The following is a 140244-nucleotide window of genomic DNA, read 5'->3' on the forward strand; positions in this document are numbered from 1 at the left end:
GACCGATTTAGGGAGATGGTGCATGGCGAAATCTCAGCAGGTCAGGTAGGAGGCAATTAGTGTGGACACACAGTCTAAATCCATACTTGGCCCTTGGGTCTTTCAACACCAGGTCATAGGTCACACTGCTGCCTCTGTTTTGCAGGTGAGGCTTAAATAAATAGCGACTAGACATGTGCCTCTGTATTTTAATTACCAGCCTTAGATAATGACCTGTCAGAAGCCATGAAGGGCCTTCAAGTAATCTTTGGCAGATGCCATAGTACTGGAGACAAGTAAGTCAGTTTGTGTCCAGCATCCAAGAAGCAATCCCATCTCAGTCTGATGAAAACTGAGCATGCCCAGGGCACCTGAATTCAGCTCCACCCTAGAATCTGGGTTTCCATCACCACTAGAAAGTTTTCAGTTCTGATTAACAGCAGTACTAACTCCTCCACCCTTCCTGATTTGCTGGTGACTGGCACGTACACACCCCTGACACTGACCCAGCCACAAACCTGTTTCTAATCTATGTCGGCTGGGACCCTGTTATGCTGAGAAAAAGAAAAACTGGAAAATTGAACTTGAATTGTCTTAAACGGTAATGGACTTTATGGGAACTTGTAACTGGAAAATCTAGCAATATGTAAGCTTCAGGTTAGATTGGAGCCAGGGGTTTGTCACAACAGTCTCTACAATTCCCTCTTATAGATTCCTCCTCCACCCGCCTGACCTTATGTACCAACAAGGCTACCAGCAGCTCTGGGGGTGGGGGGGGCGCTGAATGTTACCCATGGAAGAAGAAAGGAAGGTGGAGTAGAATTGAAACAGAGTACAGAGAAAGAGGTCCCCAAAACCTTCCAATCTTGGTTGGAGGATAGGAGGAGCAGGTGATAGGGTAGTTAAGATAGTTTGCATTTCATTGTAAGCTGATGGTTAGCTAATATCTGTGCTATAACCGCGGGGGTGACTTCCACAATGTATGATGACTTGTAACATAGCCAGGGGTTTGTATAGCACCTGCACAAAAGGTAGGGAGGAGGTCCCCCCTGCCCCCACGTCACTTATTCACTCTTGCCCTGACTAAAGGTGGCAGCCAAGAGAATGTAAATGATATAGGAAACTGGCAAATGTAGCTTATTGTAGGAGGAGCCACATAGGTCACATAGTAAGTTTCAGGTCAGGATTTAAACTACAGGCAGTCTGAAAGATGGGAGGATTCAACAATGCTGCTGGTAGTGAGATAGGAGCCATGTGGGCAGAGTGAGTGTAGAGAAGAAGGAGACATGATATAGCAGCTAGGCAGTTTATAGTCAGGATTCAGCCATGTAGCCTGGTATAGTAAGGGAGAGAATGGTATGCTGCTGCTCTGATTGTGCCCACTCCAGCTGACTCAGAAGCCATCAGGAATCTGCCTTGCAAGATGCTGACTTCTGGGACTCAGAACATACGGAAAGGCCACTCTCTTGGGATTTGTGCCTTTCCTGGGCTTCACCATGATCCAATGCAACACAGCACATGCTTTCCTGGACTATTACAGGGAGGCTGAGGAAGACGTATCCCAGATCCTGAAGGAGAGAGCTGCTGCGAGAGGATGGCTACTTTGAGACCCACGAGTGTACTTTTCAGAGGGACTAGAGAACTGTTTGCATAGCCAGCTTAAGATAAGGATATGGGGAACTATTTGGTTTGGCTTTAGCTTTTAACCTTTTGGAGAGCAAGGGAAGTGCTAGGTGTCGGGGAAGAACAGGGATCTGATCATAAGTGCTCTCAGTACCACCCTCAAGGTTGGAATCTTGAAAATAAAAACCTGCTTCTCTTAACACTGATTGTTAGGTCATGCACCAAGGCACCATGTGAATGGTCCCCTGTTTTCTCAGTTACAGGCTGAAGAATGGAAGATACCTTTTCTTCTAATTATAGAACATATGTCCTTCACTGGCCTCTGAATGAGCCACTTTCAGTCACCCACCCGCCTCTGAACCAACTGAGATGATGTGAGCTAATCAGAACCCATTCCATGAGCTAGGGTGATGTCAGTCCCTCACAAATTCCTCAGCTCTAGGACCATCATGTCTACTGCCCCACTGCTCTGCTCTTGCCATGCCCAGCATGGTGGCAAGCAGGTGATGTCTGCACTGGATGGGCAAAGACAGGGAGAAAGGGTCCCTCCCAGGGAGGTTTAGACTGTAATTCTTTCTGGACCCACTTAAGGCATATAACTTTCCAAAGATGCCCACAACAATACATCCCCTCACACATGCTCTTCTTATGATGTGACAGTGACTCTGCCCCACTGAGAGGTGGGGTCTGTTTTGTTTTCCATCCTTTGAATTTAGTTATATCTGTGGTTATGGCAGAAGTGACTCTATGTGATTTTCAGGGCCCTGTCATAAAAGGTGATGCAGCTTCTACCTGTTGCTCCAGGGGATATGCATCTTAAAACTCAGCCACCATGCCATGAGACAGCCCAAGAGACTATGTGGAGGTGTTCCAGCCAACAGTCCCAGTTGAGGCCCAGCCAACCGCCAAAATCAACTCCAGACTTGGCATAAACAGGCCTTAGGATTTTCCAAGTCCTGGCCTTTGGATATTCCCAGCTGTCATCCCAAACCTCATGAAGACAGGTCTTGCCCATACAAGTCCACTATCTACAGAGTATGTGATCATAACAGAATGGTTGTTGGCTTATAACACTAAGCTTTGCAGTGCCTGCCCCCTCCTACAAAGTGCCAATATTCTCCAGGATGAGGCCCAGTCAGGGTGAGTGTGTAGGATCCATAGGCCTTAAAGATCTGTAGTCTTGCCACTTGCTGAGAACTTCAGTTGTAGAGAGCCTTGTGGTTTAGATAGAACTGCATTTCCCCAGAGAGGGCCAAAGACTGCTGAAATCTCATCACTGTTATAGAGGAGGCCTGCAGCTGGAACAAGTTCAAGAATAGGGTAGTGGGGAGGGGCCAATGGCATACACCTAAGGGGGAACTCCCAGAGCCCTGAGGAAAAAGTTGGGAGATAACCAGTTCTCAGGCAAGGCCGTGCTCCTTTCTTAGATCACAGTACCACCAAGCAGACAACTACTCTGGAGAAATGCTTCAACTGTATTCTGCACAGAGAAATATAAAGACAAAAAAAGTCTTCTTGCCTCACCACTCAGATAACCACCTTGGACTTTAAAAAATAAAGTACTAACAGAACATAAAGTTATCAGAAGCTAATCAGATAATCCTCTCCTTGGGCCAGCAGTTTTTGTTTCTTCCATGCATTGTTTAGGTACATAAAATCTCTTACCACACACACATACACACACACACACACAGACACACACACACACACTCAAGACTCCTTCTGAAACCACCTAGTTCCCTGGTATACAAGGCTTTGTGATTTTTTTTTTTTTTTGTTCACAGTCTCTCTGGATGGTATATCAATGCCACTTACTCTTCTGCTTCTTCCAGAGGCTCAGGCCACCGACAGGGACCCCCATTGCCAAACTGACATCTGCAGGTTGTCCAGACTTCATGAGTCCCTCTTCCCCAATCCCAGTCTGGCCAGTGACAGCATAGCAGGCACAGAAAGCCACAGGTGTATGACACTGGGCCCAATGGGGAACAGGTGGAGCTCAATGAAGAGGACCCAGAAGCCAGAGCCACACTGCTGGGATCTGAGCTCCAATTCAGCAGAATGTCCCACAACTTCTCACCCTCTCTGTCCCTCAGTTTCCTGTGTATAAAATGATGGTGTGGGGATTCAATTAAGAAATTTTCAGAAAGTGCTGAGAAAGTGCCTGGCATTTTCATTATTATCATTTCTATCATTAAAACTAATGGAATAGTGCTTGTTGACAAAGTCCTGGGCACCCTGGGACATGGCTATGGCTGAGACAAGTGGTATGAGAAAGAAAGCTCAGTACCTGGAGGTACAGGGTGTCTCAGATGTCCTGTTTGCTTCTTGGCCATGTGGCTGGGTAGATGGGACAGTACAGTGTGAGAACTGCACAGTTCTGATCAACTGAGCCCCACATAGTGCAAATGAGAGCTCGGACAGTGAAGGTACTTGGCCACAGAACAGGCAGGCTAAAAGGGTTCACAGGGTTTTGGGATTGCCCCACCAAGCCCTGTAGAGTCCCACACTGGAGTTAAGTCTATATTCCTGGGAATCTAGCCTTCACCCCAGGGGTTCAGTGGCTTGGAGGAGGTGGGCTGCACCCTCCCCCACCTCATCATCTACACGCAAGCCCTTGCACACTTCTTCACAGCCAGCTCCTCCTCTGAGATGCTAGGCAAGCCAGGTGTGGCAGGGTATCCTGTGGCCACTTCCCAGACTCCCAGGCCCTACAGTGATGGTCACAGGTTGACAGAGGGAAGTGGGACCAAGAACTGAAGATAGTTCTTTCTTGCTTAGGTCACAGAACCCACTAAAACTGGTCTGATCCCATGCTCAGTCCTGCCTTCATGGAAACAACACACAGGAGGACATCAAATGTCAGATCTTGAAAGTATCTTCAAAGGGCCTGCTAAGTCCTTCCCTCTGGACAAGGCTGTAGCCTCCAGCTGTGTCCCCTAGGACACCAGGGCTCCAAAATCTTCCAGAGCTAAGCATAGAGTCCCTGATTGCTGAGCAGGTGGATTTACAGTTTCCTCTGCTGGAAACAGTGCAGCAAATGATCCAGACCTTGGCTGAGACTCAGAGGTGCAGAGCCTGGCCCTCAAGTACACGAGTTGTATGGCTTTACACAAGTGACTTCACCTCCATGAGCCTCAGTTTTCTCATCTGTAAAGTGGGGACACTCACACCCATCTTAAAGAGTTATGAGGGCAATCTATTGAGTCAATTTGCTAATGTGCACACAGGAGTCAATAAATGACAGCTGTTCTGATTATTTCCATCCACCCAACCACACCAAGCCCAGGCCACTCTCAGACATTTCCTGCTTCCTTCTGGCAACCCTGCCCACCCACAGCCAAGGAACTGCTGACCTCCCATGGTGGGGATATTCAGCCACCCAGCTGCCAGCCTGGCAACTGCAGGCAACCACACCTTTGGCATTTGTTTGGGGTAGGGGTAGGGGGGTGAAGATATGGTTTTTCAGTCTTGTAAATGCCTAACTGACATCGGCTTCTTTCATCCTAGCAGGGAATGTGCCAAAGGCAAGTTTCCTTGCCCTCTGTCTTCAGGTGAGATGGCAGATCTGGAGCTACATCACAATAGGCTGGTGTTAGACCCTCACAAGCCACAGGGCCCTTTGTGTAGATGTGAATCCTGATACTCAGACAGCCTCAAGTCACTAAAGCCAGTGAGCTGGAGCTCAAGGCCACCATGCTGGGCAGCAGGGGCCTGACCTGCCACCCAAGGCCTACCACTGCCAATGAATGGAGTCAACTGCTTGGAGACCAAACTATCAGGAGCCTTCTAATGAAATGCCTCTTTGTTGAAATCAAAATCCCAGGGCAAGTTGCAGCAAGTCGCTCCCCAAGCTCTCTGCACTCCATGGCCCTGCCATTCCCTCACCAGAACCCTCAAATCCAAGCCCCATAAGGTGGTCAGAGACACTCTGGGCAGAGATGGCTCCATTTTGCCATTGTTAATTAATCTGGCCATCTGCACACTATACCTGCTTTCTAAAGGCTTTGAAAAGTCCCACATATCTTGTGCATATTTGTGCAAGGAAACTTGTTGGTGTATACCTGATACCTAACAGTTTGGTAAACAGTACTCCAGCTATGAGGATGGAGACAAAACAACTTACTGTCATTGGGCACTATGGGCTATCTCCCAGCTCATAATGCTCTTCTGCACATCATCTCTCCTGAACCCCGTAAGAAGTCTAAGACATGAACACCTCTTTCTTCCTTCTTTCCTTCCTTCCTTCCTTTTTTCTTTCTTTTTCTTTTTCTTTCCTCTTTCTCTCTCTCTCTCTCCCTCCCTTCCTTACTTCCTCCCTCCCTCCCTCCCTCCCTCCCTCCCTCCCTCCCTCCCTCCCTCCCTCCCTCCCTTCCTCCCTCCCTCCCTCCCTTCCTTTCTTCCTTCCCTTCCTTACTTCTCTGCTTTCTTCCCCCCTTCCCTCCTTTGTAACAGACAAGGAACAGCTAGTACCTGGAAACTCCATCCTTATGGCTTCTCAGGGACATGACATTGTGCAAGTCAAGGTGGGATGCAGTTTCCATGGCACAGATCTGGACTCTGGCTCTCCTTCCTGGAGCTTTGTAGAAGTGGGAAGGGCATTTTCTGCAGCTGGCTTGTGGAGCAGGGACCAATAACCAGAGAAAGAGTCCCACCATCTCTACAGCCCTCAGAGGATGGGGAGGGAATATCATCATCATTATAATCATTGTATCACTATAAACTCACTAGGTACAAATATTTGGTGTGTTTCAACCTCCTGTTATTATTCTTATTGATGCTAAGTTGTTCTCTTGAGCCAATGGAAGCCTCTTAGGTTACTTCCATATTCTTTCACCCTCTAGGTCCATCCACACTGTCGCAAATGCTAAGATTTCATTCCTTTTTATTGCTGAGTAGTATTCCATTGTGTAAATCATGGGTCCCCAAGCCCTGTTAGGAACCGGGCCACACCATAAGAAGTGGGTGAGCAGCGGGTGAGCCAGCAAAGCCTGACCTCTGCTCCTGTCTCCTAACCCCTCCACCTACCACCCCCACCTCCTCCCTGCCCCACCAGCCATGGAAAAATTATCTTCCACGAAATCGGTCTCTGATGCCAAAAATGTTGAAGACCTCTGGTGTAAGTGTACCATGGTATTTTTTATCCACTCATCTACTGATGGGCACTCGGTTGCTTCCATAGCTTGGCTATTGTGAATAACACTGCAATGGCACTGTTTTCATTATTTATTTCAAGGGTTGTTTTTTTTTTTTTTTTTTTTTTGGTTGGTCAGTTTAAGATTAGTCATTTTCTGTTGCTATTTCCTTGTATAATGTAAGTTTTTAACTATAATTTTGAGATGATTGAGATGTACTTGATGCACATTTTTTTTTAATTAGTGTTTCTTCAGCTTTATACCCAAAAGTAAAAGCTCTGGGTCATAATATTACCAAGCAGTACCTGGGATTCTGCTGCCCACCACCACCCTCTAGGCAAAAATTCCAGAGGCAAAAGTTTGGTGATAAAGAGTCTGTATTCAAAAGCAGTTACTTAAGCCTATCAAGTCATAGCTTTAATCACTTAAGTCTCTCAATTAAGGCTAAATTCTAACACCGGAGTTCTCCTATCTATTTCCCTGTCAGTTTTTAGTTATCTTGTTTCTATAGTGTTAGTTTACATTACAAACTAAAAACAACATAATATACAAAAACTACAGAATTTTGGAAGAATGGCAGGCTTCTACTGCAAAGCCTGTTCCCTCTAGAACACTCAAAGAATAAACCTGACACCCTCTGCCAGGATAGCCTGATCCTAGGCTGTGCCTGGAGTTCCTTCTCATATACAATATCATCCATTGGGAAATGCAGGCAGCTGCAGCACAATTATCCAGGCATCCCTGAGGAAGAAGAGTCTGAGAGCGGCCAGCAGCCAGTGCCAGTGCCAGTGCCAGCTCAGGAGCCAAAGAGCTCTCTCAGCCTGAGAGCTCTCCCTTTTTATTTCCATTTGCTTTGGAAACATTCAGCTTCTCAGCCAACTCCATTCTAAACTGCCCACAATTGCCTCAACAAACTCCTCCTCTGGTTCCTCCCTACTTCTCTCCAGTGATCTGACTTGTCTTAATCAGATATCTCTGTATCTATAAGGCAATTCCACTTTTTAATTTTTGAGGGCTGTCCATAATGTTTTACACAGTGACTGCACCAATCTGCAATCCCACCAACAGCGCATGGGGGTTCCCTTTTCTCCACATCCTAACCAACACTTGTTATTTGTTGAGTCCCGTGTTCTTTTGATATGACTTCAGAAGTCTTCAATGGCTTCCCTGCTCTCTGGAAAGGCCAGATAGATGTTCCTGGCTCACCTTGTACATTTCCTGCCCTGGCCTGGAACTGCCATTTCTCCAAATAGCCTGACTCCTTCTAGTGAGAAGTTGCATTTAAATGTGCTCATTACCACCTCATTGGTTATTTTTTGTAGGCATCTTCAGTGAAGAGTTAATGAGTATTTGTTCTGAACTTAGTAATTGAGGCAGCCATATTAAAGGTGGCCCCCATAATCCCTGCCCGCTTGTATGCAGGCCTGTGGCACTGTCCCCTTGAATGAGGGCAGGACCTATGACTTGCTTCTAAACAATAGTTTAGCCAAGGTGCCAGGTGGTCAACTCCATGATAACTTTCATAAGATTGTAACCTATTTTTCCAGTACAGTCTCTCTACCTTGCTGGCTTTAACGAAACACATGGCCACACTGGGAAAGCTCACACGGCTAGGAACAGACAGCTGCCAACAAGCACTTGAACTTGAAAGGAGATCATCCCTGGTTCAGCCCTCATATGGGAGTGCAGCTCTGGTGACACCTGGATTTCAGTGTGGTGAAGTCTGAAGCAGAGAACTCAGCTCAACTGTGCCCAGATACTGACCCACAGTTACTGTGAGTTAATAGACTTGTGCTGTTTTAAGCTGCTAAATTTGTGGTCATTTTTTATGCAGCAATACATAACCAACCCCACAGCTGGATACAGTTCATTGGATTTTCCTTTCAAATTGTAAAAGAGATCAACAATAGAGGCAGTAAGTCAAGTATCCTGAAAACAGGGCCTGCCAAGTTCATATGGCAATGCTGTTTGTGCCTAGATGTGCCCTGTGTAGTAAAGCTTAATGTGTTTGAATCAGCTGTGTGGGCTACAGCTATGTATCATGAGCTGCAACAAAATGGGATGGCATGTAGGAGAAGCATCAGAGGAAAGTCCAGGAGACCCAGTACCCAGGATCCCTGACACCTAAACCGCACCTGCCTCCATTTCACCCCAAAAGCAGGCAAGGAAGAACTCCCAGGAGACCCAGTCTGGGGAAGAGGGGACCAAGGTCTATAATTTTGTTAACTGCTCACATTAGGCAGACAATACTTCCTGTTCACAGAGCCAGGGATAAGAGGTGTCCCAGCTGCGTGAGCTGCACCTTAGAAGTCCTGGCTCTTCAGGTTCTGGCAAAACCAGACTCTCTGTTTTCACAGCCAGCAGAGGGATGGGTCTGGACATGTGACCAGTTCCACTGGGGAGGAGGAGCATGCACATACCTTGATTTCACCTAACCAGACTTCCCTGATCCACCCTGTGTTCCTCCCACATCCATTCACAGCCCTGGGGACAGGGAACCTCATGGAGGAGCCCTACTTTATGACCAGTTAGTGGGCAAAGCTGTGTTCTTCACATGGTGAGATGATAACTGGCCAAGGCAAGCAGTGGACACAGCATGAAGGACAGAAGTACATTATGCACATCCTTAAGAACAGAGGATAGGAGGAGCAATAAAATGTGTTCAATCAGTGCTTCCCAAAACTTAGAGGCCAAAAATTCTCCTGGAGAATTTATGAAAACAGATCCTCAGGCCCCAGTCACCGAGAGTCTGATTCATAAGGGTTGGTGTGGCCTGAGAATCTGCATTTCCACCAAGTTCCCAGGGAAGACAAAATGTTAATTTCCTCCAGAAATATGCTCATAGGCACACTCAGAAATCACATTTAACAAAATGTCTGAATACCCCATGATGCAGTCGAGTTCACACATAAAATTAATCATTCCAACACACATATACAAATACACACATATATGCACATAAGCACATACACACTCATCTTTTTTACACACTCAGAAAACCACACTTACATGCATTCACATCCAAACCATATACAGACTGAAAAACAGACTCCTGGATACACAAGCATATACAAACAGACACATACACACACATCTACATATATGACACCATCCATGCACATGCACACACAGACACTTTTCCTGGAGAACCCTGTAACAGTAATGATGCAACATCAGCTCCTTCCTGCCAAGGCACTTTGTGACTTACTGGGGGCCTCCCTGGACCTTTGCCCCAAAAGCATGAGAGTGGTGGGGCTGGGGATGTGGATGACTATCATCCACATTCACAGATGAAAGAGGCAAAGATTGAAGAAGATACAGTGACTGGATAAAGCCCCAAAACAGTGCTGAACCTTGCCCAATGCTTCTGAAAGTAAAAAGAACCCACAGCACTAAAGACCAGCTGCCACCTGAGTTGGGCAGACACTAGTGTTGTTGCACCTGCCTCTCTTTCCGCCCAGACCCCTACTGGGGATGAATTCCAGACATGGCACATGTAATCAGGGCCCAGAGCCTGGCAAGGAGATATCACTTTAAGAGTCCTCATGCCACAGCCTCTGACAGTCAGAGGGTAGGCGGCCAGGACTGGCAGAGCAGGCTCAGCAGAATGTGCGGGCTGTAACTGCAGCCATGGTTTACAAAGTGTCACCATCTACCACACATTGTGCTAAACATGTTTTGCTAATAACAGTCGTCATGGCAGCCAGGAACCTGGAGCAGTGGGTGGGGGTGGAAGGTTGCTCCAAGAGGTTATATGGCTTGTCCAAGTCACACAAACCCAGATCCCTTGCCTGGAATCCAGTAGAACCTACTAGACCCATCTAGGGAAGATCATCCCTTGGATGGTGTTAACACACAGGTCCTGATTCAGAGTATGCCATCCAACCACCACAGGGGGTGCAGTGCATGCACTGCAACAGTGAGACTCAGGCATTTCCTGTGTTGCCCATGAACCACCCATACAGCTTGCCCTGAGCATTTACATTGAGAAAGTCCCCAAATTCTCACCAAAATCCTATCAGGAGGAAATTGAAGCATAGAGGCTGTCCCACATCTAAGATCACCCAGGTAATAGTTAGAGCTGGATTTAAACAAATGTAAACCATTTAGCTCCAGAGCCCCACTTTTAACAACTGAGCTGGTACAAAAACAGTAACTCTGCTGGAGGCTAGAACCTCTGGGCCACACATGTTCTTTCTTCTCCTTCACCAGCTCTGAGCTGAAGATGGGCCTTGATCCACACTGCTTATCTACTGATTCCAGGTGCAGAAATCACCAGAGGCAGCATGTGCACTGACCATATTCACCCACTGAAACTGCAATCTGCACTCTGTTTCCTGCTCACTTCTAGGTGGGGGTGATATCCACTCACACCAGCAGGCAGAGAGTCTCCTACTGTGGGCCACTCAAAACCTCAGAAAACTGAAGTCTTGGACCTGAGAAGTATGATTTCGAGAAGGAAATACAAGTGATTCTGCTTCTGAAAGTCCTTGCTAATTTTTTTTTTTTAATGCAATGTCTCTTCCATGTGTCTTGAGGGTAGGAGATCATATCGGTTTTGTTCATGTTTCATTTATTCCTTTCCTCCTCCCCTTGCAAAGAATTGCACTTTGGAAACTTGAATAAAGGAAGTGGTTGACTTTGTAGACTATAGATGTGACATTGAAGAGCTTCTGGTCAAAATGATTTAGCAAGAAACCACCACCCCCACCCAGTAACAAGGCAGGCAGCTCCCACCCAAACCAGGGCAGTTTGCAGAGTTCCTCCCCGAACCACCAACAAGCTCCCCAGCACCGCCCCGGCGGCCCAAAGCCAGCACTGCCTTCCACGCAGCCATGTGGCTGGCTTGGGTGTTGCTTGCCTTCTACAGCCTCGTCTTAAGCACCACGGTGGACTTGTCCCCAGGTAAGCGGGCTCTGTTCTGCGCAATCCCAAGATGGCTGGAGGGAGCAGACTTGCCGTGAGCTCTTTTCATTCCGGGAGTGTACAAAACACAATCCTAGCTGGGCAGCCCCAGCAGACCATGCCGTGGCAGGGAACCAAGGCGCCCAGTGCTGGCGGCAGCTGCCTTTCAGGGCTTCAGGAAAAGGAGTCTGAGTGCCACTTGGAGTTGAGGGAAGGGATTTCTGTTCCCCGCTGCTGCTCTGGAATCACCATGGTGGCCGGAGAACCTTCCTCCTAAAGGAGGGATGGAGCACAGGACTGGGTGTGGTTAAGTGGTTTCTATTTTAGGGGTGGTCATTCCTGCCTGCTGGCTGCTATACTGTGACTTGGCATTAGGGACCGTGATGATCAGAGTCTTCCTTCCTGCCAGGCCAGCGCTGGAGGGAAGGGGAGGGAGGGAGACGTAGCCTTTGTGTCTGAAAACTGAGGCACAGCTAGAGTAGTTGACTTCCTCAAGTCACACAGCCAGTGAGCATCTGCCCCCAGACTCCCCCCAGCACCACCCTCCTCCCAACGCACACACTTGTGGTGCTGGAAATGTCTTCCCAGCACCAGAATCATAGGCCATGGATGCTGGTGAAGAACTAGAGAACTCCTTTCCAACCTCCTTTAACCAATGAGGATTGATATGACCTGCTGAAGTCACACAGCCACTGCCCAGGGAGCGGGAGCAGTGCCTAGGTGGTGGCTAGTTTCTGCCCTCCTCCCTCTTTGGAAGGGGACTGGAGCCTGGCCACAAGGGGCCAGGTGCTGGGTGTTCAGGCAGGACCAATGGCAAGGGGACAGCCCCAGAGCCTCTCAGACTGGAGGGGTCACACCATTATGGTGACATTATCTCAAGCCCCTGGATCATCTCAGGTGAGTGCTGCACTCAGGGACTATGAGGTTCCCAGAGCTTTGTTCTTAGCTCTCACAGTGTAGCCCCGACCATACACACCACCCTTCCCAGCATGTCCTGTCCTGATTGGATGCCAGGGTCTTCCTTTGTCCCACTAGTGCCCCTAGGAGGGAACGAGCCAAAGAAAGAAAAGGGGATGCTGAAACCAGAGAAGCACACTCCTCAAACCTTAGTGAAGAGACTTCTGGGGGATATGACACTTGCTTTCTCCACTGTACTGAAATTTAATTATTTATATTACAGGCAATTATCTGCTGTGTTCTTTCTGCTTGCCTCAGCTTCCTACCCTAACAAAGCAGGGACAGTACCAGGTTGCATGGGGAATCCTTACTCAACAATTAGTGCCCTTTCACCAGCAGTATTGCCAACCCTCTCCTGGTATTTCATACTGAAGAAGGCCCTCTCCAGAACACTCCCCCATCCACAGCTGCACCTGCCCTTCCCTGCCAAAGCCCTTCTCAACCAGCCTGGGTCCTCCCTTGTTAGACCTTCTCTCTGCCACCAAGTCCCAAATGAAGGGTCCAGAGCCCACACTCACATACAGAGGGCCCTGGAACATGCAGACTCCCTGAGCCTAGTAGCTGTGGAGCCTGGAGCCTCCCTAACCATCAGTCTCATGGCCCATGAAATGGATAAATAAACCCATCCCTCTTAGGCTCTGGAGAGGCTTGACTGTGGTGGACATGGATGGCACTCCCACTGAGTCAGGGGAGCTTGTAGTCGCCCACTCTAGCCCTGCTCCTGAGTCTGCTTGACCCTGGCAGCCACCATACCATACAATCCCACCCCATCCTACCCTAGCTTCAACCCTTTCAGGTGATTCCTTCATTTGGCAGATGAGGGCTTCCAAATGAGGAGCTTTGAAGGCCCCCCTCTGTCTGGTGGTGGTACAGAAATGGGAACTCAGCCTCAGACTTGGTTTTCTCCTCTACCCATCCTCTCCCTGGCCCTGTGGCTCCCACAGGCTCCCCTTCACCTTCAGAGAACAGATTCCAGACCCTTTCTGTGGTGGGAGGAAGAGGTTGACAGAGACCCCTGAAGGGTCCACTATCCAGGCATCTGGCTTCTCCCTATGCCTAAGCACTAAACTGTACTAACCTAAATGCAGAGCTCCCAGTGGCTCTCCCCAACCCCAGCCCTGCAGAACTTAGGAAAAGTGAAAAGCCCTTCTTTCTCAGCCTGTTAGCACTCCTGGGAAATTCCACTTGGCCACCATTTCACACTCTGCTTCCCCCACCTCTACCCCAACCCCCAGCCAAGATGGCAATGGTCCATCTTCTCATTTCAGGGCCACCTGGGCAGGGGTCCAGCAGCCATCACTCCTTCCACCTGCAAGATGACATCAGTCCTCAGTTACTAGTAGCAAGGGTTGGGAGCACCTGTTACACTCAGAAACCACCTTCATGAAAGAAGAGACCACACTGCCCCTGCATCCGGGGGAAGGGCCCTGGGAAGTGCCGCAGGCTGTTTGGACCCACTCTCTGTATTTTGAGATTTTTTTCCAATGGAGGGCACCAATTTGCTCTCAGAGACCCCCACTATAGCCATATTGCATATTTGATAGAATACTTGATTATATTTACATTACTGCATACCATTCATTGGTAACATCTTTATCTGTAACATCTTGTATATTCTCACTACTACCCTGTGAGGTCAGTGCCATCATCATCTCCACTTTACAGATGAGGACATAAGAGGTTCAGAGAGGTTAAGCAGCTTGCCTAAGGTTGCACAGCCAGCAAGAGGCAGAGCTGGGAATCAAACCCTGGGCATGTCCCAGTGAGTTAAGGCCAGGACTAACTAGAATCCTATTTATGTTAGAAGAACTCATGTACCCTCAAAAGAATAAGTCTATTCATTACTTAAAGCCATCAGAACACAGCTGGGCAGGGGCAGGTCCATGGAATTAATGGCAACGATACAGACTCACTGAATTTTGGTGTCATATGAGAGAAGCAGAGGGATGCAAGGCTCAGGATGTTATTTCCAGGTAGGCAGAGAGTGGACACCAGCACCACTAGGCCTGACGGTCATGATCCATCAACCTAATCCTTAGGTCCAGTCTTCCAGACTGTGAGCCCCAGGAGCAGGTGTCCAATGGGGGCCACTTCCCCAAAGGACCCAGCACCCCGCCCGCAAGGGTTTCATGATGCTGGTAGGGGAAGCCCAAGCAGCCACTGGGAGGAAACCACCCCTGAGTCACACAGGGAGGATACCAGCATGGACTCCCAGTATTTGACTCTTGAGTACCCTGAGGTTCTCTTCTCAGGCATGGTTTTACATGCTGAGATGCCCTCTATCTCCCAGGCACACTCCTGAAAGTGGTGGGGAACCCCAGGTTCCTGAGCACCCCCTTTCCCTCCACATGCAGGACAGAGTACAGGGTGAACAGGCCCAAGGGGACAGGAGCTCTCTCCAAAGGATCTGACCTTCCATATGGCTTCAGGATGTGGACACATGACCAGTGTCCCAGGTTCTGGTACCCTGTACTGGACATACATCCAACTTGTCTTAGTTTTTCAGAAAAGTAAATTAAAGGCTGTCTACCAAAACATTCACTACTGGATTATTTTACCAACTGGTCTTTGTCAGGAAGTCTTTGTCCCACACCTATTATGGGCCATTTGCGTTCATGGTAATTCAAAGGCAGGTTATACTATGTTTAATCTGCCTAGAAACAGTTAACTGTTGCTACAACTAACACTCTGGTTATTGACAGTGTCCCAAGTTGTTGTGTCACCTGTTCGCCTGTGGATTTGAATGAAACTCTTAGTTATTCAACATACACCAGCAGACCTGTAAATGAAGTGCTTGGCTCACCAAGGATGGGGCAGTGCTCATGGGGATGGCCTGCAGAGTTTGGCATACTAAAAGTAAACTCAGGGTTAGTGTCACAGTACTTTAGCATTCTGCATCTGCACAGTTCTGAAGGGGATGTGGGGATGCAACAGGAACAGGATGCTGGAATAGGAATCACTTGTGATTTGTATAGAAAAATCATATTTTTTAAGTGAGAAACATCAGAATTTGTTTCCTTGAATTCAGCTTTGCTTCCCATTTTGATCATCAGGGAGAGGAGACCTCTGGGTATCTTTGATACACAGAAGGTTGGAGAGGACTAGTGTGACTGTATGGAGAGGATGGCCCAGGAATCCACTGGTGCAGGCCCGGCACAGTGTGGAGGAACCTGAGGGTTACTCCTAGTTGTACCAGTTCCTGCAGCAAGGCTGGGTTGTTCACAGACAGGTAGGGAAGGTCTGCGTCTCTGCACTGTGTGGCCGGTTCCTACCTACATGTTGGGTCTCAGTGCCAACTCTCCAGGGCCTGTTCTTATAACACTATCTGCACTGCCCAAGGCAGAAGTCCACACTCAGGGGCAGAAAGCTGGCTGCATCTTTTTTTCTTTTTTAAATCCTCATCCGAGGATATGTTTATTGATTTTGAGAGAAGGAGGGAGGGGGAGAGAGAGAGAGAAAAACATTGATCAGTTGGTTGCCTCTGGTTCAAACCTACAACTTGGGTATGTGACCTGATCAGGAATCAAACTTGTAATCTTCTGGTGCACTGGATGACCCTCAACCAACTGACTGAGCAACACAGCCAGAGAAGCTGGCTGCATCCTGATATTCTAAGGGCTAGAACTCAGCTGTCCTCTTCCAAGTACTTTAGCAATTTTGTATCTGCACAATAAGCTTGTCCCTCCTATTATACTGTGTGCCCTGGGGGTAGCACCTGGGTCACAAGCACAGCACACACTGCTCTGTGGCCAGGCCAGTCCCTTGGTTATCCCGATGTCCTCTCCATGTCCCCCAGCCCCTCAGGAGGGAGACTCTGCTGGGGTGGGGATGCCCCTGCTCTCAGTGGCACCTCTCTACCCCTTGATCTCCTGCCACTGAGTCAGTATTTTCAAGACCAGCCAAAGAGCAATTTTTTTTCTATGAGGAGTAGGGAGTTCTTTCTGGAGAGTCCTGCTCCTGGATTGGTCTGGCAGAGCCATAGTGGGGAGCAAATTCTTTCATCTTCTCTCCTTTCTGGGTGCATTCGACCTCACTTCCCACCTGACTGTAGATGAGGCTTTGTGTGGCTCAGGCCCCAGGGCCTGGCCCAGCACTGCATGTCCAAACCCTGAGCCTAGATGTATTCTCTGTGCTGCCCTGGGAAGTGGGGAGGAAGTTGGGGAGTCACCTCTCACTTGGAAAAACTTCACTTCATTCCAACTGGGTTTGTCCCCAGCCCAGCATTGGTCCTTTGTGGAAGAGTATTTTGTTTCTTTGCACCAATCTGCTCCTCCCCCAACTGTCCTTTTAGTGCATGTTGCCCAGGCCACCACAGTGCCACTCCAACACTAATGCCAGTCCTGCCTCCACGCTCAGCTCTCTTCTCCTCACCCAGGTCATTTCCTGCTACGACTTCCTCACTAGTCTTCTCACCCCTAGTTCCCCTCCCTCAGCACTCTTTATTGGCTGGTTACAGTCCCCCTCCTGGAACTTGCTCAGCCCAGGTCTGCATGCTGCTTCCCTTCTTATACTGTAGACTCCCTAGTATCAAAGTCATCTTGGCATCATCCATAGCAGCTGCCAAAAAACACTTCTTGAATGACAGAAAAAGTATTGTCTTAAGAATTAGTCAAACCTGGATTTAAACCTGCCTTGCACTCTTCTGAGGCCTATTTCCTCACTTGTATGATGGGGATGTAAGCATCACCCCTGCAGAAGTGTGAGAAGAAGGGACTGCAGAGCAGGCTTCTGCTCCTCCAGACTTCAGCTCCCCTGCACAAACTACAAATCCCAGTCCAGAGGACAGTGGACAGGGAGGGGCTAACTCCTGGACTGGGGCACAGGGACCTCACCATGTTGTCAGCACCTGTTTGTTTTCTTCCCTGAAAGGGAGTCAGCTCTTTGTGATATTTTTCTTCATGATTGGCCCTTCCCTGTTAAAGTCTCTTCAATCACCCTAAAAATAGGTTTGACTCTTCAGCTTTTTAAAAAATTAAAAATGGAGCTTTTACTGTTGGACCTCTGTGCTGACTTGAAACCAACACTTTTGGAAACATGTTGTTAAATAAAAATAAGGCAACTTCAATATATTTCATAACTTTTTTGTAACTCGACAAAGTTACTTAGGAAGTAATATCATATTCATCTGAGATTCAGCTTCACTGATAACTGTTCTGTTTTTCAAATTTCCTACCCAAAATAAGCTTATAATCAGAAAAATCAATAAATTTAATTTTCCAAACAATAAATATATTAATCCACAGTGGGGGATGGGACCATGTATTAATGGGAAATTTGAAAAGGGCTTCTTTCTTGCTCTGCTGTGTTGACTTCAGTGATGAGTAGAAACCAAGCCATTTTCCAAAACAGTTTTTGGTTAAAACTGAAATCCACACCTATCTTTCTATGGTCAGTAAACACAGGTAGCCCAGGGGTAGTCTTCCCAGTCACATTAGCATCAGCATGGAAGGGCATCAGAAGACCTTCCATCACCACCTGAGTCAAAGCCACATGGGGAGCCAGGGAAATGAAGGTTTCAGGACCTGACGCAGCCTGATCAATCCAGCTCCTGGAGCTCAATGGATGGAAGCAGTTTTCATTGCCTCAGTCTTCAGACACCTCAAGTGAAGGTTTCAGCCCAGTTTCTGTGAGGATGTCAGTTAAGGGCTGGATTATTGCAAAGGAGAATCTAGAGGACATTTGTAGAGGGCAAAGCTCTGAACAAACCTTGGACCAACACATGGCCATAATCCTCTGTTGAAAAGGGCCACATCCTTTGGGCTGCTAAATCACAGGGAGCTCTGCAGAGGAATCATGAATTTAGTCTTGACATTTGTCTTTGGCCCCAGGGAACCAGTGATGGAAGATCCACGGGCCAAGCAGAATCCATTTAGTCAGGCAGTGTGGGTCTTCCAGCGACAGTGGGACACACCCCAGGGTAATGAAACTTACACAAACCCACACCTTCTCTCCCCACTCTCAGCCTCCTTCCACTGCATCACCCACAGTGGAGAGGAGACCCTGCAGGCAGGTTGCATGGGACCAGCCAGACAGATGCCCAGCCACCCTAGTTCTCAGTCAGTGGGGGTCTCACATGCACGCCATCAAATCAGGAATTCAGGTTCCACAGCCTAGAACCTAAATTGGCAGTGGAAATAGCATCCTGTGGGACCCCTCATTTTAAGTTTATGAGATCTCTAACACCCTGGGCAAGCCCTCCCTCCTGAGCTGAGCTTCCGCCCCCCTCTTCTCACCCTCTGCTGTGACCAGTGTAACCCATGCTGGTCCTATGGGAATGTTCCAACATGCTTAACCAACTCTAGCCCAGGGCCATATGGACAGTCTGTTCAAAGACCCTGTGCTGAGCTATAATGCTCCCTTCCCCCCACAAGGGCTCTTGTTCCCTGGGCTCTCAGGCACAGCCTTACAGGCAGGCCATAGCTAGCGTACAGCTGCACAGGGTACCATCCTGCCAGGCACAAATCGTCAAGTGGTTCATGTTCACAGTTCCCTGAGCCTTGCCAGCCCACTGGACCGATCTAATCCCATCCCCAGTATGAGGTAAGAGGTACTTCTCTAAGCTCCTGTCAGTCAGTCCATGTGAATGGGGTACTCCTTATCCCTAGGGGGATGTACCAGTTCAGCCCCTGGAATAATGCTTCTCTATTAAAGCTCCCAAACTCTGAATACATGCTGCTGTTTTCCTCCCTAAGTTCTTATTTTTTCACAACCCAGGGAATCACATGGTACTGTAACTCCTCCAAAAGCCCACATCCCTAGTCACCATTACCTTCTCAGACAGAACATGTCTACAACCCAAATACACTTGGTTGTCTCCAACCTCAGCAAGATATGTCTGTGTGGAGAGATTGGGGGAGCACAGGGCAGCAGGAATCTCTAAGCTGGAACCTTGTCTGGTTAGCACTGCTGCTCCTCTCACACTCCATCTCTACTTTCTGTTGCTTAGGCACCTCTGCTGCATGCTAAAAACACTACCTCTGCAAGGAAAGTTTCTGTCTGCACCAGCCCAATGGCAGTCACTGTCACAAGTGGCTATACAGAGCACCTGACACCAGCTGTGCCACCAAAAAGCTGAACTTTAATTTAGTTAATGAAATAAAATCATTGACTGGGTCAGTGTCAGCCCTGTAGGACAGTTCAGCTCTGGATCATGTCTGGCATGCTAACATCTCAGGAAAATCTGGTGGAAAGTCTTCATAAAAAGAAGCAGTTCACAGACCTAAAAACCATCCTCCCACTCTCCCTACCCCCCAATTTATTTATATTTTTTTCCTAAATTTTTAAGTTTTTGTTATTTCAATAAACAAGCAGTTTATGACCACTGTAATAAAATTGACAAATTCACCCATGAGCCACCAAACAGAAAAGGCCATGTTTACTTATTGCAATTCATGTAGCTTGTGGGTTTTTTACATTCTTCTTTTCTTTATAATAAAATCCAATGTTCATAACCTAAGTTAGCACACCCACATCAAGCCAGCCTTGCCTCTCAGCACTTCTCCCTGTGCCCTCCTCACTTCAGCCAGTTGGTCCTCTGAACCCTGAGACACCTCTGCCCATGGCCCACAACTGGCTCTCAGGCCCTCCGTTTGGCTGTGTAGATGGTGCAGCTAGACCCTGCATCCCTGTAGACAAACCCCTGCACAACTCCTGTTTATGTGTGGAACATGAGCTCCAGCAGACAAGCTTTTGCATCCCCTGCACCTGCAGAATGAGGAGGACTCAGCAGTGGAGAACTGAACAAAAGAATGAAGCCAGGTTTTCCTTTAGGGAGGGGCCTTGGGTCCACCTGGGCTCTGTTGTTGTGGGAACTGGGAGAGGGTGATGTGGAGAGTAGAGAAGGGGTACTGGGTCCCTGGTTCTGCCTAGTTGTCAGAGACAGGGGGTGTATGATGGTAGGGGAAGCCCCTCATGTTGCTTCCCCCATCTTTTATCCAAATATGGGCCTCCTCAGGACAGGAGAGCATGGAAGAGTGGAAGAAATTCAGGCCTCCCTCCCGCTACCATATGCCAATTCCACAGAGGAGCTGTGTGGGATATTCACCCAGGCCTGGCCCTGTCCTCAGACTTGTACTCAAAACAGTGCAGAAGGAAGCAGCATGAAAACAGAATGATGTGAAGAGAACCAGGTGCTATGGTGCTGCCTGGGGAATGGGGACCCCTGGGAGCATGGCCTGGAAGCTGGGCAGGTTCTAACAAGTGTCCCTGAGGCAGAGGACGGCAGCCAGCCTCCTTATAAGTGAGAAGGCAGGACTGGCCTTTGAACACTTCCTCATGGGCAACTTGTTGGGGACCAGCTGAGGGATCAGGGCCAGATGTTGTCCTTGAAGGCCAACTGGAGCAACTTGTTCTAACACCCTGAGGCTGCATCCTGTCCAGAGGCTCTGCCACCTTTAGACATGTTCAGGTTTTCTTTAACACACATTGGAAATAACCCTGGGTTCTGAAGGGGAGTGTGGGAAGGAAGGGGGACAGGAACTGTATCTTATCCACCATTGTACCACCCACCTCTCCTGGTACTCAGCATCTGGTACAGGCAACCATGGGGATGCACAAGAATTGCACTGGAGTGAAGCCTCGATGGACTAGAGAGGGTGAACAGGAGAGTGGAGGGTGGATGGATGAGGGGAGGATGGACTTGTGAGAGGAGGGCAGATGAACAAGGAGCTCTGCAGGCTAATGTCCTAAGCAGAGAAGGGAGCAGAGAAGAGAACTAAGCACCAAGATGTGAGGCGTGACACTGGCACCTAGGGCTCCACTAACAGCAATGTTTTTGTCTCGTTCTATTTCTCTCTCCCAGATTTTTGTTCCCAGACCTTTAACTCAGATGTGAAGCCAGGATTTCCCAAAACAATCAAGACCAACAACCCAGGAGTCCTCAAAGCAGCCAGATACAGCGTTGAAAGGTTCAACAACTGCACAAATGACATCTTCTTGTTCAAAGAGTCCCATGTCAGCAGAGCTCTGGTCCAGGTAAGGTCTGGGTTCTGGTGCCCAGCATCTCAGGGCTAGGAGGCCAGGCTGCAAAGTTTCCTATCCTATCAGGGACCTACCCGTCTAATGCCCTGGACATCAGGGACACAGACTAAGACAGGAGACTGACAGTCGCAGCCACAGTTAGCCCATAAGCAGGCCAAACCAGTGTTACCAGAACAGAGCAAAAAATCTTGGAGCTATCTCTTGCTGAAACCAACTTCTCCTGGGGGGAGCCACCAGGAGTAGTAAAGAGGGCAGATGTGGAACTAGGACCAGAGGTGGGTGTGCTGAAGGCTGTGGGTGGGGAGAAATCAGAAGCCAGGCAACAGGAACCAAACTGGTGAAGATGCTGACCCCTTGGAGGGGCCTACTGCATCACCTGCCAGAGCTGCCCCAGCCTAGGTCCCCACCCCTGCCTCACCCCCTTACCAGAACCACAGTCCCAAAGGACCTTTTGACGTTCTCCTTCTGGGGGTTGTTCTTTTGCATCAGAGCTTTGCCCAAGATGCACTCTCTTCCCACACACTACATGCAAACTCCTCCTCCTCCAGTCTTGCTTCAATGTCATACCCTGTGAAGTTGTTACACTGAGGGCTCAATATTTACCCTCTAAGAAGCAACCCTAAAGGGCACAGCCAGGTCTTGCTTATCTGCGTCCCAAGAACACAGGGTCAGGCTGGGATAAGGGATGCAGAATGACATGGCACAATTAGGAGGTGGGTGACCAGTAGCCTCTGCCTCTGCTAAAATGAGGGACCTGTACAGCCATTCAAAAGGAAGTTCCCAGATGTGGGAAGCTGGCTTTGGACAAAATCTGCACTTCCATGGATGTGTAATGTTGAGGAAAGGAGGAAAGATGCTGACAGATTTTACGCACTATGAACGATTGGTTGGTTACATTTGGGTCACAGAATCATGGGTGATTTTTATCATGTTCTTTACTCTTTTTGGCTCTTGCAAACCTTTTGAGAGCTGTGTATTTTTATGATTAGAAACATGTCATGTAGAGAGCAGTCTGGTATGGGGAAGGCTTTTATAAGGTTCTCCACGGGAGTAGCCCAAGTGTCATCATTCCAAGGAACCAGCCCCAGGGACTGGGTGAGGCTCTGGCCTCCCGCAGAAACACTGCAAGTACAAGATGCTCTGTGCTGTGCCTTTGGAAGGAGGGGTGCATTATTCTTGACATTGGGGACTTCATTTCACTTGGTACTTGGAGGGAGGGGCTGAGACTGGAAGTTGCGACCTTTTCTTCAACTCCTCTGAGATCACAAATGAGGGAAATGAACCAAGCTGTCGCCACATCCAAATGAAGATGGGTTTTTTTGAAACCAAAAAATAAAATGCTCACACTGTTGCCAGGAATGGTGAGGGGAGCCAGCAGAAACCCTGCTTGCACCCATCCCATGTAAAGGTCACAAAAGACAGGCAACAGTGAGTGGTTAGGGCTTTGGGAGTTGGGGGTGAGGACTTCATCTTTGCCCTGGAGCCAGGGGAGCCATAGGGCAACCATAGTCTGCCGCCCTCCTAATGCCTGATGGAAAGTCCTGGGCAGAAAAGAGATGTCCTAAGACAGGACACAGGGTATGTGTTTTGCCCCCAAAACCAGGAGCTAAGTCCCTGGGCAGGAATGATAAGATGAGTGAATAGAGAGAACAGGGAAGAGATCTGGGATCCAGTCACAGGTTTTCTTCCTGCAGCGGTTCATGTAAGTTCCACATTCCTTTTCTACCATTTGCCCCCTTTCCAGAGGACATGGAGAAGTCCCATTAGGGCATCTTCACCACCTGTCTTCAAGCCACTTCTTGCTGACCCTGCCCTCTGCTCTCTTTAGATAGTGAAAGGCCTGAAATACATGCTGGATGTGGAAATTGGCAGAACTACTTGCAAGAAAACCAAGCACCACAGTCTGGACAACTGTGACTTTCAGACCAACCACACCTTAAAACAGGTAAAACAAAGGGGTCTCACCTCCTCAAACCCCTTCCTGCTTCTCTAGCCCCATCCACACTCCAAGGCTTTGGGAAAAACTCTTTCATCCCTTCTCTGGCCCCACGGTTCCAAGTCTCATTCCTTATGTTAGGCGTTCCAGCATCTTACAGTACCCAACAGACATGGGGGGGGGGGGGGGGGCTCCTCTCTCCCTCAAGTGTAGAGGCACATCTACACTTGGGGATAGGTTAGAACAATAAAATATCTTTCAAATAATTTCAAAATGTATATACACATGTGGGGAGAAAGCAAATGTGGCAACATTTTTATAAATATAGGCAAAAAGTATAAATTCTTGAATTATTCTTTCCCTTTTCCTGTAGGTTTGAAATTTTTAAAAAAAAATAAAATCTCAGGGCAAGGAGAGAACTCTTCAGTAAGGGAAATGCACACATGCATGTGCACACACCTGCACAATACACACGCACAGCCCACAAGGCAGCAGCACTGGAAACTCTGTGGAGTGAGTGGGCAGCCTCAGTAGGGAGGGTGGTCTTTGTGACAGGTAGCATAATTCTTAGGGTGTCCTTCTTTGTTTCAGACTCTCACTTGCTACTCTGAAGTCTGGGTCATCCCCTGGCTCCAGAAGGTCAAGGTGCCTGTTCTCCATTGTCTCTGATTTCCACCTCTCAGCAATACTACTGCTGCCGTCACTCTAGAAATAGTAAGCAGAATGGAAGTGCCTTATGGGTTCATTATAGAGTAGCTGGGATGGGGGAGTAACTGTCCTACAGTTAAATAATACCTGATATTGTCTTCTAAACTTAATTTTACTGATGCTGCAGAGTCCAAACATATGGGACTGAGTCTTCCAATGGGAATGTTTTGGGTTCTCAATCCCTGGGGGAGACCCCCTCACCCACTACCCAGTGGTCCTGACTACTCCATGGTTCCAGGCCCCTGATGAAAGCCCAGAGATCTATTCTTTTGTCTGAACACTTACAGCACTGACCAAAGGGACTATATCTGCTATTTGAGCATCTTGACCTTTCAAAGATGAGTTATGAATAAATACAAATAAAGAACTGACCATCTCAAAGCAATGGCTGTTGTTTCACCTGTTAAAGGGAGACTCAGGAAGATGAGGTGAGCGTTGAGGAGACCCCTAACTCAGTGGTGCACCCTAGCTATTAGCTAATGGCTACAATGTACTGGAGACCAAAAAAGCTAGATAGAGGCCAGCCTGTGTACGTATCATGAACTGGCAGGGTAGGTGGCAACCCGCACAGTGCATTCATCCTCCAGCTATGCTTTCTTCTGACTAGGGGCATCCACTCAATTCTCTCTGCTGCCTTTGAGGCTCAGCATATACACAGCTGTGCTTGGACAAGTGGGGTAAGGTAAGAGTGCTGAGACAACATCCCACAGAGACCCACCAAGGAGTGGGAGCACCAAACCCCACATACAGCCCCAACCAGGAGGAGCATCCACCATAGAGACCTACCCAGGAGAGGGAAGACAAGGTCAAGGGTAGACATACTGCAATGGGGGCACAGAGGAAGGAGACCACCCAGGGTCCTTGTAAAAGAAAGGCTTTGTGCTTGCACTGGAAACAGTGTTAAGACTAGACCACAGAACAGAAGCCTAGGAGTTGAGCCAGTAAGCCTGGTGCAAATACAGGGACCCCTCACTTTAGAATTCTGCTTCTCTAGGCCCTCTTCCAACCATGGATTAGTATAAAATATATTGCTGCCTTTAAAAAACATGGGTCTTATAATTCATAGGAAAGAAAAAAGCTTCATTAAATATGTATGGCAATTTAGTAGTGTCATAAACTTGATCAATGTGAACCATCAAAATGAATGACCCTCAGCTTCCTTCAGTGATCACAATAAAACTGTAACTCCAAATCCCCACATTTTTTTTGTTGTCTTGACTTACCTCCTTCTCATCATTTAATTCAGTGACAGTGGTAGCAACTATGCCACAAAACATTTAATTTATCCTATGATTCTGAAGGCCCCTAAAGGCAATCCTTTCATAAATATAAATGAATTCACTCAGAGGTGTAGACACCATACATTAACACAGCAGGAACACCAACACCAGGAGTATAAGCAAAACGGGCTTCAGGACACAGGCTCAAGGGGTCTCTTATGATTTATGCATGATGCAGCAAAAGAAGGGAAGATCCCAGATTCTGAGCTCCCAATCAGCCTTCATTTACATTTAAATACAGGCCAAAGTTCATCAAGGCCAGGTCTATCCTAAAAACCACTTAAGACTTCCAGACAGCCCTCACCTCCACAGGCTTTACATGCAGTGTCAGAAATGAGAATGCTCCTAGCTAAGGGGGACAGCAGCCTCACACGACATCTGTTTGGAGCAGCATGAGAGCCCCCTCCCCACCAGGCCCCATCTCCTCTGCCCAGCCAGGAGACTGTGTCTAACTTTCCCTCAGAGAAGGGAGGAAGAAACTTCAAATCCCAATCTCAAAACTCTCAGGTTTGACCTCTAACCTATATCTATACCCACAATTTTCAAAACATCACGTGGAGCCAGGTATTTATTGCCTCCTATACAGTTAACAAAGAGAAGTCTGAGAACTATGGCAAACCAGCCACTACAGAAGCCAGATGACTGTTTGCCCTCAACCTCAGGCTTCTGCAAACCTTTGTTCCATGAGGGCCTCAGGGCTTGAATTCCAGGTAGAAAAAGATTCTATTTTATAATGCATCCATAGTTCTATCATCCCCAATCCCAATCTGTTTTATGTAGCTTACTTCACAGAAGTAAATGCTTCAAATAACTCTTAATCCTGCCATGGTTAACACCAGAAGGAAAGGGGCTGCATGGTGACCCAGTGTGAAGCGACCTTGAAATTCAGAAGCCAGTAACTGGCATACATTTGACCCCTGCAGAGAGCTGTATACCAACCAAACTATTGTAGACATTTTGCTCCAACTTCCTGGAGAGCAGACCCTGTAGGCAGTATGTGCAGTGACTGTGTCAGCTCCATTCACTTTTTTTATTATCACAACTCTGCTGTAAGAAACTGCTCTCTAGAGTCAGCACACCAAAGCCCCATCTGAGAAGGAACTGCCAGAGAGCCCTGCAGTGAGTTCAGACAGATGAAACCAAACAGCCACGTGGAGACAGGATACCTTACTGCTGGTGCTGGATGTTATGAGTGATGACCTCAAGTTCTCTTCTCAAGTTCACTGCCAACCAAATTCTGTTTTTATTTCTTTTTTTAAAGAATAAAAAAAAAGTTTTAAAAGATTTTATTTTTAGAGAGGGGAAGGAGGAAGAGGGAGAGAAACATCAATGTGTGGTTGCCTCCTGCAAGCCCCCAAGGGGGGTCGGGGAGGGGGCCTGGCTCACAACCTAGGCATGTGCTCTGACTGGGAATCAAAACGGTGGCCTCAAAGGCTGGCACTCAATCCCATGAGCCACACAAGCCAGGACTCTAATTGTTTTGTTTTTTTAAAAACTCATCAGCTTTACTCTGACACAGAGGGAAAGTTGTGCCATCATCTAATGTTACTGTCATGGAGAAAATGTAAAGTACCCATAATCAAAAAGGAGACCCAGAACTACCATCAAAAAGAAGAATGCTTTCTCAAACTTGAACAAACCACCAAAACTATCAAAATCCTAACAAACCGTCCTGTTCTAAGTGTTCTAAGCTTTAAGTCTCCACACCTCCTTACCAGTTGCATACAGACTCTCTGCTCTAGACATTCACACAGCCTAGGCCCTCCTGAGGTTGGAGACGGGCCCACACTACGATGAGTGTCTCACCACTACCCACAGAAATCACCTGTGAAACTTTAAACTACAATGATGCCCAGGCCACACCACAGAATTGGGCATCCTACAACACCACCCTACCTTGTCTCTATCTCCTTATATCATTAAAATGTCAGATAGTCAAAGTACGTGAAAACACTTTAAAAACCACAGACCATTCTACAAATGTATATTGATGATAAAAATATCAAAGTAGGACCTCTATCCTATGAAAAGCAATAACTGAATCTTGATGGAGTTTTTATAATAGATAATAAAGCAGAATGAATGAACAACTTGATTTAATTTTAAAACCATTTTAGTAAGTCACATTAGAGCAAATCTATTTTATGTTTACAATAAAAGCTTATCACATATTTAAACCTGATAAGGCTCTATTTTACAACTGACCATGGCAAACTAACAAATAAAATGCAGGAAATGACATTTTGGGACAAAAAATTAACACCTGAGTCAAATCAAGACTCCTCTGCTGAAAACTGTGAAAAGCAATTTATCAGCTTCTTTGTAATGGTAAAAATTAAGCACTAAAAGCAAAGCCCTCTATTCTCGGTCAAGAAGTTGACTTACTTAGGCCCAGCACATTTAAATTGATTTTTGTGGCAGAATGATGGGGTTTTCCCTAATATTCTTGTATGCACAATATATGGGGTACATTATCTATTAAAATATATAAAAATCACTACTCAGTTTTCTTTCCTATAAAGTTATATAAATAATATTAAGTCATTCATCTAAGAAAGTATGGGTTGCATCAACTAGACTGTTCCACTATTGTGCACATAAAGTCAGCCTGAGGAGGTCGACACAAGATGAACCCACCACTAGATTCCAGACTGTCTTCTCCCAAAATGAGGCCAACCAGCACACAGTATTGGGGAGAGGTGCTGCAGCTGACAAGGGAGCAGTGGTTGAAGGCCGGCCAGTGAGACAAGACACAAAGGTTCAAATTTACCACAGCTCTCATTCCTCTCTGAATTTTAAAATCATTACCTATTTAAAATATTGTCTTTGTCAAGTTCTTTAAAAATTATCCCAAAGAGCCCTGACTATGTGGCTCATTATGCAAAGCAAAAGGCCACTGGTTCGATTCCCAGTCAAGGGCACATGCCTAGGTTGCAGGTTTGGCCCTCCTGTTGGGGCACATACGAGATGTAACTGAACAAGATTTTTCTCTCATATCCATGTTTCTTTCCCTCTCTTTCTCCCTTCCTTCCCCACTCTCTAAAATAAATAAATAAAATCTTTAAAAATGAATCTTAAAAAAACCAAAAAGCTATCGTAGAGGCACAATCTGTTCTTCAGGACAGAAAAGGAACAGATATTAGACCCACTTTGTAGGTTGGAAAGACAGCAGTATAGTATCAACTTGCTCAAGAATGAATCTGTGCAGACTGGCTGCAAACTCATGGAGAGGTCCTGAGCAAATCAGATGAACTGTTTGGCACTAACAAAAGATTCTAGCCAAACAATCCTCGTATCAACACTGGATGGAATCAAATTTCTGTCACTGTTAAAATAATTATATTTAAAGTAGAGAAGAAACTCCTCGGCAACACCATCAAAAAAAAAGGCTAATCAGCATAAAAGTTTAATTATCATCATTACATGGGTCCCCCTAACAAAATTATGACCAGGGTGTAAAGCAACTTTCCAGGCTTGTGACACTCAAGTAAATATGACATTAACATGTGTACTATTCACATCTGTGGGTGTAGAGGTGAGGAACAAAGGTGTGTAAATAGGACTGCCCTAAATTCACCCAGCTGCTGGGTCATTCAATTTGGGTAGTAGGTTAGTTGTTGAGAGAAAAACCCAGCTAGTCCTCTTGGAGCTGTTAAAAATCAACAAGCTTTTCCTATGCACTTACTGAGGTCCTGACCTTTATGTGATTGATGGGATTCAGGAGTTTTAATAAAAACCCTGTTACAAGCCAGAGTAGGCTAGGGGGTAGGAACAATGGAAGGGAAACCCCCCAGGAATCAAGGGCCTGTGTCCCACACAACTCTGGAGAATGGAGCCTAAAAGTCAGTGCTTGCACAGCTCCACCTGCTGGCCTCCGTGCACTTTTGCACTGAGTAATCCTTGCCCTTCCTGTGCTCCTCCCCCTAAGACAGGCATTACCTCATTTTATAATAAAGACACTGAGGCTGGCAGGACAAAGCCAGTGACTGAAACAAGATCCATAGACAACTCATCTACTGCTATATCCACCAAATCCTGAGGCCTGCTGAAAGTGCATGATGTCCCCTAAGCCTCAGAAAATTACTGTATTTAGGACTTTTTAAGAGAAAATAGCTTTACGTGTATTTATCTTCCAATGGCAAATGTTATGCTTCTCTCTAAATGAGAAGTCAAACCCAGGTGAGGGCTGTACTACAGGGGCCGAAACATCTGCAGGATCACACCACACTTCCAAGGACCAGAACTACAGGTGAAAAAGGCTGTGTCCAAGGTGTCCTGAACCAGGTGTGGTGCCCAGAGTAGTGACTCCTGGTGCAGTCATGATTAGGGCTGCAATCAGGACAGCTAGATAGACTGAAGGCTGAGTCTGCCAAGGAAGGAGGCCTGGAAGGAGCCCAGGTATAGGTGCCCGTCATGTTCATGCACTTCGCTGATGCAGGAGACCACATGCCCATCAGGATCGTGTAGGCTTCTCCGGACGGCCCCACTGTCGCTGAGTTCTAGGATGAGGCCATACCGTGACACAAACTTCATCACCATCTCTTGACTAAACAGCTGGAAGGGAAGCACAGTGTGAGGAGAGTTTATTTTCTGACTAAGAGACAGTGAGCAGATACAACCTTTTAAAAACAAGACAACAGGCCCACAATGGAATCGCTCATAGTAAGACCTATACCACTAAATCAAGACTTAACTTATAGTTCAGGCTCTGCCACAGATGAAATCTTAAGCCAGTTAATCAGAATCCCTTGATCAGCACTAGTTAAGTAATCTGTCTGGTAGACCCTTGCCATCCTCTAAAGGAAAATGACCTTGCAATAACCAACCTGATTTTTGCTTAGTTTGACATACTTGCTCCTGGTCCCTTCTGCCTGTAAAAGTCCCTCACTTTACAACAGCTCCTTGGAGCTCCTTTCTGTCTGTTAAGACTGGATGCTGCCTGGTTCATGAATCACTTAATAAAGCCAGTAAGCTCTTTAAAATTTACTCAGCTGAATTTAGTTTTTAAAAGACCCCATAGCCCCTCACCATCTGGAAAGGGCCCAGCTCCTCCAGTGAAAGGGAAGTCATATAGGGCAGAGCTAGGTTAAACCAGCTCCCTACTCCCAGCACAGGGCCTGTCCCACAGCAGGTCTTTCCAAGCTCTGCTCCCTGTGCAGATCAGGCAAAGGTGCCTCCTGTCACTTGCATATAAGAGGCAAGGCTAACCCAGCACAAACAAGGACAGTGGCTGTCCAACAGCTCTTATGTGTTACCCACCAATCCTGCCATGTAGGTACCTCTCTGGATGACCTGGCTACACACAGAGAAGCACAAATCACATCCGACGAAAACACAACGTGAAGCCAAGGTCTAAAGTGGCATCGACCCCAGAATGCCAGGTTAAAAACAGCACAGCCCAACCAGAATAAATGCTAAGCCCCCTGACTGGATTTAAGATATTTCAAATGTCCAAGGTGCAAATGATGGTTCATGTTAAAGAAAAGAACCTCAGCAGGTCAAATGAACATGTCCCTGCTCTATGAAACATGACAATTGCTTTAGGGTCCTCTTGCAACCAGTGTAGAGATCAAACATTCCTATGCTGAGCAGGCACCTTCTAGAAGCCTAGCCCCTGGCTCAGCTGGGCCAAGAGGCCCACAGGGCTATTAAAGGGTTTGAAGCAAAGAAAAACAGATGGTGATACGCAATTTCTGGCAGAACAGAAGGATACCAGGTAGGAAATAATGACAAAGCACACCACTGGATAAGACCAACAAATGAAAACAGGCAGATTTCTACCTTCTAATATAAGGAGAAATAGCTACACAATCACAAATGTCCAATGAATAATGTCTCCTAGTCACTGGAAATGCTCATACAAGTAGACTGTGTTCTAGAAGGTTCTCTAGCAATCAACCAAAGTTGCATTACAGCTCAAAATATTCCATAAGACTTTCCAGGACCCATGAAATTCCACCTCCCTTCAGCCATTGGTCCTCCCCTCTCCACTCTCTCCATTTTATCTGTAAGAGATCTCATACCTTCTCATTAGTTTAGTCACTTTTCTACAAAGTTCTCAAATTTCTACCTCTGTTTTCTGATGTCCAGTGCTAAATTCCTCACTGCCCAGGACCAAAATCCACCTGTACTTTCTAACAGCTCTTCAAATTCAACAGACTCCTCAGCTCAGGAGGCAGGGTTCCTGATACCAGAAACTCAGCCCTCACACTTAATCTCTACCTCTCCAACCCCACAAGCCCAGCACCAAGGTGTCTTGTCATCTGCTGTACTTGTATCACCCCTTCCCTAAGCCCTGCCCACTACCTCTCCTGGCCACTTCAACCACCTCCATTCAGGCTCCCAAACCCAGTGGAGCCCTGCTACATGCTGTTCTCCACACAGCACCTACAGTTATTTTTTTTTAAACAGTTGTAGTACATTACCCACCTCTCAAACAATTCAGTCAAGCAGCAGCTTGTGGGGATGATTAGGGAAGGTGTGTGCAGAGGGTGAGAGAATCCCAGTGGCTCAGGTCAGGGAGTCAGTTTGAACAGGGTGAAGGAGAGTCCACACCAAAGGAAGGGAGATGGCAGTGACACAGAGTACAGTGTCAGAGCTCAAGCAGGCTGAGATGGTATCCCCACCGTGGGGTGGCTTGGCACAGGCTGTCAGAGCCCAGGCAGGATGAGGAGGATATTTATCTGGGGGACAGTTATGCAAGTATCAGAGCCCTTCAAGAGAAAGGCTGGCTCCCTCACATAGTTGAGAGGAGGAAGACAGTGGGTCCTAGTGCTCTAGCAGGGGCCATGTGATGGGACAACAGCTACAAACTGGTGACATTTGGGGAATTGATCAAGCAGGTATGAAGGATAATGGGATCCAGGTTTCCTGGTATTAGAGAAAGGAAGTACAAATACAGAAAGGGAGAAAACTAGAATAAATCCTGTGGTATTGGATTAGAAGTAGAGATACCAGCATTACTTACGGTTTTCAATTTAAACAAAGAGATGATAAATAAATGTTGGTGTAAATTTATACACATTGTGTGTGTGTGTGTATGTATGGCTACACATGCATACATTCTCTGCTTTGTCCAGTGAGGGGCCCCAGGAGCAGTGATACCTCAAAAGCAATGTGTAAACTTAGCCCAGATCTCTTCTAGAAGGAACTAGGACTCCTTGGGCAAATGGTTGATTCCAGAGCTGGGGCAAGGAAAGTACAACATGAGGCAGAACAATGCGATGCCAGGACACAACAAACCTCTCCAAGAATGACAGGTGCATGTCCAAGGTCAAAGAGCCACACTGAAGGGTCTCCCACTGGCCAAAGCTGGACAATTTGATCATCAAAATAAATAATGATAATAACAGATTTTATAACCCATTGAGTACAACAGGCAAGCATGAGATCATACTGATATTTACTCAGTTATAAAGTATCTTCCCACAAAATACTCATTAATTACAAATGGAAAGAGTGATTTCACATGGGAAAGCCTGGCATTCACCACTGAATCAGGTGATGAACGTTACCACTACCAGCATGGGACAAGGTGACATCACTCCCCTCCTGACAAGACATACTGAAAACCCAGCTTCACTTCTGTGTTCTCCCTGCCAGAGATGCACAACCTGAATTTAAGCATGAGAAACACCTGACAACTCAAATGGAGAGGCACCCTGAAATATAACTGGCCTGTAATCTTCCAAAAGGTTAAAACTGGGGAATTATTCCAGACTGAAGGGGAATAAAGAGATGTGTTGACTAGAGGCCATGCCTGATCCTGGGCTGAATAACTAAAGGACATCACTTGGGTAACTGGAATAACCTGAATGGGATATGTGGGCTGAACAGTCACAGGTATCCATATAAATTTCCTGTTTCAACAAGTGGTCATAAGGGAGAATGTCCTTGTTGTAGGAAATAAACTAAAGCATCTGAGGATAATGGGACATCAGGTCAACAACTTACTTGCAAATGGTGAAAAAAATTCTTTGTAGCCTTCTCACTACTTTTCTAGTCAGATATTGTCTCAAAACTTAAAAAAAAAGAAAAAAAAAAAAAACCACCCTTAATGACTTTGATTGCATTTTGAATAAAATATAACCTCCTACAAGGTCTGTGGCCCTAGAAGTATCTGAAGATGATGGGGCATCAGATCAACAACTTACCTATAAATGGTTGGTGAAAAAAGTTCTTTGTACCCTTCTTATTAATTTTCTAAATGTGATATTGTCTCAAAACTTAAAAAAAAAAATTCCTCGATGACTTTGAGCACATTTTACCAGCAACACATCCTGCCGTTCCAGTTCTGTCTCAGTCTCAGCTCTCTAATCACTCATTTATTCAACAATAACTTCTGAGTGCCAGACACTGTTCTCAGTAATGAGAATAAAGGAGTGAGTTAAGTAGAAAAAATACCCGCTCTGGCACCTCCAGTCAAGATGGCAGCATAGGTAAACATGGCCCGCCTCCTCATACAACCACATCAAAATTAAAACCAAATTATAGAACAATCATCACTCAGAACCATCAGAAACTGAGTTGAACAGAAGTCTGACAACTATGGAATTAAAGAAACCACATCCATTCAGACTGGTAAGAGGGGCAACAGATGCAGAACAGACTAGTCCCAGATCCACGCGTGGTGGATAAAAATTTCGGAGGGATATCTCAGGAGCAGGATGTCCCAGCCCTAAACCAAAACCCCTGCTCCAGGGTTCCAGTGCCTGGAAGATAAGTCCCCATAACTTCAGGCTGCAAAAACCAATGGGGACCGAGTCATTGGGAGAAAGTTGTGGAGTCCCAAGCAGTTCCTCTTAAAGAACCTACACATGCACTTACTCAGACTCACTCCCTCTGAGCTCCAGAACCAGGGTAATAGCTTGATAGGGAACAGTGGCATAATGGGGGCATCAAAGCAAGAGCTTGGGGATAGCTTTCTCCCAGACAGGAAGGCAGGCAGAGGCCACTGTCCCTTTTCTAAACCCTCGCCTCACAGAGCCACAAAGCCAGCAGGTGGGTGCTATATCTGAGACTCCATTAAGCTGGCTGTAACTGTCCTGCCCTGGAGATCCACGCTGTTAACAGAGACTTTTCCATATAAATGGCTAGTCTTGGCTCATGTTTCACAACTTCCTAAATCCTCTCAAACAAGCAACAGCTAGCCTTGGTAAGCCCCCAGCCCCTGTACGTCTTGCTAATTGGTCCCAGGCCTGGTATGAGCAGCAACCAACCTAGATTTACAGCTTGGCTTCGCCTGGAATCTCCAAGCCCAGCACAAGTATCAGCCATCTCAGATTGCTTTATAGCCCAGGCAGAGTAACCCCAGGCAAAACAGTTGGGAGCCATCTTGGCCTCCAACACTTGGGAAACCCCAGAGCCTGCACATCCAGTGGACAGCTACAGACCACAATGGAGCACCCTGAACGGGCAAAGCTAATCCTGCACAGACGCTGGAGGCTGGTGGTCCAAGGTCATAGCCAATCCTTGAAGCTGACTGGCCTGGGGTAAATCCCTCCCATTGACCTGCCAACAGCAATCAAGGCTCAACTACAAGAGGATGGTGTACTCAGCCCACAAGAAGGGTGCACCTCGAGGTCCCAGCATGGGTGATAGGGGAGTCTCTGCCATTAGATCTTACAGGACATGTACTACATTTAGCCATGCTACCGAGACAGTCATAGCAGCTCTATCTAATACACAGAAACAAACACAGGGAGGCTGCCAAAATGAGGAGACAAAGAAATATGGCCCAAACAGAAAAAAACAGATCAAAACTCCAGAAAAAGAACTAAACAAAAGGGAGATAAGCAATCTATCAGATGTAGAGTTCAAAACACCGGTTATAAGGATGCTCGAGGAACTCAGTAAAGACCTGAATAGCATAAAAAAGATCCAGTCAGAAACAAAGGATTCACTAATTGAAGTAAGGAACAATTTACAGGGAATCAACAGTAGAATCAATGAGACTAAGAATCAAATCAATGATTTGGAACATAAGGAAGAAAAAACACTACCAATCAGAACAAGAAGAACAAAGAATCCAAAAAAATGAGGATAATGTAAGCAGCTGCTGGGACAACTTCAAGCATTCCAACATTTGCATCATGGGTTGCTAGAAGGAGAAGAGAAAAAGCCAGAAACTGGAAATCCATTTGAAAAAATAGTGAAAGAAACTTCCCTAATTTGTTGAAGGAAATAGACCTGCAAGTCCAGGAAGCACAGAGAGTCCCAAACAAGATGGATGCAAAGAGTCCCACTCCGAAACATTGTAATTAAAATACCAAAGGTTAAAGATAAAGAGAGAATCTTAAAAGCAGCAAGAGAAAACCATTTAGTTATCTACAGAGAAGTTCCCATAAGACTGTCAGCTGGTTTGTCAAAAGAAGTTTTGCAGGCTATAAGGGACTACAGGAAATATTCAGTCATAAAAAGTGAGGGCCTACAGCCTCTTAGATTGCTCCACCCAGCAAAGATATCATTTAGAATCCAAAGGCAGATAAAAAGCTTCCAACAAGAAAAAGTTAAAGGTGTTCATCATCACTAAACCTTTATTATATGAAATATTAAAGGGGCTTATATAAGAAAAATAAGATGATCAAAACTATGAACAATAAAATGGCAATAAATATATATTATCAACAACTGAATCTAAAAAACTAAGCAAACAAGGAGAAAAGAGACAGAATCATGGATATGGAGAACGTTTTGAAGGTTGCCTTGATGTCGGGGGCGGGGGGAGTATAGTGGGAACGGGTGAAGAGATGAGGGGATTAAGAAGTACAAATAGAAGTACAAAAAGTTACAGAACACCCTTGGGGATGCAAAGTATAGTACAAAAAGTAACTGCTAAGCCAAATGTTGTCTCCTCATTTTGGCAGTCTCCTGTGTTTGTTTCTGTGTATTAGATAAGGCTGCTATGATTGTCTTGGTAGCGTGGCCGGATGTAGTACGTGCCCTGTAAGGTCTAATGGCACACAGCCTTCCCTATCACCCATATGGACTAGCCAAAGAACTTATACACATGACCCATGGACATGAATCCCCTGTGGGGACTGCCTGCAGGGCTCGGGGGTTTTGGGTAGAGGGGGGAAAAAGGAAAAAAACTGGGACCTCTGTAATATCATAATCAATACCTGCTTGGAAGAAGCACACATTCTATCAAGGGAGAAAAACACCCACCCACCACCAAGAGAAAAAAAAAGTCCTTGCTGTAGAAATACTTTTAACATGTACAGAAACTGAACACTTACTATAAACTCAGCAAAGGGCACATTGTGCTTATTCCCATTACATTTTTCATCACCTAATGAAATGCCAGTATTCTTCCCACTTCACTGATGGAGAAATTGAGGCAGAAAGACCATGACATCTGCCCATGGTCCCATAGTTGATGTAGTCTTCTTCAAAACCCCTCTTCTTGCCCACCCTACCATTCTGCCTCCTACATTCCAAAGGGAACAGATGCTGGCTCTGAAGTCAATGAGACAAAGAGAAGGAATGTTTTGTTTCTGAAAAGATCAGGATTTTTTACAGTGACCCACTAAACTCAAACAACACTGAAAGCCACGGGCAAGCCTGACTGAGCAGGCGCATGCAGCCCCTCTCCAGGGCCTAGACACAAGTCCTGGTGCCACATGTGCTCAGTAATTGCTGCCTGGTACCTTCCAGAACTTTAAGTTACAAACATTTTAGTATCTATTCAAATATTCAATATCAATTTCAAATACTACTGTCTATAAAATGCAACTTTTCAGAATATAAGATTTCTTCCTGGAGAAAGCACCTGTCAGTATCAGCAATTTAGTCAGTCTGATTGTAAAACATGTTGTTACATTTGGGGCATTTCATGGACATCAGTGGAAAAAAGGGTAGGATGACGAATATTTAAAGACTGTGCTGAAGGGCTCCTAGTGAGGGTGGATGATTTTTTTTTTTTTAAATGGAAAAGAATCTGGTGTGTTAAGATGTCAAAGGGCAAAATCCTTTGGAGAGGGGTGACTGACAGGAGGTTCCCAGAAGGTAGGAGGTAGCAGGGCAGAATAAGGGTCAAAAATAAGTGGGTTTACATGATAACCCTTTGAGGAAAGCAGTGACATTTGCTAGCAGGAAAGAGAAGGCCAGGTTGCAGTTTGGAGGACAGGGAAGGTCTAAAAAAAGTCATCTCAGAGCAAGAAGAGTGAAGCTGACAGGAGGGTAGAGGCCCCAAGAAGTAATGATGATGACAGTGATGATAAAAACACCCAGACCAGAAAACCAGAAGAAAAAAAATCAAAGAGTCCAGATGTTTAAGTTTACATGTCAAGCTGAAGACTAAAAGGCATGTTAAAGAAGTCACTGAAAGTACTATATATTATAAACAGAACTAGAATTTCTAGAGCTACAAATCAAAAGAGATCATAATTAGATTCACCTTCTAATTATAGTTTTGGTTTCTGGAATTACAGTTTTCAGTTACCTTAAAAATCATTCTTTTAATACTAGGTTTCTCGGATAAGAAATCCAACACTGAAAACCCGGGGTTGGGGCGAATGGTTCCCAGGGAGACCCAGTACCCTCCGAAAGTGCTGGGCCGAATGTTGTCTGGGAATCCAGGCAGGTTCTCCACGAACAGGTCGGCCCCTCCCTTCATCAGGCCAGACACGTAGAATCTGAAAAATTCACCCAAGCAGGTGTGAGCAGCAGCTTCCGCCTCTGCCAACTTAAGAAAACATTTTAGCCAAGCACCAAATTAGTCTCGGTTCCAATAACTTTATGGAAACAACTATAAACATGTATGTCCATTATAAACAAAGGTATATCTACTGAAAGAGGCACACTCATGAGCCCTGGGTCCAGCTAGACACAGTTTCGGGAAAAGGCAGTGGGCCAAGACCCACTGATAGGGAAAGGAACCTTCGATGCTTAAGGGTCTCGCAGACTGCGACACTCAAGGAGTCTGAGAAATGGGAGGAAAAAATGCACCCTTGAGCCTGGCATTTGTCATTATTACGAAGTAGAAGGTGCGCTGCTGATTCTGATTCTGCTCATTGATACCTGCATGCCCACCCCAGGCACAAGGAGGTCTGGTGAGCACTGACAGCTCAGCAGATGCTATACACACCTTCTTATCCTTGCCATGGTCATCTCTGACACCAGGATGAAGTCCTCTGCAGGAGAAAGCTGCACTCCATTAGGGAACCGCAACTGGTCCAGTAAAACCTTTACTTCCTTGGTCTCCGTATCATACTCTAGCAAGCTGTGGATGTCAACAGCAAAGGGTCACACAGGGAGAGTACGTGACCCCCCCTGCTGGATGGCGGCCTTGCTCCCCGTCTGGGCAGGGACCTGCAGAAGAGGACTCAGCCTTACACCAGAGTGACAAGGCCCCTAGTGGTCCCCTGTTCAAATCTGGTTCATGGCTTGTCTTGAGGGGTCCTTCCTCATCCATGGCAGTCCCAAGCATCCTCTTCCAATCATCCCTCAGTCAGTCTCTCACTGACTTGGGAGCTGGCTCAGCACCAGGGAGGCCACCATGGCTCCAGCCTTTAGAAGTCCTCCTTTAGAGGTATGACCTAAAACCCAGACCTGCTTGTAGGTCTCTCCCAAACTGCCTAGACCACACCTGCACATGGACTCGCCTATTTTTATTTCTTCTCATCAAAGGGAAACAAAGACCATCTTGTTCTGTTTTGTTGCATCCATCACCCATTTTCAGAAGCCAGTAAGGTCCTATCTGAAATGCTGAATTACTGTGTCAGAAATACTCCCAAGATTCCCAGAACTAATCAGCTTTGCTAATGTTACCTTGCCCGACTGATGATCTTGCTGAGCAGAAGACATAAAATACAAACTCACCGCCCATCATCCGTTCCTTCCATAAGGAGAAGCAGATAATCTTGTCTTTGCCACTTGCTGCTGGAATCCGTAAAATAAATTTTCTTCCCATCCCGAGTTATTGTAAGATCGTTCACAAAGGACATTTTCCGCCCTTCAATGGGTGTGTCAGAGGACAGCAACAATTTCACTTCACCTGAAGTAGCAAAGAAGAAAAATGAAGAAAGGAAAGAGGGAGAAAGAGACTTGCCTTCATTCTAAGATCTTGTATCTCAATTATTTAGATATCTGTTAGCCTGATTTAAAAAGAAAAACTAAAATGAGCTTCTCCATATCATATCGTTAGAAGATTTATTCCTTCCTACAGTAAAAAACCATGTTTTTCTTTCTTTTGTTAACTGATTAATTTTTTTAGACTACATTAAAGCAAAACCCTTCCTCTAAGTATAAGGAACTTTTTCTTATCGAGACTAATTGACTTAAAAATCTATTAAAAGTCTTAGGTAAAAGGGAATTTTCTATTTGTTTGAGAGAAATATAAAATGTTCTATTCATTTGCTTTTAAATAGAGAATAAGAAAGGTAGTAAGTTTATTAAAGAGTAGAACAAACATTTATTAAGTGCTAAGCTCTTTTCATGTATAGCATTTAAACTCTCACAACAATCCCACAAGGCAAGCAACTACATTATCCCTATTTGTGAATGAGGAGAGTGTGCACAGAGAGGGCAAGTAACTTAAATAGTCACAGAGTCAGCCAATGGTGTGGCAGACCCATTCAGTTGGTCTGCAGTTCCTGAATCCAGGATCCCATAAATCACCCATGATATCAAACCCCTTCAGAGTAGGACCCTCCCCTGCTAAAGCACAAACAGCAAATGTTACACTGCTGGTCAAGGTGACATCCTGACAAGTAGGGGAGAAGAATGGGAGGAGGAGCTAGAGAAAGAAAATGAAAACACAGAGATGAAGTATAAGGATAAGAGAAGACTGAGAGGCAGAAAAACAGAAAGACAAGACATAGAGAAAGACAAAGAAAAATAAAGATGGAAGGAGGAAGTCTAACATCCTCAAAGTAAGTCCTTTTGAGAGCTGTGGCTAAAACACAAACACCAGAGGAAATTAGGATACCAACTAAATGAAAATGAGGAGGAATTTATATGGTATTTATATTAGCTGATATTTGTAAGGTAATGTTTTCAGTACTAATCAATGAGTAAGGAAAGTATTAGTCTCCAGTAGACTGTACTGAACAAATTCTATTAAATCCACTTATGCACATTTTAAAAATCTGAAATAATCACAGAAGGAAACAAAATATTGTCACATACGTTTCCAGGGATTTACTTCAAACAGTCCCTTATATGCATCAGCCACAAAGAGGGTCCCGTTGGGCCCCGCCCGAATGCCCAGGGGTCTCCCACAAGTAGGTTCGTTATCTCTGGTTTCTAGAAAAACAAATGGACAGAAATTGGTGGCTGGTCTTGATTCTGTGTGTGCTCCCATCAATATACAGGCACCTCATCTATCCCCTTCTAACTATGCACAGTGCTGTAGAGAACAAAAAAGATCATGGCATTGCAGACAGACCCACCCCCCAGTATTCTAGTCCCCTAGAATTTAAGACAATTTTCCAGCACGTCCAGAGAGATGACCTGAGAATCCAGATCTGGATATATGCAGAGCAACTGGTACCAAAGAATCATGTTCACATCAGCGCCCTGAGACTTGAACAGTTAACTCAGGGACATCATCAGGAATCAGGCTTCAATTCCAGAATCCCAGCAAAACCTCAGGAGTTGGGAGGTTAATCCCGACAGCCTCTCCATCTAGGAGCATGATGGTTTTCTCTCCATCTGGCATAGAGAGTTACTATTTTATTCCTTAGATTAACTCTCTTGCACTATTACCTACACTCTTTTAAAACCTGTGGCAACACGTATTTACTATAGGGTGCTTACTGCAGAGATCCTTACTCCAGGGCGCCTGCTGTGGGGTGCTAACTGAAGGGTGCCAGCTGTGGAGAGCTTACTGCAGGGTGCTTACTGTGAGTACTTACTGAAGGGTGCCCATTGTAGGATGTTTACTATGGAGTGTGCACTATAAAGTGCTCACTGCAGAGGAGCTTACAGCAGATGCAGGGGTGCCTGCCACAGAGTGCTTACTAGAGGTATTTAGAGCCAAAATATAGAAAAAGACAGGGTAAAGAACTACATATAGAGTATGAATCCATCCTATGATGTTGGGGACCACTTTGTATGGTATTGGGACTGTAGCCCCACGCAAGTCAGGCCCTGAGAAGGGTCCGTAAGCCTGAAGTGGAAAGCCAGGAATGCTGGAGGCAGACAAGACCCAATACTAGCACTGAGGGTTCCTGTGTGAGATTTGGCCTGAAACTTGCTCTGCTTAGTACAGCCCTGATAAGGAAAAGCCACGTGCCTGACTTCAAGGCTAGAAGGAAAATTCCTGAACCATGCCTGACTACCTGGCATCAGTATGTCTAACAGACCCTAACCTAAGGCTAATCTGTATGTTCTTTCTATTGTTATCTATAATCAAAGTCTGTTTTCTATTAACTATAACCCTATGTCACTGATTGATGAGCTATGCATGTATGCTGTATACTCCCGCACATCTTGTTTTCAATAAAAGACACTTCTGAGATGGGTTCAAGGCATTCTCCACTAGACAGGATCACCACCCCCTTCTCTTGACAGGCAAATTGTGTCTGGTACAATTTATTTCTTCATCCACAGTGGCCAGGAGGAGTCTGCGTGACAGGGCCTCCCTTACCACATAACCATGGATGGCTGTAAGTATCCATGAACAGAAAGATATCTGAAAAGTTATTCATTAAAATGTCAACAACAGTTACATCTGAAAAGGCTCTGGGTTGGTTTTTTCTTTCTTCTTTGTACCTTTGTGTTGTTTGCATTTCACAATGAAAATGCATCATTTTTACAAAAAAATTCTAGCTATTAGAAATAACTAATTAGCTATTAGTAATAACTAATATGAAGTCAGGGCTACCAGTGTTTGAACAATAAGATTCTTCCACTCTAGTTTTCTAAAATTGAAGCAACTTCAGTGTATTTTCACTCTGAATGACACTGCTGAATTTCTGAGACGCTAATGAAGGAATCACATTTAAGTATCCAAGTAATGACAAAGCTAACTGCTTTGCTCTACTAGCACTCGGACAACAACTATTAATCTTCAAGTTACCTCAAAAGTGAGCATGGGCCTCTGCAGAATGGCAAATGGTAGGGCTGAGAAGTAACCAGCATATGCCATGGCCATTGTCTTGCTGGGAAACTGAGGTGAAGGGTGACAACCAGGCACCATAAAGTCCAAGGACTACTGACAAATGAAGAGCGTGTCATAACTCCCAAATCAGGCTCTCTGCCAGGAGATCAGGGCTCTCTTTCCCCAAGGATGAACCTGACTTATTCAAAGCCACTTGGTACCTTTCTGAATGACTGGAAGAGACATACAAGGGGAGACTGTCACTGACTTACTGCATGGGCCTGACCCAAACTGGACGATGGTATCTACTTCACCGTTTTCAAATTTTACAACCCGGCCATCTGCTGTACCAGTAAACATCACATCTGTTTAAAAAAATAAAAAAAGAGTAAGAGTGTTACTTGGTTAACCTAAGAACTGTGATCATACTACCTTCTTCTACAACAAAAGTGGCTTATTGGTTTTTTTCATCTCCAGAGAAATGGCAGTTCCAAAGATGAGGGAGAAGTGATGTGTGGGAACAAACAGTCCTTAAAACATGCAGCAGTAAAATTGTGGGGTCCTGGGGCACCTGTGGGCTTGAGCCTGACAGCAGAGCAAAGGTGCAGTGACACCAGTCAGCGATAAAACCATGAAGCTTTTCTACTCTCTTGGCCTTGCCACTCAGGGACACGTGTTCATGTCTGCCTCATATCAGTGTCTGCTGTTGAAGCTAATATTATCCTACTAAAAGGAAAGAAATGCTAGGAAGTCCCTCAGGATAAAATTAAAGCATACTAGGTACCACTTCAGCAGGACATATATACTAAAATTGAAAAAATAGAGAGATTAGCATGGCCCCACACAAGGATGACATGCAAATTCATAAAACATTACATATTATTGATTTTATCCTCACCCGAGGACATTTTCTTTCTTTTCTTAGAGACAGAAGAAGGGAGAGGCAAACATCAACGCACGAGACAAGCATTGGCTGGTTGCCTCCTGTACACATCCAGACAGGATCTTTCGTACCTAGACCAGGAATCAAACCCCCAACTAGGTTACTGGAAAATGCCCAAACTAACTTGAGCCATACTGGCCCAAGGCATATTACATAATTTTAAAATGTATATTACAAATTCTAGGGCAAGCACAAAAAACAAGCTTTATAAAAGTAACTGATATGCTAAGAAAGGACAGAATATGGAATCATAGAAGCTACAAAAGGTAGACAGTAGAAGGCAAAATGAGGAACAAAACACAAGGGCAATTAATAGAAAACGGTAACAAATATGGTAGATACTAACCCAACTGCTTCAATTCTTATTTTAAACATCAATGGTCTCAATATACCAATTAAAAGACAGACTTAAAAACCACAGTAGGTAAGAAGAAAAAAAAGAAACAGCTATAAATTGTCTACAAGAAAGCCATTTTAAATATAAGGAAACATATACATGAAAAATAGAAGACTGGACAAAAATCATGTCAACACTTAAAAGAAAGCTAAAATAATTATATTAATTTCAGACAGACAACTTCAGAGCAAGGAAAATTGTCGGGGGGGTGGGGGGGGAAACATTAAAATACATATATCAATCTATTATTAAAGTTGGAGACTTCAGCAAAATACATAGTTGAACTAAACAGCACCATCAATCAATTGAATATAATTGAAATCTATCAACTAGGTAATCCAACTGGTGAGAATATACATTCCTCTCAGGCTCACATGGAACATTCTATTAGACTGTTAGAAGATGTTCTGGAGTGCTCGCTTCAGCAGCACATATACTAAAACTGGAATGAAAAAGAGAAGATTAGCATGGCCCCTGGGCAAGGATGACACACAAATTTGTGAAGTGTTCCATATTTTTTGGAAAAAAATTTTCCAATCAAATGGGAAAGAAAAGAAAGCAGGGGTAGCAATACTTATATCAGATAAAACACATTTCAAAACAAAGGCCATAAAAACAGACACAGAGGGACACTTTATAATACATAAAGGAAGAATCCATCAAGAAGATACAAACATTGTAAACTGATATGGGCCCAACATAGGAGCACTAAACTATGTAAAGAAAATCGAGGAGGACTTCAAAAAAGATATAGAGAGCAACACACTGACAGTAGGGGATTTTAACACCCCACTGTCAAAAATGGAGAGATCTTCCACACAAAACATCAAAAAGGATATTGTGGAGCTGAATGACGCATTAAATCAAATGGAGTTAACTAACATATACAGAACCTTACATCCCAAAGAAGCAAAATACACATTATTTTCAAATGTGCATGGAACTTTTTCAAAGATAGACCACATGAAGAGACACAAAAGCAAGCCTCAGCAAACTCAAGAAAATTGAAATAATATGAAGCATTTTCTCGGAACACAAGGGCTTGAAACTGGAAATAAAACTCAAAGAGAAACCTCAAAAACTTGCAAACTCATGAAGACTGAACAGTAGACTATTAAACAATGAATGGGTCAGTAATGAGATAAGAGAAGTCAAAAAGTTTCGGGAAACAAATGAAAATGAATATACAACAGTCCAAAACCGATCGGACACAGAAAAGGCAGTCCTGAGAGGGAAGTTAATAGCAACACAGGCTTACCTGAAAAAGAAACATTTCAAATAAAGACCTAACACTACAACTTTAAGAACTGGAGAAACACCACCAAATAAATCCCAGAGCAAGTAGAAGGAAGGAAATAGTCAAGATCAGAGCACAACTGAATGATAGAGACAAAAAGAACAATTCAAAGGATCAACGAAACCAGGAGATGGTTCTTTGAAAAGATAAATAAAATCGACAACCCTTTAAGCACATTCATCAAGACAAAAAGGGAGAGGACCCAAATTAATAATATAAGAAATGAAAGAGGAGAAATAACAACAGATACCACAGAAATACAAAGGATTGTCAGAAACTACTATGAACAATTATATGCCAAGAAATTTAAAAACCTCAATGAAATGGACAAATTTCTAGAAAAGTATAACTTCCAACACTGAAGGAGGAAGAAACAGAAAGCTTGAACAGACATAACAGCTGGGGAAATTGAGGCAGTAAAGAAACTCCCTGCACACAAAAGCCCTGGGCTGGATGGTTGCATAGGAGAATTTTACAAAACATTTAAGAAGAGCTAACCCCTGTCCTTCTCAGGCTACTCCAAAAAATCCAAGAGGAGGGAAGACTCCCAGACTCTTTCTATGAGGCCAGCATCACCCTAATCCCAAAACCAGATAAAGACCCTACAAAGAAAGAAAACTACAGGCCAATTTCACTGATGAACATAAACACTAAAATCCTCATCAATATATTGGCAAATCACATCAAGCAACACATTAAGAAGATTATCCACCATGATCAAGTGGGATTCATCCCAGGGATGCAGGGATGGTTCAAAATATGCAAATCAATAAACGTAATACATCACATAAACAAAAGGAAAGACAAAAACCACATGATCATCTCGACAGACGCAGAAAAAGCATTCGATAAGGTACAGCACCCGTTTACAATAAAAACACTCAGCAAAATGGGAATAAATGGGGCATACCTCACATAATAAAGGCCATACATGAAAAACCTACAGGCAACATCATTCTCAATAGGCAAAAACTAAAACCTTTCCCACTAAGATGGGGAGCAAGACAAGGACGTCTGCTCTCACCACTTCTATTCAACATAGTATTGGGAGTCCCAGCCACATTGGTCAGACAAGAGAAAGAAATAAAGGCATCCAAATTGGAAAGGAGGAAGTAAAACTATCATTATTTGCAAATGACATGACAGTCTACATAGAAAACTCTGTAGACTCCACCAAAAAAACTACTCAACCTAATAAGTGAATTTGGCCAAACAGAAGGCTACAAAGTCAATATTCAGAAATTAAAGGCATTTTTGCACACCAACAATGAAATAGAAGAAGAAATCAGAAAAAAAATACTATTAGATACAGTAACAAAAAATATAAAGTACTTACGAATAAATTTAACCAAGCAGGTAAAAGACCTGTACACAAAAAAGTATATAACATTCAAGAAAGAAATTAAGGAAGACACAAATAAATGGAAGCATATACCATGCTCATGGATTGGAAGAATTAATATCATCAAAATGTCCATGCTACCCAAAGCAATTTAAAGATTCAATGCAATCCCTATTAAAATACCAATGGAGTATTTCACAGAAATAGGACAGACATTTCAAAAATTTATATGGAACCATAAACGACCCCGAATATCCAGAGCAATTCTGAGAAAGAAAAACAAAGTAGGAGGGATCACAATACTGGACATCAAACTATATTACAAAACCTCTATAATCAAAACAATCTGGTACTGGCACAAGAACAGACCCACAGACAAGTAGAACAGAATAGAAAGCCCAGAAATAAGCCCAGGTCTATATGGGCAACTAATATAAGACAAAGGGGGCAGAAGCATAAAGTGGAGTAATAATAGCCTCTTCAACAAATGGTGTTGGGAGAGCTGGATGGCTACATGCAAAAAAATTGAAATTGATCATCAGCTGACACCATGCACAAAAATAAACTCAAGATGGATAAAAGACTTAAATTTTAAGTCACAACACCATAGAAGTCCTAGAGGAGAACATTGGCAGGAAACTCTCAGATATCCCATGCAGCAATTTTTTTACAGATATGTCTCCTACAGGAAGGGACATAAAGGAAAGAACAAACAAGTGGGACCTCATCCAAATAAGAATCTTCTGCATGGCTAAAGAAAACATCAGCAAAATGAAAAGGGAGCCAACCATATGGGAAAAAATATTTGCTAATGATACATCAGATAGAGGTTTGATCTCCAAAATATAAAACAAACTCACACAACTCCACTCCAAGAAGACAAACGATCCAATCAAAATATGGGCAAAGGACCTGGCAGACACTTTTCCAAGGAAGAGATACAGAGGGCCCAGAGACATTTGAAAGGATGCTTGGTATCACTAGCCATCAGAGAAATGCAGATCAAAACCACAATGAGATACCACTTCACACCGGTCAGAATGGCCATCATAAACAGATCAACAAAACAGGTGCTGGCAAGGCTATGGAGAAAAGGGAACACTAGTACACTGCTAGTGGGAATGCAGACTGGGGAAGCCACTGTGGAAAACAGTTTGGAATTATCTCAAAAAGCTGAAAATGGAACTGCCTTTTGATCCAGTGATTTCCCTGCTGGGACTATACCCTAAGAATCCCAAAACACGAATTCAAAAGAACCTATGCACCCCAATGTTCAAAGCAGCACAATTTACAATAGCCAAGTGTTGGAAGCAACCTAAATGCCCATCAGTAGATGAGTGGATCAAAAAATTATGGTACATTTACACAATGGAATACTACGCAGCAGAAAGAAAAAAAAGAAGTACTACACTTTGCTATAGCTAGGACAGAACTAGAGAGCATATGCTAAGCAAAATAAGCCAACGGGCGAAGGACAAATATCATATGATCTCACCAATAAGTGGAACCTAACCAACAAAACAAAGATGCAGGGAAAATAAGACCAGCAACACTAAAAGAAAAAAGAAACCAACAGAGACAAGAGGGAAGGAGGGAGTGGTGGGCGGAGGGAGAAGGAAGGGAAGGGAAAGTCAAGGAACATATAGCAAGGACTCATGGACAAAGCCAACGTCGGGAAGGATTGAGGGAGGGAAAGAGCAGCGGGAGGTAGGGGAAAGTGGTGGGGGGTCAGCAGAGACAAATGTTTTTTTTAAAATAATTTTTTTAAAAAGCAATACATTCTGGAGAATAAAGCACGTCATAACAAATTAAAAAAGCTAGAAATTATATAATGTCTGCTCTCAGACCACAAAGGAATTAAACTAGGAATGGGGAACAGAAAGAAAGCTGGAAGAATCACATTATACTTGTAGATTAAGTAACACACATTTCTATATAATACATAGGTCAAAGAAGAAATCTCAGGAGAAATTTTCAAAAAACTGAATGAAATGAAAATAAGAAAAAATTATCAAAATTTGTGGAATGCAGCACAAGAAGTGCTTTGAGAGAAATTTTCAGCACCAAATGCATATATTAAAAGAGACATCTAAAATCAACCACCTAGTCCTGGCTGGTATGGCTCAATGGACTGAGCACTGGCCTGTACACTGAAAGGTCGCCAGTTAGATTCTGAGTCAGGACACATGCCTAGGTTGTGGGCTAGGATCCCAGTTGGGGGCATGCAAGAAGCAACCAATCAATGTTTCTCCTGCACATCAATGTTTCTCTCCCTCTCTTTCCTCCTCTCTCTAAGAAAATAATTAATATAAAATAAAATAAACCATCTAAGCTTCCATCATAGGAAACAAGAAAATGAAGAGAAAATTATATCCAAGAGAAGGAAAAGAAAGAAATAGTAAAAATTACAGTATCAATGAAACTGAAAATACAAAATCAATATAAAAAAAAATCAACAAAACTAAAAAATAGTTAATTGAAAGGACCAATAATATTGATAATCTTCTATCCAAACTAAGGTAAAAAATAAAAAAAGAGAGAGAAAATGCAAATTACCAATGTCAAAAATAAAAGAGGGAACAACACTAGATTCTACAGACATTAAAAAGATAATAAAGTATTACAAACAACCCTATACCTATAAATTTGATCATCTACATGAAAATTAACCAATTCAAGAAAAATCAAGATGGTGGGGGAGTTAATGGAAATCACACTGACTTGCTGCCAGGACCAATCTAGAATTACAACTAAATTGTGGAGAAATCACCTGGAACAAACAACTGAACAACAGCGAGAGAGGAGCCTTATAACCTTGGACAGGCAGAAGAATCAGATTTAGCACAACCTAACTGGTAAGGAGTGCGGCAGAGACTAAAGAAAGTGGGCGGGGCACCCACAGGCAGCAGCACCAGAAGGATATTGAAACAGCCAGCTGGATCCCCCTCAGAAGAGCTGAGCCTAAACCATAAGCAGGGATCTGTAGCTTACAGTACCAGAGCCCAAAAAGTACGCAGATAACAACCAGCAGCAAAAAGAGGCTGGATTGCTCTCTACCAAAGAAAGCAAGCGAGAGACACAAAGAGCCTTTTAAAGGACCAACACATAAGTTTTTATTTGCAGCCACTTAACCTGGTCTCTGGCAAAGGCGGGGGAAGAGTGGGCTGGAGACACCTGAAGAGACTAGGGAAGGAGGCTTTGGGGAGAGAACTGAGAGAGTAACTGGCGGGATCCCAGTGCTGACTCATCCCCGATATGGCAGCAGCCATCTTTCTCAGACAGACCACTCCCCTGAATGGCAGCAGCGTGAGAGAACCAAATAACCCAGACCCCGAGGAGGGACTCGGACCTGCCCTGTGGTGTCTAAGCCTGACTGCTGAGTGCAGAGTGACTACATTAACAACAGAAGGAGACAGCCACAGGCAGTAGATTCCTGGAACACTCAAACAGACTGCCAAAGGTCAGACAAGGACAACACCCAGCATCATCAGAGGAAGACCCAGAAAGACAAACAGCAGTCTCCTACCACAGAAGTTCATACCACAAAGTCAGGAAATCAAGACAGATCAGTTTAAGAAGCAGAAGCCAAAAAGAAAAGTCTCACAAATAATGAGAAGACAAAGAAATACCCCCCACTCGAAGGGAAAGGAGGAATCCCCAAAAAGAGAAATAAATGAAATAGAGGCAAGTAAACTATCAGATACTGAGATCCAGACAATGGTTCTAAAGAAGCTCAATGAGCTCAGTGAGGTCAGAGCAAATTACCCAAAACTACAGGGAAATTATGAGGAACTTACTGCAAACTATATCACCATTAAAAATGACATAGAAAATATCAATAGGACACAGAGGAAATGAAGAACACAATTTCTGAATTGAAGAAAACAATAGCAGGAATTAAAAGCAGGCTAGATGAAGCAGAGGATCAAATCAGCGAGCTGAAGGATAACTTAACAAACAGTTCCCCGAAAGAGCAAGAATATGAAAAAAGACTAAAAAAGAATGAAGAGGCATTTAGGGAAATGAAGGACAACCTGAAACGTAGTAATAGCTGTATAACAGGGATACTAGAAGGAGAAAAGGAAGAGCAAGGGTTAGAGAACCTGTCTGAAAAAGTAATAATGAAAAACTTCCTTAATTTGAGGAGAGAAAAAGTCACACATGCAGTGTCCCATGCAATAGGAACTCAATGAGGCCCACTCCAAGACACATCATCATTAAAATGGCAAAGATCAAAGACAAAGAGAGAACCCTAAAGGAAGCAAGGGAGAAAGAGGTAGTAACATGAAAGGGAGACCCAGTATGACTAGCAGCTCACTTCTCAACAGAAACACTACAAGCCAGAAGGGAACGGAAAGATATATTCCAAGTAGTGAAAAGCAAAGGCCTGCAACCAAGACTTCTCTGCCCAGCAAGGCTCTCAATTAAAATGGAATGTGAAATAAGGAGTTTCCCAGAAAAAAGAAGGCTAAAAGAATACAACTCCACCAAACCAGCATTGCAAGGTATGCTAAAGGGATTGCCTCAAGAAGGTGAAGAAAAAGTGTCTATGAATACCCAGTCCCTTTCAGTCACCAATACTTGATATTAACAATATTTTTAATACTTATTAATCTGATTGTGACAACGATGTGTCCTTTTAATTGTTCTTTTATTATTTGTTTAAACTAAACCTGTATTTGTGTATTTCTTGCCTATTTCTATTATTTAAAAAAAAAAAAGGTTTAAATGACTTTTTGGTATTCTTTATCCATTTATTGATTAAAAGTTTGCAGAATATTTTTCCCTTAAAAAAAACAAAAACAAAAACAAAAACAAACTATTAACCCTGTTTTAGATGTGTGGCAAATACTTTCCTATTCTATTACTTGTCATTTAACTTTTTTAATATGAATATAACTGTAGAGTCTTAAATGTTTAATATAGTCGTATTGTCCATATTTTACTTTATAGCTTCTGGGTTTGAATATTTTACTTCAGGGTAAGAAAAATATTAGTTTGTGTTTTATCCTAAACCTCCTTAGATTTCACATACTGATTTTTAACTTACCTGAACATTTTTTGTGTAGTGTGTGAAATAGGGCTCTATGTTTGTTTTATTTGAAGTAATAGTGGTCCATGCACCTTATTTGTTGAATAAGCTTTATTTTCCCCACTTATTTGAAATATCAGTTTAATCATATACTACATGGTTGGACAGACATATACATTTTTTTCTAGAATGCTCATTTTATTTCATTGATCTACTTGATTATTTCTGTGCTGGTGTCATGTTATTTTAATTGCTGAGACTTTATAATGGATTTAAATGTTTTAATATTTTACAATGGATCTTGACATTTTAAAAAATAAATAAGACACCATAAAAGTCCTAGAGGAAAACATTGGCAGGAAACTCTCAATATATTCCATGCAGCAACATTTTCACTGATATGTCCCTTAAAACAAGGGACATAAAGGAAAGAATAAACAAGTGTGACCTCATCAAAATAAGAAGTTTCTGCATGGCTAAATAAAACATCAGCAAAATGAAAAGGGAGCCAACCATATGGGAAAATATATTTGCCAATGATACATCACAAAGAGGTTTGATCTCCAAAATATATGAAGAACTCACACAACTCCACTCCAAGAAGACAAACAATCCTATTAAAAAATGGGCGGACACTTCTCCAAGGAAGAGATACAGAGGGCCAAGAGACATATGAAAGGATGCTCAGCATCACTAACCATCAGAGAAATGCAAATTAAAACCACAATGAGATACCACTTCACACCAGTCAGAATGGCCATCATAAACAGATCAACAAACAACAGGTGCTGGTGAGGCTGTGGAGAAAAGGGAACACTAGTACACTGTTGGTGGGAATGCAGACTGGTGCAGCTACCCAAAACAGTTTTGAATTTCCTCAAAAAGCTAAAAATGAACTGCCTTTTGACCCAGTGATTCCACTGCTGGAATCCCAAAACACTAATTCAAAAGAACCTAATGTTCATAGCAACACAATTTACAATAGCTGAGTGCTGGAAGCAACCTAAATGCCCATCAGTAGATGAGTGGATCAAATAACTATAGTACATTTGCACAATGAAATACTACGCAGGAGAAAGGGCTACTACCCTTCGTGACAGCATGGATGGAACTACACAGCATTATGCTAAGTGAAATAAGCCAGGGGGCGAAATACAAATATTATATGATCTCACCTTTAAGTGGAACCTAACCTACAAAACATACAAGCAAGGAAAATGTAACCAGCAACATTGAAAAAGAAAGGAAACCAACAGAGTCAAGAGGTAAGGAGGAAAGGGTGGGCATGGGAAGGGAAAGGAAGGGTCAAGTCAAGGAACATGTATAAAGGACCCATGGACAAAGCCAAAATGGGGAAGGACTGAGGGAGGGAGGTGGAGGAAGGGGGCAGGGGAAAGTGGTGGCAGGAAGGTGGGGAGAAATATTGAACAAGAAATCACAATTTAAAAAAACCAACTATGGTACATTTACACAATGGAATACTACGCAGCAGAAAGAAAGAGCTACTACTCTTTGCGACAGCATGGATGGAACTAGAGAGCAAATGCTAAGTGAAATAAGCCAGGGGGCAAAAGGCAAATACCATATGATCTCACCTATAAGTGGAACCTAACCAACAAAGCAAACAAGCAAGGAAAATATAACCAGCAACACTGAAAGAAAACAGAAACCAACAGAGTCAAGAGAGAAGGTGGGGGGAGGTGGGGGAGGCAAAGGGAAGGGTCAAGGAACATGTATAAAGGACCCATGTACAAAGCCAAAGTGGGGAAGTATTGAGGGAGTGAGGTAGAAGAGGGGGCAGGGGAATGTGGTGGCAGGAAGGTGGAGACAAATGTATTTGAACCAGAAAACTAAAAAAAAAAATTTTGGAACTGAAAAAAAATTCATTCAGATGAAAAAAAAAAAAAAATCAATCAATCAATCAATCAATCTGCATTTAAGAAAAGAAAGAAGGAACTCCTACCTTTTAAAACAGCATGGATAAGACTGGAGAATTTATGCTAAGTGAAAGAAGCCAGTCAGTGAAAGACAAATACCATATGATTGCACCTTTATCAGCGGAATCTATTTAAAAGAAGAAACCACAGGCATGGAAACATGGAGCAGACAGAAAAGGACCAGAGGGGATGGGGAAGGAGGACAATGGTGGAAAGAGGGGAAGGGACTAGACAAAGAACATGTATGAATGACCCATGGACATGGACAACAGAGTGGGAACTGACTGTGGAAGTGGGGAGCCGGGTTGGATGGGTGGAGGAGGGCAAAGCGGGAAAATTTGAGACAACTGTAGTAGAATAAACATGATTTAAAAATGAAAAAATACATTAGATGAAAAGAAAATCCACCAATTCCTTGGAATACACAATCTGCCAAAATTCACTCCAAAAATAAGACAATTTGAATAAGCCTACATCTATTGAAGAAACCTATCAATAATTTATAACCTTCCAAAACGGAAAATGCCAGGCTAAAATGGGTTCACTGGTGAATACTAATGAACATTAAAGGAAGAAATGATATTAATTCTCTATAATCTTTTCTAGAAGACAGAAGCAGACGGAATACTTTCTAATTCATTCTAAGAAGACAGCATTGCCCTAATACCCAAACCAAAGTCATGAGAGATACAGACCAATCTCTTTCATGAAGATACAAAAATCTTCAACAAAATATTAGCAAACCTAACCCAACACATAAAAAGAATTATACACCCAACCAACTGGGATTTACCCAGGGTGTGCAAGGTTAGTCCAGCACTTGAAAACCAATTCAGTAATCCATAGCACCAACAGGCTAAAAAAAAAAAAAAAAAAAAAAAAAATCACATGATCATATTAATAGATGTAGAAAAAGCATTTGATAAAATCTAGTAGCTATTCATGATAAAACTTTCAGCAAATTATAGAGGGAAACTTCCTCAATTTGATAAAAACACAACCTAAAGCTAGTATCAAACTTAATGGTAACAAACTAGAAGCATTCTGAAGATGGAGGCGTAGGTAGAAATGCTCCACTTCCTCGCACAACCAAACGAAAGATAACCAATTTAAAAACAAAAAACAACCAGAACTTCCAGAAAACCAAACTGCAGGAACTCTGACAACCAACAAATTAAAGAAACATTCATCCAGACTGGTAGGAGGGGCAGAGACGGGCAGCTGGGGCAGAGAGGACAGAGGGCAAGGTGGCGGACCACAAGGGGCGAGGCGGGAGCTGGCAGACAGGTTTCACTGCAGGAAAATAAAGACTCAAAACCTTTGGCTGTAAAATTCTGTAGGGGTTGCAGCAGCAGGAGAAACTCCCAGTCTCACAGGAGAGTCTGTTCCAGAGACTCACGGGGTCCTACAGCTGAGAATCGGCACCTCAAAGAGCACAATCTGCTTGTGACAAGCAAGGGAAGTGACGGGAAGTAGGGTGAGAGCTGAGCAAGCAGCACTGTTCCCTCTTTGACCCCTCCCCCACAGACAGCCACAAGGCAGGAAAAAGGGTTACCCCACCCTGGCAAATACCTAAGGCTCCGCCCCTTACAAAAAAAAACAGGTGACCCCAAGACAAAAAAAATTGGCCTAAGTGAAAGAAAAGATCAAAACTCCAGAAAAGGAACAGAGCAACGAGGTGAAAGACAATTATCAGATGCACAGTTGAAAGCACTGGTAATCTGGATGCTCACAGAAATGACTGACTTTGGTTGCAAAATGAAGGAAGAAATGAAGGCTATACAATACAAAGTGAAATAAAGGAAAAGAAACAGGGAACCAACAGTGAAGGGAAGGAAACCAGGACTCAAATCAACAATTTGGAACAAAAGGAAGAAATAAACATCCAACCAGAACAGAATGAAGAAACAAAAATTCAAAAAACTGAGGAGAGGCTTAGGAACTTCTGTGACACCTTTAAATAATCCAACATCCGAATCATAGGGGTGCCAGAAGGAGAAGAGAAAGAGCAAGAAATTGAAAACTTATTTTAACAAATAATGAAGGAAATCTTCCCCAATCTGGCCAAGGAAATTGACTTCCAGGAGATCCAGGAAGCTCAGAAAGTCCCAGAGAAGTTGGTCCAAGGAAGCATACACCAAGGCACATCATAATTAAGTTACCTAAGATCAGAGAAAAGGAGAGAATTTTAAAAGCAGCAAGAGAAAAGGAGATAGTTACCTACAAAGGAGTTTACATAAGACAATACCAGCAGATTTCCCAAAAGAAACCTTGCAGGCAAGAAAGAGCTGGCAAGAAGTTTTCAAAGTCACAAAAGGCAAGGATCTACATCCAAGATTACTTTGTCCAGCAAAGCTATCATTTAGACTGGAAGGGCAGATAAAGTGCTTCCTAGATAAGGTCAAGTTAAAGGAGTTCATCATCGCCACGCTCTTATTATATGAAAGAAAAAGAAGATCAAAAACTATGAACAGTAAAACAGAGGGGAGAGAGAAGGGGGAGAATGGGAGAAAAGGTACAGGGAATAAGCAGCATAAATAGTAGGTACAAAATAGGCAGGGGGAGGTTAAGAATAGTGCAGGAAATGCAGAAGCCAAAAAACTTACATGTACGACTGACCCATGGACATGAACTAAAGGAGGAAATGCTGGCGGAGGGAGGGGTAGGGAGGTGTAGGGTGGAGGAGAATAAAGGGGAGAAAAAAAATGGGTCAGCTGTAATAGTGTAACCAATAAAATATGTATTAGAAAATCACTTTAACTCCTCCAAGTTCCAGTTTTGATTTCCAATATTTGATTTTTTGCAAAACTGCCCCCCAAAATTTGAAAAAAATATATTACTAATAAATGTCAATGTGTTTTATAGGAAATATGAAGTTCTATCATTAAGTACCTACCCCCCTTTAAAACAATTTTGACTTTGCCAGCCAAACCATTGCAGAAATACACCTGTCTTTGGGTCCTGCATCATACAGGAGGTCTGGGAAAGACAAGCAGTAATATCACAGAATGAGTGGCCCTCGTCTGTCTTCAAAACAAAACAAAGGAGCACCCCCAAAATCAACTGTCCAAAACTACTTCCTAGAAAACAGAGTACTTTAGAATGAGAAGCAGAGTGCCCAGTTAAGCTGCTCAGAAATCCTCACATCATTTTAAGTACAGTAACTTCAATTTTATCTTTTGATTCCAAAGTTTAATTTTCATTCTAGTCAAAAGTGCCTTGTTTCAGGTTGCTAGAGACTCTACTATTAGAACCAGACCCAATTCTAGTTCTTAGATTTGGGCAATTCTGCAGGAAAAAAAAAAGTAGAAACATTAAGAATCATTTATATTTTTTTTAAAAAATGAAATCTATACGAACTCAGCTAGAAACAATGTCTTATCAAGAAATATCTACCTAACTTTAATAAGTAACTAAACATCAATGTCTGCATTTTTTAATTTCTTTTTAATGTATACAACAATTTGAGCAGAATAAAGTGCTCCACAGAAAAGAACTCAAAATCACCTGGTACTAAAATGGCCCTTAACTCAAAGAGCCGAGAAGGTCCCACAGGGTGTCTGCTTAACAAGCACATGCACATCACACAACATCTGCAGCTAAAAATGTCGAGGGCTCCCCAAACCAGGAGCAGGGTACCTGTGGCTGTTCCTATAGAATCCCTGCTTTAGACAACAGACAGCCACAGTTATCCCAGACAGACTCTGGAGTTCCAAGGGTTTACTTACCCCCAATATGTGCTATGGACTCTGGCCCAGTAAGTTGATTTTCAAATAGTCTTTCCACCTGTCGTAACTTTGTATTTGGTTGCAGAACACCAAGTAAGAGAGGTGGTTCTTTGAGGCTGTAAAATAATGCAATTATAGGGATTTGTCTATAGAAAATACATGAAGAAAGTGTTTTTACTGAGGACCTACAACATGCATAATTCCATCTGATAAAGACTGTTCACTCTAGTAATATCCTTATTTGCCAGAAATAGGTTAAGAAAAAAACTGTCCTCAGATGGCAGGTGATTCTGCAATCACCTCTCATCTGAGAGTATTCCAGGGCCTCCACCCACCTGAACTTTTTATCACTGATCCAATGTCTCACAGCAGGTTAAATCTCCTCACACCCCTTGATTCACACACCTTGGCACTTATACTCCCAGTGGCGGCCCTCCCATTAAAGTCCAATGGAGATGGAGGGGAACTGAGTATATGTTTCACAGCCGACAGCCTTGCTTCATTAGAAAAGACAGAAGAAATGAAAGGAATTCATTGGGAACTGATGCCTCTGCCCAATGGTCCAGCATAGGTACACCCTCAGGAACCATATGGCTTTTCTCTGAAGACAGCTTCCACTGGGCCCTGCCTCCCTCCCTTCACTCAGAATGGGCACCAGGAATTCTTCCCTCTCCTCAGTTCTTTTCCTCCACATGCAAATATGCTCTTTCTCTCAACCAATCAGCAAATCATGCTGATGCCAACTCCTAAAGACAGACATCACTGAACCCCTTTGCCCCATGTCCTCTGCTACCACCCTGGTCCAGGCGACCATCTTCTCTCCCTTGCTTCCTCTCTGTCCCCTATAGTCTATTCTCAACCCAGTAGCCCATGTAAGCACTACAGTCTGATCACAGCATTTATCTGCTCAAAGCCTTGTGATGGCACCATCTCACCTAAGTCCTTGCTGTGGCTCTTAGCTCTACACCATTGGCCTCTCCCTTCCTTTTCCAGTAGTTCACTCTGCCCCTCCACACCAGCCATTCCCTGCTGGTTCTTGACTGTACCAGGCATCTTCCATCTTAAGTCCTTCGCACTGGCTCTTCCCTGCACCCTCACCTTCTCAGTGAGGCCTGCTCTGACCATGTAATTTAATATTCAACACCTCCCCCAAAAGCAGAGTCCCCTCCCTATTAACCTCTATTTGGTTCACAGCCCTTTTCAGCTTCTCACTTCTGTTATATTTATTGTTTGTCTGTCTATCTCCACTACAGCAGATGAGATCAGGGATTTGTTCTATGCTTTTTGCTGCTGTATTCCAACCACCTGGCATAAAGGAGGCTCCTAATGAACACTATAGAAGGAGTGTGATGGTGGCAAGAGTGAAGAGAAGAATCTCCCAATTCACTCCCCACCCTGCCCTCTAGCAAGGCAGTTTCCTAGCCAGACCACCAGAGTAGGAGAACCAAGGGGAGGGGATGGTTGAGGATGTAGAAAAAAAGCTTTCTGCCTTGCTGGCAAATCATTTTACCCTTGCTACCCGCTATGAATGGGCACCTGTGCAGAACACAGCACAACTTCTTTCAAATTAAATTATGATTTCAACTTGCTGAAAAAAAAAACAAAACGCTTGATTTGACTAGGAATTTTATTTCCAAAGAAAAAGCAGGACTGTAACCTGCATATTTGGTGAAAAACCAGAGTTACAGAGTTGGACAAATCTGCTTTCAAATTCTGACCTCAGAAAGGTTTATGTGAAGATTGAACAACATTAACACATAAAGTCCAGGGACAGTCCTGGCTGGTGTGACTCAGTGGACTGAGTGCCTGTGAACCAAGAGGTCACTGGTTCAATTCCCAGTCAGGGCATATGCCAGGGCTGCAGGCCAGGTCCCCAGCTGGAGGTGTATGAGAGGCAACCAATCTAAGTATCTCTTGCACACAGATGTTCCTCTCTTTCTCCCTTCTCTCTAAAATAAGTAAATGAAATCTAAAAAAAAAAAAAAGCCTAGGGATAGACAAGGGTACACCTGATACCTGCCCCTCTCACCTAGTCCTTGGACCTTACCTAATTCTCTACACACAGAAAGTCCTCATGAAATATTTGCAAAATCAAACTAATCAGTATATGGCACACTGTCCCTGTCCACAAAAAGCCTAAGTATTATCTCAGCAAGAAGACAAGAAGAAAACAGAAAATGCAAAGGACAGACAAGAAAGAAACCTCATTCCTGCACCTAGGCAGCAGGAGTACCAAGGAAAAGTGGCTCCAGAAAGCCCAAATCAATACTCACAGCAAGCCGGGCCACGTGGACTCTGGTTAAGGCCGATGACTTTCTGTTAACTAATTAACTGCTGTTAACTAACATTAATTTCCACTAACTCCATGTGTCAAATGTATGCTGAAAGACACTGGTCAACATCCTCCAGATATCAGGATGTCACATATGTCCTGTATATAACAGTCCTCCAAAATTCCAAAAAGGAAAAGAAAGTGGCTTTGCATGGCAGGTTTTTGGCAAAGCCCTGCAGCCTTCCAGGTGGCTTGACTCCCAAGAAGTGAAACCAACTGCATTAACAACCTACTCTGGAAGGGTTCTACCCCTCCTTGTCCCTGGTCTGTCTGTTCTCTCATTTCTCAGAGATTTCTGAGTGTGGTCTAAGCTCAAGAAGAGATAGACTCCCCAAGGCACTGCCACTGCTGACCTCCCGCCCTGCCAGTTGGTCTGATCCCATTGAACATGGCGCCCCTCTCTTAGCTGGGAGATGACTGAGGTAGAGCATAAGCCAGTAGCTCTGCTTTCCTGTCCTACTCAATACTGCGTCACACACCCCAGACAGTGGGTCTTCTCCTCCCTTGCTCTTTTTGCTCTGCAGATAGTTTTCAAGAAGTTTTTTTCCTTTGTCATTAGCATTTTTCCCAAACATCAATTTATTTCTGTTCTTACACTCTCTGCCACTCTTCTGTTTTTCGTTCTGCACTTTGAGGCCATGCTTCCAATTTTTGAGCAAGTTGTTCCCTAAATCTGAGCTTGTGCAAGAGAACCTGTCCACCTTTCCTTCTTCATCAGGCTCATCTACTGCCCAAGCAGAACTCACATGAACAACTTTAAATCCGTACTGGGCCATGTTTCCTTTCAATTTCTGGTCATGACTACATACCCATCTTTCCTCTGAACTTCTTCACCACTCTTTCCCTACATAAGTTCACCTTTACTGAGATCAAAGGTCTTCAGTTACTTAAGCTTTATCCCTCCCACTTCAACTCTGAAACTGCATCTTTACCTGCTCTACTTTCCTCCTCTTTCCCAAGGCTACTTCCCCAGTCCAAACTTTAATCTATCTACCCAGTCTAGACTTTAATCTAGACTAAAATGAGCTGTGGACACAGTTCATTTTCTTGCCTTGCCAAATGAATAGAAAAGTCCAGGTCAGTTTCTATTTTGGGTGGGCTGAGCCACATCCTTCCACATGTTGAGAGGGGTTAGCAAGAGAAAGGCCCCTCCCCTCAGCATGTTCCAGAATCCTCTCAGAGAGAACGTCTAGGATGTCCCTGCAGGGAAACACTGACAAACCAGAAATTACAGTGCAAACACACACGAGTCTAGAGTGCCCAGGCCTCCAACCATTATCAATCTTATTCAGTCTTATGCAAGATAATTGTGTTTTAACAACACCATGTACCTTAACTAATTCCCAATCCAACAACAAAGAGCTGACTCTTCTCTATGTATGTCAATGTAAGGTCAGAACTATTGATATATCCTGCAGGTAGTTAACAGCTGTATACAAAACACCAACACATTATATATTGTGTATGTTGTATTTACTCCAAAATAAAACATGGTTCTTTCTGAAGTTTTTAAAACCTTATGATTCATTTAAAATAAAGTTCAGACTGCTTACCCCTCCAGGCAGTTCCAATGGAAAACAGGAATTTATTCAACCAGACTGCACGACCCTCTTACACCACCTCAACATCAATGTCATAAATCACACAGGTAAGAGCCTGGCTCAGTATAATTAAAAATGTGAATATATTTCATGGGACTCCATAAGTATACACTATTTTATCAAGTTTTTACAGACAGCATTACTCATAGATCACTAATGACAAAAGGTAACTTAAGAAAAAAAGAACATTAATTACAAGTTTTTTTTTTAAAAAATCAGTTACTTATAAAATTTAAACAAGGTAACTTCCATTTGTTTGTGCTTTTGCCATTTCTTATGTATTCAGGTTAACCGTGGCTAATACTTAAGCTTCTCTTGTTTGAGATTCTTCTGGTTTTCGTTTTTGGTTTGTATAGTTTTGTTGAAACAATAACATGGGCAACATGATGCATGTATTCTGTGGAACATCTAATTCACTATCAAATGCAGGCAAAAAAAATCACAAATCTCTATGTCTCATAATAACTTACCTTTCAGATCAGATTGGTTTAATTAGTCAAGAAATCATCCCAGCCTATTATATTTTGCTGAGCAACCCCTCCCAAGAATTGCTGGGGCAGCTCACCTGAGAGGCTGTGGATCTATGGGAGAATCCAGCAGCATCATGGCTCCAAGAAGGGGAACGGTGAGGGAAACAGCCAGCATCAAAAAGGTCACTCGGAAAACTCTGCCACTAAAGGAGCTGCCGGAAATAAAATATGTACAAAGGTAATCAGCAGAGGCTGGTTTCAAAGCCCTTTCAGCAGGAGATGGCTTCTTACCCAGTGTCTCCACAATGAGGCCATCAACTTCTGTAACTTGTGATTAAACTTTAGGGCTGTCTGCTAACACTGGCAAACATGCTTTTGTTCTTTTTTTCTTTTTTAATCTTCCAGCTATGTGGGGCACTCTTAACAGTTATTTTCCAGATAGTGTGATAGGCTGTACCTTGAATCCTCTAGAAGCATTTTAAAGAGGGAAAACTCAAAGCACTTATGAACACAAAAAGTAATGGGAATAAAGAATTGCAATAAGGGAAGGAAGACACACTCATCTACAGGGAAGACAGGTGTTTCCCAAAAGCCACTATTTCCTACTATATGAATTCAAAGCAGCAACACTCAGTATGATGTGTTCCTAGATTCTGAGGTTCTGTAAATAAAAGAGACAGAGACAAATTCATGAGGCAGAGGATAAACAACTTCCTGAACATCTGATTCCCCAGTCATTTGTAGATCACACCTTTAAGAACTAAAAGGGAATCCCAGCTCTTACACCTGGAATGGTCTGACAGACACTGACAGTTATTTAGAAAGAATCTATAAAATTACAATTGCAAGTCATCACTACTAAAGCCCTGGGAAGATCTAAAAGCTGCCTTGGGAATCTTGTATTAAGTTTTTGGACAAATGACCAAGAGTGGCTAAAATTACCTCAAATGATCCTCATGTATATCATTACTCATCTGGTAAAAAAAGAAAAGTGAACACATTTAGCCTCTTGCTATAAATAAACTTTACAGGGTCATTATTTGCTTATATTAAGTGCATTCAAATTTACTAAACACTTGACATCAAGATTAACTTAAAGCAAATAGAATTCGTGAGCTCCTAAGATAGAGAATCTTTCTCTGTTTCTTTTTTTGTTTATCCTCACCCGAGGACATGCTTATTGATTTTAGAGAGAGGGAGAGGGAGGAAGAGAGAGGGAGAGAAACATTGATGAGAGAGTGAAAAATTGATTGGTTGCCTCTCATACATTCCCCAATCTGACTGAAACCACAACTTAGGTATGTGCCCTGACCAGGGATTGAAGCCACGACCCTACTGTTTCCAGGATGATGCTTCAAACAACTGAGCCACACTGGCCAGGGCCATAACCTTTTCCTATCAAATAAAAAAGTGAGCTAAAGAAAAAAATCCACACTCACACTTAAAAAGACAATTGATTAAGGGCAGTGTTTTGCTTGATTTTGACAGGATACTCTTCTGCATAAACCTGTTTGAAGTAGAAATATGGGAACCTGGATGCCAGTCCTCACTTCCCAAAAACCATCCAAACCACTGTAGATGAGTTTCTTCACCCAAAGCCCACAGGTTCCCCACTGTGAAATGGGGTGTGGAACAGGGAACCCTCAAAGTCCTGCCCAGCTCTGAACATGCATGATTTTATTAAATGAACAAAGCAGAAAAAATAAATAACTCATTCTCTTTCTATAAATAAAAGGCAAAAGGAATAAAAGAAAAAGGAGAAGACAGGGAGAAACTGCCACAGCATGTCACCCTGCAGACATTTGGGACAGCATGACTGAAGAGTGTGTGACTTCTGCCAACAATCTGAGTGGGCAGGAAACAGGTATCCCTCCATACACATGGCCTTTGACACCTTGCTTTCAGTAAGGTGACCTGTCAGGACTTGTGACCTTCAGAACTGTAAGACAGTCAATGTTGTTCAAGTCACTAAGTGTGATCATTTCTCAAAAGGGCCATAGAAAACTGATACATTTTTCTCATTAAACTAATTGTATTACCTGGAAGTGGGATGCTAGGGTAACAAATACCTAAAATGTGAAAGTAGCTTTAGAATCTCACTGTTGGTAGAAAAATTCTGAGCAGGGTAGAAAAAAATCTAGATTCCTTAAACAGACTGTTAATAGGAACATGGATATTAATGACTCTGCTAACAAGGTGAAAGAAGTGAGTAGCATGTGAGAGAAACATATATCATCTTAGAGAATACCTAAATGGTCAGTAACAGACTGTTAGCAGAAATATGGACACTAGAGGTTCTGCTGGTTATGGCTCCAAAGGATGTTAGGGTAAGTTAGTGGAAACTAGAGGGAAGAAGATCCTTATTATATAGTGACAGAAAACTTGGCTGAATTGTTTCCGGCAGTGATGTGAAAAGCAGAACTTGTAAATGATGAACCATGACATTTAGCTGAGAACACTGCCAAGCAGCAAAGCATAAGGGACAGTGCTGACCAGTTCAAAGACATTTCCTCTTTGCTAATAAGAATCCAAATCTGTGTCTATTTTCATTTTAATAAAAGGAAGAACAAATTTTGTTCCTAACTTCCTTCTCTTCACTCATATAGGGTGCAGAACTTACCCCCATCCAGGTAAAATGCCAAGTTTTACTCCTTTTGCTAGCTGGGAAAGGAGGTGGCTCAGTCTCAGATCTGGTAGGGAGGTACTGAAAGAACTGAGGTTCCTGAAAGAGCACAGATGGCCAGGAAAGAAAAAAATCAGGACAACTCCTCCCTCCCAGCCCTGTCACCAAACCCCAGGACCACATAACCTTCTCCTAAGGTGACTGATTGATGCTGACAAGGGTACAAGATTATACAGTGTAAGAAAATGGATACTCGGCACAGATCAGCTATGAACTCGCACAATAGTAGACTAAAGTAACCTGAAAGGTCCTCTGCAGGAAAGGAGTAAGGACCACAACAAAAGAAACAATAAAAACAGTCACAATAAGAACATGCCATGTGCCCTGACCAGGTACTCCACTGGTTAGAGTGTCATCCCAATAAGCCATGGTTGTGGGTTTGATCCCTCGTCAGGGCACATGTAAGAATCAACCAATCAATGTATAAATAAGTGGAACAACAAATAGATGTTTAATTTTTCTTCCTTTCTCTCGCATATAAATAAATTTAAAAAAAAAAGAACATGCCATGCAATGTGCTTTCCATCGTTAACTCAAGTAGAAAGGTGCATCTTTCTATTTTACAAACAAGGGAAATGAACAGAGAAAGTACATGTGGCTTGCCCACAGGCCACTGCCAGAACTGGTAGAACACGACTGAGTGCCAGGTCTTATTTTAAGCCTGCAGTCACCATTAGCAATGCTGCCTGCCAAGGTCAAGACAGGTTAAGAATACCTGGACCTAGAGCCCTCAGAGCAGACTCTGAGGTCTGAAACACTGTCTGAAAAAGTTAATGATGATTTGCCAATTCTGGACATTTCATATTATGGGATCAAATGGTATTATACAATATGTGACCATTGTGACTGGCTTCTTTCACCATGTTTCAAGGTTTACCCAAGTTGCACTATAGGAGGTCTGTCCAGAAGGTATCCAGCCATGTACTATGAAAAACAGAAACATTTACTGAAGATACAACAGTGTACATGGGACAATGACGCCTCAGTCCACTTCACAGTAGGTACCGTGGGACCTCACACAGTTCTCCCAATTGCCATCAGCTGCCCCATCGTATTTTCCTGAATCTTATCAATGGTGTGAAACCTCTTCCCTTTCAAAGGTGATTTTAGTTTTGGGAAAAGCCAGAGGTCGTAGGGCACCAAATCTGGGCTTTAGTGGGACTGAGTCACCCAGGTGATTTGATGTTTCGCCAAAAAAATACCTCTACAAGAGACATGATACATGAGCAGGTACATTGTCGTTATGAAGCCGCCAATGACCAGTTGCCCATAGCTGCAGCCTGCTGAATCAACTGAATAGTTTCTGCAGAGGAATGTTTAAGCCTAATGCAAAATTTGATGCCAGGTTCACTGCTCTACTCACTCAGTCATTTTGAATGTGACGGCCACACAGTACATATGCTCACTCAACAGTGTGTACCACCCCCACTGACTAGTAGAGAGAAGTCATTGTTCACGCATGCACATTCTAGTCCACTCTCCTTGGCTGCCATGTTACATAAATGTCATGCTCCGTTCTCGTTACTAACAATGGCTGGACTTTTTACAGTCAGACCTCGTATATCAGGACTTCAGTCCTTTTTATGGCTCAATGATATTCCATTGTAACTATATACCACAATTTGCTTATCCACTCATCTGCTGATAGACATTCTGGTGGGAGAGGGAAATGCAGAATAATTACTTAATGGGTATAAGGTGTTTTTATGGGGTAATGAAAAAGTTATGTAACTAGAGCACTGGTGATTGCCCAGCACTAAACACCACTGAACTGTACACTCTAAGAAGGGTAATTTTATGTAATGTAAATTTCACCTCATTTTTTAAAAAAAGTCAACAGTGATTAAAATGTTCTAAACTTAAGATTGTGGTGACTGCTGCAGAACTCTGGGAATATAGTAAAAACCCCTTAATTGAATAATTAAAATAAGTGAATTTTATGGTATATAAATATTTCAAATATATATTTAAAAAAAATAAAGTCAATGACTCAACGATGCAAACTGCTACTCCAGAGGCTGGGACGATCTATAACTCAAGATTTTCTTTAAGTGGACTAAAGTCTTTCAACACAATAGAAATAACTATTTATAAGTAAAAATGACAGCAAAGAATTTGTGTGGTTCTTTTAAAAACAGAATCCCAAAGAGAAAGAAATGGTGAAGATACGTGGCTGTCCATGGTGAATGCTGACCACACGGGCATTCTGGTAGGCTGAGGTAATCACCGCTCTCTACCCCAGTAGAGGAGCAGTTCCATATGGGAATCTGCATTGTGCAATCTGTCACTGTAGGACTGTCATTAACAAAATGGTGACACTCTGGACAAAGTGCTACTTTATCTTTTCTTTGCCTGACATGATTCTACATAAAACAAAATCTTCTCATTTGTCTCAAACTCCTATGTCCTATCCTTAACTCTCCTTTATCACTGTGTAACTTCAATCTTTTTAATCTAAATTTAATAATCTGATTTAGAGCTTGTGATACCCTTCTTGAATATTTGGTTGCCCCTTCACACAATAGTAAAACACTCACTTATCTTTAAAAAAAAAAAAAAAGAAGAAAGAAAGAAAGAAAGAAAGAAAAGAAAAAAAAAATAGTCATGCCAGCACTGAAAGCAACAGTGCTTACAGCTAGAAAGGCAGCCAGAGGTCTGATGACCTGTGTCCCACATGGCCCTCCCTTGCCAGAGATCTAGCTAATGTTGTCTTACAATCAGAATATAAGAAGCTAAAAAATGTAGAGGTCACCCAATCCAGTGCTCCCAACACTGGCTGGTCCTTGGACTGCACATACCATATGACTGGGACAGCTTTAAACAAGGTCCATAGATTCTGATTGGGCAGGTCCAGCACAGGCAGGTCCAGGAAAAAAAAAAAGGCTTTTTTATTTTTCATGCTTCCCAGTTGTTCCTGATGTGCAACTGGACACCAATGACCTTATCTAACTCCCTCCCCAGTGAAAGAAATCTATTTGACACTCAAGTGGCTGATCACCAGCTAGCCTCTATTGGAAAGTTCTGTAGTCACGTTTTAGAAACAGCACCTTAAACTCTTTGAGCAGTGCTGTCTGATGGAACTTTCTGAAATACAGAAATACAGCAGTCACTAGCCATGTACGGCTACTGAGCACTTGAAATGAGGCTAACCTATTTTATAAAAGATCCAAAGACTACCCATGTGTATCAGCCCCTAGGTTGTTTATTTCTTCACATTTTGAGCTAATGTGAGAACCATGAGCTCAAAAGGCCCACCAGTGCCAAACTCTGATTTTTACAAATCTGATTATTTTTAAAAATAGCTCAAAAAAGCAAATTTTCATCCATTCAGCATCTGCCTGCTTTCCATATTCTGTGAAACTTCACCTGACAGCTGTTGCCTACTGATAAGAGGGCCTTGCCCTAGCCAGTGCTGCCCCTGAACCTCTCTGACCCAGAGACTCACCTTGACCAGGGAGCCCTCTCAGAGTTCCCCCTCTCCTCTAAAGTTCCCATGCTCTCCTCCCCTCAGGACTGTGGCACCCCTGTTGCTGTCCTTCACATGCAGACCTGTCGAAGCAGCATCCAATAAAGCTTGTATGCTGTTGCTGCCACCTCATAGTCATATCTTTTTCCTTTATCCTTTTCCCTCAAAATCCCCTCAAACTCCCTATAAAGCACAAATGAAGAACTGAATTTTTAATTTTAGTTACTTAACATTTTTGAATTAATTTTAAACTTAAATAGTTGTGTATGGCCAAGTGACCATGACATCAGACAGTAGCCTTAGACTACTTAATATTTCTTCATACACAATTATTTAATAACCACCTACATATGTGCCAGGTACTGTATGAAGCCCTGAGAGTATAGCCATAAATAAAATAAAGTTTCCTGTCCTCTGTTTACTCTAGTATAAATAAGCAAATGCCAGACAGTAATAAGTACAATGAAGAACAATAAAGCAGGGTCGGGGGTAGAGTGATGGGGAAGGCTGGCTACACACAGGGGTCAAAGCAGATAACCTCAGAATAATGAAATTCAATGAAGCTGAGAAAAATCAAATATCTGGGGCAAAGCAATGCAGGCAGGGGAAACTCAACAAGCACTTGGCATTATGACTGAAGCATTCATGCTTTAAGCCTTGATCCTCTGATCATAATGACCAAAACAGGGAGTGTGAGGCAGAATGAATGAGGGGAAGCTGGAGACCAATCAGGCCCATTGCCAGGGGCATATCCCACAGAGCCCTGAAGACCAGGGAAGTCCCTGCCAGTGCACATGATTAACTCCAGAAGGCCCTAACATACACAGAATATTTCCCAGTTCTTTGACTCAAGGACCTTGTCTGCCCAAATGATCTCATGCAACATGTTAGAAAAACACGCTTTCCCCTTGTTTGCACTGACTGGTCGCAGTTCTGCCCTTAGGAGCACCAAATTCTTGCCCTCCCTAGAGGTAACAGCACGCTCATTTCTCTGGTCTCCAGGCAAAGTGTCCCCAGTCCTACTGAAGCTTTTCAAATGGTGGGGTTTACAGAACATTCTCTTTTACAGTTATTTCGGAGTTTGCCAAAGTCTCCCATAAAATGTGGCATCCACAACTCAAGGCAAAGGTCTGGTCTAAACCATAGCTGTCACTCCACAAAATGGCTTTAGTTGCCCAAGCTGAAAAATAAAGGATTCCACAGAAAACTCTGTTTTCCAGCTTCTCTGGAAAAAGCACTTGATCTGACCCTATGAAACCCAAAGTTTCAGGACAGCCACAAGTGTTACCACTCTTCAGACATGCACACACTCTGCTCTCCCCAGCCCCACACTTGCTGCAGACAGCACCACATCAAGCTGGTACAAGAACCAATGTGACTGATACTAAGACCAGGGCCTGGAACACAAAAACCTCTCAGTAAATGGTAGGTTCCAGGACTTGCAGCTCCCTGGAGGCATCGAATCCCTGGCTATCTGGTGCACAGTTCCGTGCTGTGGTTTCTGTACCGGTGCTCTAAAAACATTTATTTTATCCCCAGGTTCATTAACTTTTTGATAGGCCCATCTCACCACAGTTCCTGCAAACTCACAGTCAATTACAGTTCTGCTTTTCCTCCATGTGTGCCCCTTCCTCTGCACCCTGCATTATGGCAGCTTAGATAAAGGATACTCCATTTATCCCTATCCATTTTCAATGACAAAGCCCATCACACCCCCTCTTCCCAATCTGTGCTGACACATTCAGGAAAGCTAGCAACTTCCATGCCAGGTGCAGCCTGGGAAATCAACTTGTTTGCCCCAATCTCTTGGAAGAGCCCAGGGAGATGCTCACCTCCTTGAGGACATCTACACCCTGAAATTTCCCCCAGTCTCTAAAGGCAAGAGAACAATTATGGTGATGCAATTACTGTCAGCTCAACCACAATCTACAAAATCCTTTACTTTCACCAGCCAAATAGGAAGGGCATTCCCAAACTCCTCCTGTACACAGGACATCAGAGTCTTGAGTCATGGACTGAAGTCCTGACAAACAGACCCTGTGAGATTAGAAACAACTGGTGATTTTTGTGGGAAATCTGTAAGCCACAAATCCATGGGGGACAAGAAATGCAGGTGTCAAAATGATCTCTGGAAACTGAAAAAGTCAAACAGCAACAAAGTCCATCTTTTTAAGTGACTGCATCTTAAATTTGTTCATTTTTCACATTCCTTTATAGTGGGGCTCCTAGACTATAGATGTCTTCATTTAACATCAAGAATAACTAAGAAGTTAAAAGAGATGCTTGAAAACACAAACCAGGGCAGGGAAAGGCTAAGAAGAAAATTCCAGATTCCTAAATCCTCATGACTTTATGAATTTATGACAGGTTTCTCCACAAAGGAAAATACAAAATTTACCTAGTACAGATTAGTCTAAAATCCTTTAGAAAAACTATTGAAAAAGCAGCTGTTAAATTTTCAATGCATTCACTCTTCAGTCCTAAACAGTTATTTGTGGACATTAAACAGCTATTTTCTCTACCCAGACAAAAACTATGTTCCAAAAGAGAAGGAATAGCTTCAGTGTTAAAATCATTCTAACAAAATTCCTAAAGCATAGGGTAACTGATGCCAAATAATACTAATGATAAGCTTGCAATGGTATATTAAAAGTGCTTAGCTCATCTATGTTCCACACTGAATAAAAGGATTTAATAACTGCATTCCTTGCTATAGCTTAAACACAGAATATGCTTCTCAATCATTGTCCAGGTGCCAATTCTTCTTCATTCATTTTCATTTCTCTTTTGACTCCAATACTCTGAAACTTTATACAAATCAGGGGTCCCCAACCCCCAGGCTGTAGGCTGGAACTGACCTGTGGCCTATTAAGTATGAACCGGGCCACACAGCAGGAGGTAAGTGGTAGGCCAGCAAGCAAAGCTTCACTCACATTACTGCCTAAGCTCCGCCTCCTGCCCTCACAACCCCCACCTGTGGAAAAATTGTCTTCCATGAAACCAGTCCCTGGTGCCAAAATGTTTTGGGACCACTGATATAAACCACTTCACTCACACAGACCTCAAGGACCTCATCAGTGAAACAACTAACATGAACTTTCATGCCAAGAGTCAAGAGTTAGCCAAGGTATTGCCAGGAGTCCCTTCCACTAAAATCTATTGTCCTACTTCTGTTAATTGAATAATCTATCTTTCAATACTTTCTTTATTCTGTTTTGCACATCTAAAGTTCTGTAGTTGTCCTAGTTCTACTTCCCTCCGATTTCTTTACTTCACCCACTATACAAAATGCCTTTGTCTTGTGATAAAAACTCAACTTTTGAGGTAATCAAGAAGACAATGAGATGAAACACTAAATATGACCACAAAAGAAAAAAATAGAGAACTGCATGAGAAAAATAATAATTAAAAAAAACTATACCATTATAATAAATATATAAATGATGATGGGTGACAAAAACTCACTATGAAAGACACTATTACGGATATATAGAAAAAGAATCAAACAAATGCAAACACAAAGAAGGTAGCACAGGAAAAATAAAAACAATATTCACGGACACAGAAGTCAAGAAAGAATCTCAGAATTTTTGGTCACGATGGTGTAGTTAAACGCAACTGGCCTCCTCACACAACCACAGCAAAAATTACAACTAGACTACAGGACAAATCAAGATGGCAGAGGAGTGAATGGATGTCACACTGACCTCCTTCCAGGACAAATTTGGGATTACAACTAAATTGTGGAGAAATCAAAATCACCTGGAACAAACAACTGAATAGCAAGAGAGGACCCTTATAACCTCAGACAAGCAGAAGAATCAGTTTTAGCACACCTAACTGGTAAGGAGTGTGGTAGAGACTTGAGAAGGCAGGCAGGGCACTGACAGGCGGCAACACCAAACGGATATTGAAACAGCCAGCTGGATCCCCCTGAGAAGAGTGGGGCCTGAACCATAAGCGGGAATCTCCAGCCTACAGCACCAGAGTCAAAAAAGTACACAGATAACAACCAGCTGCGAAAAGTGGTACGGTTGCTCTCTGCCAGAGACATGCCACTGGAGACACAAAGAGCCTTTTAAAGGGCCAATGCATAAATTTTTATTTGCAACCACTTACCCTGGGCTCCAGCAAAGGTGGGGAAAACTGACCTGAAGAGAGACTGGGGAAGGAGGCTTCGGGGAGAGAACTGAGAAAGTAGCTGGCAATGTCGGTGCTGACTCATTCCCCCCCCCCACCAGTAGCCATCTTGCTCAGTCAGACCACTTTCCTGAGCATCAACAGCCTCGCCCCCAGGAGGCACTCGGCCCTGGCCCAGTGGTGCTAAAGCCTGACTGCGGAGTGCAGAGTGATTAGATTAACAACTGAAGGAGACAGCCACAGACAGTAGATTCCTGGAACTCCCAAATAGACTGCCGAAGGTCACACAGGGACAACAGCTGACATCATCAGAGGCAGATCCAGAAAAAGAAAACAGAGGTCTCCTACCACAGATGTTCACACCACAAAGTCTGAAAATCGAGACAGATCAATTTAAGAAGCAGAAGCCAAAAAGAAGAGTCTCACAAATAATGGGAAGACAAAGAAATACACCCCCAAGTGGAAGGGAAAGGAGGAATCCCCACAAAGAGAACTAAATGAAATAGAGACAAGTAAACTGTCAGATATTGAGTTCCAAACAACAGTTCTAAGGAAGCTCAATAAGCTCAGAGAGAATTACAAAAAACTACAGAGAAACTATGGGAACTTACTGTAAACTACATCAGCATGAACAAGGGCACAGAAACTATCAATGAGACACAAGAAGAAATGAAGAATTCAATTTCTGAATTGAAGGACACAGTAGAAGGAATCAAAAGCAGGCTCGATGAAGCTGAGGACCGAATCAGTGAGCTGGAGGACAAGGTAGAAAAAAGCTCCCCAAAAAAGCAAGAAAATGAAAAAAGACTCAGAAAGCATGAAGAGGTATTTAGGGAAATGCCAGACAACCTTAAATATAATTAATATCCATTTAACAGGGATACCAGAAGGAGAAGAGGAGGAGGAAGGGATAGAGAACCTGTTTGAAAAATGTAATGATGGAAAACTTCTCTAATAGAAGAGAAAAAGTCACACAAGTCCAGGAAGCACAGAGGGTTCCATTCAAGAGGATCCCAATGAGGCCCACTCCAAGACTCATCATAATTAAAATGGCAAATATCAAAGACAAACAGAGAATCCTAAAGGCAGCAAGGGAGAAAGAGGTAGTAACATATAAGGAAGCCCCAATATGGCTAGCAACTGATTTCTCCACAGAAACACTGTAAACCAGAAGGGAGTGGCAAGAAATATTCCAAATCATGAAAACCAAAGGCCTGCAACCAAGAGTGCTCTACCCAGCAAGGCTCTCAATTATAATGGAAAGTGAAGTAAGGAGCTTCCCAGACAAAAGAAGCCTAAAAGAATAAACCTCCACCAAACCAGCATTGCAAAATATGCTAAAGAGACTGTTTTAAGAAGGTGAAGAGTCTATGAATACTCAGTTCCTTTCACAGTCACCAATACTTGATATTACCAATATTTTTTAGTACATATTAATCCGATTGTGACAATGATGTTATTTTAATTGTTCCTTCATTATTTGTTGAAACTAAACCTGTTTTGTATATTTTTTGCCTATTTCTATTATTTAAAAAAAAATTTTTAAATGACTTTTTGGTATTCTTTATCCATTTATCGATTAAAGGTTTGCAGAATATTTTTCCCTAAAAAAAAAAAAAACCCAAACTATTAACTCTTTTATAGATGTGTGGCAAATACTTTCCTATTCTATTACTTGTCATTTAACTTTTTTAATATGTATATTACTGTATAGTCTTAAATGCTTAATATAGTCATATTGTCAATATTTTACTTTATAGCTTCTCGGTTTGAATAGTTACTTCAGGGTAAGAAAAATACTAGTTTGTGTTTTCTCCTAAAACCCCTTAGATTTCACATGCTGATTTTTAACTCACCTGAACATTTTTTGTGTAGTGTGTGAAATAGGGCTCTATGTTTGTTTTATTTCAAGTGGTAGTAGTCCATGCACCTTATTTGTTGAATAAGCCTTATTTTCCCTACTGATTTGAAATATCGGCTTAATCATATATTACATTGTTAGATATATATATTTGTTTCTGGAATACTCATTTTATTTCATTGATCTACTTGATTATTTCTGTGCTGGTGTCATGTTGTTTTAATTGCTGAGACTTCATAATGGTTTTAAAATTTTTAATATTTTAAAATTGACTTTGACATTTAAAAAAATAAATAAAATTAATCTGAAAGAACGAACGAACGAACTCCTACCTTTTGTGACAACATGGATGGAACTGGATGTTATGCTAAGTGAAATAACCCAGTTGGTGAAATACAAATACCATATTATCTCACCTATAAGTGGAATCTGTTCAGCAAAATAAACTAACGAAGAAAATAAACCACAGGCATGGAAACATGGAGTAGACTGAAAGAGATCAGAGGGGATGGGGAAAGAGGAAAATGGTGTAAAGAAGGAGAAGGAACTAGCCAAAGAACATGTATGAATGACCCATGGACAACAAAGTGGGAACTGACTGTGGAGTGGAGTGGGGGTTGGGGGAAATGGGTGGAGGGAGGTAAAAGGGGGAAAATTGAGACAACCGTGATAGAATAAACATGATTTAAAATCTTAAAAAAATAAAATAAAAAAAGAAACCTGAAAAAAGAAAAGAAACTATCTTAGACGAATTCAATGTAAAAGGCACACTGGAAAAGACCAGCAGCAGGTAACTTTGGAATATCCAATTTACCCTGCCATCAAGTCAGAAGTCCCCACAGGGAAACTGAAAAACAATTTAATTAACTCTGTCCCTCTACAGCAGGGCCAAGAGTGTCCGAGGAGCCCAGATGATATTTGGGCCCATCCAGTAAGTGCCTTCAGGTATTACATGCCTTGGTTTTCAACACTGCACCCCACAGCGATGTCAGGGCCAGCTGCACTTCTATTTCTCATGTGAAAGTGCATGGAGCATGCCTTGTCTTCATGGTTTCCATTGTAAAGTACTACCAGTCCTTGCATGACCATTCCAAAGGCTCCTCAGTAGTCATCAAAAGATGACTTCATAATCAATATTCTCAGTCAATAGAGTGATCAACTTGTCCTGGTCTGCCAAAATTAGCACTGAAAGTCCTGCATCCTTGAAAGTTTCTGAGTCCAGGGCAAACCAGAATGGTTGGTCACCCTACAATCAGGAGTGTATCACATTACGCACCCCCCCCCACACTGAGCCCAGGAGTCAAGAGACTACCAGAATGCCTTCTGTGTGAATCGCCTTTCCACAGCCAAAACATTCCTTTCTGCTACATCTCTCCTACAAAGGTGTTCCTCTTATTACCATCGGTGATTAAATTCAGTCTGTCATGGCAAAAACTGTCCCTCATTCAGTATATACCACACCCCTTGGCACACCAATAAATATTTCCACTATTTCTATCAACTTATAACTCAATCAGTTCCACAGCTTTGAGCTTCGCCTATACAGGACCACTTGGTTCTCCCAAAATACTCAAAGTTATGAGACTCAGGATGCAAAATTAAAAACAGAAGTTCAAATATTTTATATTAACATAGATGTTTAAGGACCATGCTTCAGTTTTTATCTAACAAAACAGTATACTTAAATTCTGGAAGGCTGGGAGAAGCAAAGGCCAAAAACCTGCGCTTTCATTAGGCATCAACAGGAGCAGTTTCCTCTGCTTCTCGGTCCCTATCAGGAAGAATCCGCAAGGCTGAATTCTCATGAAAATTGCCCAACAGTCACTTCTGGTCGCTACTCTTTCCGGAAAACCGCGGTGAGGACTGGTCCCGCTTAGAGAAAGGTGACCAGGTGCAGAAGCCGGCTCTTCACTGAATATTCAGGGACGCCCCGAACCATTTTTCGGACCTCCCTTCAGGACACTGCGAACACGGAACCGGGAAGACGTAGGGCAGTGGCTAGATGGCGCTCCCCAGGGATGAGGCAAGCCAACAAGGACAGCGCGCAGGGAAGGGGAAAGCGAGGAAACCACTGCTCTGAATGCTGAAGCAGATGGGGCAGGTGCGGCGCGAGACGGCCTCGGGACCGGGAGCCGGGGATAATGCCGCGATAGGACGCAGAAGAGGCCCAAAGCCTCCACGACCTGGCAAGCGCCATCAGCTTGATCAGAGCCTTCTTTCTTCCCTGTAAAATGAGTTTTGCCAAGAGTAAAATGAGTTTTACATGACACAGCGCATGCCGCGCGTCGGCACCACATTTATCCGGCTACTCTTATTGCCATCACCGTACTTGAGAGTCAGCCCCGCTGCTCGAGAACGAAGTCTGGAGGCCAGGCCTACCTGCTGTCCTTGGTCTCCGAGGTCCGTCCGTCGTCAGTGACGACGTGCGGCCGCAGGGGACGGCGCTGCCGTAGCCCGTCTGCCTCGCTCATTCTGCGAATACCACTGCCGCCTGCCCCCCACGTAACAAAACAGAGCAACGCAGACACCAATTATGAACGCCTCGCCTTCCTTGCCGCGCGAGAAAGTGACGTTGGGACCACGCCCCTTCCGGTAGCTAGACCAGCTGCCTCCAGGGCTTCACTCCGTGGGCCATCCCAGCGACTTCCGGCAGATTCTTAAGGCTGAGCGTGGGGCTTGGAGGCGGTGCCCGCGGAATGAACGCTTCGGCCCCCTCGGGTTTGGAACCCGCGCGGCAAAGCACAGCACACCGCCTGCGCTGCCTGTTTTCATTTCGTTTCATTTGTAATGGGAGCGACAACGATAATTGTTTCGCATTTCGGCAGTGCTGGACAGAGGTGTTGGCGGTTTGTTTTGGTAAAGAGGATGGTGCTGTTTATTAGATGAAAAAGACCGCGGTTTCTACAGGCAGCGTAAAAAATAGGATTATATTCTTAGAGGTACAGCAGGGCAACAGGCCTACCTAAAAATTATACTTTTTCTGAACTGGTCTGGTTAAGAGAAAAACAGGCTAGAAAATGTCCCTTTGGTTAAGGCTAGGTGTTGAGTGTTAAATCTTTTTTGTGATAGTTACAACAGACGTTTGATAAAGTTTATAAAAAGTGTTAAGAAAAAGACCCTAAATTAAATTACAGCGGGAGAATAAAAGAGTCTCTTAGTGGCTGCTGACCAGTTAACATTTCTCACATTCCTGTTTTTCCTGTTGGAATTTAGCGCTGGTTTCCAGGTGGCTCTTTTCACAGGTTATTTTTGCGAGACACCACGTAACTTCTGGAGTCCCACCTGTTTACACAGCGTTTTTCGGACTGCTACCCCCAGCCAGGCTACAGGAGGGGACATTTCTTCATATTCCAACTGTGCAATTATCCCAGAGCTAGCCCCCTTCCATTTGCCTACGGCTTTGCCTATAGCTTACTTAAATTCTTTCAGACCTCTTCTCTCTTCCCCCTACTTGATGTATAAAATGCTGGCAAAACTCCGGGACCACGGACATGCTGTCTTTTCTCCCTAGCCATACTGCTAGTAATTTAGATTCCATGCCCTAAGACCTGTCTTTTAGCTAGCTCTTTTGGCTCAATAAAACTTTACGTACAAAAAGACTTTGAGCTGTGGATATTAAAAAACAAAAATTAGTTTAACATATCAAAAGGATACCCAAATTATAGTTTCAAGATATAAATAATAATAAATATGGCCTAAGAAAACATGAAATAATCCTTAGTTTGTTCTTTAACACTAATTTAGTGAACCAGGTATATTCCTAAGTGCTGGAAGATGGATGAATTGAGCAAACTACAAACTTGCTCAATTATGGAAATTTAAGGAAAGAGACAATTTTATTCAGCTCACCATAATAAATGTAAAATTTTAAGTGTAATACTTGCATTAAAGGGGAATAACGTGAGAGCATTTGACAGCTGAAGGAGCTGAAAGATGAATAGCATTTTGGTGAAGGAAACTGGGAGGAGGATTTCCAGGCAGAGGAAACAGTCTTGTTACTATGTATCATCTCTAGAAAAGGCCTATTTGAAATTAAATAGTAAGAATTAATTCATTCATTGCACTTGAAGCCTTTCCTGATGGACGGCTCTTCTCAGAGCTGCTCTAGGGCGGCGCCAAGGGTTTGCATCGGTTCCCCAGTAATGCCTGGTGCAGCCAGGGTCCAGTGAACACTCATGTACACATGGAAGCAACACTCTCCTGCTCCGTGCACAGCTTTAACTCACTCTGTTTCCCTCCTCCAAGCCTTTCTTATTATCTGTCTTCAGCGTCAAGGACCTGAGTACTCCAAGGCTTGTCACGACCTGCTTAGGGTCACTGCTTCCTGTTGCATCAGTCAGGTCCTCCAGGGCCAGGCAGTGGAGTGGGAACAGGACCTGCTCTGCTGAGGCATGGCTACCACCTCAGCTCTCAGGGTAAGGTGTGCCCTCATCTGCTGGTTGTTCAACAGAAGTCAGAAATCCCCAGTTGTGGTGTGAAAACGTGATTTCTCAACTCTGGAACATATTGAGACACTCAAACATATACACATTGATTTTGGGTTTATTATATAAATCCAGGTTCTGCCACCAAGCGCCACCTTCTCAGTTTCTCTTCTTTCTTTTCCTCTCTTCTGTGTTATTGGCATTTATTCTCATCTATTTGTTTAATAATTCAAAGAACCTTTCTGAGTCAATAATAACTTTTTTCATGACATATATCTTTATTAAAATTTTTGATGTAAAATTTATATACCGGTTAGGAATCAGAAAATTGAAAATAAATTTTTATTATAAGAATAATTAATAGAGAAAATAACCCAGGAGGGGAAAACATAATTCTCACACACACACGCACAGACCCATATTAACTAAAGTATGTAAATATTTTCTTGTGAGTTCACCCTCTCAAGAATCAGAGGAATCACATGATATTTTGGTATCTCCCATAAATTTTGTCAGAATGGTTATTGCATTTGAAAGTCTAACTCAGCCCTGGCTGGTGTGGCTCAGCAGACTGAGTGCCAGCCTGCGAACCAAAGGATTGCCGGTTCAATTCCCAGTCTAGGGCACATGCCTGGGTTGTGATACAGGTCCCTGGTAGGGCGCACGTGAGACGCAACCACACATTGGTGTTTCTCTCCCGCTCTTTCTTCCTCCCTTCCCCTCTCTAAAAATAAATAAATAAATAAATAAATTTTTAAAAAGTCTCCAACTCATAGCATGGTATTTATCAGTTGGTAATAGTACCTTGTGTTCATATAATAGCACTTTAACATTCAGTATTTCATTGGTTTCTGGTCATAGCCTTGTGAGTTAGACATGGTAGATAATTCAGCTCCCATTTACATAGGAGAAGACTGATTTGAAGAAGATAAGTAACTGCTCTGAAAAGGAAAAAGAAAACAAACATTTATATACCTGGACATTGGGGTGACCCTGACGACCAGGGGGACAGATGGCTGCTGCCTCCAACAGATATTTGTGGTGATCATTTTCTCCCCTGATGGAGAGGTGAGCAATGAAAGCCTGGCTTTGGAGGCTGGCATTGACAGCCACAGCTAAGCTCACCTTGAACAGGATGTCAGCAAATGAACATAATCCTACTAATCTTCAGGTTTACAGTAAACTGGCAGAACTGACCTTCTGTTTTTTGCGGGCAGTCATGTGACCTGAGCTTGGGTAATGGAGGAGGAGGGGAGCAGAGTCTTCCGGAAAACCATCATTGCATTTCCTCATCATTGCAACACTCCTTGGAACAGAGGCTGGTTTTAGGGTGCTGACTGGACACCTAAGAAGGGATGTGGTTCCTTGACCTGGACACTGTGCAGCTCTACCACATGCGAGAGCCCTTTGCATGAAAGTTGTATTGGATCAGGAGCATCCTATTTACATTAGGTATTCTCTCTAGCCCTGTCCGGTGGCTCAGTTGATTGGAGCATCACCTGGTACACCAAAAGTCTTCAGGTTCAATCCCTTCAGGGCACATACCTAGCTAGGTTGTGCATTTGATCCTCAAAAAGCCAGGGAGTGTACTGAAGGCAACTGATCAATGTTTCTCTCTCACATCAATATTTCTCTCTCCCTCCCCTCCTCTCTAAAATCAATCTATATATAGAGAGAGAGAGGTGTATATATATGAGGTCTTTCCAACACCTCAGGCTGTGGTACCCGGCCCACACTGAACATTAGAACCACCCAGGAGCCTTGAAAATTATAGGGTCATTTGGGTCAGGGTCCCTGGGGGTGGCCCAGACAACACCAATGTGTGGCTGGGATTGGGACTGCTGGTGTGAAATGTCGGCTTTATACCATTTTCACAGGGGATCACCCTGTACCTGTGAGATCATATTTGTGTAGTTATTGTCCTATTTTCACAGGCTTTGACAATTACCCGTCTCCTTGCAAGGAAGTAGAAATGACATCTTTGATGAGGAAAATGGAAATATCCACCTCAGTGGGGAATAGTACAAGTCACAGCACACCAGACCCTCCCCTGATTCTGACTCCAAGAGCTCCAAGTTTAATGTTTGTTAACCTGTTTTTGTACAGTCAACTGCTTGGATCAGCATGTTCAGAAGTCCCCGGAGAGCATTGCTTTGATCTGGGAGCGAGATGAGCCTGGAACTGAAGTGAGGATCACCTACAGGTAATGTGTGTCCCCTGATGGCAGGCATCACCCTGTACCTGTGCTCCACAGGGTCTCCTTGGGCCTTTGTGTCTCTGCTGTAGATGCTGGCACCAGACACTTCTCCTGGACTGTGTTCCAGGAGTAGGATTGCCCAGCTTGGAAGAAGCCTGGCTTTCCTGTTCACTTGGCAATACTTGGTGTCTTCAGATTCCCATAGAAGGAACTGGGTCTTTCAGAACAACTACAATGAATGTGCAAGGCATAGGGTGGCTGTTGGCACAGTCCTGTCAGTGTGTGTTCAGTCCTGGGCAGGGGTGGTCTGAACACCAAGGAGCATGTTTCAGCTTTGGAAATGTTCTCTCATCCCAGGAAAAGTAAGCATGAACGCAAGCTGAATAAAATAGATGCTGGCATAATTATCATAAAATTAACCCACTCAGCCTCTTACTCTTGTGGCACTTATAAGAGTGGGGCCAAAAGTAAAATCAAGTCTTTTACAGAGGGGTACACCTGACATTTGTATTCTTTGATTATTTAAATTCTTCACATATTCTAAGTGCCGTGCACCCTTCTGGATATTGTGTGTGTGTTGGGGGATTTGAACGAACCCAGTGTCCAGGAATAGTAACTGGCCTGAAAATGTTTTCTCCTGTGGGGAATGGCCTTGCTTGGGGTCTCTGTGGCCAGTCACTGCAGAGCATTGAGTCTTCTTTCCCCAGAGGTAGAACTCCCTTTGCTAAAGCCTAGAGTTCCCTTTACAGTGCTATCTCACACCCACTATGAACCTCAGTTGTGTGTCCTTTATCACCACCCCCAGCCCCCATCATGGAGTCATGAGCATGATTATGCTCCTGGTGGGTGGCTTACAGCTTTTCTTGTGCAGTCATTTAACAAGTTTCATTATGTGCCACTGTATCATACAATCCCCAAATTCATAGCAGTGTAGTTGGGTGTCTCTGAGGAGGTGACATTTAAGCCGAGGTCCTATTGCTAAGGAGAAGCAGCCATGAGAAGGATGGGGGGAGAACTTCCCAGGCCAATTCAGGACCCTGAGGGGAAATAAGCATAGGTACCCCAGAAACAGACAGAAGGTGCATGTGGCTGGGGTGAGGGGAGTGAGAGAATGTGGTAGGAATGTTCAGAAACAGACCCAGGCCCAGGGCCCTGAGAACAGCAGTTCTTCCTTTGCCATTTGGGTGACTGTGGATCCACTAGGCACCCCTAGTTTCTTGCTTGTCTCTTAAACTTGGGATTTATCACCAAAGATGATAAAACTACTCAGGTTGACTTTCGGATCTGCTGCAACTTTTAATGGGTAGTGCCCTACTTGTCTCTCCTGTTTTTGTCAACACCCTCTCTATTCATAGTCCATCATGGCCTTTCCAGCTTCTGCATGGACCCATCTCCCACCAGCCAAGCTCATGGCCTATACAGCCCCACTCAGATGGCTGAGGCAGATCCCCAGGACCTCTGTGCGCACTAGAGTTTGAGGAGCACTGCTCTAATAAATAAACTGGCTCCATTATTCTTTACTATTATTGGCCCAACTCGACTTTAGTAAAAGATTAAGACTCTGTGCGTGGGGGGTGGAGGAGCTAACCAACTGGATGCTGGAGACAAAGTGGGTCCGGCCACAGACTGATTTCCTTCCATCACTGCCTCAGGCATGCCTGGGTCCTTGAGGGGAGAGCAGGGAGTGGGAGGGTACGATGTGTGGCATCCCCTTGGCTGGACATCGCCTGTGCACACACCAAGTGAATGTTCAGCAGTGAGAGCTGGGCTTGGGCTGGCCTGCTGAGATGTGTGATTAATTGTGAACCACGGGGGAATTTCCAGTACTGCAGCCAGTGTGTTAAAGCTGAGAACAACTTTAGTTCCAATACACCAAAGCAACCTTGCACAGGGGGCAAACTTATGAGTATAGGCAAAATACTTACTGTTCTCTCTCCAAAAATGTACAGATTTGGCTCAGAACAGTTTTACAAACTTCAGCTATCTTAGCTCCCGATGACTATTACTGTTTACTGCTTGAGTAAAAAGAGAAGTGTGCATACAGTTTGTCTATAATTGCAGCTAGTTTTTGAAAGACTTGGGCTAATTATTTTCCTGGTCATTTTAGTTTATTTATGTATGTATGTATTTATTTGAGAGATGAGGAAGGAGGGAGAGAGGGAAAGAAACATCAATGTGTGGTTGCCTCTCATGTGCCCCCCGTGGGGGACCTGGCCTGCAACCCAGGCATGTGCCCTCACTGGGAATAGAACCAGCGACCCTTCGATTCGCAGACCGGTGCTCAGTCCACTCAGCCACACCAGCCTGGGCTCATTTTAGTGTTCTGATAAAAGATTTTCTTCCTCGCCTCTCAGTATAGCCACCTAGACACTGGTGCTAGCTGTCCTGCCAGCATACTTTCACTAAAATAAAGTGCTTTCCCTGCCCAGTGTCCCATGTGGTGGCACTCAAGGTGCCACAGAATGACCACAAGCACAAAGACCAAGTTCTAGACTCATAGCTTGAGCTCTTTATGGGGTTGTGGTTCTTAGAGGCTGGGGTGCTGGTGGCAGTGCAGTTTCCTGGGGACCATGTCCACCTTGTCTGTCTCAAGTTTGGGTGACATGTCTCATTCCTCGGGTGCCCAAAGCCTCACACTCCTGGGTCTGCTGACTTCTTTTGATGCGGCACATTTCTGAAGCCATTGTAGAGTTTGTAACATGAACCAGCAGTTCCTGCCCCAGTAACCATTAGTAACACCTTCATCCCACTTGCAAGAATTGCCACTATTTTCCATATGTCTAGGCAGACACACATGTGCATGCCCACAGGGGTATGTGTGTGTGTGTGTGTGTGTGTGTACAGTACATATACTTGTATACATACATTTTAAACATTCTCATTCTCCAGGTGTGTTCCTACAAGCTGCTGTTAGTGTTAAAGGACCTGTCCTGCTAATGTTTTCCAGGTTTCAGGCAGAGCCCTTCTCCTGCTCTGTTAATCTTGTCTGCAAGTCTGCAATTACTTATCTGTGTCCTTCAAGTGTCCCCTATTCTGAATACCGGCATGTATTTGTAACCTTATTTCCCTTGGGTGGAAGAGGCTTGGCAGGTCGGCTTTGGGAACATTGGGGAAGCCCCATGTTCTAATCCTGTCCACCGCCCCCCCCCCCCGCCACCCCACCCCATCAGGACTTTCCTTTTGTGACACCAGTTCCAAGATGGACTGAAGGTGGCTACCTGCTATCAGCAGGGCAGGTAGGCCTTGTGCTGGTGCTGGCTACCTGGCTCCGGTAGGAGAACCTCATTGACTGGTTTTCTCGAGTTTCCTCCTTCAGAAGTGTAGTGTTCACTTCCCTGTAAGAGGTGAAAGAGCAGGAATGCTCTGCTTGGCAGTGATCAGCCTGGGATGGCCTGCACACTCCTCCCCATCTTCCAAGAAAGAGGGCGGCCTGTGGCCTGAGGCCAGAGCCAGGGTCAGAGGGTCACCCCATCCCAATTTCAGATGTGTGTTCAGGGATGGCCTGGGGAAGCTATTGTCTCCTAGTGAACCAGCAGGATTGCAGACCTTGGGCCCCTCTTGAACTGCATGAGGCCTTCTAGATAGGGCCTACAAAGGCCAGGTGGGCCCAAATAACCTGGGTGGCGCCCCAGGGCTTTGCAGCCAGATGGCACCTTGGGCTCTGCTCCTTTCAACCGTCCATGTGAGCTTCTCCAGCTTGGTGCCTATTTTACAAGATTGTTCGTCACATGTAGTTCAGGTTGGCAGATTTCAGAGGCCCTTGGGGATGGGGATGAAAAGAAACATTGATCCCTTCCCTTCAGGAAGGTGGTGGTGGGGTCTTAGGTAGATTCATGAGATCAAAACTTATGGCGTGTGTGTGGATGCCCAGAAACAGAGGAGAGAAGAGACTGTGGGTGCCGTGCTTAGAGTATTTACCAAAGCTCTTAACCAGCTCATCTTTTGCCTGAGGTTCTTTAAAGAGGGGCCTGAACTTTAACCTGAGTCCAGATGTGACCCTCCTTTTAATTAAGCTGTAACAGGTTTTAACCCTGGCCAGCACTGTGGACTTCAGCATCCTCATCAGTCAAAACAGGGATTAGAGGAGACCAGTGCTGTTCCATTGCTAGTGGTCATGGAGCAAGTGCATAGTAACATGCCCATACTCAGGCCCACAGTATCATGTAAACAGAGTAGCAGAGCTAGTCATTGTGCTGCACCTGGAAGGGCAGACATTGTCTTGTGTGTGCCTCCCAGCCATGAGAGCTGAGTATAGTTTTCACTGTGAGTCAAGCCCCTGGAGGAATATTTCTGTGGTTGTTCCATCTGGGCCTTTTTATTGGGGAGGGGCTCTCTATAGTGAGGAGCCCCTATCCAGAGGAGAAGGGGGATGTCAGGCCCTCCTCCCCCTGTCTGCCTCGTGCTCAGGTACTGAGAGGATGGCTTTCCCCCTTGGGTGTGCTGGGCCAGGCATCAGGTGTCATTGAGGCTTGAGGCAGCCTAGTGCCTAATGTGGAAGGCCCACCGGGAATATAAGATGGGGCCTGGCCCTTTGGGATAGCCCTCTGTCCGGGGGAGCTAGACCAGCACACATGGACAGAAGGAGCCAGGTGGGCCTGCAACCTGGAGGCACCTCCTCCAGAGGCTTGTTTGTGTCCTTGGACCTAGATGTCTTCAAACTTAGCCACCTACTGAGGTCACAAAAGTGGCTGGTCCTTTTGGACACCAGTGGTATGAAAAAGGAAGTCTCACTGTGGACCCCTGGCGGAAGTCCTGTGGAGGGTTAGATTCTGTGAGGCAGCAGAGGAGACGTGATGATGGAGGCAGAAGGAGGCAGTGGTATGTGAGCAAACTGGAGGGTGAGGTAGCCAGCAAGGGTGGAGGTGGGAGGTTGATGCTCCACACCCACTCTGTTGCCTGGCTCTGTGTGTGTGGCCTTAAGGAAATCACTCCAGCTTTCTTTCTTTCTTTCTTTTTCTATTTTTATTTTTTTCTTTTAGAGAGAGGAAAGGTGAGGAGAAAAAGAGAGGGAGAGATATCAATTTGCTGTTCTGTTTATTTATGCATTCATTGGTTGCTTCTTGTATGTGCCCTGACCAGGGACTGAACCTACAACCTTGGTGTATCGGGGTGATGCTCTAACCAACTGAGCAAGCTGGCCAGGGCCACTCCAGCTTTCTGACCCTCAGTTTTCTCATCTACAAAATGGAAACACACTTCTCCTCTACTAGATAGTAGGACATGGGGTATTAAAGCCCAGGACAGTGTCTGGGAGGATGAGGGCCAGTTGAAGGGAGGTCAGTAGAGGACTTCAGATTTGACAATGGGAAGGGCACAGGGTATCCCTATGGCTGCTGGTGCTGGGAGGATAGGGTGGCATTTTCAGGGTGAGGACTTCAACTCAGGAGAAAAAATCTCATCAGCTAACAAACTGCCCTTCCGTTTACTTGTATGCATGACCTTTGCACCTTGCTCTTCTTCTCACCCCCAAAGTAATAACTTTAGTGAGCAGACTCCTTTATTAAAATATTGGGGCAATTGAGAGAAGGATCATAAACTGGCATAATGAGGTTGATGAGTGTGGTGACTGGCCACCTGTCACACAGGGCAAAGTTGATTTGTTCAAGGTGCTCCCCTGGGTGGGGCAGAGAGGCCAGTGGCTCCTGGAGTTCTGTGTGGTTTCCCAGCTTCCAGCCTAAGAGGAATCTGCATACTGACTCCCAGAATCCAGTAGAAGCCTGTGTTACTTGGATTAGGCTGGTTTTAAAGACTTTCCTTAAGGCTTTGGCTCCTAATGCTGAATCTGGAAAGTGTTTTGAACTTTCTAAATATGACCACTTATTTTTCTTTTTCCTTTTGGGCAAGCTAAGGCTCCTGGAATTTCATGTTTTAGAATGACCAACCGTGGGACTACAGCAGAAATGACTCACACTGAGAGAATCTATGTACGTCCAGGGAAACCTGATGGGGACTCTCTGAGCACAGCGACAGAGGCTTACTTGGGAGCACACCTCCCTTGGTACTGGATCCTTGCTTTCCTGAACTGTTTCCCGCCATCTGGAGGTGTCGGGGATTGGTTGAATTGTGGGAAGAGAAGGGCCACAGCCTGGTAAGGGGAGAATGCAGGCTAGTGAGGACTGGTGCTGGCGTTGGGAGTGGGGTGGCGGTGTGATTGCATGGGCTCTGAGGTGTGAGGAGAAGGGCATAGACTTCACTGTAGCTGGCGCTTGGAGCTGAGGCTTCTAGGGCAGTGTTTTGTTGTTCCTGTTTGCATTTGCTTTTCTGCTTCCAGAGGCTCAAGACAGTGGGATAAGCCTGACTCAGCTTTGCTGTGTGCCTCACTGTGGGGTCTCACTGCCCTGCCTGCTGTCTGGTCCCCATTAGGACTTGCCTGGGACAAGGGCTGCCAAGAATGACTCTGGGGAAGGTTGCAGTAAAAATGCCACAGTCAAGCTGGAAATAACACATCCCAGCCCTCCATCCTCCTGAAGTTATGGCTGAACCTTCAGCATGGGGACAAGCCTGGGCATGAGCTCACACTGATGATCTTAGTTCATATTCATGGTGACCCTTTGTTTTAAAGCCCGGGACCTGACACCCAATGAACTTCAGGAGCTCTCAAGCTCACCCAGCTGGAAAGGCCAGAAATAAGATTTGAACCAGCTTTGCCTGGCTCTTTGGCTGTGCTGAGGAACCTGAGTCTTCCATCCCCATCTGAGGGAAGAGGTGAAGATACGAGTGGGTCCCCGCTGCTCTACAGCACTAACTTGGTGACAGGCTCAGAGGCATTTTTGTGCTTCTCAAAGTTGTGACCAAAAGGCCAGGAAAACAACTTGGGCCTGAGGCAGTCACACTGAGTTTTTAACGCAGTCTGGATTCTCACCTGTGAGGCTGTGTCTACAGAGCAAACTGTCCCTGCTTACTTTCCTCCAGGTGTTAACTTGGAAGGCTCTGTGGATTCATTCACCTTGAAGCATGAGAAATAGAGCCACTGCCACCCGTGTTTGGTCTGAAGGTATCTGTATGAACGCACTTGTTCTGTGTTTTGTCATTGTTATGGCCCAGGGGACTTGCGTTGGAGCAGTGTAGAGAGACTCACCAAATCACTTGTGGGCACGTAAACCTGAAGAGGGAACTGAACAACATCCTGTAGCACTTTTTTCTTTAACCACAAGGAAAAGTGCGTGTATTTATAAAGTTAAAACCTACATCTTCTCCTATATTCTGTCAGGGAAAGATCATTACTTTTGTGGCTTCTCTGGGAGGTAAACAAGCCTGCCAGGCAGTAGATGAATGTCCTGCCAGGACACTAGGGAGTTTTCAGGGCTGGGTTCCAGACTGGAGTCCACTAGTGTCTCCTTGTCCAGGTTGCCAGTCTGTAGGCTCCTCTGGAGCTCTTTGTGCATGGGTGCCCTCGGTGATATGAGCTGGTCTTTGGTTCTGGAAAGGAAAGAACTTCTTTTTAGGAGACAAGACTCTGGCTGAAGACCAAGTGCTGGGGTGTAAGGGGAAATAGGCCAAGTGGGGAATTAGGCATTAATTACAGAGGAGGGCAGACTTTCTGCAGTCTAACCATTACTTCCATTCCGCAAGGTTTATCTAGAGGCCAACACCATACTAGGCTGTGTCAGAGTAGGAGCGAAACACTTGTGGTGTGGCATTTGACCTGACATGCCTAGGGAGACATATTCGGGGGAGGTAGTCCTGAGCATAGAACAAAACACTGAATTATGAAAGAAAAGGCAACTTCGTCCCAAGTCACACTCTCTTCTCCGTGCTTCAACCTGATTACAAGAAAGGCTGGATGTAACTGCACTGAGCAGGCTTACACTTCCTAAATTCCATTTTGAATACGGTTAGCGTCAGGTTCAGAGCCTTTACTTTATTTTTAAAATAAATTTACATAAAAATAAACCACCCCACCCAAATGTTGCATAAATAACAGTAAAGGTGGCAGATAACAAAAATGATGAAGTCCAGGCACTTTTGCAATAGAAAGCAAGCAGTTCTGATGCTGAGGGTTATAGAGGAACTGGTTAAGACAAGACCATTGGAGCCAGGCCTAACCCTTTCAATTGAAGAGTTGTGAAAAAGTCACTTAAATGCTGTGTGCCTCAATTTTTTCATCTGGAAAATGAGAGGAGGAGATGATAGCTCATAACCCATAAGTTGTTGTGAGGGTTGTATGGATGTGCGAAAGATTAACAGCAGTGCTCGGCACAGGACATTCACTTAATAGCAGTTACTGTTGTCATTCCATGAGCAGGAAATGTGAGTGGAGGGTATGTAGACAGGAGGAGGGTGTTCTAGATAGTAACATGTGGAGCTAGGGAAGGTACCAACCCCCTTGATGCTGAGGAGGTATGAGATTGTGGACCTGATGGTTCTGTGGCAGCTTAGAGAAGAGGTTTCTTGTGCTCTAGTGGGTGGCAGGTGTGGCTGGAAGAGGTGAGGTTGCTGATGCAGGCTGTGGGGTGACACAGCGGGTAATGGATGGGTGGGATGCCCAGAGAGTGGCAGGGTGGGGATGTCTGCCTTCCCTCCAGCCTTTCAGAAGCACGGGCCATGGGCTGAGTGCCTGGAACCTGCAGGCCAGTAGCAGCCCTGACTGGATAATGAACCCTTCTCACATCCCCCTGCTACATGCTAAGGTGAGGACGTCCCAACAGCACCCACCACAGGAACACAGCAGATGGGCCATGTAGGTGAGGGCTTCATGAGTGGCATTCAAATGCTTGTGAGGCTCATTCACTCTGAGTCAATGAATAACACAGACTTGCAACTTACATGAAAGCAAACTGCCATTTTCCTTCTCCCTCCTGAGAAGAGGCACTTGAGGTGCTCATCTTCTATTAATTCTTTTTTCTGCCACTGTCTGCAATAATTGCGCCTGGGACCTCATATTTGATTCTTGCCTTAAGTCTTTCCCAGCTGCTATAATAAAACACCACAGACTGGGGTCTTATAAATAACAGAAACTTGCAAGGTCCATCCAGAAAAAGTCCAGCCATTGTTAATATAATGAGAATGTTTTGCATGATGTAACCTGGCAGCCAAGGAGAATGGACTGGAATGCGCATGAGTAAACAATGACAACTTCACAGTACTAGTCAGTGCGGGCAGTGGACGCTGTTGAGTGAGCATGTGTACTGTGTGACCATCGTATTCAAAATGACGGAGCAAGTAGAGCAAGAAACCTGTACCAGATTTTGCATTAAGCTTGAACATTCCTCTGTGGAAACTTATTTGGATGATTCAGAATGCCTCATCTATGAGCAGCTGGTGATTGGCAGCTTCATCACGACAACATGTCCGCTCATGCATCACGTCTTGTGCAGGGTTTTTTGGCGAAACATCAAATCACCCTGGTGACTCAGCCCCTCTACAGCCCAGATTTGGCACCCTGTGACCTCTGGCTTTTCCCAAAACTAAAATCACCTTTGAAAGGGAAGAGATTTCAGTTCATGGATGGCAGTTGGGAGAACAGTGTGAGATCCCAAGGTGCCTACTTTGAAGTGGACTGAGACATCATTGTCCTATGGACAGTGTTCCTTGTGTCTGTATCTGCATCTTCGTCAATAAATGTCTCTATTTTTCATATTACATTGATTGATACCTTCTGGGCAGACCTCGTATTTCCCACAGTAGTGGAGTCTGGAAATCCAAGTTCGAGGCATCAGCATGGTGACATTCTGGTAAGGTCTCTCCTGGATCAAGCACCTTCTCACTGTGCACGCACATGGTGGAAGGGGCAAGGGAGCTCTGTGGGACCCCTTTTTTATTTTTTTAAAATAAGGGCACAATCCTATTCATGAGGATTTCACCCTCATGCTTAATCACCTCCCAGAGGCCTCGTCTCCTAATACCATCATCTTTGGGGACTAAGATTTCCACATGTAAATTTGGGGGGAACACAATCTTTCAGATCATAGCAGTCCTCACCGTCACCCTAGAAGTAGGCTCTATCATTAGGCCATTCTATAGATAAGACAACTAAGGCCCTAGGTATAGGGGGAGCTGGAGTGGGAACCCTGTCTGATCAGATGTTTGTTTGGTCTAAGAGAGAAGCTCTGAGTCCTCACCTGAGGACCAAAAAATATCCTCAGGTGAGTATTTCTTCTGAGTACAGCAAAGCCACAAGGGAAATACATTTATTTTTTTGTAAGGAATTTAGAAAACACACAGCTTTAGTGATCCCAAATTCACTAGTTGACCTGGTGTTACAAGTGGCAGTTCAGCTCTTGCGTTCTGTGAATCCTAAGTATGTCTGGGGCCTTCCTTGGAAAATAGCAGCTTTGGGAGCATTTTGTGTTTAAGTGTGGCTCCAGTTTTATATTTCACTGCAACTTGTTTGCTAAAGGTCATAGTCTTGAAATTAAATAATGATGTATGAGGAATTTTGTACTTGGTTTAGAGCCCATTCAGCTGAATTTCCTGGGCTTCTAGTCTCTCAGTGTAGTAACAGGAGAAAGGGCAAATTTCATCACCATTAAGTCAGATTTAGTGGCATCTCCATGCCCTGCCCGGCCTTCCATGTTCTCCCTGAGTCAGGTCCTTCTTGCTGTGTTCTGCTTCCCCAAGCCAATCCTTTCTTCTCTTACCACCTTTGTCTTTCAGAAATGGTTTGTAGCCCTGGCAGGTGTGGCTCAGTTGGTTAGAATGTCGTCCTGTAGCCCAAGGGTTGTGGGTTCGATTTCTGGTTGGGGCACCTACAGGAGGCAACCAATTGATGTTTCTCTCTTTCCCTTCCTCTCTCCCTAAAAAGCAATGAAAAAATATCCTCAGGTTAGGATTTAAAAAATAAATAAATAAATAAAAGAAATGGTTTGCAAATTCTAGAGAAGCATACTAAGGAAAGATGAGTGTTCTTTCAAGTTTTTCGTCTTTGCATCTAGACCACAGAGTTGACCACCCCCCGCCCCGCCCCTAAGCACCAGGCTTAGAGAACAGAAGTAACTGTCTATGAAATGCTTGAGTCTGTCACAGGCCTTATATTCACATATCAACACAGTTACCTGGGTTTACTTCTCTTATTGGCAGAAGAAAATGAAAAGTAGCTGTGAGTTGGTTTACCAGTGAGGGGGTAGTCCTTTCTATATGCTCTCTCAAAGGGGCAGTACATTTTCCTGCCAGTCTGACACTGAAGTGATAGCCAGCCTTGCCTGTTCTCTTCAGGAAGGTGGAAGGCATCTGCAGAGTAGACTGGCACTCATGCATAGCGCACGGGCTCCCATTTTAGGCTTACCTGCTGTTCCTATTTATTCAACAAATATTTATAGAGCATCTTCAATGAGCTAGACTCAGTTCTAAACACTGGTGAGAAGGCAATGCATGTCCAAATCTCTGCCCAAGTAGAGATTGTATTCAGGGGGGGCAGATGGACATTAAAGGATGTAGGTCAGATAGCTGGTATTTATTTAATAGCCACAAAGAGCCAGAATAATTTTAGGAAGTGAGCAAATCCTACATTCTCCTTAAATACAGGAACACACACACACATGGCTTACCTTACTTCCCTGGGCTGTCATCAGGAAATAGCTAGGAAGGAAAGATACTTTCAAATAGTAACCATGAAAAAATACCTTTGATTTAAAGACAGATAAATAAATACCAATACATTTCTTTCTCTCTTCCTTCTGAACTCTGTTTCTGGCTATGTTGTGTTTTGGAGTGAGCCGGGCCAGGGGTATCTTTATACCATCTGAGTTTGGGCAGGTATCATATCAGTTACAAATATTTGTAGTTATTATGTCTTTAGCATTAGATAAACATTACTCCCGGTTCTTAAGAGTTGGCTGTAGAAGATCTCCTTCCTTCCCCCAAGCCCATCCAACACTTTTCTCATATTAAGCATCATGGGCACAAGTCCACATTTGTATATTTGGGGATATTATTTGCATATGTCAACATTCAAGGCTTCACCCTGAGGAGTCTATGTTGTAGACAGACTTAGATATCTTGTTCAGTACCTGAAGAACGAGTGTTATATTTCTCCTTGCACTTGAAAATATAATTTTAAATCATTGTAGTGAGATTATTTCTCAGAAATTTGTACCTGACTATCCCTTGGAAAGATGCCATAGGTGAGGAGGAAGCTAGTGTTTCCTGCAGCGATAGCCCAAGGCACCACCAGTCACTAAGTGGCTGCATCATCTTTTTGATACAGAAACAGTAGCATTTCGGTTTGTGGAAGTCTTTGAGAAGTCATGAATATCCAAAAACATGTTTTAAACATCTTTGAGCACTTGGAATAACAGGATCATTTTAATAACATTTGTTTTTTAATGACTTGAAAACTTAGGTTTGCTCGCCATATTTTGCAGTGGTTTAAGTCTGGAGGCAATTGCTAATAAAAAGCAAAAGTTTAAAATGAAAAAATCCAAGTTTAAAAAATAATGGGTTAGCTGAAAAAATGAATAGAAATTGAAATATAATTAAATAGGGACAAATGGAAAATTCAGAAAGTCTACTTGAAAAAAATAATTCTCTGATTAATATAGGAAAGCACTGGTAAAAGAGCAGCTGTTCCATGTATTGGGTGCTAGGGGTGGACTCATTGAATATGAGCCACTTGTGTCAGGTGTTAAACTAGTGATATGCCCTTAGTTTACATGGTTAAATAGAGTTGAGGGCAAAGGTCTGGATACCTATATTCTGCTCTGAGCAGATCAGATGCCATGGGAATGTCAGGGTCCATTTGGTAACCTGGAGGTATCTAGAGAATGAAAGTGGGGTCATGGAGGGCTGGACAAGAGAACCTGTGGGATGAAAGGCTTCATGGGAAAGTTGTAGGTATTCAGGAATTTAAAGGGCTGTCATTCAGTGACAAATTAGAGTTATTCAGGGCAGCGTTAAAGGGCTGAGCTAGGACCAAAGGGTGGAATTTGAACAGCTGTAAATCGTGGTCCAATTTTAGGAAGACTTTCTCTAGTGAAGTGACAAAGAGGCAGCCCTCTGAAGTGGTGACTCCCAGCAGTGTGATGTTTAAGCGGAGGCTGGACTGCTTTGGTCAAGAATGTTATAATGAGATTTCTGAACCCCAGGGAGACTGCACCTTCTGACCCTCAAGGATTCCTTCGACCTTGAGGTTTATGGCCTTTGCAGAGGAGATAGGAAGAGGAATGAGTTTAGGGCTTTATCTAGATCAAATTTATCAGAAATTTCCCCTCTGGATGCAGCAGGAGTGTGGGACCCACCAGACCCAGCTCTGGCTCCAGGACACAGGTTAAATCCCATTGACCTACCAGGGGGCACAACACTGAGGCCTGCAGACCCTCCCCCAGGGCTATGGGTCAATCACCCAGCTCTGACAGCCAAGCAACTTCTGCCCTTGTAGGAAAATTCACTCATTTCATTTCCTCTTTGCTGCCTTGCTCCGCCTCCCCACAGCTAATCTTTCCAGAACACTTTCCCTGCTGCCCTGAGCAATGTACCACCAAGATGAGATGATAAATGCACTTCAAACTCTTGTGCATGTACCTTCACTTCCCCAGTCAAAGGTGTACTCCTGGAGAACATTTCCCATCTCATTTCCTTTGTCCAGTTCCCCCACTCACCCCGCCTAGTACCTAGAAAGGAATTTTTAACATCTTAAGAATTCACTAAAGTGGGTTAGCTGATTTTAGTCATTTTAGAAAATTATTTCAAACAAAGATATCTAATGAGAAAAAAGTACCTGTTGAATATTTGGCAGGGTCCCAGGTGGGTGATACTTCTCATTAATACTTGTGACAGTTATACAAGGTGGATGGCGCCTGCTGTTTGTTCAGTGACTGTGTGGCAGCTGAGAAAGGAAAGCTCCCATACCTAATTAGGTAGCTAACACAGATCTCCACTGGGACAGTTCACGTTTGTTCCTTGACTTCGAACTGCCGTGTATGGCCTGCAGAATGACTGGATTTCATCACTGTTGACCTGTGACACACACTCAAACCTCCATCTCCCCAGGCACTGCCTGGAGGCTTAAATCCTTAGAGCTATGATCGTGGCACCTGTACTGGACTTGAGTTACTCTTCTGCATCATTGTCCATAGTTGCCTCTTCAGCACTGTCACAGACCATCCCAGCCTCTGCCCCTGGAGTAGTAGAGGTGTTTCTGGCCCCTGGATTGTGGGGACTTTGATGTTGGGGAGTGTTGGGGGGCTTTTTCTTTCATCATAAACTTAGGCAAGTGATGGATGGGGTGCTAATGAAAGGTGCCTTTGTCTTCCTGAAAGCTTTAAGGAGAAAAGATGAAATCTTACAGAAGAGGCATTCTGGAGCCAGCCTGGGCAGGAGTTGCTGATGATGGTGGGGCGAAATGCAGGCTGGCCTTATGATTTGGTTCTCATCTGGTCTCCTTGCGTGATGACTTTGGAAAGAAACAAAGGCCCCCCTGACGTCCCTGCTTGAGATGAGGAACTTTCATTTTCATTCTGCTGTGATTTTCTGGGCAGCAGCTTTTTGAGCTTTGCTTTTCTTTGGAACCCGCTCCTTGATGATCCTCTGAACAGAGGGGAGCTATGCAAATGCGTGTAGGGACTATGCAGAGCTTAAAGGAGGGCCTGACCTGCTGGCCTGCAGGAGCTGTCGCTGCCCCATTAGGGCCTCTTGGAGCATTGCAGAGGACAGGGGTGCTGTCCCACCCGTGGCCTTTCCCAACCACAGAGTGTCACCAAAACCTTATGTGTCAGAGACCCCAAAATAAGGTCTTCCTGCCCAATGTTGCTCGCACCAATAGAATAAAACTATTCAGTAACGAAGAGAAGAAACTTTATTCTTCAATCAAGGCATGGAAATGGGCAAGCTTATGCTCTAAAGACACCTTTACTCCAATTTGAAGAAATTAGAAGAGTCTTAAAGGGTTAGTGGCAGGTAGGTGAGTTTAGGGGTAAGGATTTCCAAGGAAAAGATGGAGATCTAGGAGTTGCAGAGGAGCATCACAGTTTCTAAACGTGCTGAGAACATGCCTGACCATAAATTGCATCTCATTACTGTTAAATCTTGACCCCTGGGTGTGGTTTTTAGCATGCTGATGAAGGAAAGTTTGTCAAAGGGTCACTTGGAAAGGGTTGCCAGTGCCATTTTGGATCCTTCCAGCACAGACTGATTTTTTTAGCTGTGCTCTTGGGTTTTTTGTTGTTTGTTTGTTTGTTTGTTTGTTTGTTTTAATCTGGTTCTTGCCTGCAGGCTTAGTTCCTCCTAGAATTTCCACCCTTTCCTGACTTGTTCAGCCAGCTCTTGTCAGGAGATGTGTTAGAGGATAAAGAGAAGACAAGAAAGTCAAGCTGGGATCCTGTTGGTGCTGCAAACTGCAGCCTCAGCAAGGAGGTCCCATCTGCTTTTTTTTCCTTTTCTTTTTCACCTTGGCTTCGTCCATGTGTCCTTCATACATGTTCATTGATTTGACCCTTCCCCTTCCTTATCATCTGCTTTCAATGGAGGAGAAGCTTGGCCAGCCATGGCCTCAGCACCATCACAGCCACTACCACCTGCCTGGCAACAGCAGCAGCTGCGCCACCACCACCATTATTATTTCTGCAACCACAGCCACAACCACTATCACCACCACCATTACCAGCAACCTCACCAATACCTGCAGCATGGAGCCAAGGGCAGCTCCAAGGCCCGGCCAAAGCCACTGAAACATGAGCAGAAATGCCCTCCAGCAGCACCAGGAAACATTGAAGAAGAAAAAAGGCTATGGTGAACTAAATGGTAATGCTGAAGAAAGAGAAATATCTTTAAAGAACCTGGGTTCTGATGAAGCTACCAACCCTATTTCCAGGGTCCTCAGTGGCAATCTACATGTTGTAGACACTAATCTGAAGCAGACTTTAAAAGCCAGCACCTTTGGAAAGCAGGAATTGAAACCAAGAATTTAATTCAGAAAAACAATATGGACAGAAAGAATGGAAAGTCTTACGAAAATAAATCTGGAACCAGTCTGTAGATAAGAGTGATACTGTAGCAATTCCAGATGGTGTTGTAACGAATAATTCTGGCTATATTACTAATGGTTATATGGGCAAAGCAGAAGATAAATAGGTGGTGGATCTGGGAGTGGATATGCCACTCCTTAAAAAAAGGAAAGCTAGGCACAGTGGTGCCAAGGGTTGTGAAAACCTTAATTTATTAGTGTAGCACAAAATAATGCAACAAGAGACCAATGTCTCAACCTTGAATCAGGGACTTAAAAGTCAAGCCTGACTACAGTGAACAAAAGGGAAACCAAGTAAGTGGTTCAAAGCTCATTTAAAAGCATGAAAATGGGCCTGGAGAACAAACTGAGGAAAGCCTGCTGTGGGTGATATACTGCAGAAAAGCTCTGATATTAAAGCTGATATATTAAACCAGAGGTTTGATGATTGGCTCAAAGGAAAGTATGCCTCTGTTATTGCCTCCAAAGAGGACTCTTGGACCCTATTTAAACTTCCCCATTTTTCCAGTGGACAATGACAGTGCTAAAATAGTTCCTAAAGTAAGTTAGGCAGCCACAAAAACAAAGTTAAGAAAAACCTCAAAAACTACCAAAAAAAAAAAAAAAACCCCTCAGAAACAAAACAAAACAAAACTTCAGAACTATTCTGTGTCACCATTTTCATCTTTATCCTCTTCATTATCTACTGGGAAAACTCAGATCCTATATTCAGACCCTATTTAACACCGGGTCCCTGTGTTCGAGCTGAAATGTGTTACTTCAGCCAACTTTTGGGCTTCTTATAGTGGGTACTGATCCAAGTGTGTATTCTCCAGGGGCTCAGCTGCTACGAACTACTGTGGCTAATAACTACTGCTGCTAAGACCCTAACACTCATCTCTTCTGGGACTGATTGTTCTTTGGGACAAGAGTCTTCCCTTCAGCAGCTGTTGAACAAATTAAGTTTAACCTTTTTATCTACCTTTCAAATATGCAAACCATGTTGTTGAGCACTGGCCAAGTGAATCTACACTCTTAAGACACATCAGCAAAACCTGGGGGATACCCTCCAGAATTACTGGGGTTTATCATTTAAAAATGAGTCCAGTGCTGGCTTGAAACTGGCATTGGGAAGTCATCAGATCATAAAGTGATGCAAGTGACATTTCAAGGGGAAGTCTTGCCTCTTTGGTTTCACTGAGTGCTGAAATAATCCCCTCAATATCTGAGCATCCCGTGTCCCCAGTGCTTGTGAGCTGGAAAAATGGACTAGTCCTCAGGTTTTGGGTAGCATTCTAAAACCTGCAGCTACTAGTGAGCGTGGTGCCTTATCCTTGGAACCCAGTAATATAAGTAATCTGCAAAAAAGCAGACACCAGTAGTCAAGGTACTTTAGTGTTTCTCTTAAAAAACTACTAGATAGAAAATCAAAATCCTCTGGCATCTCCTGCAAACACTTTGTTAGGCTCCACCAAAGAACAGGGATACCAGAGAGGTCTAGAAAGGAATGATAGCTTTGGTCCTTTTGACCTGTGGGCTGCTATTTTGTATCACACTAAAGAAATGGATTCTGTTTGGAATTTGCAGAAGTAAGATTCCAAAAGCATAATCACTTACAATGAAGCCACAGATAGTTCAGATCAATGAAGGACAAGACTGCCACTTGTAACCTTTCTGTTGTATTAGAGCCCCTGTTCAGTGGGGCACACAATGCTTTTATGCTCCTAAATCTTCAACACAGTAGAGGAACCATAAATAAAATCATAGAATAATACATAGAAATATACGTATATATATAGTTATAGTTATGTTGTATATATATATATTTATTTTTTAAAAGACAACAGAAAGTAGACTTCTTTTATATATATGTTTTATTGATTATGCTATTACAGTTGACCCATTATTTTTCTTCTCTTTATTCCCTTCCACCACTCCACCCCCCAGCACCCCCCCCCCATTAGTCCTTACCCATGGGTTGTACATATGAGTTATTTGGCTTCTCCGTTTCCTATACTCTTCTTAACCTCCCCCTGCCTATTCTGTACCTACGATTTATACTGTTTGTTCCCTGTACCTTTTCCCCCCAGTCTCATCGCTCCTCCTCCCCTCTATTTTACTGTTCATAGTTTTTGTTCTTCTTTTTCTTAGTTAAGTCCCTTTAACATTTCATATAATAAGGCCTTGGTGATGACGAACTCCTTTAACTTGACCTTATCTGGGAAGCACATTATCTGCCCTTCCATTCTAAATGATAGCTTTGCTGGATAGAGTAATCTTGCATGTAGGTTCTTGCTTTTCATGACTTTGAATACTTCTTTCCCGCCCCTTCTTGCCTTCAAGGTTTCTTCTGAGAAATCAGCTGATAGTTTTATGGGAACTCCTTTGTTGGTAACTGTCTCCTTTTCTCTTGCTGCTTTTAAGATTCTCGCCTCATCTCTAATCTTGGGTAACTTAATTATGATGTGCCTTGGTGTGTGCTTCCTAGGGTCCAACCTTTTTGGGACTCTCTGAGCTTCCTGGATCCCCTGGAAGTGTATTTCCTGGGCTAGATTGGGGAAGTTCTCCTTCATTATTTTTTCAAATAAGTTTTCAATTTCTTGCTCTTGCTCTTCTCCTTCTGGCGCCCCTATTATTTGGATGTTGGATCATTTAAAGTTGCCCCAGAGGCTCCTAAGCCTCTCCTCATTTTTCTGAATTCTTGTTTCTTCATTCTGTTCTGATTGAATGTTTATCTCTTCTTTCTGCCCCAAATTGTTGATTTGAGTCCCAGTTTCCTTCCCTTTACTGTTGTTCCCCCGTATATTTTTCTTTATTTCATTTTGCGTAGCCTTCACTTTTTCCTCCATTTTGTGACCATACTCAACCAATTCAGCGGGCATCCAGATTACCGATGTTTTGAATTGTGCATCTGATAGGTTGGCTATCTGGTCATCGCTTAGTTCTATTTCTGGAGCTTTGATCTGTTCTTTCATTTGGGCCATATTTCTTTGTCTCGCGCCCATTGCGTTGGAAGGGGCAGAGCCTTAGGTATTCGCCAGGGCAGGGCAACCCAGGTCACTGAGTTGTGACACTCCAGAGGTTTTGAGGTTTCTTTTCCTGCACTGGACCCTGGATTGCGCAGTTCGTCTCTCTCCCCAGCTGTTCCTCTGGTTTATCTGCTAACAAATGTGGAACCACTTGGTCTGCTAGCCACAGCCTCACGCCTAGTCCTCCAGCCACCACCTTGCCACACACCCTCTCCACCCCAGCTGCCTGCCTCTGCCCCTCCCACTGGTCTGGATGAATGTTCTTCCTAAGCTCCTAGGTTGTCAGACCTCCCTAAAGTTTGATTTTGTGGCAGTTCTGGTTATTTTTTGTTTTTAAATTTGTTGTTGTTCTTCTTTTGGTTGTGCGAGGAGGCAAAGTGTATCTACCCACACCTCCATCTTGGCCAGAAGTCCTGGCCAAAAAGAGTAATTAGTCTTCTTAAGGAACCAAATTTATTTCAAGAGACTGTATGTGGTTATTTAATCTCCTGTACTGAATAGTATTTTTTTTTCCTTTTTCTTTTGTTAGTTTTTGTTTTTAAGTGTGAATGCAGACTTGTTAACAAGCATGAAAGAAAGAAAGTAATAGAAGTTTACAGGTTTACTAATGTAGTGGCACAAACTGGTAACAAGAGGAGGGCCTTGGTTTCTCCTTATTCTGTCCTTCTGTGTTAGTTCTTTTTATTAACTAATAAGTTAAAATCAAACCATGTACAGCAAAAATGAGAAAATGGTTATTTTAGAAAGCCAGATTCAGCTAGACCAGGTACTGGAACAGGGTTGAAAGGAGCCTGCAGCTCACTTCCCCTCTTCCAGCTGCTTTTTTCCACTTCCTGCTCTACTCCAAACCCGAGGGCAGCTCCTGGAGTTGACTGCCATAGACTCCTAAAGGGCCGAGTTTGGTCATATGATAACCCCCAAGCCAATCAGGTTATTCAGGGAGACACAGGGTTCTTATTGACAGGCTGAATCTTGACATAAGCTGGAGAGTAGAGGGTGGAGTCATGTGCAGGAGGGAAGAGCTGTGGGATAGTGGGCCCTTGGCACAGTCTGTCTCCATCCCATGCACCCTTTGAGCAGTTAGCATAAAGAGAAAAGGGATTCTCTCGCTACCCACCAACTCTGCCTCGGAGCTGCATGGAGTGTTACTGTCCTGCAGCCTGTCTTCTTTCCTGACTCATTGTGGGTTCACAGAGTTGGGGTCTGCTGCATGAGCTTGGGTCCCTGTCTGGCAAGAGCCTTGCTTGGTGCCATGGCTTGTGTTGATTCAGAAATCTGGGCCTTGCTTTTGCCCACTAACTGTCTGTCTTATGACATCTTTTTTTTCGGAGGTGAACATTGTGAGAAGTCTCAGGGATATGACAATGTAGGATTTGGACACTTGCAGCCTTTGAGAAGCCATCCTCTAAATGGATGCAAGGACAGTCATTTTACCTCAGCAGTGTGGCAATGAGTCTTTGTCAATACCAGTCTACGAAGTTAAAAACATTGTTTTTCTGGAATAGACCTTACCATGCAATAAGTATTTAATTATCTGCTATCCTCCAGCCACTGGCTAGGTATATAGTACTTGAAGAATCATTCCACTCCAAATATTTCTGAGTTTTGGGCCTCCTCCATGTCTGATAGCCTTCTCTTCTCTGTGCTACAGGGAACTGTTGGAGACCACATGCCGCCTGGCCAACACATTGAAGAGGCATGGAGTTTGTCGAGGGGACCGTGTGGCCATCTACATGTCTGTGTCCCCAATGGCTGTGGCTGCAATGCTTGCCTGTGCCAGGATTGGAGCTATCCACACAGTCATCTTTGCTGGCTTCAGTGCAGAGTCCTTGGCTGGAAGGATCAATGATGGTGAGCATCTGGACAGGGGAAGGAACGGAGGAACCGGAGTCCCCTAGTCCTTGTTCCTTGGACTTTGAGTACAGATAGACATTAATAAAGGTCACACAGACAAATGACAGGCACTACCAGGGATAGGCACGTCACCGAATGAGCATTCGTTCTATGAGCTGAGATCCACGTTTGCTGTATTTAACCCGGTGGAGGGAACAGCACAGATATCAGCTGAATGACAAGAGGAGCTGAGTGTGTGAGGGCGTGGAGTAGGCTGGTGTGGCTCCAGAAGAGAAGGGAAGAAACAGGTAGGGTGAGATGAGGCTGGGGCTGTACAGGGAATGTCCTACAGACCAATAGCTGGACGGAAGTCTTCCATTGTGAAGAATGATGGGGGACCATCTCTCGGGGCCTAGAGTCAGGTATGGGAGCTTGTGATGCGTCTTTAGGCTTTCTGTCTACCGGTGGGTCAGAATTTTCTGGACAGTGTGCAGAACAATATCATCCCCTTCCTTTTCTTGGCATCAGAGAGCCCAGTGTTACAATAGTGTGCCACGTTCATGTTGTCAGAACCCTTCTCCAATGAGATTCTAGAGAGAGTCCTTTAGCTGGCTCCCCAAGGAGGGTGCCAAATTCTGGGGACCATTGGAGTTCTTTGTGCCTCATGGAAGACTTGCTTATGAGTAATAAACAGAGCTAAAGTTTGGAGTTCTCAGACTTTGGCTGACCATCCTCTTTAGAAAAGTCTGGTAAGCCTTTTGACTCCCTTTCAAGATTCTCTGCCTCCACTTCCAAGGATTGGTGCTGCCACTTCTTCTCTAAACTCTGTAGCACTTTCTATGTGCCAGGAAGTTTCTAAGCAGTTTACAAAGGTCGTTGACTTCAATTTAACTAATGTAGTCCTCATAAATATTGTATGAAACAATATTCTTATTATTTCTCCCTTTTTTATTATAATTATGACCATTTTAAAATGTACAATTCTGTGGTATTAAGTATATTCACAGTGTTGTGCAACCATCATCCCTGTCTATTCCAGAACATTTTCCTCACTCCAAATGCATTCCTCATATCCATTAAGCATAGATTCCCCATTTCCCCCTCCCTCCAGCCTCTGGCAACCACTAATCTGTTTTCTGTTTCTATAATTTGCCTATTCTGGATATTTCATATAAATGAACTCACAGTATGTGGCCTTTTGTGTTTGGCTTCTTTCACTAAGCATAATTTTTTCAAGGTTCATCCATGTTGGGGGGTGTATCAGTACTTCATTTTTTGTAGCTGAATAATATTTCACTCTATGGATATACTACATTTTGTTTATCCATGCATCTGTTGATGGACATTTGAGTTGTTTACACTTTTTGGCTATAATGAATAGAGGTATGAATGTTTGTATACAAGAACACTTGCTTTTAATTTTTTAAGTATATACCTAGATGTGGAATTGCTGGCTTAAATGGTAATTCCATGTTTAACTTATTGAGGAACTGCAAAATTGTTTACCAAAGGAGCTGACCAGCAATATATGAGGGTTGCAATTTCCCCATATTCTCACCAACATTTGTTATTTCCCTTTTTTTTAAAAAAAAGTTATAGCAATTCTAATAGAAATGAAATGCTATCTCCTTGTGATTTTGATCTGCATTTTCTGAATGGCCAATATCACTGAGCATGTGCTTGTTGTCCATTTCTATGTCTTCCTTGAAACAAAGTCTTTTGCGCATGTTTTAATTGGGTGGTTGTTTTGTCGTAGAGTTGTAAGAGCTCTCTATATATGCTGGATACTAGGCTTTTATAGATATATAATTTGCAGTTATCCTCTTCCATTCTGTGAGTTGTCTTTTCACTCTTTAGGTAGGGTCCTTTGATATACAAAAGTTTTAAATTGTAATGAAATCCAAGTCATCAATTTTTTCTTCTGTTGTTTGTGCTTTTGTTTTATTTTTAAAGAATCCATTGCCAACCCAATGTCATGAAGATTTGCCTTTATGTTTTGTTCCGAGAGATTTATAGTTTTTTCTTCTCTTACATTTGGGTCTTTGACCCATTTGAAGTTAATTTTGTGTAAAGCAATGGTTCAACTTATTCTTTGGTCTGTGGGTATCCAATGATATAAGCACCATATGTTGAAAAAACTCCCCTCCTCCCCCGCCGCCCAATTGAATGGCCTTGGCAGCCTAGTCAAAAGTCATTTGACCATATTTGTAAGGGCTTATTCCTAAATTCTTTATTCTAATCTGTTGATCTAAATGTCTGTCCTTATGCCATTACCCAACTGTTTTGATACTGTAACTTTGTAGTAAGTTTTGAAATTAGAAAGTGTGAGTCTTCCAACTTTGTGCTCCTTTTTAAAGATTGCTTTGGCTGTTATGGGTCTCTTGCATTTTCATATGCATTTTAGAATCAACTTTTCCATTTCTGCAAAGAGGACTGTTGGGCTTTTGACGGCAATTGCACTGAATCTGTTTAACGGTTTGAAAATTATTCGTGTATTGACAATATTAAATCTTCCAATCCATGAACAGGGGAAGCCTTTCCATTTACTTATGTCCTCTTTAATTTCTTTTAGAAATGTTTTATAGTTTTCAGTGTACAAGTCTTATATCTCCTTGGTTAGATTTATTCTATTCTATTGAAGCTTTTGCAAACGAAATTGTTTTAGTTTCTTTTTTGGATTATTCATTGCTAGTGTATAGGAATAGAATTGATTTTTGTGTGTTGATTTTGTATCCTGCAAATTTGCAGAATTTGTTTATTAGCTTTAGTAGTTTTTTTGTGGATTCCTTAGGATTTTCTACATTTAAGATCACGTAACTGTGAATAGAGGTAGTTTTACTTCTTCTTTTATGATTTGGATGTTTTCCTCCTTCCTTCCTTCCTTTTTTTCCTTTTTCCTGGTTCCTCTGGTTAGAACTTCTATTAGTGTGTTGAATGACAGTAGTGAAAGTGGGTGTCCTTATTTTGTTCTTGAACTTAGGGGGGAAAAGCTTTCAGTCTTTCACCATTGAATATGGTACTATCTGTGGGTTTTCATAGATGCCCTATATCAGGTTAAAGAAGTTCCCTTCTATTCCTCATTTATTAAGTGTTTTTGTTATGAAAGAGTGTTGGGTTCTGTTAAGTGCTCTTTCTGCATCAGTGGTGATGTGGTTTTCGTCCTTCATTCAATTAGTGTGGTATGTTACATTGATTGATTTTCATATGTTGACCCATCTTTGCGTTCTAGGAGTAAATCCCACTTCATTATGACGTATAATCCTATGCTGCAGGACAGTTTTTTAGGATTTGTGTTGAGCATTTCTTAAAAAATCCTCACCCAAGGATGTGTTTATTGATTTTAGAAAGCGAGGAAGAGGGAGAAAGAGAGAGAGAGAAACATAAACGTTAAGAGAGAGAAACATCAATTGGTTGCCTCCCACACATGCCCTGACTGGGGATCAAACCCATAACCTAGGTATGTGCCTTGACCAGGAATTGAACCCACAACGTTTTGGTGCACAGGATGACACTCTAACAAACTGAGCCACTTGTCCAGGGCTTGTGTGGAGCATTTTTGCATGAGAGTTCATACGGGATATTGGTGTGTAGTTTTCTTGTGAGGTGTTTGTCTGGCTTTGGGATCATATAGATACCATGCTGTGCTGATCAAATAGAATGAATTAGGAAGTGTTTCCTCCTCTATGAGTTTTTTTGAAGTTTGGCAAGGATTGATGTTCATTTGTCTTTAAATGTTTGGTAGAATTCACCAGTGATGCTATCTGGTCCTGGAATTTTCTTTAGTGGAAGGTTATTATTCACTTTTTAAAGACAAGGAAACTGAGGCACAGAGAGGCTAAGTAATTTGCTCAAGGTCGAATCATTAGTGACAGAGCCAGGGTTTGAATGCAGGCATTCTGCCACAAAAGCCCATGCTTTTATCGTAACACGACGCTGCTCATTTCCTCTCTTACAGATGTGCCCATAGTTACCAGGAGTTTCTGTTAAAATTCTTTGAAGCAGATAACAGCAGTTGATTCTGGGAACTTAGCATATGGGGATTTAGCTGTTGGCTGCTGTAGCAGTACCCAGAACCTCAGGAATGTTAAACAACCAGAACAAGGGAGGGCAGGAGCTGAGGCTCCCAGGGTCTCAGTAGGGGACACTCCTGTAAATTTTCTCTAGAACTTTGCCAATACAGGGGCTCTTCCCCAGTACCTTTCAATCTCTGTGTCCAGCTATTTAGATGTCAGGGTCCTGGGGACTGGACTCTGTTGGGACAGGTATCTGTACCCTCTTTGGTCAATTAGGGAGTGCTTTGTATCACTGTGTAATTATTGCTGAGTAGTGTATTGGTAGCTAATAAACTATTCCACAACTTAGTGCTTAAAACGTTAGCTTAAACTAAATACTATTATTGTATTTCATGATTCTGTGAGGCAGGAGTCAGATGGGCGCATTGAAAGTGGCTTTTCCCTGTTCCATGGTACTTAGGATATCAACTGGACTGGCTTGAATGGTGGGGGCTGGTCAGGCATTGCTTTCTCATTGTGTGTCACTTTCCACTTGACTAACTTATACTTCCTCACAGCGTAGCAACCTCAGGTAGCCATACTTGTTACATGGTAGTGCATGGCTCCAGAAGGAAGGAAGTGGAAATCGCCAGTTATACTAAAGGCCAGGCCCAGAATACACAAGGCATCATTTTAGCTATACTCCATGGTCAAAACAGTCAATGACCATTCCAAATTCAAGAGAATGAGACCTAGATCCCACTTCTTCATGAGAAGTAGTATGAAACCAGGTTAAGAATTTGCAGCTATCTTTAATCTGCCCCCAGGGGAGTGGGAGCATGAGCATGGCCACCAGGATCTCACCATGAGCTGCTTTGGCTACCTCAGGTAGTATATACTATTCTAGAGTTCTAGTCCCCTGGGCTGGCCTGAACATTCCCCTTCTCTTTATCTACTCTCTTGCTTTAGGTCATATGAGGAATGGAGAAAGAGGGAGGTGTGGTGGGGAGGGTGGGGGTAAGGAGAATGGCTCTGAGAGACACTGTTGGGACAAAATAATGGCCTGCATGGACTCCCTAGTCCTCCAGAACCTGTGATTATTTTACCCAACATGGCTGAAGGGCTGTATAGATGTAATGTACCTGAAAGTGGAGAAACTATCCAGTGGGACTAATCTAACAATACAAACCCCTAAAAGCAGAGAGCTTCCTTTGGCAGCAAGCGGAAGACGTGTCAGAAGGGGGGGTTCAAAGCGTAAGAAGGAGTTGAACTGCTTTTGCTGCCTTTGAAGGTACAGGGGTTACAAGCCAGGGAACGCAGGTAGCTCTAGAAGCTGAGAATGACCACAGGCTGACAGCAAGGACGTGGGGACCTCAGTCCTGCAAGTCACATAGAACTGAGTCTGCCAACACCCTAAATAAGCCTGGAAGTAGATTCTTCCAGAGAGCCTTCAGAGCCCACCCCCCGTCACGCCTTGATTTTGGCATTGAGACTCTTAAAACAGAACCCTGTGGAGCTCACCTGAACTATAAAACTGTGAGCTAAAAAACTGAGTGTTCTCAGCCACTAAGTTTATAGTAATTGGCTATGGGAACCATGGAAAACGAATACAGATGCTGATACTTGCTCAAAAACCGCAAAGGTAAAGCAAATCCTCTGAGACGAAGCATCAGGCTGATTCTGCCTGTGTCCCGATGCTATGCACTCACCCGTTACTTCTTGCCTAGCAACAGGAAACCACAGGGCAATATGCGCTCCCTGCATACCTCCTAGGTACAAAACCTATGCACCTGCCCTTGAGAACCACCCAAGTGGAAGCTTTGGACAAAGGAGTGCCAGGGATGAAGCATGAGCCAAGGGAGCCTGGGGAGGAACTAAAACCCGTATAACACAATTCTTGTATGTTGGATGGGGCAGGCCAGTGTTTTCTCCTGGGGTTTCCTTAAGAAGGGTCCCTTTGCACCTGGTGCATCATCTCCCTTCCTTCTCCACAGGGAGCTCACCCGGACCAGTCCCAGCTCTGAGGGACATAGTCCTGGAGAGTCTCTGATAGGCTCTTCCGTACAGAATTTGTTTTCACGAGGTGACTGATTGTCAAGGCCTGGGGAGAAGAGTCTGTGTGGCCAGGGTCCCTCGGTATGTGGGGCCAGATGGCACTGTCCATGACACCCCTGGCAGCCTAGATTATCCCTTTGACCCCTGTATGACTTTGGTGAGTCATCCAGCTGCAAAGGCCTATCTGGAGAATTCTCAGGTACCTGTCAAGACTATTTCATTTTCTAGGGCTCTTGCGAGGAAGAAAGAATGTGGGTATGTTGCTAGAAATTGCTTTTAAAACTGAAAAGCTCAGTGAGATTTGTGCCTTAAATGGGGATTCCCTAAAAGCAGATCCTGAGATGAGAGTTCAGGCTCATTTGGGAAGTGCTATAAGGCAGTGGGAGTGAGGCTGGGAAAGAGAATCAAATAAGATCAGCTTTCACAGTGGGTGAGCAGAGCTCAGTCCCACAGGGAAACAGTGGAAGATGATAGAACTCTTGGGGTGGCCAAAAAGTCTGTATGGTTTTTCTGTAAAATAATAAACACAGTTTTCATTTTCACCAATAACTTTATTGATTTAGATATTTTTTGAGTATGTCGGCTATCTCCTGCATGGTGTGATGTTGATTGTTCTCAATTAATGTCTCTATTTGATCACTATCAACTTCAGCTGGTCTCTACAACTCTGGAGCATCGTCCAGCGAGAAATCTCTAGCACAAAGGCTTGCAAACCCTTTTTGACACATTCTATCAGTCACAGCACCTTCTCTGTACACTGCACAAATCTTTTTTTTATGTTTCAATTGAGTTTTTACCTTTCCTGAAATAATAAAATATAATATGTCAAAAATATTGTGTATTTTCTTCCATCTTCAATATTAAAATGGCTACACAAGAATTCGCCAATTTTGATAAGTTTTTTAAATGCATGCTGATACAACAGCTGTCACAATACAATCTAACAAAATTGTTTTGAATGAAGTTAAAGACAAGTAAGCACTACTAGAGCCATCTTACAGGAAAAAAAAACAAAAACGAACTTTTTGGCCAACCCAGTATATGTGTCAGAATAACCCCTCTACCCAGGGGTGAGAGAGTTGGGGTATTAATACTCCAGCTCTTGGGAACCAATTGTTGAGGGCTGCTGGAGTTGGAGTAATTCCCCAGCACTTCTTCCTGTGGCTCCAAAAGAAGACCTCAATTAAAAGTTTTGAGCGACGTGCCTGGCGCCCCACTAGCCAGTGCTACACTGGATATTTGTTCCAGGGTCTTCCTTAGAGAACCATATAAAAAACCCACTGTAGCCTTGGTTGAGTGACTAGGTTGGAGCATCATCCAGGGAATGTACTTAGGCTATGGGTTTGATTCCTGGCCAGGACACATGCAGGAGGCAACCAATCAATGTTTCTCTCTCACATAGGTGTTTCTCTCTCTCATCAATGTTTCTCTCTCTTTCTCTCTCTCCCTCTCTCTCTAAAACCAATAAGCATATCTTTGGGTGAGGATTAAAAAAAAAATACCCACTGTAGCCTGATTCCTCTAGTTCATCCAAGTTAAGACTCAGTGTGGAGGATCATTCCTTTGTGGTCCTGAGGTCTAGTTGTGCTGTACCTAATTCCCTGCTCTGCTGTCAGCCTAGCATTGCCCTGAGCCTGGCTGAGCTGCCTGCATCATTAAAGAGCAGGTGTGGAGCCTCAGGGCCTTCCCCTGAAGGTGAGGGTAGGGGCCAACAGCTCCTGGCATACACCTGGAGTGGTGTCTCTGTTCTCTGGCAGTTTGGTCTCTGGCTACCCAGCTTTGTTGGTCTCTGTTTCACGGTGGCTCTGGCTGGGGACAATGTGATGGCTTCTCACCTGAAAAAGCCTCTGGGGTAGGCAGGAAGAAATGGTGGAAGGCTGGAAGAGTTCAGCTTTCATTTATTTCCCGTTGCTTTCTGCTCCTCCTCAGAGCTAGGAAAAGGTCTGGTGCTTCTGTATCATGCACAAAGATTGGAAAGTAGGCTTAGCCTTCACTTTTTCATTGAAGTTTACTCGGTATTGAACTTTCTCTATCACACTCCTGTGCTTGGAATGTGTGGCTGCCAGTCTGGGCTGTGGGGTCACAGTGGGAAAAAACACTGATCAGAAACATCTATTGTCTCTATTAGCAAAGTGTAAGGTGGTTATCACCTTCAACCAAGGACTGCGGGGAGGACGTGTGGTGGAGCTGAAGAAGATAGTGGATGAAGCTGTGAAGCACTGCCCAACCATCCAGCATGTCCTGGTAGCTCACAGGACAGACAATAAGGTCCACATGGGGCACCTGGATGTCCCACTTGAGCAGGTGAGTGTACCTCACTTTGTATGGTTTTAAGAGGAGAGGTTATTGTTGGGTTAACTGGGCCTGAGTCTTGTCAGATTGTAGCTCTGAATGTGGGACCCCCAGAGGTGTCCAGAGTTCCCCTGTGGTATTTGATAGGCTTATGCCCTGGCTGGGAAGATGGAACTCAAATACCACAAACACAGTAAAACAGTTCATGTAATAGAAATGGCTGGATTCATCCTTTTATGGTGTGTTTTCTTTGCAACTGGACTTGAACTAGGGCAGGCCAGAGAAGTGAGCTCTAATCCAGTCTGCTGAGTCTCGCAGTAGCTGGGCAGAGGTATTCTTAGGGAGGGCAAAAGGAAGGGAGAGGCTAACTGCCCTGGGTGGGGCTGTTTTTATCTTCCCCCTTACAGGAAATGGCTAAGGAGGACCCTGTGTGTGCCCCAGAGAGCATGGGCAGTGAGGACATGCTCTTTCTGCTCTACACCTCCGGGAGCACCGGGATGCCCAAGGGCCTCGTGCACACCCAGGCAGGCTACCTGTTGTATGCTGCTCTGACGCACAGGGTACGACCTTGGTGACGAGTGGAGGGTGGGAGGTGCTTGTCTGCCTGGTGGGATTGAGCAGGCAGCCAGGTGAGGCTGGATTTAGGGCTAGAACTCCTCCTGCTGCAAAGCAGCGCCCATGGGTATGAGGGCTCATGTTTTCCCACAGTACACTCGTGAGCATGGCTGCTGTGAGTCATGGCACTAGCCCAGTGGAGTGGTTTGGCAGGGGGGGCCATGTTTCTGTCCTTGTTGTAAGAGTCCCTCCCAAACCTGAGTCTCACTGCTAGTCTTTAGCCCTTTGCACCTATATATGTGTCGTCCATTGGCTCAAAGACCTACAGGAATCGGGCCCTCAGTGGCTCTGACGCACTTACTGGCAGGGCCACATTCTGATGCTCAGGCCCTAGACACTTTGGCCTTCCTAGACTACCCTTCCTCTATAAAAAAAATTTCCAAAAATTATACTTTATAATAGTGTTGGTATAAGGATGAATATATTACTATTATATTTTAAAACATTTTCTTTTACTTCACAGATCATTTTTTTCTTCTGATTTTAAAAGAAAATAAATTGTCATGGTCCCCTAAAAGTACTGTGACTTCGACCCTGCTCATTGGGACCATATTTTAAAAGTAAAAAAATTTACTTTTATAAAAAAACTTAAATTTAGTACATGGGAATTGTATTACAGTGGGCCATCTTTGGGAATTATAAAGCAAACGCTGTGACACTTTTTTATTTCAATAATTCAACTCAGTGGCACTCATTTAAATGTAGGCCAGGGATTGCAGTTTAACATGGCATCCCTGGTTGCCTTGGGAAGTGGCTGACACTTTCTAGGTGGGATTGCATTTCAGTATACCATCTGTGGACCAGACTCTCTTGTGTTGCAGAAGGCCACCAGCAAAGGGAACTGTCTTGGCAGGTGACTAGAAAGCCCAGGCCCATCCAAGCCAGACTTAGACACTGTCCTGGGTAATGGTATCTTCCTCGCCTTGGCCCTTTTCTATACCCACCAGGTTCCCAACCAGGCTACCAACTTGACTGCCCCAGGTGCCAGAAAGAGCCTCTACAATTCTAGTCACTGTGGTCAAGGGTGGGGGTGGGAATGGAACATGCTGACTGGCCAGGCTGGGTTACATGGGAGGCAAATTTAAAGGAATGACAGTGGATGAGGATCAGGTGCTGGGCAGCACGCAGTGCATACGCACAGACTCTGAGTGACAATATCCAGGTCCCATGTAGGGGACTCCGGCCTGCCAAGTCCCCCAGTTTGCTGCGGATTGGAAGAAAGAGTCCTTCCAGACACCGTTTGCCTGTCAAGGAAAGGGGAAGGTGATTCTTTCTCAAAGAGAATGCCCCAAGCCCCCATGCTCAGTGGCTTTTATTGAGAGGGTTACAAGCCAGGGACAGGTAGCAGGAATGTATAGGTAACCTAATTACATCAGTAACTTAAACTTACCTCAGAGAATAGGTGATGTTTAGAGAAGACAATGGCAGGAACACACCGAATTGCTTGGGTCCGAGATGAGCAAACATGGTGCCAGATGGGATTTGGATCAGGGTCCAGGAATTTTGTAAATTTCTTTCCCAGCCTTGAACTGGTTATCTGGTATAAGATTAACAGAGCTTGAGGGAGAAACAAAGCGTGCTTCAAGGAGTGTAACTTACTTCCAGGCCTGATTTCCCCGGGGGCCCTTGGAATTATTATCGGGTCCTGCCTTTCAACCCCATTACCACTGTTTTGGCCAAGTCTTATGGTTCCTCTCCTAGACCCCAGCTTGCGTGGGACTACAGTCCCCAATACCACACAAAGCAGCCCCCTACATTGCCCCCTTTTTTGTTTATTAGAATGGACATGGAGGTGAGTCTGACAAAACTGGCTACTTGTTTTTCCCTCATTTTATCTTGGCGGAACAGCTTGCAAATGCATCACAAAGCACGGGAGACAATAATAACCATAAGCATCCTGCAGCGCTCATGACCCATCACAGGGGTTTAGGCCCTCAAACCAAGATTTAGGATTGAGGCATTGCAAAATATCATGAAGGTTTGGAAAACTTCCTGCTTAGTAAGTCTCTTAATGTCCTGGAGTTGTTGACATAGCTCAAGCTGGAGCTGGTCGATTTGGCCCTGCAGATTGGATGAGAAGGCCTCTCTAAGGCTGTGTTGCACTTCTGCCCAAGAGTGTTGACTGGAATTCCATTGTAGTGGGGTGATGCACAGTTTGGAGAAGCCAGGACCACAGGTGAGCTGCTTGCGGGTGACAAGGACATCCTGGCGTTCTCCCAGTCATATCACAGCTGATTAGGTGTGGTGTGTCTGCCTGGTTTATCCAGACTGGTTGAGATGGGAGGTCTATGGTAGGGCTTCAGTCTTTGCAGGTAGCCACAATGGTCCTGTTGGGATTGAAACACATGCATACCCTCTCCCCCAGGTTAGCAATTCTACTGGTCCCCCACAGTTTCCATTTCCTAGGGGGTCCCGATAAAATACCAAGGGGCAGGGCCCTTCATTGGGCTTACTCCAGCAGAAATGTTTCTCTCTTGGAGTAGGTAGTGAATCATCACAAATAAGAGGTTTGATCTCCAAGATATATAAAGAACTCACTCGACTCCACTCCAAGAAGACAAACGATCCAATCAAAAAATGGGCAAAGGACCTGGGCAGACGCTTTTCCAAGGAGGAGATACAGAGGGCCCAGAGGCATTTGAAAGGATGCTCAGCAGCACTAGCCATCAGAGAAATGCAGATCAAAACCACCATGAGGTACCACCTCACACCGGTCAGAATGGCCATCATAAACAGATCCACAAACAACAGGTGCTGGCGAGGCTGTGGAGAAAAGGGAACCCTAGTCCACTGTTGGTGGGAATGCAGACTGGTGCAGCCACTATGGAAAGCAGTGTGGAATTTCCTCAAAAAGCTGAAAATGGAACTGCCTTTTGATCCAGGGATTCCCCTGCTGGGACTGTACCCTAAGAACACCAAAATGCCAATACAAAAGAACCTATGCACCCCAATGTTCATAGCAGCACAATTGACAATAGCCAAGTGTTGGAAGCAACCTAAATGCCCATCAGTAGATGATTGGATCAAAAAATGATGGTACATATACACAGTGGAGTACTATGCAGCAGAAAGAAGAAAAGAACTACTAAACTTCGCGACAGCATGGATGGAACTGGAGAGCATTATGCTGAGCGAAATAAGCCAGGGGGCGAAAGACAAATACCATATGATCTCACCTATAAGCGGAACCTGACCAACAATACAAAGATGCAAGGAAAATAAGACCAGCAACACTGAAAGGAAAAGAAATCAACAGAGACAAGAGGGAAGGGGGGGAGGGGGCAGGGAAAGGGAAGGGAAGGGGAAAGTCAAGGAACATATAGCAAGGACTCATGGACAAAACCAAAGGGGAAGAGCTGAGGGAGGGAAGGGGGGAGGGGGCAAGGGAAAGTGGTGGGGGGAGGCAGAGACAAATGAATTTAAAAATAAATTAAAAAAAGAGAGAGACTTATAGGTATACATTGGCTATCATTAGTAAATTTTTAGAGGAGGAATCCTGACTACCCCTTTTTTGTTTAAGAAGAGACTTAAAGGTATGATGAGCTCACTCTACAATTGCTTGACTGATAAGATTATAAGGAATTCCTGTCTTGTGCTGAATTTCCCATCTGTATAAAAACTCTTTAGTCGACCTTGCTATGTAACCAGGGCCATTATCAGTCTTGGAAGTAGGCTGAGGTTATAGGCCCAGGCCTCAGGAGCAGCTGAAAAACACCTGAGTTTAAAAGTGGCCCCTTTTTTTTTTTTTTTTTTTTTTTTACTGTGTAGGAGAGGCAGGCACCCTGCTGTTAGGATTCACGAGTTAATTACCCTATTGTTCTCAGGACCTAGTAGCTTCTAGGTCTAGAATTTTACAGTGTTTCAAAGACTTTTACACTTACTTTTCCTTCATTCATTTTCTACTTCTAATGTCCTTCCTTCCCATGCCACGCATGGATATGGCATATATCTCTTTCCTTTACTCCTTCTTACCCTTCTCCTTCACCCTCTTAATTCCTCCTTTAATAGCTGCAGCAAGTAAGGAGGAGTGGTGGCATTCAGTGCCTACATTCTGGCAAGCCTTAAAGAATTGACTGATATTAATGGTGGTTAGCTTAATAGGATTGAGAACATTATTTACAATCATTATTCACATTCTCGTAGGCTAACAGTAATAGAGTTCCGGCTGCTTCATTTATTTATTTAGATTTACAAAATCTAAATAATTAGATTATTTATTTTATTATAAAATGTATTATTATTATAAATTTTATTTTTATTTATATTATCTATATATTCATTATTTATTTTTATATTTATATGTTTATGTATTCTACACATATGTATATAAACATACATGTACATATATCAATATATATTCATATATATTTATGAATTTATATACTCATTTATTTTCATATTATTTTATTTATTATTATTTATTATATTATATTATATTATCATTTTATTATCATTTAACATTTACCTAAGAAGTATATTACGAAATGAAGAGAGGGAAACTTATAAATGAAGCAAACTTGAGTGAAGAAAAGGCATAGTTAGGAGGAAAAATCCCTGGAAAAGCCAACACCTTCCACGCAGGGCTAGAAGTGGTTTATTTCTCCTTTAATGGCTGTGATAAGTATGAAAGTATAGGGTGACTGAAGCCCATTGTCTTTAATATTTTCTTAAAATTTTTAAAGATTGTTAAAGGTAAAGGCTCATGCATAGGGTTGCTTTTCTGCCTGACAAGAGGGAAGGCAGCTAAAGTTTCCCAATCTCCCTCCTTCGCAGCTTCCTTTAGCCTCGCAGGGCCAGGGTGGTGCGATCTTATAATGCTACCTGGAGATGGGCGAGGGACCAAAGAGTCTTTTAAATCTAAGTCCCAACGCAGTGCCAGCTTGCTAGGGACTACAGTCCTCGATACCACTCAAAGCGGCCCCCGCCTGGTTGCCACTCACACCCAACCTTCAGAATGTTGAAAGTGAGGCAGAAAGACAGATGTGGTACAGAGCCAGACTAAGCGCATAGTATGTTTCACTTAATACAAATCCTTATTAAAACAGTTGCCTCCTAGCTGCTGGGTGACCTTAAGCATGTCACAGAATCTGTCTAGACCTAATGTTCTCATCTGAAAAAACCCTGCCTTTTCTTCTTAGTGGGGATACTGCAAAGATAAACACATCACGTAAGTAAAAATACTTTGGAAAATATAAACACTAGGACTAAATACCAAGAAGGACACAAGATGAATCAAATTGTTTCCATCAATGTAGAATAAAATTAACATTAGATGAGAGATTATTTTTTTGCATTTTAAAAGATGGACAAGGACAATCTTTTGAATTTTTTTCTAATACACTGAGATTTTTTTTTTTTTTAAGTATTAGGAGTAGAAACATTGAGCCTTCTATAGATAAAAGTTTGTGCACATGTGTCTGTGTATGTACATGTACATGCGTCTTTATGTGCATGCATGTTTGTATGCACATGCAGAGGATATTAGGGGGAATTGGTTTCTTCAGGGAAAAGGACAGTTGACTCTGAAGGGATGATGGGGGTGTGAAATGATTTTGGTAGTGTGCAGTAGGGTCAAGGGCACAAGCTTCCCGCTAAGCCTTTTGAAGAATGGCTCGCCCCAGGACTGCAAGGAAAAAAATCTCCAGCCCCTTGAAAGACTTGGCATTTTGGGTCTGAGTTGTATTAAAAATGCTTCTCCAAAATGCTGTGGGGTTTTGGGGATGTGGGTGTCCTGATTCACCGTGGCAGTGAAAGTGCAGTTTTCCTTGAAAGAATCCACCCCACTTCACCTCCTGCTCAGACACGACTCCATGGGGACCTAGCCATGTCCAGGCCACCACTCTGCTGTCTGGGAACTCCTGGAGGATCCCACCATTTTTCTCTGGCAGCAGAAGACTGGAGCCCCTTGTTCCCCCGATTTGAAAAAATTGTATTGCATAATAATAGAACATATACAGAAAACCATCCAAATCAAATGTGTGGCTTAATAAATTATTATAAGGCAAACCCACTTCATTCAGGAAATGGAATGTCATCATTCCCACAGAAGCCCTTTCACAGCCCATCCACCCTCAGCCCTCACCCCGCATCCTGACTTGTATAGCATCAGTGTCTTGTGTTTTCCTTTCTCTAGTTATCACCTGCATGTGCATCCCTAGATCCTATAGCTTACTCTTGCCACTGACTTTTTTTGTTATATCTTTTAAACCTTTTTTAACCTAAAGGTTTCCCTCCATTCCTTCCCCTTCCTTCAACTTCGTTGCAGCACCTGGCTGTTCAACCCTCTGTCCTCCATGTTTCCTGCAAAGGGCATTTAAATCCAAGGATGTAATCAGGCTCAGGTTGCACCCTTTGGCAAGAATGCAGGAGACAGCTATCTCTCCTCTCAGGCTCTTCGAAGCTAATGATGCTTGAGGGATTTCTTGGTCTTTTTTATTTTAATTTTCTGCAGTTTATAAAGGATTTCAAAAAGTGTGGCATAATTTAATTCAGAGAGATGCCCTTGTACATACCACTAGGTAAAGTTTTACCTGTGAGTACACATGGGCATGGGGCATCTTCAGCCCCTGGAAGGCCCTGACGTGCCGCTCAAAAGCAGTACCCCAGCAAGACCAGCTCTAGTGTGACCTCTGGATGCAGATTGGCTTTCTCAAGCTGGGGATCATGCAGTGTACACTCTGAGGTCTGGCTGCTTTTACTGTCCTCTGAGAGAGTCACTATGTGCTTGTACCAGTAACTCTTGTCTTTTAACTTATTCCCCTGCTCTAGGTGGCCAGTGGAGCAGCTGTATCTTGTAGTTATAGAACATTCTAGGTGACAAGTGGGAATGTGGGGTCATAAGCTTCTGACAGCGTCTCCTGTTTCTGCAGCTTGTGTTTGACTACCAGCCAGGAGATGTCTTTGGCTGTGTGGCCGACATCGGCTGGATCACTGGACACAGCTATGTGGTATATGGACCCCTCTGCAATGGAGCAACCAGTGTCCTTTTTGAGAGCACCCCAGTTTACCCTGATGCTGGTGAGGACTGGACACCCAAATAGGGTTCCTGGGATGGAGCTTGAGGAAGGAGGAGAGATGCACAGGAGGGTGGTATAAAGGCCTGCTCTCTGGCCTGGCTGTGGTTCATGGTCCCATCACATAGCTGCCAAACCTTGGGCCATGCCAGGTGGGCCAGAGCTGGGGGCCTTGTCCACAATATGATCAGTTGAGCAATAGAAGGAGGTCTAATTTGGTAGTGGAAGCCATCTCAAGACCACCCATTCCAGCATTCTTTAACTTAAACTGCCTGTCTCAGGCCTCTCCCTTAGCACTGTCCCTCTTACCTCTGTGGCCACCAGACCAGATCCAGTATTTCCTTGAAGCCCAGGCCAACTGCCAACCTCCACAGGTCCCCCAGATGGAGAAGACTTAATGCACAGCTGTCTACCTGTGCCTCCAGGGCTGTTTTGTCAGAGTGTGTCATGCGTGGCCTGGAGCTACCTCCATGAATTGATTTCATTTGAAGGACTTGGCCATGTGTTGCTCACCTTGGCATCTTCCTCCCACTCAGCACAGTGTCCTCAAGTATTTTTTAATGTAATCCAATGGTGTTGGCCCTGCCCAAAGGCTCTCGCCCAAACATCCCACAGCACTGACAGTTGTGTGTGGAACATCTTTGTCACCTCCCCCTTGTTCCTCTCTAGCTTCCCAATGAGGCTGTATGCTCTTTAGGAAAGATATAAAGGGGGCATAGCTAGGGATTAAGAGCCATGTCTTAGGCGTGGTCACTTCAACCTCTTGAAATGCAGATTCCCGTGTCTAGTGCAATGGTGGTAAGTTGGGGTGGTGGGAATGGTGATTTATGGGAAATGAGGTGAGTGCATACTGGGCAGTTGCCCTGCTCCCTGGGACACATGCTTTCATGGCCTGTCTGTGGTATTCCAGGGGATCACCAGTCACCACTTTAGAGACCATTTAAATGCAACTAAACACAAGTTCTATATTAATGCTACATGGGTTTTATTTTAAAATTCACAATAACATCTTTTTAACGATTCCTCACTATATCATGTAGGGTACACTGTGTAGGTGCACCTGTCCAGAGCCAGGTAGAGGCTATTTACAAATGGGCCAGCCTATCGATGGGTGTACGCTGGGGGACAACTGCCACAGGGCCCACTTCCCAGAGGTCTCCCTTCCAGTCCCATGATGGGTATTGAATCCTGTTTTTGTAAACAAAGCAAGTATGTGCATGTATTCAGTACCAAGTGTGTTGACTGATCTCTAAATTAGGTTAAAATAGATACTGTCTGGTGGGCTCTCAGACTGACTAAATTGGGGTCATTTTGTAGGTCGGTATTGGGAGATGGTGCAGAGGTTGAAGATCAATCAGTTCTATGGTGCCCCAACAGCTATTCGGCTGTTGCTGAAATACGGCGATGCCTGGGTGAGAAAGTATGACCGCTCATCCCTGCGGACACTGGGGTCAGGTGAGCACTGCTCTGCAGCTGGAGAGGATGTGTGTATTGTCTGTCAGAGCCACTGCAGGCTTCTACATGATTTTAATCATGAAAGCTATGTGGCCATGTCTGTGGTGCATTCAAACAATGCATCAGGTAGGAAGCAGAAACTTGTCAGCCCCTCCTCAGAGCCTACAGCTATTAACAGTATGGAGCACAGCATTCCAGACACTTTGTGTACCCATCCTTACTGTGGATTTCATCCTCATGAGTCCTCACCAACTCCATAAGGTATACGGCCCGAGCCCATTCTTCAGTGGCTGCATGGGATCGCCTTGTGGAAATCAGTTGCTGTACAGTGAGTATTCCTGTGATGTTGGATGATGATTATTTCCAAACACTGTAATAAATGTCCTTCTGTGCTGTGCACTGCTCTCACTTTAGATATTTCCAGGCAGGTAGCTGTGGGTTATCTTCAATTTTAGTTTGACAAAGGTTGCCAAGTCACATGAAAGCTTTTGGCAAAGGTAAAATTGGGTTAATTCAGAGGGTACTGGGAGGTCCTGCGTGTTCTCTCTGCTTTTTCCTGGTGCATTTTATTTCTTCCCCTACACATGTTCTCAGGTGTGGTTAGGAGGAAAAAAAGATGAGAGGCCCTCGATGCCCCTGGGTGAATACACAGATCTGCTTCATAGTTTTTCATGGGATGTATCATTCTACCAGTTTTGTCTGTGGAAAAGGGGGCTCAGTGATGGTGTGCACACATTACTTGTCAGTGATGAGGCAAGCAATGCTGATACAGGACTTAGGGCCCTGGTTCACTCTGTCCCCTACAATGTTGCCTACAATGCCCCATTGCCCCCTTCCACCTCAGGATCCCACCCTCCCTCAAAGCCTCTCTCTATGCCGCTTCCCCTGGGGATTTCCTTGGGGCTGCTCTGGACCTTGTGCCGTCGGCTCTCAGATGAGCTATATGCTTCATACCTAGGCAAGGCCAACTTGGTGCTAGTCTTCTGCTGTGGTAATAGCTCAGGACCATTCTAGGCAGCTGGATTAGCCCTCACAGCACTACTGGCTTTGGGTGTGTTGTCTTCATTTAGTCTTAGTGGTCATTAGAATCCAGCTCACTCAATACCTCTACCCCAAGATATGTATTTCTCAAAATAATTATTTTAACTTTCAATTTTATAAGTAACACATAGGTATAATCTTATTGTAAAATGCAAAACTTTGTACTCTGCAATGAAAGCGCTTGTCCTCCATGAGTACTATTCCAGGGGACCTTTGTATACCTTTCAGTGCATTCTTCCAAGCTATATCCCTATGCAAAGACACAGCTCGGCTCTGAGGTGATTTCTTTATCATGAACGTGATCACACTGTACTATTATAATGTGATACTTAGTTTAACTCAACCATAGAGTTTTTCATATGGCTCTGCCATCTTGTTTGAAAACTTGCTCACACCTTCCTGTGGGGATTGCCATGGTTCTTGTAGTCACTTCCCTGTGATTGGCTATTGGGGATGTTGGCAGTTTCCCAGTATCATCCAGTGTTGCATTGGCATCTTCCTGCCTCCTTGTGGGCATGCATGAGTGCAGGGGCAATGTACATGACTCCCCGCCACCTGTGTGACCAGCACGGGAGACCCCAGTCAGGACAGACCTTGGTTAACCGCTGCATTATGGGTAGTCCTGAACAAGAAGCAATCATCATGAGAGTATTTAGTGTTTTAGCAACAGTGTGTCTCAACCTGCAGTGTCTGGCTGAATGCTAGTCTGGTGTGGGTGTTTCATCAGTGTAGTATCTTAGCGTTAGGACTTCAACATAAACTTGGGAAGCATACACATTCAGACCACAGAAGGTAGATACTGAGAATCAGAACAGAGTCATAGGGCATAAGCACTTTTCCCTTTCTATTAAGGTATAAAATCCAGTGAAATGCATGAATGTGAGGCATTCAGCTTGAGAACATTTACATATGTACATATATGTTACCACACCCAGATAAAGCCATAGAAATTTCAAGGCCCCAGAAGGCTCCTATATGCTCCCTCCCAATCAAGAGCCCTCAGACATGACCACTACTTGGCTACTCTCAGTGTGGGCTGATTTGCTTTTTCTTGAACTTTGTGTACATTGACTTATTATGCATGTGTTACTATTGTGCCTGCTGCAATTGCTTGGGGCCATGACTCTGAGGTTCATCCATACTGAGTGTAGTGGTGGCTTACTCGTTTTCATGCTGTATGGTAGTTCACTGCATGAATACTCCACACTTTATTTCTCCATTTCACTTGTAATGGATAGCATTTTAGTTTTTGGCCACTGTGAACATTCTTATATGTGTCCACTTTTAATGGACATAGGCTCTTGTTTTTGCGGGGTGTGTGCCAGGAGTGACATTTTTGTGTAATAGGATAAACCTACATTAACTTTAGTGTAATCCACTCCAAACAGTTGACCAACATAGTTGTATAGGGTGTATGTACTCTTAAATATTAAGAGAAATATCCAGATCGCTCCCCAAAATTGCTATACCAAATTACACTCCTAAAATGCATGTGACATTCTTTCCCCTATACTCTTGTCAATTTTTTAAAAAAATTTTGAACCTCCAATAGTGAAAATATCTCATTGAAATTTGTATTTCTTTGATGGCCATAACATCACAGTTCTCACTGCTTTTTAGAACCTCCTTTTATGTCCTTGAGAAAAATTATAGAGCTGTTTTCACCTTAACAATATATTCCTTTTGGTTTCAGGTTTATTGTGGTCTATTAATATCTTTTTCTATTTTGTATGTGGTTTCAGTGGGAGAACCAATCAACCACGAGGCCTGGGAGTGGCTCCACAATGTGGTGGGAGACAGTAGATGTACACTGGTGGACACGTGGTGGCAGACAGGTGAGAGCATCTCCCAGGAGGAGGGGTCAAGGCACACTTGGGAACCAAGTACTAGTGCGTCCCTTCTTCAACAGCTCTGCTGTCAGCATTAGTACACTGAGAACACACAGCTAAGCACTGAGTAGGAAGGACAGGTATGAGGCTATGTAAATGATACCAGCACCACTAATGCCTCAGCCCTCAACATATGTGGTTGCTGAAAATCTGGTGTCTAAAGCTCAGAGTTGGAGCACAGCTTTGCAGCTGTAAGACGGGACTTCTCTGAACCTTGGTTTCCTCATTTGTAAAATGGGGGTGCTCCTTCCAAGCCATGGATGAGGAGGGAATGAAATACCATGAACACATGTTGCCCAAGGCCTGACTTGTAGTAAGCACGCAGCTAAATGTTTACTTTCCTCATAAGGGCCACTTTATGAATGCAAGTACATATGATGAGAATGAGCCCTGTTGTTTAAGGGGCTGTAAGTCTAAACCTAAATTTTAGTGGGAAAAGGAGTTTTCTGTGGTGTTTTGTTTAGATTTGCTCCTTCTGCTCTTGGGTATTTGACTTAGGATATTTGTCGGGGGAGACCACCAGAGATGTAGCTGATATCTCGTCTTTCCAGAAGCCAGAAAGTTGGATGTTCTGAATGGCTTAGTTCTCATTCATTCAGGAGAACACAGGAGTAAGATTACAGCTGAGTTTTGTGAGGTATTTCCATGCAGGCTGATAGAGGGAAGTGCCAGAGAAATAACATGAAAAAGAAATTTGTGGACATCTGTTTTTGATGTTTGGTCTGTGTGGACAGGGGCAGTGGTGCAGAAGCAATTCTTCCCCATCTTCCTGTGCAAGTAGGTAGACTCCACTTTTCCCACTGAAGCAAAGGCTGGGCAAGCAGGGCCTCAGAGGAGGAAAGGCAGCACCCACCCTACTCCCATTCCACAGTGGAAGAGACCCGAACCCAAGTCTACTTTTGCCTCATGGAAAAGTCCTTGTGCCAGTGGGGGCCATGTCTTTGCCCCAGATGGGCAATTCCACCCACCTCCCACTCTGGGAGAACACCTGCCAGTGTGCCTGTCCAAGGTTCTTGACAGCATGGCCTGGATAAATGTGTCACTGGTCTCTTGGGCCATTGGTGTTTCTTCCCTGTCACCCCCACAGAAACAGGTGGCATCTGCATCGCGCCTCGGCCCTCAGAAGAAGGGGCAGAAATCCTCCCCGGCATGGCAATGAGGCCCTTCTTTGGCATTGTCCCAGTTCTCATGGATGAGAAGGTATGTGAGGGCCTCACAGAGGTGACTCCCTCTTCCATGGGCACCCCACCGAGCTCCCTGGTGTTTCCTTTTGTCTTCTTGGCCTCCTTTGCCCACACGTCCATGTCACACATGCCCAGAGTCTGGTAGTTGGCAGAAAGGGCCTGTGTCCTCATGCAGTATGCACTGCAGAGCCTCCTTTTAGAGACACAGTGGATAAAATCACCATGTGGGACGAGCCCAGGTTATCCTCAGAAGCCCTCTCGAGGAGGGTTTCTTGCAGAGGGGAAAGCTCTGGACAGTTCCTTCAGAGCATGCTTATCATTTTTCTCCCTCTAGCCAAGAAGTTAGAGGGGAAATTCTCATTGTCAGTTCTTTGCTTCTCAACCAGAATCTGTCCATATTCTCATGTGCATGTCTCCCTGGTCTGCAGGGGATTGTGGTGGAGGGCAGCAATGTCTCTGGGGCTCTGTGCCTCTCCCAGGCCTGGCCAGGCATGGCCAGGACCATCTACGGAGACCACCAGAGATTTGTGGATGCCTACTTCAAGGCTTATCCAGGTGAGGTGACTATAATGTGGTTGTGTTATGCCTTTCCACATGGTGCTGGAACATTATACTCAGAAAACATTTCTAAGATAATGGTGACTGTGAGCATAGTTCCGGCACTTTGGAGGCATGGGTTGGAGTCCTCCCCCAGCCCCCTTTCATCCCTGACTTTATGTCTAAAATGGAAAAAGACTCACCTCAGGAACCTTATGGGGTTATGTGGGAGAGCACACAGATCCCTGAGCACATGGCCCACGGTGAGTACTCCTTAGGCTACTAGGAAAGAAAAGTGAAGAAACCACCTTGGAAAACTATCATGATGGCTGTAAGTTTTCTTCTGGCTTACTTTTTTCCCAGTTTGCTTTTATGTCATTGGGTTGGAAAATTACATATACCGTGTACCTGTTGGAACCCATTATCTTCAGTCTCAAGCCTGTAAATGAGACTCACTTTTTGGGAAGCTTGAGTGCGCTCCTTGTACGTCCTCTGCTCCCAAGACATGTGTAGTCTTGATTGCTCTGTCAGAGCCCTTTGCCCTTTCACTACCATACAGCCAAATATCACATCTACAGAGTATCTCCATGTGGGGTTCCAAGGAGGGCCAGCAGGCAGAATGTCAGTGGAACTTAGGGCTTCACAGCTTTCTTCTATAGAGCAAGGGTGGGACATGGGTGCCGTTGTGTCCTTTGTGGAAGGACAAGAGCCTCTCTGGGTCCTGGTTCAGAGGTGCTGGTTCTGAATTCCCTCACTGTGGTACAGGATACTACTTCACTGGAGACGGAGCTCACCGAACTGAGGGAGGCTATTACCAGATCACAGGGCGGATGGACGACGTCATCAACATCAGCGGCCACAGACTGGGGACTGCAGAGATCGAGGATGCGATGGTGAGCACAGGCCATGCTGGTCTCAGATTGGGAGCTGTAATTTGCAATCAGGTGTTCTACCTCCCACATATTTTGCCTTTTTATTGTTCTGTGCAGGCTAGCCACCCTGCAGTGCCAGAGACCGCTGTCATTGGCTACCCCCACAACATAAAAGGAGAAGGTGAGTGCTAGGGAAGGAACTCCTCTCATCTCTGATCTCACTCCCATCACAGAGTCTTTGTAAAAAGAACAGACTCTGGAGGATGGGTGGCAGGGTGCTTTTGGGTGAAACTATTGGTTTTCTTCTCTCTCAAGTGTAGATTTTGGGTGAGGAGGCTGAGCAGCATGCTTGTTAGACTAAGGTCAGATTTCTGAAATGATCTAGCTCTGCAGCCCTAAGCTCTTTGGCTTCAGCTGAGCTTGGAGAGTTCACGACTGTGTCCATGACGACTCTGGCAGCCCCATTACAGAGGACTTAGGATGAAATGCTCTGTCCTGCTCACAGTGTCTCCTTGCACGTGCTCATACACAGCATCTACTGCCAACTCTGCAGCTATGTGCCCTGAAGTGGGCTCTTTTGCTGCTATGGGATTCTTCTTAGAGGAATTTGATCTGTGGTTCCCACTGCACAGCGACATGCAGAGGGGAATGCAGAACAAGTAATCAGTATTGTCTTCTTTACTGAGGACACACTTTGTTTCAAAGCCTGCCAGTTTCTAAGCAGGTGGGTCTGCGAAGGGGCAGGGTCACCTGAGTGTTGTAATGCCAGGTGCACAGTGGCCACACTGGTCTGGCCTGGTGTGACCTGGACACTCACTGATCCTGTACTGCAGTGCTGGAAAGATTGATCTCTACTACCTTTCCAAGTGTGTGGGATTGGGTACTCTTCCTCCTATTGTTGGATACATTCTGTGTCAAGTGTGTCCTTAAGGTCACCTTCCTCCCTTCTATGTCCGTGTGCCACTGTTCCATTCTTTGCTCAACATTTTCTCTAAAATGACCCATTGTAAAAATTAGTATTTATTTCAGTGCTCTAAAAAAAAAAAAACAACCAAAAACGTGTTCAGTTGCCATGAGAAGGGTGTGCCCGTGAAGTCCCTTTGTTAACAGAAGACTGGGAATGTATGGGGGAGCTGTTAGGTATCAGAAGGGGGTGGAAATGGGAACAGGTCTTCATGTGTGACTCTCAGAGGCCTCAGGCACCTCATCCTCCCATAAGCAGCTCTCAGCACTGTTTTCTGGATCCTAAGTGACTTTGATATTACAAAGCCTTTTAATGTCTGCCAGACTGGTGGGAGAGAATTTGTATATCGTCAGTATGATAATATGTATTTTCCTGATTTCTTACAAATTTGAGCATCTGTCCATTTGCAATACATGAATAATCCATTCACTGTTCTTGGTAAACTCTAAAGCCATCTGCTAAAACTGCGGTGCATTTATTTGTCCCCACACTTTCTGTACTTGATTGGACCGATGAGTGGCTCCTCTGCCATCCTCCTATCCCACCAGTCCTTGAGCTCAGCCTTCAGTACCTCTTCTAGGCTCTCAGGCGGGCTCCTCCTTTGACCTTGAGGCTTTCCTGATCCACTTCTGCTCAGGATTCAACAATCTAGGCTAAGTTCACTCCCATCTCATTAGAGATACAAGCGACTGGCAGAAAAGGAAACCGATGAGAGACAAGAGGGAAACACGCAGGGCAGCATGTCCACTGTGATCCTACTAGGGTTTTAAGGATGGCAATATAAACCCAGAAATCAACTTTAAAATTTGGGTCTGGGTGCTGTTAGTTCCCCATTTTACAAGTAGAAAACTGGTACAGAGTGGTTAAGTGCCTTCCACACAGCTAGCAGGTGGCAGAGCCAGGATATAGAGCCAGAGTAGTCTCTCCCAACCACCATCCTGCACTGCCTTTAAGAGGGGAAATGAAGGGAAAGAGGCAGGGAAACGAGGTATAGTTTTATTTTATATACTTCTACAGTGTTTTAATGTTTGATAATCAGTATATGTTGCGTTGGTGGCTTTAAAATTTTAAGTAAACCCACAATAGATATCTCTCAGTGGGCATTCTCAGCCAGCTTAGGTGTTAGCTTTGTCCCTTTCCTCTGAGCCCCTGTGGTGTGGGACTAGACTGCCTGGAACCTCAAATACCAAGAGGAGAGAAAAGTGCGTTTATTCCCCTGAAAGATCTCACAATCTAGTGAGGCAGGCATGGGAGACCAATAACTGTTCACACATAGCAAGTGCCACAGCTGAATTTATGGACAGAGTCAGGAAAGGTTTCACAGAGGGCAAGGTAGCTAAACTAGGTCTTGAGGAATAAGTAGGAGTTTGCCAGGTAGAAATGGGAGGGGGCATCTTTCAGGCAAAGGTTATAGGTCTCTACAGATTGTAATTTATTCAGGAAAGTCATTCATTGATTCATCTGACAAACATTTGTTGAGTACCTCCTATGTTCCAGGCACAGCTGTAGATGCTGAGACACAATAGAAACTGAAAGAGACAGAAGTCCCTGCTGCCTGGAGCTGACATGCTATAGTGGTTTGGGATTAGAGGGGAGAGACAGACAGAAATAATAAACACGATCAATAAGGAAACTGCATAGTATATTAGGTGATAGATGCCAGAGAGAGAATTCATTAAGATGGCGTGGAAGGGGTACAGGAATGAACAGACAACAATAAAGAGGGCTACACATATATAAAACTTTGTGTATGAGAGATGGGGAAATCGCAGGTCAGTGGGGGAAAGGACACACTCTCCAAGATGGTTCTGGGACAAGTGACTGCTCTTATGGACAAAAAGTTGAATTAGATCCTTATGTCATACAATATACAAAATTATCCCAAGTAGATTAAAAAGAAACGCATTTAAAGACCTGTGGGAGCCACTGTAATTTTTTCTGGAGCATGGTAGGGTATTGGCAAAGTATCTTTGCTAAGGTATGGGAAGGCCATTGCCACCCAACAGACTTTCTGCCATGATGGAGCTATTCATCATGCAGCTTGTGTAATCAAGGAACTGCACTTTTAACTTAATTTAAATATAGATAGCCATTGTAGCTAGTGCTTACTGTGTTGGACACATATACACAAAGTTAGTGCCATGTGCCATGTTCCCTTGTACCATCTCACAAGAGATGATAGTAAATCTCTAGTGAGTCCATGTAACAGGCTATTTCACAGGTGCTAGGACAGTTACAGAGGATAATTCCTGTGTCCATGGTCACACACACAGCCGGTCAACACCAGAGCTATGGTGCCAAGCTCTCACCCACACATGCCCACCCACTGGCATGTTCAGCGGGCTGACAGAATTCCTTCCACTTTGAAAATGATAATGCATCTTTAGGATGCAACTAAAGAAACCAGCTGCTACAAGGTCACTAACATATGATTTGAAATCATTTGAATTTATGGCGATTTGTGTATAATACTCTGGCTAACATCCCAAAATCTTGCTCTCCTTTCAGCTGCATTTGCCTTCATCGTGTTGAAAGACGATGCAGGCGACTCAGAGGTGGTGATGAGTGAGCTCAAGTCCGCAGTGGCCACCAAGATTGCCAAGTACGCTGTGCCTGATCAGATCCTGGTAAGTGCGCTTCTGCCTCCGGTTCAAACGCACTGCTCATCTTACACCTTCTTCTCCACTTCCCATAACTAACATCATAGCAAAACTGGCACTAGCTGTTTGATTTCCTGGGTGGTAGGTGAGGGTGGCAGATGGGTGTATTGTCAGAGAGAGAGGGAAAGGGGCAGGGAGGCACAGTGACAGAAGTTTCACAGTTCGCCTGTTCAGGGGGTAGTGCTGGTCCAGATTAGATACTCTTATTTTGGCACATGGAAGCCAAAAAAAAAGGGATTTTAAATAGAGAAATAGGTGGAAAGTACCAGAGTTCTTCAGCCCCTGGGTGGTTTCTGAACACCTTTCCCTGTGCCAGCAAAGGAGATGCCACTAGATCCTATCTGGAGCCTGTGTTGGAGTAGTTTCACGAAAAAATTGGGCCAACCTCTCAGCCATGTTAGCTTTTCATCCCTTCCTTTATTAACATTTCCCCCCATGGTGTTCTTTTGACTGGAAGTGGTCCTCTGAAGCCTCATTTAGTATGACACAAGGTCAAACTGTTGGCCTTGGGACCAGAGTTATTAAAGTGCCCAAATGCAGCTCCTAATGTATTACCACTGACTTTGAACGGGCTGTGGCTTTTTGAAAATGTAAAATGCTAAATTTTCAAACACTAAGCAAGATAGTGTTTTTTCTGTTAAGTAGCTCTCATCTCATACGTAAGACAGAACCAACCCAGACCAGGCCAGGAGGTGGAGATGAGATGTTGTGGCACATGCTTGGTTCTGTTGCCACCTGAAGGCCCTCACTAATGTAGTTGATGGGAGACAGGGGTGTTGGCAGTAAGGTGAACCCCGGCCTGATGGAGGCTTCAGCATGATTCACGGTTGAATCTTCCCTTTTGGTTGATTACAACTTCAGGTCCAGATTGTAGGAGGATGAAACCAGAGACACACGGGCCCCACTTTCCCCTGGGAAAGAGCCCTTCTTATCTCAGTACAGTCGGATGGCTGGGAATCTGGGCACCTTTCCAGATTTTAATGTTGTACCCCTTCCTTTCCAGATAGTGAAACGTCTTCCAAAAACTCGGTCTGGAAAAGTCATGCGGAGGCTCCTGAGGAAGATAATCACGGGCAGAGCTCAGGATCTGGGGGACACCACCACTCTGGAGGACCCCAGCATAATCGCAGAAATACTGAGTGCCTACCAGAAACACATAGACAAAAGGGCTGCTAGTCAGTGATGGGCTGTGGCCAAGACTCAGTGCCCTAGCCCCTAACTTGTTCTTCTAGAACATAGCTCTCACTTAGCTTGTTTTTAGATGTCCCAGAGCAGCCCCCTCCTAGCACAGAACCCACACTGCCCCAAATGTAAAGATCATGCTAAAACCCCTTCCTTCTTTCTGTTGAAGAACCCATGCAGGGGTACTGTAATTTGTGGTTGGCGTTTGTTCTACTTGTCTTGAATTTGGTTTCATGGAATGAAGAGTCCCTGTCGTCTGTTCTTGTGTCCTTTCCAGACATCACAGGAAGGTGAAACATCTGGCAGAATGTGCCTACTCAGATGACCGAGTACTAGGAGCACTTATGTTTTTTCCAGATGTTTCTAGATACAAAAGGCAGAAGTTTTATTTTTATACTTTTATATTTTTGAAGAATAACATGCAAGTCCATGTGTCATATGTGTGGATTTGCTTGTACATGCTGTTTGTAACAGTTAAAGTTATGAAAATATCCTTTTCTGCCTTTGCTATGAGGAAACATGGAGAGGATCAGAGGGTGCACTTTTAATTATTGTTTGGCACATTTGGAAATCTGAATTGGCAATGTTGGTACCTCAATTTAAACACCGCTATCTTGAGAATGCTTGGGTGTGCCGCATCTTTTTCTGGTGTATATTTCTACTTCCCTTGGTTTGTGTACAATGAAACTCAACCGGTAAAGTGGTGACAAAAGTCCTCACCTTTACGTTCTAAAGCTACTCCAGTCACACGTTCTGTTTCTCCAAGCTGTTATCTGGAAAGATTGCTCCCTCTCTACCTTGGATGCCTCTTGTGGGGTGGTCCAGGGAAGCCAGTGAAAACTAAGGTAACTTAGAGCACTAATTTGGCTATAACCAGGTCCTTGCAAACTCTGCCTGTTCTTCCTTTTGTGGTTGGGGCATAAGAACCATGTGGGTCCAGTGGTGAGAGCTGGAGCTCTGAATCAAGTTTCTCTCTTTCAATGTGCCTTAAGTCCTCTGAAGAGTTTGCAAGATGATGGAAATCATCAAGTCACAAAGTGTTTCTTTATTATCCAAGCATGCCGGGATTGATGGTGTGGAGTGCAGGGGAAGGTAGCCTTGCTGAGTTAGATCCTAGAGGACAGGGAAAGATTATCCTTGTCTTTACCTCACAGTCTATGGTGCCTTGCACCTGTGTAGGAGTTCAAGGGGTGTCTGGAGTGCTAAACACTTACTGTGGACTGTAGCTGCACTGGCTTCTCAGGTGAGTAGGCGATTACACCTGTGACACCCAAAAGGGTGGCCATTGGCTATTGCACACAGATATACTGAATGATGGTCTGTTGTTGCAGTGTTAGCCACAGGGCATCATGCACCTGGACCTGTCACATTTGTGGTAGACTTGGCAGGCTGTAGTTATGGTGTTATTTATGAACTGACTTAGATGCAATCTTAGACAGTGACCCGGGCCTCAGAATGATCTGTAGGGAAGTCCAAATAAAGCTTTATTTTGTTCATTCTCTTGTGTTTGTGCTGATGTTTTTGATCAAATAATACTGTTTCTTTGTTGCTGAATATAATCCTAAGAAGAAAACTAGAAGGGACCTATTCACTCAAAAGGGACCACTTAAAAAAATCCATCGTCTGATTATTGTGCTGTCCGGTAACACTAGTCACATGTGGCTATTTAAATATAACTAAAAACAATAGATGAGAATAAAATAGATTAGAATAGAACAAACAGAACAGAATAGGATATTCAGTTACTTCCTGGCAGTAGCCACAGTTCAAGTGCTCAGTAGCTATATGCGGTCAGTAGCTACCAGATTGGACACGTGGACAAGACCATTCCAGTCATCTCACTGATCTAGAATGTAAGTGAGAATGAGGATACAAAAATATCTCCAGGTAGTTAAATCAACATCACAGACTACATATAGGAGAAACACATGTTTGCATGTGAGACATCCCATCACCCAGGTCATCCTTATACTCTATATGGATGGATGAGATTTTCCATGTCCTTCACTGGACATAGAAATACATTGAGCTGGTGCTATGAAAGGTGAGATGTAAAAGGCCAGTTCGGCTCCCACAAAGCCTGAACCTAATGCTGCCTCCAAAGCAGGAGCTGGGAATGGCACTTTCCAGGGATGATATTTGTTCTTCTTCCTCAAGGATAGGGGAAGGGAGGCTGGGGAGACTCCCAGGTGCCCACCTGAGGGAGTGTGAATGTACAGAGTACCAACTCGCTGGGAAATATACACTTGTGCACACCTGGGTGCTGTGGGAAGACATGGCAAGACTGCTTTTTTACGGGATAGTCTGTATCCACACTATCCCAGGTGGGGCATCATAACAAGCTTATAGATAGACTTAAAACAGATGAGATTGTCCTTATTGCCCCTGTCTGGTAAAGCCCTGATTTATTTTGGGGACCATCCTGCCTTCTGTTTTTTTGGGGACCCACCCTGCCTGCTAAGGGGTTTGTTATGGTTATTTCCAGCGTCATGGTCCCTGGCATAAATGACAAGTTCACGCTTGGCCATTTGGTGCTATCAGGGCCCCTAGGAAGGAAACACAAAGACGTGGTTGGGAAAAGGACTGTTGCCCATGTACCTGCCAGAAAAGACAGGATACAGAAATGGGCTACAGTAGCCTTTTAATCATTACAGGGCAGGACCTGCCTTGGGGAAAGAGCAGTTAGAAGACATGGAGCTTGGGGAAGATGCACGGAAGCCTAGCCAAGCTGCACCAGGCCCACCCTACCCCTGAACTCCACTTCCTACTTTGGCTTTTCTGTCTTAACAGAAACACCCCGACAAAGACCCAAGACAGTGCCACTGAAGATTAGAGAGAGCAGGCAGCTAATATGAACAATAAGAATAACCCAGGGTGGTATGAGATTACATTCATAATAACCATAAGTCCCCAAGGCCAATGAAATTCATACTCAGAGAAGCAGTAGGCAGTGCCTTTTCAGAATACTTCACTTTTAGTGTCTAAAAACAAAACAAAAGTTGTCATGCTCAAAGGAAAAATTCAGCCTTCAACATGATTAATTCCCAAAAGGAAATACGGTCAAACCTTGGTTCTCAAACATCTCTCATCTTGAACAATTCAGTTCTTGTCCAAGTTTTTTATGGAAAATAATGTCTTGGTTGTCAAACAAAACTTTGGTTCTCAAACCGACAAAACTTTCATGCTGATACCTGTATGATCAGTCACCTGTATGATTCAGTTTTTGAACAAATTGCTTCTCGGAGAGCCTTCCAGAACAAATTCTGGAAGTTTAAGAACCCAGATTCCACTGTATGTCCCTATTAAATAGAAAAATAGAAAAAAAAAATCATGACTAATAAGGTGATTCTAATAGACACTTGTTCCTGGTTCTCTGACAGCAGCTGAATTTATAGTGAAGAAAATACAGTGAACTTGAAATGGGTAGAATAAAATGTTCCTCAAAATTACTCCATTGAGTCAAGTCCTACGAGAACAAATTTCCCCATTGAATTAAGTGAGTTAAGCCCTGCCAGTACTACAGTAGTTATCAATAGGCAGTTATAAAACAATGGTCCAGGAACTGCCCTGACTTTTTTTAAGTTTGTTTTTCACCTCTAAAGCCAAGTCACCAATCACAGAGACAAACATAATACCTGGTTGGAAAAGTCTTTTCCTGCATCCCATAATAAGTGCTGCACAATCCCCGAATGCTTCACTTCACTGATGTATACCCGGACTTCAGTGTTCTTATACCTGGAGATCAGTGTTCCAAAACAGGAAAAGTCTGCTAACCTATTCCCTGATTGGTTAACTCTACCAACTTCCATGTTCATAAGCCATAAAAACCCCTAAGCCTTACATTCGGGGTACTGAACCTGGGACCCCATCTCAGTGTCCTTGCCCTCTGCAGAACCTCAGTAAATCTGCCTTTGCTTTTATCAATGTCCCTGTTCTAAATTCTTTTATATCAGGAGACAAAAACCAAAACTCTCAGTTCACCTTTGGTGACCCAGATGGGACTGCAATTTGGCTGCAGGCAAGATAGGACTTGAGGAGCCTCTAGCGGCAGGAGTGGATATTTCTCAGGACTAGTCTGAGCAGCTGTGGAGGGAGGTTTCCTCCAACCTCTCCTGGGGTGGGTAGACACTTGTGCCTCAGTCCTAGGCAAGAATTAGTGAATATTTTTAATTTCATTGTGGGACTTCCTCTGACTTTATTTTGGCAGTTTTGTTTTTGATTTGTTTCTTGTTTTTCAGTGGCCAACACGGCAGCTCTGCTGTCTGAAGTACTGAGGTCACATTCAGGCATTGGGTAGCCCTGGCAGATAACAATTGGTCTACATTTTTCCTCCTTCCTTTATTCTCTTCTCCACCTTTCTCTACTGTCTTATCCTTGACAGGAAATTAGATCTTTTCCTTAGACTTAGTTCCACTTGGGTGCTGTGACTGTTGTTTTTGCAACCATCTATGTTTCTTAGACCCTGAGGTAGATTGGGGCTCTCTCTTTCAAATCTTTGTTGTTCCATTTGACATTTTTATCATCCTCAATATGAACTAGAAGGTACAGAACATCTGTCCAATTCTCAGGAAAGAATTAATTACAAAAATTTATAACGTCTAGGAATCAGCACTAGACGGGGAAACTGAGACCTATCCCCATACAAGATCTGGCTGCTTTTGCTCTTTAAAATAAATACTGAGTTGGTTAAAAAGTTCATTTAGTTTTTTCCAATAAATAAAAGACACATTTTTCCTTTTCATCAATAACTTTATTGATTTGGATATTTTGAGTATGATGGCTAGCTCCCATGTGGCATAACGTTGATTGTTCTCAATTAATGTCTCAGTTTGATCACTATCAACTTCAACTGTCTACCTGGCTGTGGAGCATTGTCCAGCAAGAAATCTTTAGCACAAAACTTCACAAACCACTTTTGACATGTTTGATCAGTCACAGCACTTTCTCCATGCACTGCAGAAGTCTGTGTTTCAGTTGCATTTTTACCCGTCTTGAAATAATAAAGCATAATATGCCATAAATATTGCATATGTTCTTCCCTCTTCAATGTTAAAATGGCTATACAAAAACTCGCCAATTTTGATGTTTATTTTAAGTGCACACTGATATGACAGCTGTCACAATACAATTTAACAAAATTGTTTTGAATGAAGTTAAAGACAACTAAACATTACTAGAGCCATCTTATGGGAAAAAAAAACAAATGGATTTTTTGGCCAACCCAATGTTTGCCAGGCTGTAGAAAATTTTTACTCTTGATAGGAAGCCATGAAGCCAGGACCTAGAATCCCTAAACCTACTCCTCTGGGATGCCTTTTAAACAATTGGGCTCTCTTCCAGTTAAGTGTCTTAAAAAGAAAAAAATCTCACAAAATATTACACTCACGATTGGCCTACTTATCATCTTGGAGACCAAGAAAAATAGACACCAAATTGCCCCCTTTCTCATAAAACCATCCTACAGCTCATTTTGTTTTACTCTAGGGGGGGAAAAAAGGTATAATAAAATTCCCTATGATCAGGCCGTTATGGCTCCATATGCTTAGAGAAGAATGCCATCTCAAAGACCCTGATCAAAGGCCTTTTAAGGTTGCAGCTACTAAGGCTACAGAAAATTTGGATGATCTACTTGATAGACTCTTAATAGCCCCTTCTCGGTCTCTTCAAAGGGTCCCAGCAGAGGCAAGGAAGCAATCTAAAGTTAGCTTCTCCTCCCAAGGGAAAGAAAGGTTTTTATCTGCTAGAGCCTCAGTTCCACCTCCCCATGTGTTCTCACCTGCATCTCCCCTGTACCTTGCCTGTTATGCCTTCACCTATGGGTTTAAGATCAAGCAGAAACTTTACCCAACTTTTCGATGTCTCCCTGCAAGAGGTACCTGACGAGGAAGTGTGGACAATAGGGTCCATGTTCCATTCTCACTCCAAGATTTAGGACAATGCAAGGGGCAAGGTGGCGGAGGACTGAGTGGAAATCACACTGACCTCCTCCCAGGACCAGTCTGAAATTACAGCTAAATTGTGGAGAAATCATCCAGAACAAACAACTGAATAATAGTGAGAGAGAAGCCTTATGAGCTAGAAGAGACAGAAGAATCAGCTTCAGCACAACCTGACTGGTAAGCAGTGTGGTGGAGACTTAAAAAAGCTGACTGGGGACCCACAGGCCACAGTACCACAGGGATACTTAAGCACCCAGTTGGATCCCCCTCAGAAGGGTGAGGTCTAAACGATAAGTAGGGATCCCCAGCCTACAGCACCAAAACCCAAAAAGTACACAGATAACAGCCAGCTGTGAAAAGCAGCAGGGTTGCTCTCTGCCAGAGACTGGCAGCTGGAGAGGCAAAGAGCCATTTAAAGGGCCAATGCATAAATTGTCGTTTGTATCCACTTACCCTGGGCTCCAGAAAAAGGTGGGGGCAGATTGTGCTAGAGACACCTGAGTAGAGACTGGGGATGGAGGCTTTAGGGAGAGAACTGAGAGAGTAGCCTGTGGGATCCTGGTGCTGACTCATCCCCCATACAGCAGCAGCCATCTTGCTCAGGCAGACCACTCCCCTGCACAGCACCAGCCTGAGGGAAGACAATACCCCCCCCCCCCAGGAGGTACTCTGCCCTGGCCCTGTGGTGCTTAAGCCTGCCTGCTGAGTGCAGAGTGGCAGCCATGGACAGTAGGTCCCTGGCAAAGGGAGAGACAGAGTGGACTAGAGATGCTTGAGGGGAGACTAGGGATGGAGGCTTTGGGGAGAAAAGGGAGAGAATAGCCAAGGGTTCCTGGTGTCCTGGCTCCCCCATGCTACAGCAGCCATCCTGACCAGGCAGACCACTCCCTTCAAGCAGCAGCAGCATGAGGAGAAACAACAGCCACTACCCTAGGAGGGATTCGGCCCCACCCTATGGTACTTGAGCCTGAGTGCAGAGTGACTACATTAAAAACTGAAGGAGACAGCCATAGACAGTAAATCCCTGGAAGACTCAGACTGCCTAAGACCAAACTAGGTCAACACGCACAATCACAAAAGGCGGATCCAGGAAGAAAAAAACGGTGAATACTAGAAGCTACTGAGACAAAATCCACTGTGGTCTTCTCCATGCTTTGTGATACTTTCATTACTACATAGGTTTCTAACATCCATTTCCTGTCCATCAAGTTTGTGCATAGTAAGTCATTAGATTGTATACTATAGTTTATTTCTCTCCTTTCGTATAATAGTCTTAATCCCTTCACAGCTTTATTAATACTGGTTCATTTGCTGTTGATAGTGGGATTGCAGGGGGGAGTTATTTTTGCAGATGTGGGTTTGTTTTCTGGGCTTTGTTATTTTATTCTGGCTACACCTGCACAAAAACACTCAAAACATTGTAGGCCGAGTCATCCTCAGTCAACCAGCTGGAGGAAAGGACCCACCAAAGAATGACCAAACAACAATCAAAACCCAGTTACTTCCAGAGGGCCAATCTAAATGGCATAAAAGACATCCAAAGAGCATTAAGTTCAGAAGATGAAGGAGACTGCACCACTGAATTCTACAGGTCTACCATAGAGATTTGCACTACAAAGTCAGGAAGTCAAAACAGATCAATTTAAGAAGCAGAGCGAAAAACAAGAGTCTCAGAAATAATGGGAAGACAAAGAAACAACCCCCAATCAAAAGAAAGAAGGAATCCTCAAAAAGGATATGAAATGAAAAAGAGGCAATTAAACTCTCGGATATAAAGTTCCAAACAATGGATATGAGGAAGCTCAATGAGCTTATTGAGCTCAGAGAGAATTACAAAAAACTACAGGGAAACTATGAGGTACTAACTGCAAACTATATCAGCATGAAAAACAACACAGAAAATATGAACAAGAGCAAAAGGAAAGGAAGAAGATAATTTCTGACTTGAAGAACACAGTAAAAAAAAAAAAAATCGAAAGAAGGCTAGATGAAGAAGAGGATCGAATCAGTGAGCTAGAAGAAAGAGTAGGAAAAAGCTCCCCCAAAAAGCAAGAAAATGAAAAAAGACTCAGGAAAAAGAAGGGATAAGGGAAATGCAAGACAACGTGATACATAATAATACCCATATAATAGGAATACAAGAGGGAGAAGAAGAGGATCAAGGAATGGAAAACCTGTTTGAAAAAGTTAAGACAGAAAACTTCTCTAATTTGAGGAGAGAAAAAGTCACACAAGTCCAGGAATCACAGCAGGTCCCAATCAAGAGAATCTAAAGAGGCCCACTCGAAGACACATCATAATTAACATGGCATATATCAAAGACAAAGAGAGAATCTTAAAGGCAGCAAGGGTGAAACAGGAAGTAACATACAAGGGAGCCCCGATAAAGCTAGCAGCTGACTTCTCAACAGAAACCCTACAAGCCAGAAGGGAATGGCAAGAAATATTCCAAGGAATGGAAACCAACGGCCTGCAACCAAAACGAGTCTACCCAGTAAGGCGCTCAATTGAAATAGAAGGCGAGCCACTGGCTGGTGTGGCTCAGTGGATTGAATGCTGTCTATGAACCAAATGGTTGCTGGTTCAATTCCCAATCAAGGCACATGCCTAGGTTCCTGGCCAGGTCCCCAGGAGGGGGTGCACAAGAGGCAACCACACATTGATGTTTCTTTCCCTCTCTTTCTTCTTCCCTTCACCTCTCTCTAAAAATAAATAAATAAAATCTTTTAAAAATAGAAAGTAAAATAAGGAGTTTTCCAGACAAAAGAAGGCTAAAAGAATACACCTCCACCAAACCAGCATTGCAAGATATGCCAAAGGAACTCCATTCAGAAGATGAAAAAGATTGAGACATTGAGGAATACAGATACCAAGGGGAAAAAATGAATAAGTACTTATCGATAATAACTTTAAACATAAATGGATTAAATGCTCCAATCAAAAGGCAAAGGGTAGCTGAATGGATAAGAAAACATGACCCATACATATGCTGCCTACAAGGGACCCACCTCAGAACAAAAGACCTACACAGACTGAAAGTGAAGGACTGGAGAAAAATATTCCAAGCAAATGGAAAAGAAAAAGAAAGCCAGGGTAGCAATACTCGTATCAGACAAAATAGACTTCAAAACAAAGGCTATTAAAAAGAGACAAAGAAAGACACTACTTAATACTTAAGGAGTAATCCATCAAGAAGATATAAATAACCCTTGTAAACATATATGCACCCAATCTAGGAGCACCCAAATATATAAGGAATATCTTGGAGGACTTGAAGAAAGATATAAACAGCAACGCACTTATAATAGGGAATTTTATTTATTTTTTTAAATATTTTTAAATTAATTTATTTTTTCAAATACATTTGTCTTCGCCTTCCGCCCACCACTTCCCCCTGCCCGCTCCCCCCTCTCCCTCCCTCAATCCTTCCCCACTTTGGCTATGTCCATGCGTCCTTGCTATACGTTCCTTGACTTGCCCCTTCCTTTCCCTTTCCCCTGCCCACCCCTACCTCCTTCCCTCTTATCTCTGTTGGTTTCTTTTTTCTATCAGTCTTGCTGGTCTTATTTTCCTTGCCTCTTTGTTTTGTTGGCCAGGTTCCACTTATGGGTGAGATCATATGGTATTTGTCTTTCGTCCCCTGCCTTATTTCACTTAGCATAATGCTCTCTGGTTCCATCCATGCTCTCGCAAAGTGTAGTAGTTCTTTTTTTATTTCTGCTGCGTAGTATTCCATTGTGTAAATGTACCATAATTTTTGAATCCAATCATCTGCTGATGGGCATTTAGGTTGCTTCCAGCACTTGGCTATTGTAAATTGTGCTGCTATGAACATTGGGGTGCATAGGTTCTTTCGAATTCGTGTTTTGGGATTCTTAGGGTATAGTCCCAGCAGGGAAATCACTGGATCAAAAGGCAGTTCCATTTTCAGCTTTTTGAGGAAATTCCACACTGCTTTCCACAATGGCTGCACCAGTCTGCATTCCCACCAACAGTTCCCTTTTCTCCACAGCCCCACCAGCACCTGTTGTTTGTTGATCTGTTTATGATGGCCATTCTGACTGGTGTGATGTGGTATCTCATTGTGCTTTTGATCTACATTTCTCTGATGGCTAGTGCTGCTGAGCATCTTTTCAAATGTCTCTGGGCCCTCCGTATCTCTTCCTTGGAACAGCGTCTGCCCAGGTCCTTTGCCCATTTTTTGATTGGATCATTTGCCTTCTTGGAGTGGAGTCGAGTGAGTTCTTTATATATTTTGGAGATGAAATGTCTGTCTGATGTATCATTAGCAAATATATGTTTATAATAGGGGATTTTAACACCACACTGTGAACAATGGGTAGATATTCCTAACAAAATATCAAAAGGATATTGCGGAACTGAACACACCATTAGATCAAATGGACTTCGCTGATATATATATAGAACATTTCATCCCAAAATAGGAAAATATGCATTCTTTTCAAATGCACATAGAACATTTTCAAAAACAGACCCCATGATAGGGGGAAAAAAAGCCTCAACTAATTCAAGAAAAATGAAATCATAACAAGCATTTTCTCGAACCACAAGGGCTAGAAACTAGAAACCAACCTCAAGTAGAAAACTCAAAAACATTCAAACTCATGGAGACTGAATTGCACGCGACTAAACAATGAATGGGTCAATAATGAGATCAAAGAAGAAATCAAAAAGTTTCTGAAAACAAATGAAAATGAACACACAACAGTCCAAAATCTATAGGACACAACAAGGAAGTCCGGAGAGTAAAGTTCATAGCAATACAGGCCTACCTAAAAAACATAGAAACATTTCAAATAAAAGACCTAGTACTACAGCTTCAAGGACTGGGGAAACAGCAACAAACAAAGCCCAGAGCGAGTAGAAGGAAGGAAATAATCAAAATCAGAGCAGAACTGAAGGAAATAGAGACTAACAGAACAATACCAAGGATCAATAAATCCAGGAGCTGGTTCTTTGAAAACATAAGCAAAATTGACAAGCCTTTTAGCAGACTCATCAAGAAAAAAAAAAGGAAGAGGACTGAAATAAATAATAGCAGAAACAAAAGAAGAGAAATTACCACTGATACCACAGATATAAAAAGGATTGTAAGATATTACTGGGAACAACTATATGCCAAGAAATTTGAAAACCTCAATGAAATGGACAAATTTCAAGAAAAACATAAGCTTCCAAAACTGAATGAATAAAAAGAAAGTCTGAACAGGCTATTAACAGCTGATGAAATTGAAGCTGTAATCAAAAAACTCCCAGCACGCAAAAGCCCTGGACTGGATGGTTTCACAGGTGAATTTTACAAAACATTTAAGGAAGAGCTAACCCCTGTCCTTCTCAGACTATTCCAAAAAACCCAAGAAGAGGGAAGACTGCCAAACTCTTTTTACAAGGCCAGCATCAT

The 140244-nt window shown here is 43.9% G+C and overlaps 3 protein-coding genes, 1 non-coding gene and 2 pseudogenes across 4 annotated transcripts; 5 read left to right on the forward strand and 1 right to left on the reverse strand.

Annotated features, from left to right (window-relative positions):
* Positions 1–11569: 11569 nt before the first annotated feature.
* Positions 11570–24255, forward strand: CST7 (cystatin F). The gene is made up of 4 exons (XM_054587442.1): positions 11570–11639; positions 21397–21569; positions 23404–23520; positions 24103–24255. The coding sequence occupies exons 1-4, from the start codon at positions 11570–11572 to the stop codon at positions 24178–24180; spliced, it is 438 nt and encodes a 145-aa protein (XP_054443417.1). The 3' UTR covers positions 24181–24255.
* Positions 24256–25167: 912 nt separating this feature from the next.
* APMAP (adipocyte plasma membrane associated protein) lies at positions 25168–76349 on the reverse strand. Its single transcript, XM_054587441.1, has 9 exons — positions 76152–76349; positions 61718–61834; positions 57220–57335; positions 42816–42908; positions 40629–40745; positions 39321–39495; positions 38587–38721; positions 37942–38134; positions 25168–30053 (listed from the first exon to the last, which is right to left on the reverse strand). The coding sequence occupies exons 1-9, from the start codon at positions 76241–76243 to the stop codon at positions 29844–29846; spliced, it is 1248 nt and encodes a 415-aa protein (XP_054443416.1). The 5' UTR covers positions 76244–76349; the 3' UTR covers positions 25168–29843.
* On the forward strand, positions 43329–43427 carry LOC129081829 (uncharacterized; annotated as a pseudogene).
* LOC129081820 (U6 spliceosomal RNA) lies at positions 44296–44402 on the forward strand. Its single transcript, XR_008530338.1, has one exon. It is a non-coding gene; the product is annotated as a U6 spliceosomal RNA (small nuclear RNA).
* Positions 76350–80302: 3953 nt separating the features above from the next.
* LOC129081781 (acetyl-coenzyme A synthetase 2-like, mitochondrial) lies at positions 80303–130368 on the forward strand. The gene is made up of 13 exons (XM_054587444.1): positions 80303–80399; positions 100951–101150; positions 109308–109483; positions 109879–110031; positions 116956–117103; positions 118417–118554; positions 121338–121430; positions 122572–122684; positions 123097–123223; positions 123971–124098; positions 124195–124258; positions 127550–127668; positions 128705–130368. The coding sequence occupies exons 2-13, from the start codon at positions 101033–101035 to the stop codon at positions 128882–128884; spliced, it is 1557 nt and encodes a 518-aa protein (XP_054443419.1). The 5' UTR covers positions 80303–80399; positions 100951–101032; the 3' UTR covers positions 128885–130368.
* On the forward strand, positions 95662–98003 carry LOC129081779 (FMR1-interacting protein NUFIP2-like; annotated as a pseudogene).
* Positions 130369–140244: the final 9876 nt, after the last annotated feature.

The sequence above is a fragment of the Pteronotus mesoamericanus genome, unplaced genomic scaffold (genome assembly GCF_021234165.1).
Source record: "Pteronotus mesoamericanus isolate MK-2021 breed Mesoamerican mustached bat unplaced genomic scaffold, CSHL_Meso_final scaffold_118, whole genome shotgun sequence".
In the NCBI taxonomy this organism is placed as follows: domain Eukaryota; kingdom Metazoa; phylum Chordata; class Mammalia; order Chiroptera; family Mormoopidae; genus Pteronotus; species Pteronotus mesoamericanus.

Excerpts from the sequence above, each read along its gene's own strand:
- CST7 (XM_054587442.1), top strand. The coding sequence starts at position 11,570 with ATGTGGCTGGCTTGGGTGTTGCTTGCCTTCTACAGCCTCGTCTTAAGC. Across the intron at positions 11,640-21,396 it reads CACGGTGGACTTGTCCCCAG|ATTTTTGTTCCCAGACCTTT; the intron begins GTAAGCGGGCTC and ends TCTCTCTCCCAG. Across the intron at positions 23,521-24,102 it reads CCAACCACACCTTAAAACAG|ACTCTCACTTGCTACTCTGA; the intron begins GTAAAACAAAGG and ends TCTTTGTTTCAG.
- LOC129081781 (XM_054587444.1), top strand. The coding sequence starts at position 101,033 with ATGTCTGTGTCCCCAATGGCTGTGGCTGCAATGCTTGCCTGTGCCAGG. Across the intron at positions 101,151-109,307 it reads GGCTGGAAGGATCAATGATG|CAAAGTGTAAGGTGGTTATC; the intron begins GTGAGCATCTGG and ends TGTCTCTATTAG. Across the intron at positions 124,259-127,549 it reads CCACAACATAAAAGGAGAAG|CTGCATTTGCCTTCATCGTG; the intron begins GTGAGTGCTAGG and ends CTCTCCTTTCAG.
- APMAP (XM_054587441.1), bottom strand. The coding sequence starts at position 76,243 with ATGAGCGAGGCAGACGGGCTACGGCAGCGCCGTCCCCTGCGGCCGCAC. Across the intron at positions 40,746-42,815 it reads GTTTGGGTCAGGCCCATGCA|AAACCAGAGATAACGAACCT; the intron begins GTAAGTCAGTGA and ends TTGTTTTTCTAG. Across the intron at positions 38,722-39,320 it reads GAAGGAACGGATGATGGGCG|CTTGCTAGAGTATGATACGG; the intron begins GTGAGTTTGTAT and ends TGACATCCACAG.